Source organism: Schistocerca piceifrons, chromosome 5, assembly GCF_021461385.2.
Source record: "Schistocerca piceifrons isolate TAMUIC-IGC-003096 chromosome 5, iqSchPice1.1, whole genome shotgun sequence".
NCBI classification, from domain to species: domain Eukaryota; kingdom Metazoa; phylum Arthropoda; class Insecta; order Orthoptera; family Acrididae; genus Schistocerca; species Schistocerca piceifrons.
The window spans coordinates 142,959,096-143,103,274 of NC_060142.1; the positions used below are offsets into that span (position 1 = coordinate 142,959,096).

Sequence of the window (144,179 nt, forward strand, 5' to 3'; positions counted from 1 at the left end):
TGCCGTGTGGTGGCGCTCGGTCTGCAATTACTGACAGTGGCGACACGCGGGTCCGGCGTATACTAATGGACCGCGGCCGATTTAAAGGCTACCACCTAGCAAGTGTGGTGTCTGGCGGTGACACCACACGATCTGCCTCTGCTGCCCTTACAATACGACGACCCTGCACGTCTGTGCAGTCGATGTTCAGAAACTTCCTCTACAGGTTTGAGACCACTGATACCAGCATCGTTGCTCAAGTGATGCAGCAAGTCCAACTTGTGTGGCAACTCTGCGAAAGGACCATCCCACCCCTTGGAAAGCCACAGAACCCCTTTCAAACTCGCTCACTTGGCTGTAGGAAGCACAAGTGCATCTCCATGGCATGGTAGCCTGCTTGCTTCATACATCAGCACCACAGTGAGCCTTCTGGCTGCGAGTATTCCCTATCAGAGGTTAGATACAATGGCACCTGGTAGCTATGCCACTAGGCTATCTGTTGGCGCACGATGTTGAAACCATTATTAGTAGATCTACTATCCCCCAGGTGGCATACGCCGTCCTCGGATCAAAATCGACGTTTTCTTTCCAGGTGTGCCAACTTCTTTTTTTTCAGCAGTGTATGTAGCTCATGAGAAGCTACTCGACCATACTACCCCATTCTTTTTAGCTCTCTATGCGCAGTCATTGTGCTAAAAGGACTTCTGGATGCACTCTGGAATTCATGAGTGATTCGTTCCGCTGATTTCATACAAGTTTTTATATCCCTGGTGGATCTGTTACTGAGGTGACATCCAATGGCTGAGCTATCGTCACCAGTGCCTTCTGCTATTACCGCTTCTGTTCTGACAACACAACACTCTCCTCCCGCTTCTTTTTTAGTGGCGGGTCCGCTTCTTGTCTCAATAATAATGGTCAATTCCGCATTACATAGAGGTGTTTGCATACCTTTGACCTGGTAGCTAACGCTTAGAAGTAGGTAAAGGAAATTGTAGACTTGGGTTTATTGTAGGATATTGGGATACAGCAGTCTATCTGCAAGAGTGGTGGGATACAAAACACTTGTACGGACCATACCCCAATATTGCCTAAATGTTTGGGACTCTTATCAGATCGGACTAACAGGGGGAATCTACGTACAGGAAGAAGGGCAGCGTGAATGATCACAGGCGTCTTTGACTAGATAAGGAGTGTACCAGTAATGCTGATAGAGCTCGAGTGGAGAATACATGAAGAAAGAGGCCACACATCTCCCGAGAAACTGCTTAGAAAACTTAACGAGCCATCTTTCCGTGCAGAAACTACGAATATTCCTCAGGCGCTTACGTTATCTATCGCGCAGATGTAGTGCAGATAATTGTCCTTCAAACAGGGCTCCGGTTTTGAATCGCGTTATATATTTTTGTTTGTTGGTTACCACATTGTTGTGTATCATTTTGGTTTCCATAAACGTTCCGATTATTGCTTCACTTTGAATTTCTCACATATCTTCATTGTGTGTCTAACCAGGGAGCAGTTTACTATGTGCTGATAGTGAAAACGCTGTATCAAAACGGAGAATGTTATGCAGCAACTGTGAGACCTCTTCGCACGATTCTACGGCTCAGCGATGCACCGAATGAATCAACAGGTTGCAAATTCACCAGCGAATGTTAAAAGAGATCTGGGCGCCAGCGTTCTGGCCGATCTGTGCAAAACATTGCGGTGGTTAGTGACAGTGCGGCTGTGTAGTCCAGTGAAGTTGGTTTCTCACAGTTCCCGAGAACTGGGCATGGGCAGTACAGCGCATTCTCCTATATGGTCTCCATTACCATTCTTGCAGGATTTCGTTAAAGCAGCAGCTGAAATAGGTCGAGCATGAGGAAGGCGACATTTTGTTTAATCGTTTCTGTGAAGAAGACGGTCTTGTCAGGAACATCATATTTAATGACAAGGTGCTTTTCCATTTGAATGGATTTGTGAACAAAGAGAACTGGCGTATCTGGGGGTCTGAAAATCCTTGGATTGTCGAAGAGAGGGAAATGCGTTTACAGCGAGTGGCAGTGTAGCTTTTACGTGGGCAGCACCATCGAAGAGCTATGACAGTAAATGGAAGCCGATACCGTGCACTAGTGGATATATTTCGTAGCCTCATTTTAATAGAATGGTCGCTCAAGACTTGTGGTTTCAGCGGGATATTGCCTCCTCGTACACTTCCGCGAAACAATTAAGTTCCTTCACGAGCGGTTTACGCATCTCCTCATCTCGCGTAAATGTGACCAACAATGACCACCAATGTCATGTGATTTAACCCCTTGCGATTTTTTCTTTAGGGTTATCTGAAATGACTGGTGCATGTCAATAAGCTCCGAAAAATCCGCGAGTTATAGGGGGAAACTCAGCGCGTTCTTGGCGAAATGCATGTGGAGTCTTGAGAGGCAGTCAAGGACACACTTTATGCATGCCAGCGCAGTACGTGCGCCACACATCGTTTCCCATGCCTGTAATAAGAAGATGCGATGAACATGTTTATGTATTCTGGTAATGTATTTGGAAAAATTTAAAAATTAAAGTTCATAATTTGACATATCAAAACCGGTGAGCTTTTTGCAGGCCCATAACGGCTCTCACAGAGGCCTACAAGGTCGTTTTCCCAGACTCCATCCCTAAACCTAATGCACTGACACAAAAAGTCGCAACACCAAAGAATAATTAATGTAATGAAATTTCGTGAGTACATTTATCTGGATAACATACTTAAGTGTTAATATTGCAAGATCACAGTTTAATGTAAGCGCGAGATAAGCCATTGCAAATGCGAAATTTTGGTACAATAATAACCGGTGTAACTGCCAGAATGTTGAAAGCGGGCACGTAAACGTGCATGCATTGTGTTGCACAGGTGCCGGATGTCCGTTTGTGGGATAGAGTTCCATACCTGTTGCAGTTGATAAGTCAGTACAGGGACGGTTAATGCCGTTTGTGGATGACGCTGGAGGTGTTGTCCGATGATGCCCCATATGTGTTCGATCGAAGTCAGATCTGGTGATCGAGCATGCCAAGGCAAGATGTCGACACTCTGCAGAACATGTTGGGTTACAACAGCGGTAATGGGCAAGCATTATCCTGTTGGAAAACACACTCTGGAATGCTGTTCATGAATGGCAGCGCAAGTCGAATCACTAGACTGATGCACAAATTTGCAGTCAGGATGTGTCGGAAACCACAAGAGTGCTCCTGCTGTCATACGAAATAACACCACAGATGATAACTACAGGAGTACTATTACGTCCAGTGTATCCAGCACGCAGAAAAGTTGTTCGCAGGCTCTCAATTGGCTCCCACTCACCAACACACGGCTATCACTGGCACCGAGGTAGAACCAGCTTTCATCAGAAAACGGGACAGACCTCCACACTTCTCTCCAACGAGCTGTCGCTCGACACCACTGATGTCGCCAATGGCTGTGGTTTGGGGCCAGTGGAAAGCACGCAGCAGGGTGTCTAATTCGGAGCTGTCCTTGAAGTAACCTATTTGTAACAGTTCCTTGGTCACTGTGGTGCCAACTGCTGCTCAAATTGATGCTGCAGATGCAGTTTGATGCCCAGAGCCGAAAGCTAAACACAATGATCTTCCCTCTCGGTAGCGCCACGTGACCGTCCGGAACACGGTCTTCTTGCGTCAGTACAGTCTCGTAATCACCTCCGCAATCATGTGGAGTAGCTACATAGCTGCCAAGTCGTTCTTCAGTTTCGCAGAAGGAACATTCAGCTTCTCGTAGCCCTATTACACGACCTCTTTCAAACTCAGTGAGGTGTTGGCAAAGGCGTCTTTGTCACCTTAAAGACATTCTTGACTAACGTCAACACTCCACGTCCAGTCTCAAAGGTAACTAATGCTCACGACTTTTTTTTTCTTTATTGTTATTTTCAAACCTTTACATAAAGGTAGGCCGGCAGCGGGCTATCTACGCCGCTCTTTGGTCATAGAAAAACATACAGTAAACAGGAACACATAAAAGCAAACCTACATGGAGGATAAAAACAGGAGACATACGGTACATTTTAAAATAAAGGAAGGCATTCACGGACGCACTGGTTGTATAAAAAAGTTCAGCACTATACGCAAACGAAGGCACAGAGTTGCACACGTGAACGTAACAGCACTCAAGGAGAGACACTGATGAACACGCTCACGACCGTTACAGCGTGTATTTAAAGCAAACCTGATTTGCATCCTCATAGTGGCGCTAATAATAGCGCCACTCTTATGCGACTGGCGCAAAATTTTAATAGACGTCAGCTTTCAGACGTGGAAACACACCTATTAATTTTCGTTTACATCACCCAACTCCTCCTTGGAGGTGAGATTTTTTTTTCCTTCAGTGTCAATGTTCTGTTCGCGGCAAGAGAAGTTTCATCTCCCATGGTCGTCGAGGTCATCACAGCAGGAGTTCTACTTTTTTCCTTGTCGTAAAATTGCTCTCTATTACAAAAAACCAGAGGCTTATGTCTGCAGTAATTCAACTGAATAACAAACAAATATCTTAGCTCACGAACATTCTGCTTAAAACATGGCGGCAGACGCACTCGGTGTTTATAAGTCATCGAGCAGTGAAGCAGTGGCGAATATTTGCTTCCACACTCCCGGAATGAGGTCAGCCACTGTTTGCAACCATTTGCCATTAAAAACGATGGAAAGGCCGCGCGTTTAGTGTCTCCCACTTCGTTGCTGCTGCCACTCGTTCCATCCTGCTGCTAAAAAATATGAGTTCCTTGTGTTTCGCAACTCAGCTAAACAACACATATAACGCATTGGCTCTCAAACCGAATTTAAAGTTATTTGTAGATCGTTGCTATGATCACAAAAATTTGAAAGGGGTGACGATGAACTAATATTGTTGCATTATTCTGACGAATCGAACCGCAAAACTTTACCTTTTATCTTCCATTCCTCTTCCCAAAAATTGTAGAACAGGCTTCTCGCCAAGCACGTATCTTGCGATCTGGTGTTTCGGAAAGGGGTTTCCCAGTTGAGAATATTATGGAAGCTGATTAACAGTTTCGGTATTTGTCTTACAATAAATGGAAGCCCCTCAACTTGTTGGAACCAAGAGATTTAGTACAACTCCCTCCGCCCATGTCGAGAAGACCGTGGAAGAGTAAAACGTGACAATTTTTACAGAAAGGATAAGTGCCAAAATTTTTGTTTTAGGAAAATAAAAAGTAACTAATAAACGTCCCTTGAATGCTGTAAGATAGTGGTGATAGTTTCTGTGTTGAAGCAGAGCGAAATACTAAGTTCTGCACGACAAAAGATATTTTCTTTGCTTTAATGCCAACTAAATCACTAGTTGCATTGTCAAATTTTTGTAATTACCTGAAATTGTCAGAAGGAGAGTGATCTCTACATCAAAGTACAAAAGATTCCAAAACAGGAGTTTCATTGCCCAGATCGCAGCTGATACATACCCTGATTACTAGTTTCAGTGGAGTTACATTGCCATTTTCAGACCTGTAAGTGTTACAAATATGTTTCAAGGGCTACAATTATAATATATAATTTCGAAAAAAACATTATGAGATGCTACGCTTTACCATAGCTTACGTTATAATTATGTTAACAACCTTCAAACAATCGTTAACAATCTTTTCACATATCTATCGTTGGTCTGTCATCATTATTATTATTATTATTGTTATTCTTATTATTATATTGCTACATCCCGCATAAAATGTTGACCACTGATAATCACGGCTCTAGCCTCTGTGCATATTGCGAATATTGTAATATATACAGTTGTACTCGTACTGTTCTGCTACCATCTCGAAGATTTTGTAATTGTACGACGTCATGTATCTTAACATGCTTCAGTTTTGTAATATATATAATTTTCAAAAAAAGGTGTGTATGTATATATTGCCAGCACTGTATTTTAACTTCAGTTTGTGTTATTCCTTGATGCTTGTACATCTTTTCAAACATTACGAAAATGTAGATTATTTTCTCTAAAGATTTTTCGATCACTATGATCGCAAAAATTTCTACATGCTCTAAAATGCTGCAATAATTTTGTAAGCTTGGTGTTGACGCAAAGAAATTGGTATATATATATATATATATATATATATATATATATATATATATATATATATATATATATATATATATATAGACAACTTTCCGATAAGGGGTGTCTTTTCTGTGAGGTAAACATTATTTTAGTCTATGACGTTGGCGTCACAAAAAAAAAGAAAAATACAGAAAAGAAAATTAGAGCTTTCTTTTATCAACATTTTTAATTTCACAGTTTACGATGTTTTAGATGGCCAGATGGCAAGGTGCCACACTTAGTAGCTTTATAATTCCCGTATCCGATGGTAAGTAAAACTGAATTAATTTTTTTTTTTTAAAAAGACATGATAATAGTAAACCTTGTAACATACTTGTAACGCTTAAAGATCTGAAGATGGTGATACAACTTAGTTGAAACTAGTACTCAGGATATGTATCAGCTGAGATCTGGGCAATAAAACTTCTATTTTGTTGGAAGCTTTTTTACAGTAACCTCATTTTTATTTGTTGATGCACTACATTATAATTTACGCTCTTGCGAGTTATGGGTGTTTGCCCGTGACAAGGTAAATTTCTTTCTCAGTTTTTCTCCATTTTGAAACTGTATGAAAAATTTAAAGTTTTCTCACCCTGGTTCTTTCACATCCGTGCATACTCATAAATAATGATGCGAGTATTTACGTGCACTCTACTCTTGCAATCGGCAGTGGATCATGTAACCTTGCTTGAAATGGAATCACAGAACTGTGCATTTATTGAGACCAAGAAATCGTTACACTGCAAGAATAGCACACTAAAGTGGTTGTGAGCAGAATAAAGTGCGATTAGACGTGAAGCACGAGGCTGGTTTTGTCTGGAATGGACTTACTGACCCGGTAATTCGACAGGGCTTTAGAAAAGCCGTAGAATACTTAGTCTAGAGGTAACGTCTTTGACTAGTAATAAGAACTTCCTGGATACCGGATTTGAACCCAGCCACTGCTTAAATTCTGAAAAAAAAAATCACCACCAATGGCGGACCGAAGACTTCCGGCATAAGAAGTCATCCCATGTTCTGCCAACGGCGTTGTCAAAGAGGGCGGAGGAATGGGTAGCTATTGCTCCTGGCGTGAGAAACTGCTCCTAAGATGCAGAAGAATCAGCAAGGGTCAACGTTATGAAGATGTAGAAGGCAATGGAAACCACTCATCAGAATCGACGCAAACCAACGCCAACAACAAAAGCTCAGGTATTCACGCAGACGTCGCAAGCAGAAGATGAGTAAGTTGAGAAAGTATATGAGGAAACTGAATGGGTAATTCAGCATGTCAAGCGAGATGAAAATCTAATAATCATGGATGACTGGAACGCTGCAGCGGCGAAAGGAGTAGAGGACAGGGTTACTGGAAAATATGAACTCGATAGTATAAATGAGAGGAGAAAGACTGATTTAAGCTAGCAGTAGTGATAATACTGCTCAAAAATCACAAGAGTAGGAGGTATACTTGGGAATGAAATGGAGAAATGGGAAGATTCCAGCTGCTGGTGAGACAGAGATTCCGAAATCATATATTGGATTGCTAGGTGTACCCATGCGCAGATGCACTTGATGAAAAGTAGACTGAAGTTTAAGAGATTCGTACAGAGACATCAATGTGGAAAGAAATGGGATACAATGGTACTAAGAAAAGACGAGGTGCATTTGAAGTTCTCTAGGGTTGTTGATACTGCGATAAAGATTACAAGCAGTTTCATAGAAGAGGACTGGACATCTCTAAAATGGCAATCACAGAATCTGGACCGGCAAATATAGGGTAACAGAAGAAATACTTCAACAGATAGATGAAATAAGGAAGTACAGCAATGACAGGAAAAGAAAGAAATACAACAACAGAAATCAATTAGGAATGAAATAAATTGAAAGTACAGGGAAGTCATAACGGAATAGCAACAGGAAAAACGCGAAGAAATTAAAAAGAAACGTATAGGAAAGTCACATCAAGAATGCAATAGGAATTTCATTGTTAAATGCAGGAGAGAAAGCGAACAGTTGCAGAGTGAACATTGAAGGCCTATACGAGTGGGAAGGACTGTCTACTGTCACGATAGAAGAAGAAATGGGGGTCGAGTTGGAAGACATAGGCGATCCATTATTACAGTGAGTGTTTAGCAGAGCATTGGAAGCTTTGCAGGTATATATAACTTTCCTACGGAATTTACAAAATCATTGGGCGAAGTGGCAACCAAGCGACTACTCAACTTGGTGAGTGGAATAAGAGCAAACACTGATCAGCCAGAGCATTATGACCACCTACCTAATAGCCAGCATGTCCACCTTTGGCAAGGATAACAGCGGCGACGCGTCATGGCATGGAAGCAATGAGAACTTGGTAGGTCGCTGGAAGGAGCTGGCACCATATCTACTCACACAAGTCACGTGATTCTGGGAAGGGGGGGGGGGGGTGATCAGCTCTGACGCCACGTTCAGTCACATCCCAGAGATGTTCGATCGGGTTCAGATCAGGCGGGTTGGGAGGTCAGTACATCAGCTGGAACACGCCACAGTGTTCCTCGAACCATTTCATCACACCCCTGGCCTTGTGGCAGGGCGCATTATCTTAGTGAAAAATGCCACTGCCGTCGCGAAACTTGATCGTCATGAAATGATGCACGTAGTCTGCAACCAGTGTACGATACTCCTTGGCCGTCATGGTGCCTTGCACGAGCTCCACTGGACCCATGGATGCCCAAGTGAATGATCCCCCGGAGTATAATAGAGCCGCCGACAGCTCGCCTCTGTCCCGCAGTACAGTTGTCAAGGAGCTGTTCCCCTGAAAGACGACGAATTCGCGCCCTCATATCGGCATGATGACGAAGGTATCGGAATTCATCAGACAATGCAACGATCTGCCACTGCAACGTCCAGTGGCAATGGTCACGTGCCCATTTTAGTCGTACTTGCCGATGTCGTGGTGTTAACATTGGCATATGCAAGGGTGTCGGCTGTAGAGGCACATCGTTAGGAGTGTTCGGTGCGCTGAGTGTTCAGACACACTTCTACTCTGCCCAGCATTAACGTCTGATGTTAATTCCGCCACAGTTCGCCGCCTTTCCTGTTCTACCAGTCTGCCCAGTCTACGACATCCGACATTTGGACGTGGTTTCACCTTGGTTTTGCCACGTGTTGAAGACACTCACTACAGCACTCCTCGAACACCCGAGAAGCGACGAAGTTTTCGAAATGCTCTTGCCGAACCTCCCGGCCATCACAATCTGCCTTCGGTCAGACTCACACACTAGATTGCGCGCCCTCCCCATTCTACACACCGACAGCACGCTCACGGGTACTACGTGCATCGTGCGTGTGTCTGACTAGCAGCCATTCGTCGCCGGGTGACGCTGCTATGCCTGGTCAGTTTTATGTCGATAGTAGGTCGGTGGTCATAAATGTTCTGGCTTATCAGTGTATATTTATATTATAAAATCAACCACTTTCTTTTAGAGAGATTTTAATAACACTATTCGTAGACACAAAACGCAAAAGAATATTACTGTGTAAGATGCACTAAATATTACACCTTGTAATATCAGTTTGTTCTAGTCTGAGATGATCTGACACCTTAATAGATCTTAAGGCCACCAAAACTGTAACGTGATTTCACATCTGTATACTTCTTCCAAGTATTTATGATAGTGAAATTCAAATTTGCAGGGACAGACGTAGGTAAATTAGTCCATTTTGTAATCAATGTTCTGTCTTGTGCTTGCTTATGCTTTGTGCATAGTTCAGATTGACGTTGTGATTTTGGTCCTGATCACATGTTCCACAGAAATTTTAAACTATTTAAATGTACAAGCTAACATTCGCATCTCAGCCTCACATGGATTATGGATGACACCGGGCATTTCCTATGTTTAAGGTGATTGAACCACGGCCTGCGAGAAATGCGTAGCTATCTTTATTTTGGTGCAGTCTCGCTCCATTCGCGATATACCGATTTCGTGATCTTAATTTTGATATCAGTTTTTAGGATGGGCTTAAACTTGGGCTACCTTCCGTAACGCTTTAAGCGATTCAGAGATGTCCTTATATCCATAACAAGTAGACTTCTATCCGTAAATCCACTTCAATGCCCTTGCATTGTTATTCCCATGCATTTTACGATAAGAGGGACATTCAAGTATTTAGCATTAGTGCAACTGAAATTCATAGAGTAGAGACTTAACGTATACTATGTTATCAAACGTATTTGGACACCTGGCTGAAAATGACTTACAAGTTCGTGGCGCACTCCATTGGCAATTGAACTAAATAGCTAGGAATTACAATTACGAACAACTTAAATTGGAAAGATCACATAATAAATGTTGTGGGAAAGGCGAACCAAAGACTGCGATTTATTGGCAGAGCACTTAGAAAATGCAACAGATCTACTAAAGAGACTGCCTACACTACACTTGTCCGTCCTCTTTTGGAATACTGCTGTGCGGTCTGAGTTCCTTACCAGATGCCGTTAACGGAGTACATCGAGAAAGTTCAAAGAAGAACGGCATGTTTTTTTACCATCGACAAACAGGGGAGAGAATGTCACGGATACGATACAGGATTTGGGGTGGACATAATTAAAACAAAGGCGTTTCTTGTTGCGGCGGGAGCTGCTCACGAGTACATAGGGAGAAGCGATCATAATAATAAAATAAGAGAAATCAGAGCTCACGCGGAAAGATATAGGTATTCGTTTTCTCCGCGCGCTGTTCGAGGGTGGAATAATACAGAATTTTTGTGAATGTGGTTCCACGAACCCTCTGCTAGCCACTGAAGTTGCATTTGCAGAGTATCCATGTAGATGTAGATATGGGTGAAGATTTGAAAATTCAGTACTTGACGCAATAATGTAGATAGAAAGGTAAAAATTGACACAAGTGCTTGAAATGACATGCGACTTTATTGAAACCAGAACAAAGTGCACAAAATAACCAACAGATGGCTCACCACATGATATAAAAGCAATAATTAGCATAACAACCGATTTTTAGCAAAGACGATGTTCTTAATAACAAATGCTCAACTTGCCATCCTTCATCAGCAATGCCTGTAGTCGAGGGACAATGTTCTGAACAGCACTGTACAGTCGTATCCGTAGGTCTGGTGAGAAACTGCCGTCGGATGTTGTCTTTTAACATCCCAAATGCGGTCGGACGATTGCGGTAGACTTGCGACTTCAGGTAACCCCGCAACCAATAATCACACGGGTTGAGGTGTGGAGCAGGCTATGCATGACGAAGTGGCGCCTCGGATCGCAATCCTCACCAAACGATGTGCGCGAAAGATCTTCCACAAGTGTAACAATATATATGGAGTGCCATCCTGTATAAAAGTCGTACTTTCCAGCATATGTTTATCAGCCAGGCTAGGGATGATACGAATGTGTGACATACGGCCGAACCGCGCACCCGTCACGCTGACAGTTTGAAAAGCAGCACCACGCTGTCCAGAGCCATGTGTTCACGTTTTGCACTCGTTTTTGGTTTTAATAAAACCCCACATCACAGTTTTAAACATGGCTGTCTCTCAGCAACCATATATAAGTTTCAGCATAGGAATCACACGGCCAACCGGTTGCAAAAAAATGGTTCAAATGGCTCTGAGCACTATGGGACTTAATATCTGAGGTCATCATTCCCCTAGAACTTAGAACTACTTGAACCTAACGAACCTAAGGACATCACAAACATCCATGCCCGAGGCAGGATTCGAACCTGCGACCGTAGCGGTCGCGCGGTTCCAAACTGAAGCGCCTAGAACCGCTTGGCCACATCGGCCAGCCAACTGGTTCAAAATGTTCAAATGTGTGGGCAACCTTACGGGACTTAACTGCTAAGGTCATCAGTCCCTAAGCTTACATGCTACTTAACCTAAATTATCCTAAGGATAGGACTCGAACCTCCGCCGGGACCAGCCGCACAGGGCCAGCCGGTTGCAAATAACTTTGGTGCATTGACCTAGGTTTCGACACCTCTAAGAATGTTTTAATCAGAGTGAAATTTTAAAAAACCCTATAAAATAATACGTAGAAAACTAAGTTTGAAAAAAATATTAACCGAGATGACAATTGTCATCAAGTTAATTACGTAAAGTTACATTGCGAGAAAACAATGGTCAAAGTTTCCAGCAGACATGCTCAAGTCAAAAATTAAAATTAAACACTTTCCTGCATTTAGCACGTATGCCTTGCTAGGAACATCATCAGATTGGTCGGCCCAGTGGCTTACATTGCTGCCACGAAAACAAGTTGCGTCGCCTGTAGGGTGCGGACAGTGACATGTGCCAATTTGAGACATTATAACAGAAATAATTGAATTAAAATACAGTTAATTATAAAAACAAAATACAAAGGAAGAGTGCTTAATGCATTTTTGAAATTACAAAAAAGTCAAGCAAATTAAGCATAATAGAGCGATCAGTTAGGCTATATAGAAATTACCATTACGTAAAGCACAAGATATTATAGAATCTGTACACAAAGAACTGGACAATCCAAAAATATCTGCATTAAGCTAACTTTAGCAGTAGACATCTATGAAATTCGAAGAAAAAGATGTTCCGGAACTAGAGGCAGAAAAACGTAGTAGGAAATAAACGAATCAAAATTCCGCGAGACACTGAAAAAATTATTGTTACGTTATTGTAACTGTTCATTGAGGGTGAGGCCATCGTCCTTAGAAATATGCTTGACAATCTCCAGCTCTTCGAGTACGTCGAGCCCGTGACCTTTCTTTTCCCCACGCAAAATGGAAATTTCTTCAACGCTTTTCGGTTTGTGACCGAAAGTTAACAGATGATCAGGAAAAGTGGAATTATGTACGTTAGTGCCTCGTTTTCCCGATAAATGTTCCTTGTACTGACACTGAAAGATCTTCCAGTTTGTCGTATATAATAAACGGGACACGTATCACAAGTGATTTTATAAACTTCTGAACTGTGTGTAGAAGCAACTGTGGACTTGAGACTGTGAATAGAATTTTTTTGCAAGTTACTGTTACTGGAAAAGGTAACTTTGCATCTATATTTTTTAACTAGAAGACGACGAATTCTATAGGAAATACGGCTTAAAAATAGAACAGAAAAATCTTTTATCTACTTGTTATCGTCAGAAACAGCACATATGCCTAAAGTGGTCAGTTTAGCATCAGTATTAACTGCGAAGGTCTTTTCAACTAACAAGGAATCATAGCCGTTATTAACTGCAATAGTTTTTATTAAATTCAACTCTTCATTAAGCTTGTCAGGTGACAAAGGTATAGAATTTTATGGGACTGAGGATGTAGTGAACTAGCGGGCACATCTGACGTGTATTAGTGGCTCTTCGAAAAATACCGTAGGAAAGCCTGTCGTCAACAGCAATACTAAGGTCCAAGTAATGGAGCTGACGATCGTTATTGTCTAGTTCACAGTGAACCTGATTTTTTTCATGAAGACTATTAAAAATTTCAAACAAATGTCAGTTTCTTCCAGGGAACAGCTGTATACGATCAAAATGTTGTCTAAGTACCGAGAATACGACAAAATACCGAGATCAGCAGCCGAAAAATCACTGAAGAATATTTCTTCCGGCAAATTACTGAAAAAATCTGCTAAGATGCCTGCCAGTGGATTATCCATTGCCAGGCCGTCAGGCTGTGGATTATCCATTGCCAGGCCGTCAGGCTGATGGCATAGCTTGCCATTGTAAACAAAATATTTAACACTATTCTTAGCAAACGAATTAGGTCAGTCATTTGCTCATCACCAATATCTTTATTAAAAGTACCTAGATTTCAGGCACCACCTCTCTACCGACATTATTCCGTGAATTAGTTCATTATCAAATGTTAACGGAGTTTTGGGTCACCGTGTAATATAGGAATCTTTTAAAACAAAGTGTAGTTTACTTTGCTATGACGTCTTTTATCTGATCATTTTAACTGTCTTCGGTGATCTTCTGTTTATTTAGTTGCATCTTACTGACTCCAGCCGTCTGGAAGCTGTCCACGCAAATTTCGCAGCTTACGCTGCACAGTTTTATTTATGATCCATGAATTCCCTCGTTCTAAGACAGTGTCGGTGTTTCCGTTACCCTGCCACGTCCGAATCCGTGAGTCACGCAATTTCAGCAACGCAATACGGACGCACAGCAACAGTTCCGGCAATTGTACAACGGCGGCGGCTGCTGGAGCCTGGAGGGGGCTGTGACGTCACGCACCACTGACAGCTCGCGCCGCGTCACAGGTGGTGGCGGGGGCAGTAGCTTTGGCAACACGGGCGTGTGATGCGAAGGCTGCCAGGACGCGCCTAGCGCGAGCGTGAAGAAGATCCTCCAGTCCCCTCCAGTCGCAGGCAGTGCCGTCTCGTGCCCCATTAAAGGTAAGAGTTCACTCTACTCGTCCGACAAATCCATTGGCTTAAACGCATTAATCTATCTGTTCCACTTTCAGCAACTGACATTATGTTACAATATTCATATGAGGAATTACGGGAGCATCGTCACTGTATACGTTTGTTGGAATCTCCGCCCAATTTCATTCTGGCTGCACACGACAATTAACTGAACCTTAGGAAAACTTCAAGTGAAAATAAAAAGGAAAAGCGACCACTAGCGACCTCGTTCATATTGTACTTCGTAGCTGTGAGTGTCCTTCGAATGATGAAGTGTGAAGAATTGTAAGCTCCCGGTCCTGCAGTTGCTTAATCTGCAACACATGTGCTGCATTTGTCAAAAGTTGCGTCACGTGCCCGTTCCGCGTAGTCCGGTCGAGAAAAACGTGAGAAGCGGCGCAGCCAGTGAAAACAACGTCTAGTGTAAACTGTTTTATCGCCAGCGACTTCGACGCGCGTGCGGAAGAGCTTCGCACAGGGTTTCGCAGACGAGCGATGCGCATCTCGATTCCTTGCACGCGTGAGATTATGAAATAGGTGTCAAGTACTGCAGTCCTTGGCCGTATACGTGCCGTGAGAAAGTTGGGGCATGACTGTCGTCGCATGACCGTGTACTGCCCACCAACGGTGTCTTGAAGCCGTAAGCACGATCGTGAGAGAGATAATACCGGTAAACATTCTCAACTTCATGGAAATAACTTTTTGTGCGATTGTAAGCGGAAGACGCAGACGGCTTCAATGCATCCTATACAAAGGCGACCCGCTAGTACAGTACGAGATACTGCCGTGGGAACAGGTTTCCGGCAAACCGTAGGATTCTTCGCATTCTCAGTATAAAGGTCATTGAACTGCGCGCATCATATGGTCGCCAGCTCCACGTTCAAGTGCAAGGTCAATGTCATGCGGAGACAACAACCTGAGACAATTTTCTTTTAAGCGCGTTCGCACGAAGACGGCCTCTGGTACTGCAAGAAAACTGCTTGGTGAACAGAAGATAGCGAACATTGATTGATGTAAAAACGAATTAAAGTGTATTTAGAAGGTGTCAACCAAGCACAAAGCGCAATTATATCTTTACTAGAAAACTGGCCTTTGCAGTATACAGTGTGATACTTATTTAGCGATTTCTCACTTATAGCATCTAGAGTAATTGTTTGGCAACATTATCATCAGAGATGTACAAATTATGATCTTTTTTCTTGCCTTCCTTTACTCAGTAATGTAATGGTAGTGAGCATGATCAGAGATATACAACATATTTTAAAAAAGTTTTTGGTGACAGATGCAAGAGTGCACCCAGAATATGAGCCCTGGTTCAGTATGCTTTGACAAGTAAGTGGTGTATTACATCGCCGATGTTCAGGAATCACTTGGTGTCTTGTTAATTTGGAAATCTTGCCAACCCACAACATTACAGCATTGTGTGAGTAAACAATCATTTTGACAGTATCCAAAATGCATCTGAAGGATTATACCATACTCACTTCATAATAGCTACACAATCAAAACTGTGCATTAGTGGAGAATTCAAAATAAAGGACTACTTCAGTCCAATTAAGAACAACCAGTGAACAGAGTGTAGTCATTAGAAATTTAACTTTTCTAATATGTAGCCAGCTGATATGGTGTCACAAATTAGAAAAGCAACATTAATGCTTAGAATGAAGTTGCAGGTGCAAGTATTCATGTGATAACTTTCTGGGCTGTATTAGTATTTTGTATACAAGGCTTACTCTTCAGCATTCAGTAATGCAGTTGATAACAACAGATACCAAAATAATGGCTAGCACTTTATGTCCACGAATATTTACACTCATGTTCAGAAAAAAAACAGAGCACCTTGAATGACTAAAGACAGGACATTCATATTGACAGGACATGTATATTAGTATGTTCTGCAGAAATGGCTAGCATATCAGTCAGCAAGGTACAGTATGTGTCCTGTTGTCTAGTAGGCACTGGGTGCACCACAGGCCCTGATAACTTGTTCCATGCATGGTGGTATCAACGTGCATAAGATGTGAATGGCATCCTGTGGTCTAGCCATCCAAACTGCACTCACCTGGTTCATGTATGATGGTTGGAACTGGGTCACAGCAGTGCCACCATTATTTCGCCATATCCCACACATTTTCAACTGGGGATAAGTCTGATCAGGTGGGCCATGGCAAAAGGCTGAAACCCAGAAAGCATGTATTGGTGTAATAAGAAGTGGCCGTGCATTGTGTTACTGAAAAATGGTATTTGGGTTGTTGTGCAGAAATAGTGTGGCTACGGGTTGCAGGATGTCATTCGCATAGGTGCCACTGGTCAGTGCCCTGGACATGCACCAGCTGTGATTTACGGCTGTACCCAATAGCACTCACACCATAAGGCCTTGAGTTGGTGCTGTATGTCTTGTGTGAATGCTGTCACTGTGATGCCGCTCTTCCTGTCAGCATGTGAACCAAAATGCAGCCATCATTTTGAAACAATCAAAACCTGGATTCATCTGAAAACACTATCTGATGCCATTCCTGTCCCCAGTGACATTTACTGTGCACATTCGTCAAAGGTATGCAGAAAAGTGGATGATGCACATGTAACCCATGCCATAATAAACGGCAATGGACTGACAGATCTGTCCTACAGTGCCATTCAGATGAGGTGTTGATCTTCCTGGGGAGTGGTCTGGCCGGTGCAGCCTGATGCATATCATTGTGTTTTACGGCCCACTGTGAACCATTCTGTACACACCTGTTGCACTGCCGAACTGCTTTGTCCCACACAAACAGCAATTTCCTTTATGGATGCGTCACATTCTCTCATGCCAATAATATGCTCTCTCTCAAACCCACTGATTTGATGGTATGGTTTGCTTACATGTCTGTGAGGCATCCTGCACGTCTTCTCAAGTCACGCTGATCCATTACCTTAGGTTTATAGCGACAAAGAGAGCTGGAAGTAGGCGGTGTTGTGCTGCATTATTGAAGTTGATCATGAACCCATTGGCTGACATGATTCCAATGCTAATTATTTCTGCAGAACATACTAATTTACATGTCCTGTGAATATGAATGTCCTATCTCTAATTGTACAATGTGTTCATTTTATTTTTGAACATGAGTATATTTCAATTTAACACAAGCCATAATTTATTGTTGGTATACTTTACAGATGTAGTGGGCAGTGCATGCTTCTGGTTTGGTGGAGGCTCTGGTCTTGGTCTACATCCTTGGAGGCTTCCTTTCATTATGGGAGTTATGGAACATGACATTTATTTGTCACACCACTAGTATGATCATGTGGCTCGTGGGTACATCCTCTAGAAATTTATCCAGTTTAGTTTTCAATGAGTTAAACCTACTGAAACCTACTGTTCTCTGCATCCTCACTCTTCTTCTGCTCTGCTATAACAATTGTCATGCATTTCTATATCCTCCTTACGATGCCTCTCCCACTAAAGGAATAAGAGCAGTGGAACACACATTTAAATTAAATGGAAAATTATATGAAAACTGTACTTGGCTCCACTGTTTGGATATTGCTGGCTGTATTAACGTGCTCTGTATTATATCAAAGCAAAATTCAATTGAGAATTCAATCCTGGTTGGCCTTTCTTTCTAACCTTCCCCACTCTGTCCCTCACCCCGACACTTGAGTAAGGAATAACAGTTCCAAAAGCTGGGATAGTGTCATGTTATATAATATAAATCTTGTAAATGGTTGGCTTATCATATTTTTGGGTCCATTTTAGGACATATTGCCATGTTAATTTGGGTCCAACTCAAGACATAAGAAATTAGTTAAAACAAATTACGGAAACATTAACTTTATACATTTATTTCTATGTTTCAGATAAAAAAATCTACTCACAAAGCAGCGGCAGAACACACACATAAAAGGAGGTTATAAATAGGCAACCTTCTTTTCTGTGTGTGTTCTGCCACTGCTTGGTGAGTAGATTTTTTTATCTATGCAATTTCATTATATTGTCCAAAATTGATTGTTTTTGCTATGTTTGTATTTTTCACTAGACATGACTTTTTCAGAACTGTATTTGTGTATAGCATTGTGGTATGAAAATGTAATATCTCTAGCAGCACAAGTCAAATGACTGTTATTTCCATCTTTAGTTTTAAAAAATCTCTGTTAGGAAGCTGTAGCATTAACAGCATTCCTGTGTTTAGCTGTTTTCACATTCTCTTTAATACCACCCTTTCCTTTATGTGCAACAGAAAAAAAGGTAGGAGGTGAAGTACTGGCAGAAGTAAATCTGTGAGTACGGAGCATGAGCCGTGCTTGGGTAGTTCAGATGATACAGCACTTGCCCGCGTAAAGCAAAGGTCCCGAGTTCGAGTCTCAGTCCGGCACACAGTTTTAATCTGCCAGGAAGTTTCAGAAAATTCTCCTGTACACAGAGTGCGATAAACATGTTCATTGCTACTGTGATTGCACAATTTCCAAAATTTATATTCCCACTGAAGATAACATTACGTATATACTTTCTTTTAGCCACTACTAAACAATGAGATAAAAAAAAAAAAAAATCAGTAAAGTTAAAGTGATCAAAAACGTGTAGATGAGTTACTACACACATGAAAACAAAGTAAACATGTTGCCTCTGTTATGATGCCAAATGACTAAGTGGAAAGTTGTGGCAGAACTGGTAGCCATGCCTACCCATTGGAGAGGGTAGGCATGGCCATAATACAATGTTTAACACTGCTATGTTGAAAATAGAGGTCTAAGGTTTAAAAAAAAGTGTCTGTGCCAGTCATAAAATTCTCAAACTCCAGACATTTTTGCAACTTTGGACATTACACCAGACAGCACTTGAAAAACTGTGACTGTCCAGGCTAATGCTGGGTGTACGATAAGCCTAGTCATTGGCCACTGCCTGTGCTTTTGAAAGAGACATATTAAATGTAATTTAAGTCAATCTTGCACCTTTCCTAGGCCCTTTCATTAGCATTACGCAGTAATTTAACAGTTTAATATAATTTCAGTTTTAATTTTCTTATCATACATTTACCTTTCAGATCACAAAATGGCAAATTTTAGCACTGTATTTGTAACTGGAGGTGCTGGTTACATCGGAAGTCACTGTATTGTAGAACTACTTGAGGCTGGATACAGTGTCATTGCCATTGATAATTTTGCAAATTCCGTGAATGGAGAACATGGAGAAGCACCTAGTCTGAAGAGAGTAGAGCAAATAACAGGGAAACCAGTGACATTCTATCAGTGTGATCTTTTGGACAAGTCAAAACTAGAAGAGATATTTAGTAAAGTAAGTATCACTGGATTTTTTTTTACAAAAATTAAGTCAGCATGTATAACTTTTGTTCCTTGTGGTTTAAAAATTGTTGATTTAAGTGATTTATGAGATGGATAAGGAGCTTTACCTAACAACTTATTACTGTCTGTAGCTATGATACAGAATTTACTTGCTCACATTTATTGCTAAGTCAACTACTGGTCTGTTTTATCACAAACTGCAACACACTGTAAATTTGTGTTACTTTGAGTGTTACTGTGTAAGATTAATGATTCTGGTACAATTATAAGCTGCAACTGATAGTCATGACTAACAGAAAGTGACGATGTAGAAAATTTATTGTTATTCATAAAATCTTGAACTTTTTTACACTGTGTTTACACTGGTTGCTTCTGCCAAAGTAAACATCTCAGTTGTTATCTAATGGCAGAGCAAAGCTTCCAAATTATATTCTGATAATAAGTGTTAAGACAAATCTGTAATTGACTGTGAAATACATGGCAGAGGTCAGTTCCCACAGTAACAGAACCTCATTTATAACTTGAAAATTTTCAAGAGATTGACAGTTATTAAGTGAATCTGGTTTTATTAGTGTTATTATACTACAGTGAATATTCAGCAGATTACATCCGTGAAGATTCCTTAGATCATTTGAAAATATTGATAGCTTCATGCTGTTAGTAAAATCTCATTGGGTTTCCAGCAATGTTACATAATCAAAGTTCATGACTTTTCACCTTAGTACTCCCCAGTCATTGTCAAGTAATAGGCCTGTGACTGACTGCTATGCGATTCATGGCACCATCATTATAGATCCACACTACTGGTCGTCATGCCACTGGTGCCAAATCTACCACATGTGGCAATATTTTAGCCCTGCATACTCTTTTACTTTACTCAGTTGCAGGTCACTACTATTACTGATGGTATTCTCTGTTTATTTATTTATTTATTTTTTCCTGTTTTAATTTCTATAGCATCTTTTATGGTGGTATCCTGTAAACAGTTGATCTGCATGACAACTTAGGCATAATCAAATATAATTCACTATTTATTTTCTACAGCATGGAATATTTCTTGAGATATTGTAGGTTGAAAACATCTATTGTATTCAACAACTGCTATACAGTGTAACTACTTCATACAGTTTCTGGGTTAAAGTCAAGAACAGGGTCAGCAGCAGTCATGGTGGTGTTCGTCTATACGTTACCAACATATTGGCAATGTGTCTGTTTTGTGTAGCAAGTGGGATGATACTTTCACATAACCAGTGAGAGGTGAGAAAATGAATTTCTAGTGCCAAAATATAAACCATTTCTCATCATCTCTGTCGTCATAAGTATTTGACTGTTTTTTCCAAATATGTCACGAATTACAAAGTTCAGGTTAGGATGGGACCTAATAGCACAGCTTAAACTGCTGTGAGTAAAATGAGCAGCAGTTAAAATCATAATCTCCGTTGTTTCAAATATTTGACTTTTTTTTCTTTTTTTGAGTACGTCACAAATTACAAGATTGTGGTTAAAATGAGATGTGACATTTGGGTCATGAGCTGGTGAAGCCAACTAATGTAAAAGCTAAAATACCCGGTTGAGGTGAAGGTGACACTCTGATCTGTAGCTTAACCCGAGGCCTAGGTTAGGTTGGAATACAGCAATTTTACACATGAAAAAACTTAATCATCTTAGTTAGCACAATATTTTGCTGTTTCTTTAGAATGTGTTACAGGTTTGAAGGTAATGATATACTGACATGAAAATGTGACTATATTCCTTTGAAACAAGTCATCTGTTCACTGCTCTCTCATTGGCTGCACAGGCCCAGCACGTGACACACATTATACCTCACAGCAAGTGCTGACAACATTGTTGCATGAAACACTTAAGTATGACACTAGCCCTAATGTAGACTTTTACTGTGTCTGTACTTGAATCATATATACACTGTGCACTGATACTTGTCATTCTAGTGTACATACTGATTTGTGTCTCGCAATTTTTAAACTTTTTGTTCAGGAGAAACTGTTTTACTTTTTTATTTGAGTCAGTTAAAGTGTCTAACTTTACTTCAATAACTGGGGATATGCATTTGGAAACAATTTTCTGGTGGTAGCAATATCTGTAGAAAATTCTCAGTATGTTGGATGTGTAACATTATATCCAAAAAACATTTAGTACATTTTAATCAGCCTATCTGTACAAATTGAGTCGCAAATATAGGCATAAAACTAGATAACTAAAATTTTTGTTATTTACGATTACATTTCCAATCTTGTCTTTTTTACTCTTCTCTGCATGTGGTTAAAATTTATTGCTAATATAAAACGTGGAAGACCAAAATTTCTTTTAACTGTAACAGTAAAAGTTTAATGTTGGTTTATTCTTTTCCAGGTCAGACTAGTAGTAGATGCATAGAAAGCCGAAATTTATGAAGTTGCTGAATAATTTTCATGTATGAAGCCTTAAATTTTATCTTTGCAGCACAAGATTGACTGTGTTATTCATTTTGCATCAATGAAAGCAGTTGGAGAATCGATGCAAGTTCCACTGCTGTATTACAAAAATAACATTGTCGGGACTATCAATCTACTTGAGGTAAGCACTCTTTAATTTTTGAATAGTAGCTCCCTGTAAATATTAATGATTTGAAACATGATACACATTTTCAAATTATGGCTCCTATCTTTGACTTATGACTTACCTAAAGAACATTACTAACACTCTGGTCTGATGTTTGGATGTCTGACCTCCCCATTCAGCCTTCTAAAGGAAGGTTGTCCTCAATCCTGAAATAAAATCCAGCACTTTATCAGGCAACCTAATGTCTGCTCTGAACCATGGTGCAACTTGAGATTTTACACACATACAGAATTGTTTGAAGAGGTTAAAGAAGTGATAAGGGACAGAAAGTCCTAGGGCTCATTGATCAAACACTGTATTTATAGCCAAACATCTGCCTGGTAAGCCACGAGGCCATTTTTGTTTCTCTTATCATTCTATGTTTCTGTTAAAGACACTGGTTAAACACTCTGTCCTTTCCCGACCCCCTTCCCCCCCATGCCCTGCTCTTCTGCAACCTGTGATACTAAAAATGGTCAGTATAACACAGCTATTGCGTCACAAGTCTACAGTTGACTGATTCTGCACTTGGGACTGTAGCATTTTTATTGTTTTTCTGGAAAGAACTAACTATTATGACACAAGAAATCACACATTTTTTTCCAAATACTGTACTGCTTTCCTCAGTGCTGAAATTAACCCTTAAATTTTTTATTCACATTAAGCCAACCAACTAACAGGGATACTTTTATATTAAACAACTTCACTGTTCTGATTCCTTTATTTTGCGCCGCAATGAGATCTGCACTACCATACTTTGATGACAAGCTCTATCTCTAGCCTCTGTGTCAAAAGCTAGTGAGCTGCCTGTCAATGCACAACAGTGGCTCCTTACTGGGCAACATGTCTTTAAAGTAAAGTCGGGCAAAGTCTCTCCAGTGCCTACAATTGTTGCTCGCCCTACTGTGGAGCAGCTACTTCTGAACTGCCAGAGAGCCCCAGGTATCAAGGTAAAACAGCTGAAGGTAGACAATCACACGAACACAGTAGATATGAAGGATCTGCTGCAGCATTAGAGTGAGCAGTCATCTTGGCTGACTAAAAGTTCCAGGACAAATTTTTAAATTACCGTATTTACTCAAATCTAAGCCGCACTTTTTTTCCGGTTTTTGTTATCCAGAAAACCGCATGCGGCTTAGAATCGAGTGCAAAGTAAGAGGGCCAACTCTACGTTCTTAATTTTTTCCTACCTGTGACAAGAGATGGTTGCTAATAGGAACTTTTATGAATTGTGAATCACATGCAGTATTCTCTGCACCATAAGAATAATACGAATATAAACATTTTGCCATGTATTCTTTCGTGTGTGCTGCTATCTCATTTAAATCCTGTCTGCCTAATAAACTACGGAACTAGAGTGAGACAACAGCAAAAGCGGAAGAATATACATGCCATGTCATGTTTATATTCGTATTATTGTTATGCCGAACAGTGATAGTCAGAAATGAAGCGTGACAACTGACTAGATTTTTAAATCTAAGATGACTCTAATTTCTGTGCAGAATGTAATGTGCCAAAGAGGCGTCTGCAAAAATTTTCAAACGGAGAAAAATTTTTGCTAAACTCTTGTTCAGAACATCTTATATCATACACAGTCTATTATTTGATTCTTGTTGATCATTATCAAAGAAAGCAGCAGTGTAAGTAACAACAAATAGCAGTCTCTTGCCATTGTTTCGCTAATGAGACAATTCGTATCTTTTTTTATTGAAAGCGGCGGTAGCGCGCTCAAAAGCAAGACATGCCGCGAGCGGCGACAGGTCATAAACACTCATTATCAGAATGCGACAAACAATGCATGACACAGTACCATAATGCATTTTCAGCTTAGAGTGACGTAAACACCCATAACAAAGAGAACGGCACTTATCAGATCAAAGAAAAATAAGCAATCAATTCAAACCAGACGAAGCACGTGAAAAAGGAAGGGTACATCTATAAAAATAGACGGAGCACCTGATGCATAGCAACGGCTACCTGGTAAAGCTTAAGTTCTAAGCTTACGACTTGAACCTAACTACTGTAACTGTACCTGGCAAAGCTTAACTGCTAAGCTTACGACTCGAACCAAACTACTGTAGCTGTATAGTCATTCATTTTCGAACTAAATTGTGTTTCATATTACAATGGACCAACTTTGTTTCGATTTGGAGGTGCGGCCTAAAACTTTTCCCTCCCTTTGAATTTCGAGTCTCAAATTTCAGGTGCGTCTTAGATTCGGGAAAATATTTTTTCCTTGATTTAGAGTCTTATTTTTCAGGTGCGGCTTAGATTCGAGTGCGGCTTAGATTCGAGTAAATACGGTACTTTCATACAAGAAACTAAACTGTATGTTAAGAGTACTATAACAGCTAATGGCACAATGATTAACACACTAAACACACTTCTAAGCATGGGAACATAATTGGAATTGGCTGTTCAGTCATCTTCCCAGACCATGTATTGTGTGTGTGTGTGTGTGTGTGTGTGTGTGTGTGTGTGTGAAATTTGTTCAAAAGTTACCAATGTTCTCAGTCTTGTTTCTATTTTTTGAGAACTTGGCACCTCTACTGTTAAGTGAGTTGTTACCTTTACTCTTCAAGTTAATTAAATTCCAACAGGACGTTGCATTACCATTTTTACAAATGTTCAAAAGAACACACGGAAGTTGAGACTCTGATGTCAAAATATCAGTTGGCTGATGAAAAATAACAATAAATAGTTGTTATGTATGATGATGGATAAAGAAATAATTGCAGTACACCTGTGTAGAGTCTCTCACAGAAGGCAGGCAATGGGGTGGAGGTACAGTACAGGGAGGTAACAGTTACACTATAAGAACAACTATGACATACTCAAATTCTACGTCAGCCGAGCTGTCTCATGTGTACCTGGCGTGAGTCATATACCATTTTTTTTTTCTTTTTTTTTTTTTTTCTTTTTTTTTCTTATTACTCGTCTCCTGATTATCCAGACAATTTACTGTATCACTTCTAGTTCCACACAGTCCATGATGGAGTATTATAGCTCCAGGTGCACCTGCAGGGGGTGGGAGGTGGGGAGAGGAGGATAGGAGGGGCAGTGGGGAGCAACTGCTCCTAGTGAGGATCCATTTAGCTCATGAATATGAAAAAGTACCGAAATTTTTTATGACCTAAAGTGACCTGAAAATTGAAAAAATTATGTAAAAACAATATAAAGCATATGTAAAGTGAGTTGTAAAATGCACTAGAGTAACGTAAAACTTTAAAGGAGATTGGAACTGAAATTACAAAGAGATTGATTAATTTAAAATCACTATATTTTTCTGTAAGAAATCTCATTCAGTATGTAACCATCTTAGAGCTACTGTAGGGCATGACATCAGCATGCAGAGATTCTCGAAAGTCAGGTAACATCTTTGTTGGATAATACGTGCTTGCAGTTACAAAAGTTTGTAACATTTGCTCATACAAATGGAACATGCACTTTCCTGTTTTCGTTTAGTTTGACAAACAAATCTAAAAAATAAATGTTAAACACAAATATCTAAGAAAGAAAGTAAAATCTTAAAAAGAAATAATTGAAAACTTAAACACAGTACAGTACCTATATGACAAAAATCTAAAAACAAATTTATACTTCTGTAGCTAGAATCTTTTGGATTTTAGTGCTTGTGAACAATCCATAGTGCATAAGGAAAGAAAGATTGCATGTCAACAAACTCCGGGCATTACTAATAAGCTATAATAACATGAAATGAAGTTGCTGTTTGACTGAGTGAGGAAATTCTACATGTGCACATGCTCCTGTTAAGGAGGATATTCATGGTGAGAGCTCTACCTTGTAAATATTGCCTTCCCAGGTAATTATAAAGTCATCCTCCCAGTTCCCATGTCACTTGGTGCACATGTCTTCATAAACCTCAACTGTCTTTTGGTGTAGCAATAGTTGCGTGAAAAAACATACTCGTAAAAGCTTACTCTTTCAGAATTCAAATAATGATTAACAACTGTCAGGTGCTAATTTAAAGTAGCATAGCATGTTATTTCTTTTTATTTGCTGAAGGGGTGTTCATTTGCACTGCGTGGCGACCGAGCAATAGTTGTTGGTAGAAGCAAGAAGTCATTTTATGCGACCTAAGGTTGAGTGGCTTTCCTTGAGTAATGGTTATAAAATAGCCTTAATTTAAACCATTTCATATTCACTTCTGGAAATATGTAACACACTTGGGCAAGAATGCCTCTATAATGAGATATCTGCTGCCTACCATCTACAAACACCCATCACAGAAATATTCTGTTCTGAGGACCTTAGTGGTTTGCATAGAAACTGTTCCAGATGCTGACAACCTGCTGAAAGAGATGAGCCACATACGAAAAATACTTACAGAAAATGGGTACAACAACCAACAGATTTTGCAAGCTCTCTCTCTATTGATACAAAAGCAGAAGTCCTCCAAGGAGGACACAAAGAAGCGTGCTTTTTTGTCCTACTCTGGCTGTCACTGGAAAGATTAGCTGACCCCTAAAAAGGCATAACACTGATGTGGTCTTCGTGCCTCTGGCAAAAATTAGACAACTCATGAGGTCCGTGAAAGGCATGTAGGTCTTAGAATGGTTGGAGTAGAGTATATAAAATACTGTCAGTGTGGATGGTTCTCTGGCGGACACGGTGTGAGCGCTGTGTAGACAATGAGCAATATTTCTGTGTATGGTATCAAGAGAAATCGGCAGTAGCAGATCATGCTCTATAAAATGGACACCAAATTGCACTTGACAATACACCCATTATTAAATGTGCTATAGTTTTGGGATAGTACAATAATTTATTGAATACGTGGAAAATTGACAAATATTCTACTTTCAAGGACGATGTAAATGACATAAAGAGAATATGTCCATTGACTAGCTGTCAGTATGTCTTTGGCTGGTTTATTCAAAAGCAGTTACAGGCATACTTTGTAGGTTGTGTGTGCTTTGTTGGCCCTATTCAGTGCATGGCAGTGGCACATTCACAAGACGTCCAATCAGCAGTTTCAAAAAGTTTCACATATCTGCCAAAAATGCATATGATTTCTGAATGGCTTAAAGATGCAGTTGAAACATAAACTAATTTTGTTAATGTTATGACAAAAAAACTAAGAGTGTAGGACTACTTGTATGTGAGAATCTTGTGAAATTAGTACAAAGTAATTGCATTAAATTGAAATTAATGGCTCTTTTGAGTTGCTTTGTGCATTACATGGTTTGTCCTCAACAGGAAAAACAAGTTAAAACGATGTTTTTGATGATTTACAGAAGCTTATTGTACAGCCAGGTGACAAGACAGTATGAATGCACCTCTATTTCTCATAGACCCATAAATGATTTTGATTCTGAAACAAACTATACAGTTTTATGTTGCACATGATTTTACAGGTTGTGAGATAGGGGGAAAGAGATATAGTTTCTATGTAAATGAATTTGAAAACTAATGTTGAAGATTGTGGCAGTGGTTCAAAATATCAAAGGTTGGGAAATGTATCCACATGAAATTTTTACTGTCAGGAAAAGAATTGCTTGAGGGACTAGGGCTTACTATAGGACCAACAGAAAATAACATAAATGGCAGAAAATATAAAATCTGGAAATGTAAAAACATATTTTGCTGTAATTATGCTTATGGCTTTTTTATGGTTATAAAACTGACCAGGTACTAAAAGTGCACTTTAGAAACCAAAAGGACAAAATGATCAGATAACAATGCCCTCAAACTTTCTTAAGCAGATTTATGCAGAAAATGTTTACTGTATTTACTCAAATATAAGCTGCACTTTTTTCCGGTTTTTGTAATCCAAAAAACTGCCTGCGGCTTAGAATCGAGTGCAAAGTAAGTGGAAGTTCTGAAAAATGTTGGTAGGTGCCCCCACAACTAACTTCTGCCGTCGAATATCTATGTAGTGCTACACAGGCATGCTTTACAGGCACAAAGATAAATACTGGCGCCAAAACCTCTGCATCAGTATATCAATTAAAAGAAAAGGTAAAAGAATGTAAACATTATGCCATGTATTCTTTTGTGTTTGCTATCTCATTTAAATCCTGTCTGCCTAATAAACTAAGAAACTAGAATGAGACAACAGCAAACGCGGAAGAAAATACATATCATGTCATGATTATATTCGTATTATTCTTATGCTGAATACTGATAGTCAGAAATGAAGCAGGGCAACTGGCTAAATTTTTAACTCCAAGTTGACTCTTAATTTCTGAGCAGAATGTAATGTACTAAAGAGGTGTCTGCAAAGATTTTCAAACAGAGAAAAATTTTCGCTAAACTCTGGTTCAGAAAATCTTCTATAATACACAGTCTATTATTTGGTTCTTGTTGATAATTATCAAAGAAAGCAGCAGTGTAAGTAACAACAAATAAGTCCCTTGCCATTGTTTCGCTTATGAGACAATTCCTCCCTCTTTTTATTGTAAGCCGCGGTAGTGCGCACAAAAGCAAGCCATGCTGTGAGCGGCGACAGGTCATAAACTCTCATTATCAGAATACCACAAACAATGCATGACACAGTACAATAATGCATTTTCAGCTTTGAGTGATGTAAACACCTATAACAAAGAGAATGGCACTTATCAGATCAAAGCAAAATAAGCAATCGATTCAAGCAAGACGAAGCACGTGAAAAAGGAAGGGTACCCATATAAATATGGACAGGGCGCCTGACACATAGCAATGGCTATTTGGTAAAGCTTAACTGTTAAGCTTAAGACTCAAACCAAACTACAGTAGCTGTATCTTCATCCATTCGACCTAAATTGTCTCGTGTTGCAATGGACCAACTTTGTTTAGATTTGGAGGTGCGGTCTAAAACTTTACTCTCCCCTTTAATTTAGAGTCTCAGATTTCAGGTGTGGCTTAGATTCGGGAAAAATTTTTTTCCCTTGATTTAGTGTCTCATTTTTCAGGTGCGTCTTAGATTCGAGTGCGACTTAGATTCGAGTAAATACGGTAGCCCCTACTGACATGAAAACCTGAGAGCACCCTGTATAGCTTGTTAAGGTTTCTGTCAACAACAGGGATGTAAGAACATTTGGTAGATAGGAAGACTAGGGTTTAATGTCCTGTTGATGAGAAGATCATTACAAACAGAGCACAAGCTCTGGCTGTTCTAGAAACTGGCTGTTTTTTTAAAAAGAACCATCTCCACATTAGCCTTATGCAGTTTCAAGAAAGCACAGTAAACGTGAATCTGGATGGTAACAAGGGAACTTAATTCTTGTCCTTAAGATTGTATGCTCAGTGTTTTAATTACTGTGCCATCTCAGTTGGTGGAAACCATTAGCAGCTGCTGTCTGTTTCATTGTGTCCCTTTTTTTCCATATTTTCTTTATTCAAAGATATCCACATAACTACAGGAATAAAAAATTTTCTTGAACCAAGTTTAACTTCCAAGTGACCTTCATAGATGTCAGCCCCAGTTCCAGATAAACAGGTCCTACACCTAGGTCATTATTCTCATGGAAAAGTTTTAATCATTGCGATAAAACAGCTGACTACAGCTGTGGTATAATAGCCCAGTCAGTAAGGACCAAAAAGGGTAGTAGAATATGGAAAAATAATTTGTGTAGTTGCACATTTTTGTAATGTGGTAGGAGGAACTGCCATGAACGACATACTACAAATTCTGACTGGAGAAAGATGAGTGTTGCGGTTGGTTTGAAGACAACTTTTGTATGTTGTCTTTAATAACTCAAAACATGCAGCCTCCAGCAAAAACATATACCAGTACAAAATTAAATTACATTACATTTCCTACAAAAAGGTCCAACTTTTTGTCTAGGATTAATACTTTCCACAAAGAGAGTGAGAGAGTACTGAAATCTCATGCGACATGCATACGTGTTAAGTTAGGTACCTTTTTGGCCACTTTCAGGTAGTTTCCCTAAGTGACAGCCCACAAATGTCCTACATCAAATTGTTCATCTTGACTTACTCCACACCATTGTGGTATGTAGTAAACAGTTATCATTTACACATTGTACTTCCGATATTGATTTGAAAAGAAAATCTCACATTTCAGAAGCCCAATAAACATTTACACACTACTGAATGAGTTGTTACTTCTTATTCATTGATATAGCATCGAATTCAGATGCTGATGATGGTGATTATATGAGTCGCATGAGTAATGGTCTCCAGCCACCAATTATGCAGAGTAGATCGCAAAGCGACTCCACCCTATAGCTCAGCGGCTGTTCCTGACCGCTGGCCAGTTGCACGGAGTAGATTATAAAGCGATTCTGGAGACACCCTGCTCTATGTGCTCTTGGCTTCCTCTCTAATTTAGCTTGTAGCACACTTCCTATATATATATCTAAAAACAAAGATGATGAGACTTACCAAACAAAAGCACTGGCAGGTCGATAGACACACAAACAAACACAAACATACACACAAAATTCAAGCTTTCGCAACAAACGGTTGCTTCATCAGGAAAGAGGGAAGGAGAGGGAAAGACGAAAGGATGTGGGTTTTAAGGGAGAGGGTAAGGAGTCATTCCAATCCCGGTAGTGGAAAGACTTACCTTATGGGGAAAAAAGGACAGGTATACACTCGCCCGAGCGCGCGCGCACACACACACACACACACACACACACACACACACACACACACACACACACATCCATACAGACACAAGCAGACATATTTAAAGACAAAGAGTTTGGGCAGAGAAGTCAGTCGAGGCGGCAACTTGAAATTAGCGGAGATTGAGGCCTGGTGGGTAACGGGAAGAGAGGATGTATTGAAGAGCAAGTTCCTATCTCCGGAGTTCGGATAGGTTGGTGTTGGTGGGTAGTATCCAGATAATCCAGACGGTGTAACACTGTGCCAAGAAGTGCTGGCCATGCACCAAGGCATGTTTAGCCACAGGGTGATCCTCATTACCAACAAACACTGTCTGCCTGTGTCCATTCATGCGAATGGACAGTTTGTTGCTGGTCATTCCCACATAGAATGCATCACAGTGTAGGCAGGTCAGTTGGTAAATCACGTGGGTGCTTTCACATGTGGCTCTGCCTTTGATCGTGTACACCTTCCGGGTTACAGGACTGGAGTAGGTGGTGGTGGGAGGGTGCATGGCACAGGTCTTACACCAGGGGCGGTTACAAGGATAGGAGCCATAAGGTAGGGAAGGTGGTTTGGGGATTTCATAGGGATGAACTAAGAGGTTACGAAGGTTAGGTGGACGGCAGAAAGACACTCTTGGTGGAGTGGGGAGGATTTCATGAAGGATGGATCTCATTTCAGGGCAGGATTTGAGGAAGTCGTATCCCTACTGGAGAGCCACATTCAGAGTCAGGTCCAGTCCCGGAAAGTATCCTGTCACAAGTGGGGCACTTTTGTGGTTCTTCTGTGGGGGATTCTGGGTTTGAGGGGATGAGGAAGTGGCTCTGGTTATTTGCTTCTGTACCAGGTCGGGAGGGTAGTTGCGGGATGCTTTGTCAGGTTGTTGGTGTAATGGTTCAGGGATTCCGGACTGGAGCAGATTCGTTTGCCACGAAGACCTAGGCTGTAGGGAAGGGACCATTTGATGTGGAATGGGTGGCAGCTGTCATAATGGAGGTACTGTTGCTTGTTGGTGGGTTTGATGTGGACGGACGTGTGAAGCTGGCCATTGGACAGGTGGAGGTCAACGTCAAGGAAAGTGGCATGGGATTTGGAGTAGGACCAGGTGAATCTGATGAAACCAAAGGAGTTGAGGTTGGAGAGGAAATTCTGGAGTTGTTCTTCACTGTGGGTCCAGATCATGAAGATGTCATCAATAAATCTGTACCAAACTTTGGGTTGGCAGGCCTGGGCAACCAAGAAAGCCTCCTCTAAGCGACCCATGAATAGGTTGGTGTACGAGGGGGCCATCCTGGTACCCATGGCTGTTCCCTTTAATTGTTGGTATGTCTGGCCTGCAAAAGTGAAGAAGTTGTGGGTCAGGATGAAGCTGGCTAAGGTGATGAGGAAAGAGGTTTTAGGTAGGGTGGCAGGTGATCGGCGTGAAAGGAAATGCTCCATTGCAGTGAGGCCCTGGACTTATGGAATATTTGTGTATAAGGAAGTGGCATCAATGGTTACAAGGATGGTTTCTGGGGGTAGCACATTGGGTAAGGATTCCAGGCGTTCGACAAAGTGGTTGGTGTCTTTGTTGAAGGATGGGAGACTGCATGTAATGGGTTGAAGGTGTTTATCTACGTAGGCAGAGATACATTCTGTGGGGGCTTGGTAACCAGCTACAATGGGGCGGCCGAGATGATTGGGTTTGTGGATTTTAGGAAGAAGGTAGAAGGTAGGGGTGCGGGGTGTCGGTGGGGTCAGGAGGTTGATGGAGTCAGGTGCAAGGTTTTGCAGGGGGCCTAAGGTTCTGAGGATTCCTTGAAGCTCCGCCTGGACATCAGGAATGGGGTTACCTTGGCAAACTTTGTATGTGGTGTTGTCTGAAAGCTGATGCGGTCCCTGAGCCACAAACTCCCGACGATCAACTACCATGGTCGTGGAACCCTTGTCCAACGGAAGAATGACGATGGATCGGTCAGCCTTCAGATCACGGATAGCCTGGGCTTCAGCAGTGGTGATGTTGGGAGTGTGTGTGTGCGAGTGCATACCCGTCCTTTTTTCCCCCTAAGGTAAGTCTTTCCGCTCCCGGGATTGGAATGACTCCTTACCCTCTCCCTTAAAACCCACATCCTTTTGTCTTTCCCTCTCCCTCCCTCTTTCCTGATGAGGCAACAGTTTGTTGCAAAAGCTTGAATTTTGTGTGTATGTGTTTGTTTGTGTGTCTGTCGACCTGCCAGCACTTTCATTTGGTAAGTCACATCATCTTTGTTTTTAGATATATTTTTCCTACGTGGAATGTTTCCCTCTCCCTCCCCAACGCTTTAGTTTGGTAAGTTACAGTATCTTTGTTTTTAGATATATTTTTCCCACGTGGAATTTTTCCCTGTGTTGTATTCATATATATATAATCTCCTTCTGCACAGAAAGCTTTCTAAATTTAGCATTTTATTCTTAAAACAATATCTGTCTGTTATTTCCGATTCTTTAATGATGTTTCTTTCTAAGTCTTTGCTTATTTCTGTAATCATGTTATTGATTGCTGTAATCCATGATGTTGTTCATTTCTTCTTCCAGAAATACAGGAACATTTATTTCGCAAACCTGTTTTCATTCGATTGTAGATCTCCTCATTTTCTAGCCATGTGTAGTTTGTATTGCCGCAATTATTTTTCTAACTTTCTGTATTCATGTACCTCTATTCAGTCCATCTTATATTTTATTGTTAGGCATTTACACCCATTTAAACATTCCAATAGCACCACAGAGGTATAGTGTTTTAGTTTTACTTTTATAGTTTTGCATCTCTTCTTGTTAATATTCTTTGTGAAACCATGTGCTCTCTCCATTTTGTTCACAGCTCGTGGTCTAGTGGCTCCGTATCATGGGGTACCGGGTTCAATTCTCAGCTGGGTTGGGAATTTTTTCCGCCCAGGGACTTGGTGTTTGTGTTGTCCTCATCATTTCATCATCATCATCATCTGTGACAGTGGCTAGATAGGACTGTGTAATAATTTGGACTTTGTACAGGCACTGATTACCACCCCACTAACCAAACATAATCATCTCCCCATTTTGTTAACTCTTACATCTATTGCAAATTTTTCTTGTCCATTCTGTTATATAATTCCCCAAGATATCTGAATTTACTTACTCATTCTATTTTATCTATTTGTGTTTTTGTGAATTTTGGTGCATTTTTTATACTTGTCATGAATTTTGTTTTCTCAGCTGAATCTTTGACACCAGCTGTATTTGCTGTTTCTTCCAGAAGATTTATTTGAATAAGTGCATCTATCAGATTTTACGAAAGTATTGCAAAATCGTTTGCAAAATCCATGCAGCATACCTTAATTCCATTTTTTTTCCTTCCTACACTTTTTGGTTAAATTTTGTGATTCTTTAGCTCCAAATTCCAAATCCTTATACTTTTCTCTAAAATGCAGTTAAAAAGTAAAGGTGACAAACCATCCCTTTGTCTAACATCGGTTTTTATTTCAAATGGCTGAGACAGTTCTTTTATAATTTTAACTTTAGATATAGTCTTTGTTAGAGTTTCATGAATTATGTTTGTAACTTTGCTTTAACACCAAATTCTCTAATGATTTTATCTGCTGTTTCTCTGTCTACCAAATCAAATGCTTTTTTGGAATCAATAAATGATACTATTTTAGGTTTACTGGTTAACATTCTGTGGCAAATTATTGATTTTAACTTAAAAATCTGCTCTGTGCAGGGTCTTCCTTTTCGAAAAACTCCCTGATGTTTTCCCAGTTGTTTGTCTAAGGCTTCTATAACTCTGTCAAGGAAAATTTTTGATATATTTTGTATGCAACTGGCAGAAGTGGCACTCCTTTGTAATTGTTGACTTTTGATTGTCTCCCTTTTTATGTAGCCTGTGGATTAATGATATTTTTCACCTTTCTGCAATATTTTCAGTTTTCCAAATGTTCTCAAAAAGCAGTTGTAAATCTTTAATTCTGACTATTTCAGTAATTCTGCTGTAATCGATTCTTCAGTACTTGCTTTGTTGTTGCTGAGCGATTTAATGGCTTCATGAATATCTTGCTCTATTGGTGGGAAATCATACTCAAGATTTTATGGTATTGGTGAAAATTCCAATTTAATTGTTGGAACCAGACAGTTTAAGGACCTGTGAAAAAATTTGCTAATATTTTGCAAATTTTCTTTGTTATTTAATCATTTTTTGCAATTTTCATCATCTTTGAAACAAATACTTTGTAGTTGATACCCTTTAATTACATGTTTAAAAGTTGATAAAAATTTCTAGTGCTAGTATTTTTGGCAAAGTTTTCTTGCATTGCCATAAGCTGAAGTTTTTCAAAGGTTCTTTTGATTTTTCAGACTCTTTTTAATGTTTTTTTGTTTGTCATCAGAATTCTTCTAAGTGTTTTTTTAACATCTCCATTTCCTCCATTTTTGAGCTCTTTGTACTAGAGCTTCTTCACACTCTTCGATCCAACATGTTTCCGTGGACAGTTTTCTCTGTGTTGTAGTAAATCATACCTGGAGTTCATGTAAATCACCTTGTTTTGTCTCATTTTCTTCTCTAAATTTTTCTATATTTTCTTGTAATATTAGGTGTAGTGGAGTTGTATCTGATTATTTTCTTGGTTTTAGTCTTTTGTTTGGATGAAAGAAATTGCATTTTAATGCAAGAGATTTAATGATCTAGTCAAATTCCCCATTTCTGATTACTTTAACATTCATAATTTCCATGATATCCCTTTTATATATGGCTATGTGATCTAGCTGAAATTCTCTTAGGTTTGGATTTGGAGATACAGAAGTTTTGGCTTTTCTTGGTAGATTGCAAAAATGTATCATCATCAGTTTCAGGTGGAACATTTTACTCATATTTATCAGTCTTTCACCATTTCTACTTTTTCTTAAGTGTGCTGGATATTCACCTACAATATTAAATTTGTTTTCCTTCCAAACTTGCACACTGATGCGATCATAAAGCATTTTAACATTGTTTTTAGGTATGTTGGAGATTTGATTCTAAATGATCCCAAAACTGATTTACTTTTGCCAGATTTCTTCTGTTATCATTTATAGGTGCTTGGTAATTTATAGGAGTACATCTTTTGTTCTTGCACTTTACTGCTAACATGCACACTTCCTGACTTCAATGTAAATTTTGTGACACTACAATTTTTTTGCTTACGTAAAATGCTATTCCAAACATTGGCATGTCTTCCATTACTCTTATGGTTGATTTTCCCCTTATAAATTCTGAAATATTCTGTGTCAATTACATTCTCACGTAAGAATCTTGTTTCCTGCACTGCTAAAATTTGTATATGGTTCTTCTGTAGAAATAATTAAAGTTCCTCCTGTTTCCCAATTTTCAGAAGAGAATTTACATTTCATTCCAAAATAGTACTACTTCTTGAATTTAAACTTAGAAGCGTTTTGAGTATAGTCCATCTCTTCATCACTACAGACGATGGTACCCTCCAGAACCCTAGGTCCCAACGCATTACAATATGTAATGGTGGATTTCTCACCAGAGTTATCACCAAGGGTAGTGCACCCATTGTGCAAACTTTAGATTTCGTGATTTGAAGGTGTTAATTGCAGAGGGTAAGAAATCTAGGGTCATCCTTGAGTTCCCAGAATAAGATCAGGTTGTTAGCCTGGAATGTTACTGATTCAGCCACTACTAACATGTGGGACAGATGCTGTCTGGGTACTGTCACAAACATGTGGAACAGTCATGCCTTCTGTCCACTTCATTTATTTACCCGATCAGATTAATAAGTTTAGGACACCTCTTACATTGGACCAGGGTTTTAAACATAATTTCAAAACTTATTACATCAGTTACTTTAAAAAATCGTAACATTTTTAATATGTCTTCTTCTCTTGTCTGCTTGTATTAGATACTTGCGTGTTACACCTTATTGATTGGAATTATTCACCTTTCCACCTTTTCCTCAGTCTTTCTAAAGACATTATGGCCACTGAGTAATAATTCATCATTGATTCAGGTATTCTGTCACATTGAATTCTTGTGACATAGCCCCTACATTCGTTGATCTGCTCATTTAAGTTTTTCACTCCCTGTTCTTCTGTAAGCATTCACCCTCCTGTCAGATTGTGTGTGTACCCAGATACTCTTCTTAGGTATCACGTCTCCAATGCTTTGTTTATTTCTTTTTGTTACAGTCCACCAGTCCTCCAAATGTCATAATTGGTTCTGACATCGTTTTATAGAACTTAGGTAGTTTCCCTTCTCACTTAGGTAGTTTCCCTTCTCACTTAGGTAGTTTCCCTTCTCACTTAGGTAGTTTCCCTTCTCACTTAGGTAGTTTCCCTTCTCACTTAGGTTCTGAAGTTTCTATACATTGTTCTGTTAATGTAATTAAATCTTTCTACTTTCTTTTGTATTTCCATTTCTAATACGAGTGAGACACTGAACAAGTTTACTCTTTCTATTTTCTGATCATTTATTATTGTTTTTCTGGGAACTAGCTCCTGGCCCCTGAAAGCCATAACTTCTGTTTTCTTTAAAGATACAAACAGATTGTTTCCCTTAGAAATTGTGCATAAAACATTAACAGCTGTCTGGAGTGTGGTCTCAGTTCCACGGACATCATGACCCATGACATGCAGCTGTTTTTGAACTAGATAAAACAGCTGTCTGGTGAGTGGCTTCAGCTAAAAAAAAAGTCGTGACTTGGAACTTGCAACTAATGTTGAACTACACAAATATTTAGCTGAGGAATATTTGCCTAGAAACAGCAATTCCTTAAAATGGTGGGAAAGCAGAGAATTGCTGTACTCAATGAAAATTAATGGATTTCAGCTATGTCAATGCCCTGTGAGTATATCTTTTCAAAAGCAGCACAAATAAGCACTGACAAAAGAAACACGCCCTTTAAGTAAAACAGACCAAATTTTATTTGTAAGCCACAATTATTTTATCTTTGTTTGCAAGATGTCAGTGATTCTTCACAACATGAAAACACGCATATATTGTTAATGAAAATGCTGTGTGTTGAAATCCATCACACATGTGTAGAAGAATGTGAAGAATGTCATGACAAACAAACAAACAAAAAGGCCACTGAATATGCTTTAGAACAAAGCAAAATGTGTTTTGTGTTAATCAGACTTTACTGCAGTCACAAAAGACAGCACTTTACCTGTGTAACTTGCATATATCATAATATTGTTTAATTTTTCCTTCTTGGATACATATAATGTCATGTTTATAGTAAATGACAACTGTAGATACTTAAATTAATTTAAATTATATTATATTTCATAAGTTGTACCTCATATGCAATAAAAGTATGAAAACAGAACATGACTCAGTCTTAATTTTCAAATTTTCCCTCTCAATAAAAAATATTTAGGATTTTGTTGTAATATTTTTAATTTTTGCAGTGGATGAAATGGAGAACATTTAAATCTCAAAACTACTAGGGAAATAACACAAGCATATTACTTCCCTTTCTATGATCTTTCAGAATAGGACTACATGAGATGAACTTAGAGGTATGATAACTGAATTAAAGAGGCAAGGTGATTTCCTTTTACTGAGTTTCACGATTGAGTAGTGAGTCACGGAAAAGATTGAGTTCATTCTGCTGGGTGAGCAGTTGTGGGACAATCTCTGAATGTTTTGCCCATCTCTAATCCACACAAGTATTACTTGTATTACAGTCTGCTATTTCACTGTTGTTATCGCACTGAATGAGGTGACACAGTGGTTGAAACTCAATGTATATCCAAGAAGACAAGATGTTCAAATCACTGTCTGGCCACCCAGATTTAGGTTTTTGATTGTGTCTTTAAATCACTTATGACAAGGTCAGAATAGTTCTTTTGAAAAGGACACTACAAGTTTCTTACTCCAGTCTCAGCTTGTGCTTAACATCAAGTGGATGTTAAACCCTAAAAAGTTCCTACCTTGCAATTGTCTCTGTTATAAGTCAAAAGTTTTGAGCTTCATTAGCCTTATGGGTTTAATAGACAGATTGATTTTGTTGTTTTTAATGTATTATAAATGCTGAGGGGGTGAGTGAAATAAACTTTGTAAAAAGGTTGTCACAGTAAGCAACTAAAACAAAAGTTAACAAACATTTTATGTTATAGGTTATGAAACAAAATAACTGTTACCAACTGGTATTCTCAAGTTCATGCACTGTGTATGGTAATCCAGAGTATTTACCAATAACAGAAGAGCACCCAACAGGTGAAGTCACAAATGTTTATGGACGGACAAAATATTTCATAGAGGAAATGCTGAAGGATATAAGTGCAGCAGAAAAGGTAATAATGACTGAAATACTCCATAGTTTATATAACAATAATCGCAAACCAGAAGCTGTTTACAAACATGTCATTAGCAGGAGTGAAGACTAAATACTAAGAACAAAATGCAATGAATCTTGAAATATTAAACTAAAAAGCAATGTAAAATGAATTTATCATTAACTGTAAATGAGTCACCATGCATAATTAAGATTACTTTTCAAATTAATCAAGTCTTCTTTAAAAACTGGGCTGTGAGAGGTTAGACACACTCCTTCATTTTCATGAGACTTGTATTTTCTAGAAATACCACTTGCCCCACTGTATATTTCTTACTGTGTTCATGAACATTCGTTTTTGTATTTTATATTGAACTATTACAAAAATTTGAACAACAAAATATATGATTATGTCATTTTGCAGAACTGGAATATAATATCACTACGATATTTCAATCCTGTTGGTGCACATCCATCAGGATTAATTGGAGAAGATCCTACAAAAGCATTTACCAATTTGATGCCATATATGGCACAAGTTGCCATTGGCAACAAAGAGAGCCTTACCATTTTTGGTGGTGATTATGACACGGTGGATGGAACAGGTATAATGATTGGCAAGAATTTAATTTTTGCACATAAGTCAGTTTTCACATCACTTGTATTTGCAGTATGATGGTTTTTAGTCCAGGATTCTAAGATGTTCCAAACATTTTTAACATAACAGATAACCCAGAGACTGGAGTGCCTTGCTGGAAGACAAATTTGTTTTCATCTACATCTATACTTTGCAAACCAAGATATGCTGTGTGGTGGAGAGTACTGTCTCTGATTCAAACCTAGTTTCTTTTGCACTCATACACATTCGCCTTCAGTGTATCAATACATGATGTTGAATGTTACTCTTACAGTAAACTTCTGGTTTTTGACTGTAGCCAAACTAATTATGACCCCAAATCAGCACTGACTCAACTTCATATTTGATAAGTGTTGCAATTATTGCGCACATTTGGGCTGCAGATCTGGCCAAATATAAAGGAAATCAAGAAACAAATTATCTTTAGGAAGTAAAAAGTACTGTTTTCATTTAGAGAGGAATAAACCATATTTTTAATTCTATTTCTTGTGGTGACAATACGTCATTAGGTACTTTACAAGATCCTTGAGAGTATGGCTATTTTTCTCAGAACTCTCAATTGAATCAAATTCTCATCTCTACTTACAGTATAATTTCCACATGGTAGATGTCTGTGTTATAAATATTTGTACAGAACTTTTACTTAAACGAATATTCGTAAGATTACAACACATGCACTCAATACTTTGACCTTGCTAATACGTATTTGCTGTTGGAGGATTTGAAGCACTGCTTTTTCTTGTATGCAATGAACACTGTCTTGTTTCAAACTTTAACATCTTCAGAAATATTGCCATTCAAAATTGTTTTCAGAAACAATACAATACTCTACAAATGGAAGTGTGTAAATCCTTCAAGAAATCTGGCTGTAAAGTTACATAGTCTGTTGTTTAGTGCATACAATTACTGAGAAAATAAGTTAGTTGAAGAAATATTTCAACAATATGGTTGAAGACTGAAAAAAGTATGCAGTCAATAAGTAAAATAAAATAACATTCAGTTCCAAATGTGTATAAGTATTGCCTGTAATTTCTTTTATGTCAGCATTTAAAATATAATTACTCTGTATTTTAAAATTTTGAAAATAATTAATAAAAATTCCTACATAAGTCTTCAATGAAGAATCGTGGAGAATGCCACAGTTGGTTCTTGTCAAGTTAATAATGTTCATTAAGTCATAGCTAATGGCTCAGTTACTGTGAATCTCTGCCAGTCAGTCGTGTAGTCACCACCAGTTGTGAATTTGTAGTCAGAAAAGTCACAGTAGGTTCCCATTTGTACAACTTGGTAAAAACAGCTATGAGTCTAAGTAAGTTATTGACCTAATTTTTTGAAGATTAATGGACAATGTGTGATTGTTAAAACAATGTATGTCAACTGTACTCAAATTAATTTTATATATAGAGAGACAGAGATCTCTCTCCCCCTTCTGTCACTTCAGCAACCATCTGCACTGTTTTCTTAATTTTCCTACTGAAAGTGAAAGTTGAACTTCCAGTATAAAATCAACTTATTTGGTATCTCACATCATCTTAGTCATCAATTAATATCATATTAGTTTTAATGTTAATTTTAACACTTCTGACTTCGTAATAAAAATAAATAAGTACAATAAATTTGTGCATTATTCCCTATTTCTCATCACAACGATCACTTCCAGAATTAGAATTGAAAATAAACCTTTGTTTCAGGGGTACGAGATTACATACATGTAATGGACTTGGCATCTGGGCATGTTGCAGCCCTGGACAAACTGAACAAGGAACATCTAAGGTTAAAAGTAAGATTACAATCAAAATGCCCAATAATGCTTACATTGCTGAGAACTTAACAAATTGGCATAGGATACAAATGAATGTTCAAAACCAGGTTACCTTTTCATTGTTTTTCTTTCAGTAGTAAAGGGTACAGCTACTTATTATTGAAATGAGGAATTAGTAATTTAGTATTTTACCACAAAAGAAATTTTTTATTAAATTGGTAATAATAATAATGTTTTCACATCATTACTGGTTTTCCACAACGATAATTATCAGACTTCCACCTTAAATATAACATGTCCAGTGCAAAAAATGTTTCTCCCTGATAGGTTGATGTAAACTTGAGGTATTAAATGCTTATGTTCTACATTATGCACATCACTCACTAATAATGTATTTGTCATTACAAAGTGGACCAGGAGACTTTTCAGTCAACTTTCCAAGCTGTGATAAACAAAATTCTTCAGCATAATTCTTTATTTGTTTACAACCCAGTTCACTTCATCATTATGTGCAGGCATAAAATTATCACTTGCTAACATTTTTTATAACCTACATTTTACTGAAACAATGAACACAAAAGAAAACACAGCACTGCCAATCTCATCTTCTCTTCCTTATCCACAAATTTTTCTCATTGACATCCTCCTCTTGTTTTCTCTCATCAGTCCCTCAATCACGGTAGTGAAAAAGTGTGAATAGTAGAGCAGATGGCAAACCATGTGGTTTCTCTTACTGACATTGTTCTGAGTAGGCTTCTTGTGTCTCCTGCTTGCATGAACTGGATGAAAGAGGGAAGTGGGGACACATCACTGGCCAATAATTTGAACAGACGTAACATTCAATTTTTCTTAACAACAGTATCATTTTGAAAAGTGTACCTGTTCCTCTCTCTGTACAGGCTGAAACAAGAAGTTCCTTATCCTTAGCTTTGTCCTCTTGTCATTATTTTCATCCCTCCTGTTTCTAACTGAGAAGTATTGTTGGCCCTGAAATAACTTATAGTGTTTTTAAGTATGGCATATTTTATCAGTGTTTATTGATATCTGAGCTTCCATGTAATAATAGATTGGCCTTGGTTTTAACAGTTAGGTGGCAAAAATACTGTAAAATAACAAACTCACAATAAAAAACTAAAAAGTAATGCAGTCATCAATCCAAAGATTGTTTTGCACAACACAAGGTTCTACTAGGCATGGTTCTGTTGAAGGGGTGGTATGCTGTTGCCTTCCCTTCGCCTTTGAACTGGCTGACCCAGCCAGTTAATGGGGACTTTCACTTTAATACGGATTCTGAGCCATGGCATAACCCAGCATTTTTTACATTAACAGATACGCCAGAGCTGATAAAAGTGGTACATGACAGATAAAAATCCCAGCAGTAACCAGGGGTCAAACCAAGGCATTTGAATTTGTAGTCTGGCACTTTACCAACGAGCCTCGCTGAGCATTAACTATGTTAAAGTGTGAAATTTCACAGGCTGATGGAAGAACTACCAGTTCAGAATGTAGTACAGTGAAATGTGAATGGTGTTGGTTCTTTTTACCAAGATTTTTCCAGAGTTAATCTTTTCCCTCCTACCTAATGTTAAATGCAACAATTACATTTGTCATCTTAACACTGTAGTAGGTGACTGATAGCACACTGCTATGTCCCCATCCTTAATACAAAACTCAAAACAGCATCAGCCTTTGCTGAAACTACACACAACAGCTTTCAGCCAAAATCACATCTCCAAATATTTATAACTGCTTCAGCTAATTTGCAGCTCCTTCAGGTTCCCATCATGTTATGTTATGGTGTGAGATAGTGCCACTTTTTATCCATTTAACTACTACTATTAATTTACTTACGACATTGCCTCAGGACTGTTTTCCTTGTACATGTCACCCAAACACACATGAGCTGGTAGAGTACATTACTACTATGATTAATACTAACTTTTTATATAGGTTTATAATCTTGGTTTGGGTACGGGATTATCCGTGAAAGAACTTGTACACGAATTTGAGGAAGTGACAGGTGTACACATTCCATATGCTTTGGGTCCAAGGAGAGTTGGAGATGTGGACAGCCTGGTCTGTGATGGAAGTCTGGCAGTAACAGAGCTGCAGTGGCAGCCCAAATATGATGTTAAAATGATGTGTAAGTATTATGCCATAATGTATTTTTTATTTCAGACTTACAACTTGGGCACAGGGCAAGGGGTTTCAGTGCTCCAGCTGCTCAAAACATTTGAAGCAGTCACTTCAACAGTAGTGCCATATGAGATCCGAGAACGACGTACTGGTGACATTGTTTCCATGTACGCCAATGCAAACCTGGCAGAAAAAGAGCTTGGTTGGAAAACAAAATACAATTTGGAACAGATGTGTAAGTTAAAGGACACAAATATGCTCTACAAAAATGAAGGTGGTAATGGTGTACTAATGTTCAGTCTTTCAGTTAGAATTCTGAAATTTCATTCTGCATTTACCATATTTTCTGCATGTATGTTACTTGGGAGTAGGGTATATTTTAATGAGTTCTACTATTAGGTACAGTGCCACTCCTGAAATAGAGTAGTAGCTCCTTTTAGAATTTTTAAAAATACTGGGAAACAAATCAAGACTGTAGAAATATGTTAGCAGCCGAATAGGTAAATTTCACCTCTGAGGTTTTTAGTGAATATACAAAATTAAATTAAATGGTTTTGAATTTGGGCTAGGGATAGTTTCCAGGTGTGTAATGATTAGGAATGCTCCTCTGATTGTAAGACTGATTATGTATAGTTCTCTATGTAATGATTTTTATTTGTTTTAAACAGTTGTTAACTCCAGATAAAGTGTTATACTCAGATGTATTCCGTCAATAGTTGCACAGGGGTAAAGGACTTAAAGGCAAATTAAAACATACCACACTGACGGTAAAAAAAATGATGACTCAAGTGCACAATAATTTGCAAAGCCCATTCACAATCAATTATATGATTTACAATGCACATAAGAGTGGTATTAATGATGAATTTATGCCTTCTGGCAAAATACGTCTACCAAATGCAAAGCAGTTCTGCCTTAAAATTGATATGCTGTGACTTACTGTGAGGTGAGGTGCAGGCATCAACCTTAGATAGTACTAGTGACTTGCCATAGCTTCGCACAAGGAGCACTAAATATCTATGAATGGATGACTTGTCTGGTGCAGAGGAAATAAATTACATACACAAACCTCCCTTGTGAATCAGTCTATCTATTAGTGAAAACTGTACCAAAATTCCTACACTAGTTCCTGACATGGCCATTAGGGAAAAACTGAAGCAACACAAAATAAAAATAGTGTGTAAGTGTCAACACCAGCAAAGCTAGTTTGAAGATTGTGCTTAAGAGAGATATACATTATTGGAAAGGTAGGATCTGGTTGTACTGAGGCTGCTAAACAATTCCAGGGTAATTTAAAAGACTGAAGGTGAAGGATTAGCTGGACGGTTCCTGTGTGGCCAGAAAAGAGTTCGTATGGAGACAAATTGCAGGCTAGATGTTTATGCAAAATGATATGAATCGCTGACTGGTTTACGGATGTTTTAAGACAAAATAACGCAGTTACTTTTGTACTAAAATTCTAGGAACTACATTAACCATTACTGCTATACTTCAGGTGCTAACAAAATATTCTGATAGTGCGTAATTTGGAAAAATAAATGAACGGTGAAGATTTTAATACTTCTTGTGTATCAACTGTAACACAATTAATACGAGTACTGCATTTGCTCTAAATGATTATGAAATACATTTTATCGAAGACTACATCGTTTCCTGCAATCTTAAAGCTTTGATGGTACCTTTCTATATATTCACTTTCAAATAGTATGCATGAAATTGTATTTACATCAAACCACGGAATAATGGTACAAAATGCAATAGCATAAAATAAAGATAGGTAAAATACAAAGAGAGAAATCAAAAGCTCACCTCGTGGGAAAGAGCTGTCAAGAGCATGTGCGATTACCTTAAAAGAAGTGGATTGGAACAGGGTGCAGTTTCTAGAGCAAGAATAAAAAATGGTCACAATTATGTCCCTCAATCAGTGGGATCCTAAGTGACATTCTGTATATCTGAGACAGGAAGGAAAAAATCTGTAGATTTCCTTTCTTTAAAAACCAATGTTCTCAATACCCTCAGCCCAAGAGATAGAGTTCACTGCCTTTGTGCAAGTGATTACATACTTAAAACCAGCACCCATACTGGTCATTGGGACAATTCACCTGACTGTGTGAGTGAAAGATTTTATTTAGCAAGAATCGACAGTGTGATGAAGTTATTAAAACCTGTAGAATGCAAGTGCTGGTGTAATTTTCTTTTTTATCACTCATCCATCTGAATGTCAGTAACCTAATAACATGTAAATATGGTACATGCATATCGTGCAGATTTGACAGTAGGTTGCACTCATTTATTAAAATGGATCATGCATCCTACGCAGACAGAAAATGCAAGATAACAAGTACACTGGTGTAATGGTGAATGTTTAATCATTGTAGTAATAGAAACTTAATGATACTGATTTCATTTTAGAGAATACTCGTAGTGATTGAATGCTTGTTTTCTAACATATGGTTAAGTGTTTCAAATAATTATTATGCATGCCTGTACAATTCCAATGACTTCTTTTTTAGTTAGTAAAATAATACTCAATGTACAACAGAAACATTGGTAAGTGCAGAATTAACTTTTAATTTTCATGAGTTCTTTCTAATTTGTATTGTTCTATCACCCAATTAACAAAAAAATAATCTGATAACGTTGCATGATACTGACAGAATAACAATAACTTTGAGAGGCATCATGATAGATTTTACATATCTTTAATAAAGAATGTCTATATTGTTTTACTGTCCTCATTTACACTTCAAAGAAACAATACAGTGTATTAATAGCCTATGATCACATGAAATTCTAAAGTGCCCTATCACTGCCTGTATAATTCCCTTGATGTTTGGTAAAATATAGCAACTTCATCTTTAGTTCCATTTATTGAGAAATATACCATGCCTGCATTCTTAAATCTCTAACAGCATCTCTCTACACACTCATTTTCAAACAATAACCATTAAATGTTTCACTAAATCAATGCACAAGGGTACAAAATGCAATCCTAGTATAATAAAAATAGTAAAATAGAAATTTACAAACTTGTACCACATCCATAATTCCATATTGAGAGAAAAATGAATCTGAAGCTCCCACAATTGTGGGATTTTACAACCTATAAAGAGAATGAGCTGTAAGGAGAATGTGTGAATAGTTTTAAAAGAAATAGACAGAAGACAATACACATCCTAGACCAGGAATGAGATAGGATGTAAAAGGTGCTACCCAAAAGTTCCTGGAATACACCAATAAATAAAATTAAAATTTACCTGCTTCTTATTTATCACCTTTATCTTAAAAAGTAGAGGTGTATACACAGTTCCCAGCAGTTTTCCCATGAACTGAAAGCTCCTTGGAATGTATTTTTTGTAAGTCTTCTAAGTACCACTAGCGATTCTGTTTGAATCTCCTCAACTGTGTGAAACCTTGTTTTTTAATCAGAGTTTCATTCTGGGGAATAAAAAAGTCACATGTATGGTAAATATTGCAAATAAAGAGCAACCGTCATTTTATTTTTTCCCAAAAACTCCTGCATAATCTCATTGTCATGAGGGAGGAACAAATTGCCCAAGCACCACTTTTGTTGGACAAAATCCCCTGACACCTCTTGCAAGACAGCCCTACGGCACTGCATGCAGCCTGGATGGTCAACCTATGATCTACCAGCACTGTATTCCAGTCAACATTGTCAAAAGCTTTCTCCAAGTCTACAAATACTAGAAATGTAGGTTTGCCTTTCCTTAATCTATCTTCTAAGATAATTTGTAGGGTCAGTATTTCTGCAGCTGGTGGAAGAGAGAACCATCTGATTTTACTTTTGCCTGATAGTATCTTGCATTCTACTTCAATGAACTCACAGAATGATTTTAGGTTTTCAATGCATTAGCACCTGGAACAGTAAGTGAAATTTCAACCAAGCTTCTAACATCTTTTATGCTCACTTTCCCACTGTGAAACTGGATAAAACTTTCCTGCCATTTTTCACTGAAAATAATGTTTGATTTCATATTTCAGTTTAGAAGTTTACCTTCACATTACTTACTTACACAACAGTTCTCATCAAACAATTCTCCCTCATCTGCAGTGAAGTTAAAGACGCTAAATTTGACAAAACTATACAATTCCTGAACACTAATCCAGCTAATGGTTTTATTTTGGGCAATCTGCTACATTGGCTGAAGAGGTTCCAGACATGGTTTACATAATTAACAAATGTATCCAGCATAGGTATCACAGAAAGCTGTAATGCTACTGGTAAACTGATCAGATGTCATTACTCTCACTTTCCAACTCATTTAACACCTGTAGTATTGCAGGTGCTAAAAATCTTTTGGATTTTCTGGCTGCTAGTTTGTTGAAGGAAATATTTATTTTGTCAGCAACTACAGTTACAGTTACTTCCTTCTATGCACAGAATACAGTTGGAGAAACTACTTAACTGGGCCGAAAGGAATTGATGGGTGATGAACAGCAGATTTTTGAAAAAAATTCTTCTGGGCGATAGGACACTTGTCAAGTTCCAGGAAGTAGGATTTTAATGCTTGAAAAACATCAATGACTCTTTCTGCAGCTACTGGAAGAAATAACAATCTGATCTTACTTTTACTTGATAGTACCTTGTATTCTACTTCAACGAATTCACAGAATGATTTTAGTTTTTCAATGCATGCATTAAAATGTGGAAATGTTGATAGATTTTACCAATTATGAACTGTATATTGATGGGTCAGCTTTCTGTGCCAGTTTGGACAGTATTGTGCACAATAGCACAAGATATCCTTTAACTATTAAATTATTTTTACTGTTTTCCTGCAACTTAGAATAAAGATGGTTTTTAAATTTCCTTGTCTTTCCCCCATAACTGGTATTTGTGTTGTTAGCTGAAATTGCTACAATCTTTTTCTAAAGATCAAACTTTTGTAATAGCTTTAAGACATACGAAGTCAAATGCTCTGCACTTTCAACACCAAAGTTCACCATCTCCTACACTTCCACTATGATGCCTTTACCTGGATGGTAAAATCCAACCATTAAAGAAACCAACTTCATGTCTGTGTGGCTGGAAGAATTTACCATCACTTAAATTGACTGGGCTTCTTTCAGTTCCTTCATTATTTGTTCTGTAGCAAACGGTGCAGTCACATCCATGATAAATGATCTGATTTTTGCCTGAGGGCATAAGAACGTATCGTTAAACAAGGATTTAATTACGTCAGTGATGCAATCCATGTACATAAAACACTGGTTGTGCATAACTGTGTGATATTCAGATGTGCCTTCCTGCACTAAAATTTGCTTATCCTTTTTTACCTTTAAGAGTAAAGCAGCAGTGCAACTTCATTTGTTTGCCTTCATGTGAGGTACTATGTCAGTGTGTTCTCCGTGTCCCATGCTAGAGTTGGTTCATGCCTAGCCTATGCCTTTCCCACCTCTCCCTTGTGCATTCCTATCCTGCACATCTACTGCCTCCCTCTGAGCCACTAGCTGCCCATCCCCAAACCACCCTCCTGCTTCTTGCCTCTTTCTCCCCTTATGCACCCCACCCGACACAACCCCTCACTCTGGTTCACCTGCCAAATTGCAATATTGGCATTGTGTGATCGGCCAGCACAGGAGGGAGTGCGCACGCAAAGAGGGAGGGGGGGGGGGGAGAGGGGGCACGGCACATGCAAACAAACCACAGTTCTTCCAAAACCTCGCTTTCTTTTTTTGTGTGCTTGTTGTTGACTCCATGCTTCTGCTATTTGGTGAAAGAACTCCTTTACTCTTAGAATGTTTATGATTATATTCATTTAAAAAATTCCTGGCATTTCTTTCATAAAAAATCTTGCAAGTTCCTTCATCCCGCACAGATTTTCTGAGACCGAATTTTCAGTTTCTCACAACCATAGTGTTTCATGATGTTTAAGTGTTTACAGTTGTTTTCATAGTCTTAAGATACACTGTGTACCTTGAAATTAAGCACTTTGGTCTACTTTTGGGGCATCAAAGTGTGGATCACATCTTACCAGAATACAGTGTAATATCTGGGGCAATTCATAATTTGAGATTTTAAGGCACATGGTGTAATGGTAGCTGTCCACCATTTGTCAAAAATATTTAGAACAGCTATAACCTCAAGTGGAAATGTCTTGTACACACTCTCTTTCCAACTGTTTGTTGGCAAGTACATGACGCGGACTAAGTAACAACCTAACTGGAGGAAGAAATGTGAACTGATGACTTAATGGGGATGCAGTTCATAAAAAAGTCTTTTAAGTGCTTATAATGAAAAAGGTGTTGCTGAAAATACTGTTGCAGATAAGATATACTGGTCCACAGTTTCTGATCCCAGAAACAAGTGGAAATCTTTAGCATTAACAACAAAAATAAAAACTGCAGATTGATGTCAGTTGTAATTTTTAATTATGACTTGTAGCATATGAATTGATTTAGAAATGTGTATTTTGTAGTCAAAACTAAACTCTGGAGAAGTAACCACTAATTCAACTTTCAGGCAGAGATTTTTGGCGGTGGCAGACAATGAACCCCAATGGATATCGCAGTGAGACAGCTACTGCAGCAAAATTGAACGGAACTACTCTGGCAGTGAATGGAAAACAACTGAATGGGCATTAGTCTCCTCAATGACCATGGACACTGTGATAGTCATATTTTCATGAGAATCCTGTGAGGCACAAATAATAGTGCATTGTACATGGTATGGCAGTTCCAATAATGTCAATATACACCTTTTCAATGCACATGGCGACTAAACCCTGGAAATGTTACACACTAAAACATTTTTAATGTGTAACGTAACTGTAGCCTCTCTTACATCACAATTGCCAGTATTATTCAATTAGTGCTTTACTTTTATCATTGCCATTATTAATGTGAAAACGAACAGATTGGAACTGTATTATATTTTTAAGTCTCAGAAGAAAACCACAGTATGTAAAAATGTATATTGGATTGTTAATTGGTACAGCATTTATGCACCATCTCGAATGCTCAGTAACTATTGATTCATAATACATATTCATTTCATTTCAATTTCTTTGGACCAATTAATGTGATTTGGTACTGTTTTAATTTCAAAATACAATTACAAGGTGCTGTGGGATACAAACTCGTGTATTTTGAACTAGAAATGATACCTGGATGTAATCACATTATTATTCAACAAGTTTTATCATGAACAGTTACATGGTAACTTTGGATGTAATCACAAGAAAGGAATAATAAAGTGGAATTAAGTCTTATTTGATCTTTGCTGCATGATTTTTACATACAGTGCATAGCAGTACATCATTTCACTGCAAAGGCACTGATAATGTATTCTATAAATAAAACTGCAGAGGTGTTATGCTTTATATTTTATTTATTAATACATTACATAGAGTGAACTTTAGCAAACATTTTAGTACACTGAATTAACAGAATCACATTACACAAACTGAACAGCATATATTTGTCCATTATTAATCTTTTATAGCAAAATAAAGGAAATGTGCTGAGGTTGTAGCAGCAAGGAAAAATCTTTGATAAGCAGTGAACAAGAAAAACTTCTTTTGCTCCAGGCTGAACCCTCAAATACATCTGCAAACCAAAAGAGAAATTTCAATTTTGAGGTTTCACAAAAACCTCAAGCTGAAACTTACTACATTTTATCTCCTGTCCGAGAGATTACATGGGACTGATACAATGATAAAGTCTGCAATTTCAGGACTTCATTTCCCCAGCTAGTCCATCCAGGTAGCAAGTATCTTGCAAAGAGCTCAAGACACTTGGCATTATTTGGCAGATATGCTGACAGTATTTCTGAAATAACAGTACAAATGAGAGGAATGTTTTTGATTATTTGAAAGCACATAATAGTCCTTTGTATACATAAATCCAAAACCAGTGTGAATTTATTGAGCGAGGCCATTTTCCTACATACACTACTTTTGTTTTGAAATAATCATAAAAATAAAGTTTTTATTTTGAAATAGTGTTCACCAGATAATGACTTACCAAATGAAAGCGTTGGTATATTGATAGACACACTAACACACACACAAAATTCAAGCTTTTGCAACCCACGGTTGCTTCATCAGGAAAGAGGGAAGGATGTGGGTTTGGGCCAAACTCTTTGCCTTTACAAATGTCTGCTTGTGTCTGTGTATGTGCAGATGGATATGGGTGTGTGTGTGAGAGTGTATACCTGTCCTTTCCTCCCCCTAAGGTAAGTCTTTCCGCTCCCGGGATTGGAATGACTCCTTACCCTCTCCCTTAAAACCCACATCCTTTCGTCTTTCCCTCTCCTTCCCTCTTTACTGATGAAGCAACTGTTGGTTGCGAAAGCTTGAATTTTGTGTGTATGTTTGTGTGTGTGTATCGACCTGCCAGCGCTTTCGTTTGGTAAGTCACATCATCTTTGTTTTTAGATATATTTTTCCCACGTGGAATGTTTCCCTCTATTATATCCATATCATATATATATATATCGACCTGCCAGCGCTTTTGTTTGGTAAGTTTCATCATCTTTCTTTATATATATATATATTTGTAAAGGCAAAGAGTTTGGGCAGAGATGTCAGTCGAGGCGGAAGTACGGAGGCAAAGATGTTGTTGAAAGACAGGTGAGGCATGAGCAGCGGCAAATTGAAATTAGCGGAGATTGAGGCCTGGCGGATAACGAGGAGAGAGCATATACTGAAGGGCAAGTTCCCATCTCCGGAGTTCTGACAGGTGGCTGTAACTCTTCTTTCCATCAGTCCCTATACCAGTTCCAAACTCCCATCTATTCAATCTCCCACTTCCAGCTCCACTCCCTCCAAAACCTCAAAATTCCAATCAACACAATCTGGAACAACAACACCCTAATTCAGTAGTTAACCTTTCCTCCAAACCTCTCTCCCAATCCGAAACCTCTGTCCTATCCAAATGCCCCACTCCCAGATTCAACCAAACAGCCCTTGTCAAAGAATTACTGTCCTACACTCGTACACTCTGCTGCAAATATCACTTTGCCACGAAGAAAAATGATCCTAATCCTACTCCTAATGATCCAACTTCCCAAGACACTATCCAAATTGAACCCTGCCTGGAACAGTTCCGTCCTCTGTCACAGCGGGACCCACCTCCTCTTCCTCAAAATCACCCTCTCCAAACCTTCCAGGAATTTCTGACTTCCAGCCTTGCCTCTCAATCCTTCTTAAAAAACCTTAATCCTACTCTCAACATCACCACTGCTGAAGCCCAGGCTATCCGTGATCTGAAGGCTGACCCATCCATCGTCATTCTTCCGGTGGACAAGGGTTCCACGACCATGGTACTAGATCGTCAGGAGTATGTGGCTGAGGGACTGCGTCAGCTTTCAGACAACACCACATACAAAGTTTGCCAAGGTAATCCCATTCCTGATGTCCAGGCAGAGCTTCAAGGAATCCTCAGAACCTTAGGTCCCCTACAAAACCTTTCACATGACTCCATCAACCTCCTGACCCCACCGACAGCCTGCACCCCTACCTTCTACCTTCTTCCTAAAATTCACAAACCCAATCATCCCGGCCACCCCATTGTAGCTGGTTACCAAGCCCCCACAGAACGTATCTCTGCCTACATAGATAAACACCTTCAACCCATTACATACAGTCTCCCATCCTTCATCAAAGACAACAACCACTTTCTCGAACGCCTGGAATCCTTACCCAATCTGTTACCCCCGGAAACCATCCTTGTAACCATTGATGCCACTTCCTTATACACAAATACTCCGCACGTCCAGGGCCTCGCTGCAATGGAGCATTTCCTTTCATGCCGATCACCTGCCACCCTACCTAAAACCTCTTTCCTCATTACCTTAGCCAGCTTCATCCTGACCCACAACTTCTTTACTTTTGAAGGCCAGACATACCAACAATTAAAGGGAACAGCCATGGGTACCAGGATGGCCCCCTTGTACGCCAACCCATTCATGGGTCGCTTAGAGGAAGCCTTCTTGGTTACCCAGGCCTGCCAACCCAAAGTTTGGTACATATTTATTGATGACATCTTCATGATCTGGACTCACAGTGAAGAAGAACTCCAGAATTTCCTCTCCAACCTCAACTCCTTTGGTTCCATCAGATTCACCTGGTCCTACTCCAAATCCCATGCCACTTTCCTTGACGTTGACCTCCACCTGTCCAATGGCCAGCTTCACACGTCCGTCCTCATCAAACCCACCAACAAGCAACAGTACCTCCATTATGACAGCTGCCACCCATTCCACATCAAACGGTCCCTTCCCTGCAGCCTAGGTCTTCGTGGCAAACGAATCTGCTCCAGCCCGGAATCCCTGAACCATTACACCAACAACCTGAAAACAGCTTTCGCATCCCGCAACTACCCTCCCGACCTGGTACAGAAGCAAATAACCAGAGCCACTTCCTCATCCCCTCAAACCCAGAACCTCCCACAGAAGAACCACAAAAGTGCCCCACTTGTGACAGGATACTTTCTGGGACTGGATCAGACTCTGAATGTGGCTCTCCAGCAGGGATACGACTTCCTCAAATCCTGCCCTGAAATGAGATCCATCCTTCATGAAATCCTCCCCACTCCACCAAGAGTGTCTTTCCGCCGTCCACTTACCCTTCGTAACCTCTTAGTTCATCCCTATGAAATCTCCAAACCACCTTCCCTACCCTCTGGCTCCTACCCTTGTAACCGCCCCCGGTGTAAAACCTGTGCCATGCACCCTCCCACCACCACCTACTCCAGTCCTGTAACCCGGAGGGTGTACACGATCAAAGGCAGAGCCACGTGTGAAAGCACCCACGTGATTTACCAACTGACCTGCCTACACTGTGATGCATTCTATGTGGGAATGACCAGCAACAAACTGTCCATTCGCATGAATGGACACAGGCAGACAGTGTTTGTTGGTAATGAGGATCACCCTGTGGCTAAACATGCCTTGGTGCATGGCCAGCACATCTTGGCACAGTGTTACACCGTCCGGGTTATCTGGATACTTCTCACTAACACCAACCTATCAGAACTCCGGAGTTGGGAACTTGCCCTTCAATATATCCTCTCTTCCCGTTACCCACCAGGCCGCAATCTCCGCTAATTTCAAGTTGCCGCCACTCATACCTCACCTGTCATTCAACATCATCTTAGTCTCTGCACTTCCGCCTCGACTGACATCTCTGCCCAAAATCTTTGCCTTTGAATATGTCTGCTTGTGTCTGTATGTGTGTGGATGGATATATATGTGTGTGTGTGTGTGTGTGTGTGTGTGTGTGTGTACCCGCCCTTTTTTCCCCCCAAGGTAAGTCTTTCCGCTCCCGGGATTGGAATGACTCCTTACCCTCTCCCTTAAAACCCACATCTGTTCGTCTTTCCCTCTCCTTCCCTCTTTCCTGACGAAGCAACCGTTGGTTGCGAAAGCTTGAATTTTGTGTGTATGTTTGTGTTCGTTTGTGTGTATCGACCTGCCAGCACTTTCATTTGGTAAGTCATATCATCTTTGTTTTTAGATATATTTTTCCTATGTGGAATGTTTCCCTCAAATGCTTTACCTTGATTAGCCTCAGAATCAGTCAACATTTGAAAGCTGTTGACACATCATCAGTCTTTTACAAAGTATGCACTCTGCTATAAAGGTACTTTTAGTTGGATAAATAAGTGATCAGGAATCTGCATCAGGTATTTTTCTATGGTTCAATCTAAAATCAAAATGCTTTAGTAGACCATTTGTCGTAGGGTTTACGTTATTACCATTTCTAGAGGAGCAGTTTTCTAGTATTTTTTCTAAAACAAAAATTTTGCACTATCGTTACATGGTAAACAATGTCACTCTAGTACCAAAGAATGGAAGCCATCATGCTATTTTACCACCACAAGAATGAGCACTAAAATAATGTGCAAATAAAAATACAGAAAGACAAATCCTTGCTAACACAGAAATTTCACTGAGTGAAAGCAACTTGTAAAATACATTTCAGGCATGTAGTTTTGCTTTCTCTTGAGTACTTCTCAGCAAGGGTGCGAGGGCCTTCATTGCAGCTAATGAAACTAGCTGCTTATGTTGGCAATGCAACAAAGGTCTGATCCGTTCATCCTGTTCCACAGATCTTATAAAGAAAAACCTCCAGGGATATGGAACACGTCAAGACATATGTTAACACGAGACAAAAATATCATAGAAACTAATATGTATACAGTATTAACAACAAAATGCATCTATGCTGCTTAATACTAATCCCACTAATCCATATAAATTTAATGGAGTAAATTAGTAAGAAAGCTGCGGCCCCCTCAGCTTGATTACATAGCTGCTGTTTATCTGCTATTAGTAGCTTAATATCTACTTGACTACAATGCTATTTTTAAGTTTATAAATGCTGAGTCCTACATACAGTACATTATTATTTAATAAACAACTTTATAAAAACATTGCTACTTTCCATGTAGCCAACCAAAAGTTTAAATAATACAAAATTCCATTCAATTGAGTGCGGAAACAGTGACATATTTGGCAGAACATTGATGGAAGAGTTTCAAGAAAGGTACTGCTTCGACTTCTCTCTTTACCAGAACAGTTTACAAATACCTTTTTGATAAATGAAGTACCTGAAATTAAGAATCTGGTATCATGTAAATTAACTAGCGCGCACACACGCGCATGACTGCAATCTCTGACAACTTTAAGAGGGTGTAGTCTCTAGTATCCTTTTTCTGATGACTGTCATGTGGGAAAAATATTCTACTCCAGTAATATTTCTCTATCAGATGTGGTGGTCCAAAGCAAACATTTTGTAATGGTTGAACTGTGTAAGCATTCACTTGAGCACGAACAACTGCTATAATTCCGCACTGCATTGGTAATGACCTGACACAGGTCGAAATCTGATCTGCGTTGTGACTATAAATGTCATATTAAAGCAACTTAATTCTACGACTGATTGCTGTTCTATCTAACCCAATGCAACCACAGTCGTTATGTGCACCCACCCCATGGAGGGCAACCTGAAACATTTTTCTCTTCCGATCATTATTTCCAGAATCTCAGAATACTTCCAATTACTTTTCACTCACGTATGCTACAGTAAAAATAAAAACAGCAGTGATGTAGTTTAAATGCGAGATTTCTTTGTTTGACATTAAAAGTGGTGCATGCTAAAAATTGTAAATAATCATCCCTCGTGCGAAGTCTAACCATCTGAGTACCAGCTGTGAAAAATCCATGCAGACTTTTAGATGAGTAAAAGTTGCCTGATTTTGCATTTCATGTGCTTGCAACAATTAGCACATACAAAGGCATCCCAGCACTGAGTCAGGCTGGGACCAGCCATCAGTCAGTTTTTGTTCACCATTGGATGTAAGGCTCATCTGTACCTGTACAAGCCACTATGACAATATATTTTATCTATGAGAAAGCATGCTTTACCACAAAATTTCATTGATTAAATCTTCCTGGGGGTGATAACTAATGAATAGTGTTTTTGAAGCAGCATTTGAACAAGTTTCCTGCTCATCATCTTCAGGCAAAGTTCCAGGAGCCTGTAGAAAGTCTTCTTTTATAGATTCTTGACAACACTCCTCTTTTCCTGAGAGAACATCACCAGGAAGACCAAACGAATCATTTGGAAGTGTGGACTTCCAATTCATAATGTCCACTGCCAGCATCATTCTCAACCAGCAAGACCAGCAGTCTTGGCAAATATACGGTAACCCAGAAACTCTAGCAGATCTTAGGTGGGACTCCTTCTCCCAGTTGGTGCACCTATCATTTACTCTTATCATTGCCACCTTCTTCATCACAGAGGCTTGGAATCCAATGGCAAGGTACATCACGATGAAATGAGAAAACAGTGAAGTATATAGGGACCAAACATTTACAATATATAGAATTCAAAAGTCTTTGACTGAAATAAAAGTTTGATTTCTACAAAGAATATATTATCTTCATCTGTTCAAAGCAAAACTGTGTCCTTCACTGATTTTGTTTGCTGCTATAGACTTGTCTGGCTGGCTCAAAGGAATGATTCTTACATGCTCCACACAGTACTGCAAAGAATAGTTTCATTCAGTTGTTGCACTTATGGCTACATACATCTGATATTGTAAACACCTAGAGTCTATAATCCTGAAGGTCTTTGAGGGTTTCAGTAAGTCATTAAATTTTTTTTTTTTATATTGGGTGAAATACAGTCTGTGTATTGTATCTGCTCAGAGCTATCTTAGCAGTGGATGCCCCTGCATGCAGTATGATTGCCAAACATGTATTGCCTGGAGAGTGTGTTTTATTACTATCTCTGAGTAACAAATTGTTCCCCATTACTAGTGGGGTTACTAAATTCCCTGATGCTGCCCAAGGAGATGAGTAGTGTACCCCAAAATCTATGATTCATTACTTTCTTTGGACTCCAAGAACTTCTCCTGAAGTCTAAGAGTAGGAAACTTGCCAAAATATTACTTCAGGACACCACCACTTGGGTCATAACCCAATAATATTCCATCAAGAATATATTCTATAGCCTTCACTGGTAAATTTCTCAATCAATAAATATTTATAAATCACATCCTAAACTTTTTTGTGATAAAAGCCATTGTCCACTTTTCAGTTCAAGAGTCACATTACATATGATATACAAAATTACACATTAAAGGTGAAAAGCGAGAGAAATACACTTTATTCGGATGGATGAGATTACTAAAAATCAGTTGGAAAAGAATCAAAGGCAGTAGACTGGACTACATTTGGTAATCCAATGAAATGAGTCTTAAGATTTTTGGAACAGCAAGTTTCTTTGTTGAGAGTCTAAAGCAACCCCCAAGAAAACAAAGTGAAGAGACTAGCAATGGCATTAAATGTACAGTAATTTAAAAAAAATGGTTCAAATGGCTCTGAGCACTATGGGACTTAACATCTATGGTCATCAGTCCCCTAGAACTTAGAACTACTTAAACCTAACTAACCTAAGGACAGCACACAACACTACAGTAATTTAGAATGCTGTGTATGAGGCATGTGAAATTAGTGTCACAAATCAAAAGCATCAGTGAACATGAAAATTAAGGGTTTAGTTGTTATTGTTATTGCAGTCTTCAGTCTGCAAACTGGTCTGATGCTGCTCTCCACATTACTCTGTCCAGTGTTAGGCTCTTCATCTCCGAATAACTACTGCAACCTACATCCATTTGAATCTGCCTAAGTATCCTGTCCCCCGATCACATCTTTTAGTCAAGTTGTACAACAAATTTCTTTTTTCCTCGTATTGATTCAGTTATCAATTTTGCTGCCTAAATAACAAAACTTGTATACTACCATTAATATCTTATTTTCTAATCAATTACTTTGGCATCCCCTGATTTTATTTAAATAAATTTCTGCACCACTGTTTTAATTTTATTGATGTTCATTTTACAGCCCCTTTTCAAGACACTACCCATTCCATTCAACTGTTCTGCAAAGTACTTCGATGACTCTGACAGAATTACAATATCACTGGCACAACTCAAAGTTTTAATTCTTCTCTTTGAACATAGTTCCCCACCAAAATTTGTCCTCAATTTCTTTTCCTGCTAGCTCAGTTTACAGACTGAATAACACTGGGAACAAGCTACAACCCTGTCCTGCTCCTTTCTCAACCACCATTCCATGTCCTTTGACTCTTATAACAGCAGACTGGTTTCTGTACAGGTTCAAAAGAACATTTCGCACCCTGTGTTTCGTGCCTGTTATCTTCAGAGTTTCAAATGGCATTACAGTCAACACTATCAAAAGCTTTCTAAATCTACACACATACAAACATACGTCTGCATTTCTTCAATCTGTCTTCTAAGATACGTCAAAAAGTCAGGTCAATATTGCCTTGTAACTTCCTTCATTTCTCTGAAACTGATCTTCCCCGAGGTCAGCTTTTACCAGTTTCTCCAGTCTTCTGTAAATAATTTGTATCAGTATTTTGTACACATACCTTATTAAACTGATGGTAGGCAATATTCACATCCAGAATGAGATTTCCACTCTGCAACGGAGTGTGCACTGATATGAAACTTCCTGGCAGATTAAAACTGTGTGCCAGACTGAGACTCGAACTCAGGACCTTTGCCTTTTGTGGGCAAGTGCTCTACCATTTGAGCTACCCAAGCACAACTCATGCCCCATCCTCACAGTCTTACTTCTGCCAGTACCTCATCACAGGAGAGCTTCTGTAAGGTCTGGAAAATAGGAGACGAGGTACTGGCAGAAGTAAGGCTATGAGGACAGGGCATGAGTCGTGCTTGGGTAGCTCAGATGGTAGAGCACTTGCCCGCGAAAGGCAAAGGTCCTGAGTTCGAGTCTTGGTCTGGCACACTGTTTTAATCTTTAATATTCACATCTGGCAGCCCTGCCTTCTTTGGAATTGGGATTATTACAGTTTTCTTGAAGCTTAAGGATATTTCAGCTGCCTCGAACATCTTACACACCAGGTGGAAAAGTTTTGTCATGGGTGCCTCTCCCAATGATCTCAATTATTCTGAGGAAATGTCATCTATTCCATGTCTTTCAGGGCTCTGTCAAATTCTTCTCATAGCATCATATCTCCCATCTCATCATCATCTACTTCATTTTCTCTTACTAGAGCACTGTCTTCAAGTTTGTTTCCATTGTATAGCCCTTCTATATACTCCTTCCACCTTTCAGCTTTTTCTTTTTTGCTTAGTACTGGTTTGCCATCTGAGCTTTTGAAATTCATAAAGTTGCTTCTCTTTTTGCCAAAGATTTCTGTAATTTTCCTATAGCTGGTACATATCATTCCCCTAGTTATGCATATTTCTATGTCCTTGCATTTCTTGTATATCATTCCTGCCTTACAATCCCATTTTTAGATGTCTGTAGTCCATTTTGCCTGCTTAATTTCCTGCATTTTATGCCTTCTCCTTTTGTCAAATGGATTTAATATCTCATGCTCTATCCAAGGATTTTTACTGGACTTTGTCTTTTTGCCTACTTGATCCTCTGTTGCCTTCACTCTTTCAACTTTCAAATGTACTTATTTGCCTTCTATGTCTTTGTGCCTACTTGACCCTCTGTTGCCTTCACTATTTCAACTTTAAAATGTACTTATTTGCCTTCTATTGTATTCCCTTCCTCTGTTTCAATCAATTGTTGACTAATTCTCATTCCCAAACTCTCAACTACCTCTGGTTCTTTCAATTTTTACATGGATCATCATCTCAATTTCCTCATTTTGCAATCTGTTCAGATTACGTTGCAGTTCACAAGCAATACATTAAGCCCAGATGCACTTTGTTGGTGCTGCACATCTACATCTACATGGATTCTCTGCAAATCACATTCAAGTGCCTGCCTGTGGGTTCATTGAACCACCTTCACAATTCTCTATTATTCCAATGTCGTATAGCGGGCAGAAAGAATGAACACCTATTTCTTTCCGTACAAGCTCTGATTTCCGGTATTTTATCGAGGTGATCGTTCCTCCCTATGTAGGTCAGTGTCACCAAAATATTTTCGCATTCGGGGGAGAAAGTTGGTGATTGGAATTTCGCGAGAAGATTCCGTGGCAATGAAAAACGCCTTTCTTTTAATGATTTTCAGCCCAAATCCTGTATCATTTCTGTGACACTCTCTACCATATTTCGCGATAATACAAAACATGCTGCCTTTCATTTGAACTTTTTCAATGTACTCCATCAGTCCTATCTGGTAAGGATCCCACACCACACAGCAGTATTCTAAAAGAGGATGGACAAGCGTAGTGTACGCAGTCTCCTTAGTAGGTATGTTACATTTTCTAAGTGTCCTGCCAATAAAACGCCGTCTTTGGTTAGCCTTCCCCACAACATTTTTCTGTGTGTTCCTTCCAATTTAAGTTATTTGTAATTGTAATACCTAGGTATTTAGCTGAATTTATGGCTTTTAGATTAGACTTGTTTATCGTGTAACCGAAGTTTAACGAGTTCCTTTTAGCACTCATGTGGATGATGTCACACTTTTCGTTATTTAGGGTCAACTGCCACTTTTTGCACCATTCAGGTATCTTTTCTAAATTGTTTAGCAATTTGTTTTGACCTTCTGAAGACTTTATTTGTCGATAAACGACAGTGTCATCTGCAAACAACCGAAGACAGCTGCTCAGATTGTCTCCAAAATCATTTATATAGGTAAGGAACAGCAAAGGGCCTATAACATTACCTTGGGGAACGCCAGAAGTCACTTCTGTTTTACTCGATGACTTTCCATCAATTACTATGAACTGTGACCTCTCTGACAGAAAATCACAAATCCAGTCACATAACTGAGAGAATATTCCATAAGCACGCAATTTCACTACGAGCCGCTTGTGTGGTACAGTATCAAAAGCCTTCCAGATATCCAGAAATACGGAATCGATCTGAAATCCCTTGTCAATAGCACTCGACACTTCATGTGAATAAAGAGCTAGTTGTGTTTCACAGGAACGATATTTTCTAAACCCATGTTGACTGTGTGTCAATAGACAGTTTTCTTCAAGGTAATTTTAGCAATTTTCACTGAGATAAACTCACACTGCACTGTCCTTGTTCGGCACATGAGTGTAGTGTGTGTACAGAAACAGCTAATTAAAAAATCCATGCAATTTGCACATTTATTTATATATAAAAGCAACTCGGAAATTACCATTTGTGTGAGACAGCATGTACAAGATTCGTGTGTTGATTTCAAGTTCTAGATTTGCACATTTTACTGTTCACATCATTCTTGCACAATCTTTCATTTATTGTATCAATACCTGTTTTTATTGTAATACATTGTGAAATTCTGAACATTCAGGAGGGACACGATAAACTCGTACTGTTATCATCAATTGCAGGCTTAAACTTGATTGTGATTGTTTAAAATTTTGTTCAAAACAACTAATCACTAATTTCATTACGTGAGAAATAGTTTATCTTTGAGAACTTTCAGATGTTTACAAATCTTACCAGTACAAGTGTTTAGACACCTATTTTGTAGAAAATCAGCATTTGTGATTCACAGTTGTTGCCAAAGACTACATCACCTCTGAATTTCATTGTATATCAGTGCAAATAAATGAATATAATAGAGGGAAACATTCCACTTGGGAAAATATATATAAAAAACAAAGATGCTGTAACTTACCAAACGAGAGCGCTGGTATATAAAAGATGCTGTAACTTACCAAATGAGAAAGTGCTGATATGTTGATAGACACGTCTTTTATTGTGTCTATCAACATAACAGTGCTTTCTCGTTTGGTAAGTTACAGCATCAGTGCAAATAAATGTGTGTTTTTGAGAATTTTTGGAAGCTAACATTGTCCTTTGCATAATCGACGAGTAGTATGTAGTAGATCAGTGTTTGTGAATTAGTTACTGCAACAGATATTCTAACTATCATATTGCGTTACATATAGTTTTCCCTGCCCTATATATTATCTACATTTATCATAAATTATCTCTGTTTTTGAGTTTGCTAATAACTAGGCCTATAATTAACCACAAAACGTTTTAGGAAACTAGTAATTTTTACCACAAGTTTTTGCGTTGCCTTAATAGAAATCTCGTTTTGGTATTTACTTCAATTCTTATAGGGAATTAGCAACTTCAGGGTGTATACGTGGACAAGAAAAAAAATTTCCCGGGTTTTTCCCTGTTAAAAATATACTTTTACTCTAGATCTACATTCTGCAAACCACCGTCATGTACATGACAGAGGGTACGTCCCATTGTACCACTTATTAGGGTTTCTTTCTGTTCCATTCAGATATGGAGTGTGAGAAGAATGTTTGACAGAATGCCTGTGTGTGTGCAGTAATTATTTTAATCTTATCCTCATGATCCCTATGTGAGCGACACATAGGGGGTTGTAATATATTCCTACAGTAATCATTTAAAGTCAGTTCTCGAAACTTCGTTAACAGACTTTCTCGGGATAGTTTATGTCTGTCTTCAAGAGTCTTTCAATTCAGTTCCTTCAGTATCTCTGCGACACCCTCTACAGATTAAGCAAACCTGTGACCATTCGTGGCGCCCTTCTCTCTGTATACGTTCAGTATTTCACATTAGTCCTATCTGGTAGGGGTCCCGTGCACTTGAGCAAAATTCTATAACCGGTTGCAAGAGTAATTTGTAAGCAATCTCCCTTGTAGATTGAGTGCACTTACACAGTATTATTGGATAAACGAAGTCTACCACCTGCCTTACCCAAGACTGAACCTATGTGATCATTCCATTTCGTATCCCTACAAGGTGTTACACTCAGGGATTTGTGAGAGTTGGCCTATTCTGATAGTGACTCACTGATACTATAGTCACAGGATATTATGGGTGTGTGTGTTTTTTTTTTTTTTTTTTTTGCATTCCTGAACATTCAAAACAAGTTGCCAATCTATGTATCACTTTGAAATATCACAATCTGACTGCATATTTATGCAGCTTCTGTCAGAGAGTACTTAATTGCAGATAACTCCATCATCTGCAAAAAGCCTGATTTTACTATTAATATTCTCTGCCAGTTCATTAATATACAACATGAACAGCATGGATCCCAACATACTTCCCTGGGGTACATCCAAAGTTACTTCTACATCTGACGACGTCTCTCCATCCAAATAACATGCTGTGTCCTCCCTACCAAAAGGTCCTCAATCCAGTGACAAATTTCACTTGATACTCCATATGATTGTACTTTTGACAATAAGCGTGGGTGTGGTACTGAGTGAAATGCTTTTCGGAAATCAAGAAATACTGCATCTACCTGATTGCATCGATCTAAGGATTTCAGTAAGTCATCCAAGGAAAGTGTGACTTGTGTTGTCACATGATTGCTGCTTTCGAAATCCATGGTGGTTGGCATTGTTGTAGTCATTCTGTTCAAGATACATTATGTTTGAGCTCAGGATATGTTCTAAGACTCTACAACAAATTGATGTCAAGGATATTGGAAGGTAGTTTTGTGGATCATTTCTACTACCCTTTTAATAGACAGGTGTGATCTGTGCTTTTTTCTAAGAACTGGGTACAAATTTTGTTCAAGTGATCTACAATACATTACAGTTAGAAGAATGGCTAATTCATTCACAAATTCATTATAGAATCTGTTAGGGATTCCACCAGGCTTGGAGCTTTGTTCAACTTTAAAGATTTCAGCTGTTTCTCAACACCATTGACACCAATACTTATTTCATTCATCTTTTCAGTGGTACAAGGATTGAATTGGGGCAGCTGTCTTGGCTTTTCCTTTGTAAAGGAACATTTGAAAATGGAGTTAAGCACTTCAGCTTTTGATTTGCTACCCTCAATGTCATTTCCTGTCTCATTTGCTAGGGACTGGACACAAACTTTGGTGCACCTAACAGCTTTTACATATGACCAGAATTTCTTTGGGATTTGTGAAATATAATTTGACAATATTATGCTGCAGCAGTCATTGAAGACATCACACATCTCTCCATCTATACCCCTACACTTTGTCTTACATGTATTATGCAGTTTCATTAGAAGTTTCTTTACAGTGACTGTATACCATGGAGGTTCTCTCCTATTACGAACTGTTCTACTGGGCACATGTCTATCCAATGCATAGTCAACTAGTCTTTTAAACTTGAGCCATAGTTCCTCTTTATACTCCTGACTTGTGCTGAAAGCATCAAGTCCCTTATGGAGGTACGACCCTACTGACTTTTTTATTTAGTTTACTGAACACAGACACACCATGAGTGGGGTTCCTAACTATCTGTTTCATAGTCATGAGGCCATACAACTTTTAATTATCAAACAAATTATCTGACTAGCTAAATAATTAACCAAACATCCTACTTACTAATGAGTGAACTCATTGACTCACAGAGTAAACAAAGTAAAAGACTAACTGAGGAAAAGACTAACCCAGTCACTAACTAAAGATGAACGTATTCCCATTTAAGATTTGGTGGTCCTGAAAAATAACAATTGGTTTCATTTTATTGTTGATTATTTGCAAATATTTGCAAGTAAATGAATTTGTTTGATAATTAAAAGTTGTGTGGCCTCATGAACACAAAACAAACAAAACTTATCCGAATCTGCAGAAAAAATTATAATTTGGGTCAAAATCTTTAAAACTCTAATTTCTCTCTCAAACCCCACCCTATGGGGAGAGAAGGAGAGTTTTAGTTTTAGCGAATCAAAATTTACGAAGTAAATAAGTATTTTTCACATATCCACGCACAATTTTCTACCAAAAATGAGAACATGGATTTTCTTGAATTACAGAGCCAACTGCGAAGAATCAAAACAAATGTTTAAGACAAAATGTACATAGTTTTTTTATGTAAAATCTGATTCTGCAATAAAAAATGTGGGTTCCCATTTGAAATATTAAAGTTGCCTCCCGCTCCACACCCAAGGGGGCTGGCGTGCCAGGCTAATTTTAGCACTAGCAGATGTCCCCCTTGAAAATAATCAACTTTGGATTCTACACATTTTTTGTGTGAAGCTTATTTTTCGAGTTATTCTTGTTTGACAACTTAAAATTTACACGCTGTATAAGTACTACAATCCTCTACGTATCGGTTATGTAGGGATCATGAGGATAAGATTAGAATAATTACTATAATAATTGCGTAGGCTATAATTACTGCATGCCCAGAGGCATTCAGTCAATCATTTTTCACATTCTCTATACGTGAATGGATCAGGAAGAAACCCTAATAACTGGTACAATGGGATGCATCTCACGGTGGTTTGCAGAGTGTAGATGAAAATGTAGATCTAGGCAAAAAGTGTATTTTTAACAGGGAAAAATTTAGGCATTTTTATCCTGAAGTTGCTAATTCCCTATGAGAACTGAACGTCATTGAAGCAAATACTGGAATGAGGTTTCTATTAAGGCAACGCAAAAACCTGCGGTAAAAATTACTAGTTTCCTAAAACGTTTTGAGGGTAATTATAGTTATTGTATGGGAATTAGTGGTCACAGCCAACACTGAGCAATCCAGTGAAATGCCAGCAAAGTGGTAAAATCAACAGGCAGTTATTAACATGAAATAACATGTAAGTAATAACAGGAGTGTGGAGTTCATTCAAATACTCCTTCCAGTATAACTCTCTTTACAACGTAGCCTACAGCTTTAGCGAATCTTGTCCCACGCCAACTCGGTAATGGATTAATATTGATAGAAACAAACAGTGGTTGGATCAGCAATATCATGAGAAAATTCCTTTACTACACAGGACTACACGCGACCAGTAGCAGGATGTGGCTAAGCAACAGCTTGCATTATCTGACACATTCTGTTTGTGTGGAAACTGGTCAAGGCACACTTAGCATGATGAAGGCACACAGCTGAGCAAAACTTTCCATGTTTTGGAGTGTCATGTATACGTGGTTGATGGCAGAGCCATGCACCACACCACATTTACCCGCCCGAACCCAGCTGCAGATGACTGCTCCTTCCTCTTTCCTGCACCACAGGCAGTCGAGCTCAACTGTACTGGCAACTGAGTGCACAAGCCACGATGCGCCGTCGACACCTACGGCTCATCGGATACCCGGCCGAGCCCGGGTGTCAACAAGGCTCTGTGCAACAGGGACTGCCACACGCATGCAGAATTGCTTTCTGAATTGTCTGCACTCCTTTGAGAATCGCAAAGGTGTGATGTGCTAGGATCCTTACAAGAAAAAATAACATGTAATGTAAAATGATTGATGTGACACAAAAAAGAACTTACTGTAACACAGAAGTAATTTAATTCAAAGCAAATGGTTTAATAGCCCTTATCCTTTCATAATGCTGTACATTTCACCTGTACCACATCACTTGGGCTGATGAAGCTTTTGCACAATGGATAGGTCTCGTATGCAATATTAAAGTATTTCACACCTTTCTCTTAATCAGAATCGTCATTATGGAACCGACTGGCTCAACCCTTCCTTGGAATTCATTAAGCAGTATGCGTTTGCTTTGCATGTGAGATAACTCTGAAATCAGGAACCACAGAAAATAAAAACAGTTTTAAATTATTTTTGCTGTGAAGTTTGTGTCTGGATTTATTTTTTATACACATGTAAGAAGAAAAAGCTTTTTCACACTGATATGTAGACGAGACAGATAATAAACTTGTTACCACTTTATCCGATAGCATTGGAAACTCTGCCTTTAAGCGTAGTGAGAAACTTATCAGTGATTAATATTTGTTTCGAGTAACTGCTTCTTCCAATTTACACTTCATGTGGATTCCAAAATTATTGTCTTTTACAAGAGACTGCGAATCCAGTTGTTATTACTAGACAGAGCAGGGAAATAGTGTTTGAAAATTTTCCAAATCCCTTCCAATGTTCCTTAATTTTATTCATGACATTTCCGTCCGAAGTAAGATGAATTTCTACTACGAAATCTTGAAGGATATTGAAGAATTCAATTTGACTGGAATTTAGACAGATTTCCCAAACTGTAAGGCTTTTACTGAATGATTCATATGGTCTTGCAGATTACACAGGTTTGTGTTTGGTCTGTGAAGCAATAAATTGCAACTGTTGATTTTTTAACAAAATTTCTGTTAAATAAGGTACAGTCGGAAGCCAGACTTTGCCTAGGGAAAGATAAATGTCATAAAATACAAGACAAGTTCTGTTGCGATATAACCGTCTTACATCCATGTTGGTCAATAAAAACTTTTAAATACTTAGATTAGTACTACAAAAATTCACTAACTAGTAGGATGACCATTAACAAAATTAACTATTTCCAGTGTATTGTAACGTACAGAGGTTTTTCACATGCACCTAACAATAAGTTGATATAATAATTATAAGCAACAATGGAGGTTTGAGTAATCATTTTGTTGCTGACGTTACAACCATCAATTATTTTAATATAAGACCGGAGGTGAAGTACTGTGTCTGTAAATACTGTTCTAAAAAAAATACTGCTTGCAAACGGGCCACAAAGATTCTGTTTTGTGCCCACAACAGTGTGATGCTTGGTGAGCAGGCGACTTCACAAGCAGCCGAGCCCCATGGGCGCCTGGGTGGATGTGGTTCCTGGCAGGGCACAGTGAGACCTGGCAGGCGCCACTATGGATCGACTGGTTGACCGGGCAGGGCAAGTCGAGGCTCACCCAGCAGTCAAGACTACGGTCCCGGGCAGGCCACGCATGCTCTGTGCACACCTCTGGTTGACAGCGCATTCATATTCATATGACATAAAAGATACCAACCCCCATCCAATTTTCATCTGACCTCTGACCTTATACACTTCCCAAGCAACAGGGTACACAGCAGAGACTGCATTTGTCTCCCTATGACATAGCCATTCACGAAGTGAAATTGTTGCATTTCTTAACAATACTTAGCTGTAACACATTTTCCATTACTAAGAAAAGCTGTGGTATATTAATAGCTGATTTCAATTATTTAAGTTTTGCATTATAGCAGTTGTATTATTTTAAAATTAAAAACTACGCAATGACTTTTCTGAGTCCACAGAATCAGCAACACAGTGAGTTCATTTCTTGCTATGTTCTAATTACTCACGGCCACAGTGTGGTGTGTGGTACTACTGAAAAAGCAGTGCATTGCAAGCACTTACTACACACTGACAAGGGGCAAGCTAAAGCACTTAAGAATAAGAAATTTCTCTGTTGCTTTAGATTTGAGCTGCAGTACATTTTTTGCTTTACTGTGGTGAAAGCAGTAAACCTATTAGCTATGACAAATATATACTATCAAAAACACAGTATATAGCAAAGAGAAAACAACTTGCTAGAAAGTGTAACTTTCGTCCAGAACAAGTCTATCCATTTACGATAGCAAATATAAAATATCTTATTCGCACAGAGTTGGTTGAGGGCTGCATGTATAATACACATTGTACTTCTAAGATGTGGAGAAAATATGGTCCTGTTGATGTATGTGATACTTCAATTTGGACCGTTATAGCTAACTATTCGACTAATATCAATTCTGAGTCCTAGTGCGTAAATTATCAACTGTGTAATTTACATGTAGTCGCCCAGAGGCAAGTGATCACTGAACTATGCCATGAGAGTAAGCACTTGGAAATGTTACATCGTCAAAATCAACTGATAGTGTGAACTGTGATTGTAATACAGGCAAGGAGGAAAAGAAATTATCCTATTAACTGAATCAAATCTTGCGGTGAATGAAACTGTGTCCCAACCTGCATTGCTGCCATCCATCTGCACATTTCTTTCATCTGAGCTCTCCTATTGCAGCTCATCTGTTCTTCAATTGTCACTAATCTTTCTTGTTACCATATTAAATGAAGTTAAACAGTTTACACTCTTTTTTTTTTTTTTTTTTTTTTTTTTGTAAGGAGCAGTCATGTTAACACACACGGCTAACCAGGTACGTGAATCAGTGTAACTGTCTGACCAGTTAGCCTCAGCGGTTGTTCCTTGTGGCTCATTTAGGAGTTCTGTGCCACTTCTAGAAGTTTACGAAATTCTCACACATTATGAAGACTTTATACATCTGTAACAATCACAATCTCCTATGAAATGGCCATGCTAGTCATCTACCACATAACTTCATCTATGAACACCACATTTTAAGTGCACAACAGAACTTGAAGTTAAGATTAATAGACTCTAGAATTGTTTTCTCACCAAGAACCAAGCGAGCACCACATGATATCAATATTGTACTTGCTGCAACTCAGCTGGCAGCATAAAAATGATTCTTGCTCTATAGCAGGCATAGCATTGTAATCAAACATTGTCATAGCAGGTGAATCATGATAAGATGCCTGTGTCACCAGCAAAACAGACGTCACAGTGGCCAACCAGAAACAAGGATAAAATGTCTTTTATAAGGTAAATAGAAATGGCAGCAGCAAGGAAACGACGGCAATGCTATACCTGAAATTTGTTTAGCATTAAACCGATTTCATTACTTGACTACATACAAACTTAGATGTTAGTAAAGCTGAGTTCAAATAACACTACCTTGCCAATCTGTAATTCATTCAGTACTAAATGCAATTTACAGTTTATTCTTTTCTTGACAGTACAGTTGAGAAGAATTGCACCATTACTTTACCGACAAGAACCAGCCAGGTCTAAGGGACATTTCTGATCCTCTGAGTTGCAGAACATCCATAAGTCTTGTATTTGGGATTTTTACTGCATTGGCACTGATAATTTCAGCATCTGGTCTGTCTCATAAAGCTGTAATGTGAAGTGAAATTGGGTGGTAAATACAAGGTTTTTTAAAAAAAAGGTCTGTAAGTGTATTTCTGTTGCACTGGAACTGTGTTTTGCCAACGATGAGAAGTGCAATATCCGAGAAGATATTGACAAGATTATATCTAGTAATGACTCGTCACCAATGTTCGTTTGTTCAAGCAACACTATGGACAAAATCTGTCAAATTTGATTTCCAGACACAATGTTTCACGGGATGGTTTATCACACCAACCACTAACAAAACAGTAATTTTGAAAATTAATTGTTGGATGATTAAAGTCTACACTGATGATTACAGTATGACAAGGGAACTTATGTACAGGTGAACTGAGGTTTTCTCTAAAGTTTTCAGTTACACCAGGAGATGAGTCTGATGGGGAATAGAAGGATCCCATTGTCCTTTTGTGTCCACCCCTGATACTGAGTCTTGCCCTAACAGTCTCACATGCAGCTTCGGTTTCTATCTCGGTCGATTTGAGTTTCTTGTCTACTGTGACTGTTACTACCACCTCCATTTCCTATTTGCCCATCCTTTCAATATGCACTTAAAATTTTCCTCAGAAATCTCACTACTGTCAATTTCAGGTTTCAACCAGCGTTCTGTACCTAGTATCATGTGAGCTTCACTGCTTTTCTGGAGTGCTTCAAACTCTGGCACTTTGTTGTGAATGTTTCGGAAGGATTTTAATATTCACACCTGTTGGAAGTATTTCTTTCAGTCTGACACTGATACTGCTGGGTTTCCTAAATCTACCATAACCAAGATTGGATGGAGAGCCGTCTAATCTAAAAAACCAGTGTGTGCGCCCCACACACACACACAGTTTGCTACCTGAGTAACAGCCTCTGACACTTGGCGCACATCTCCCCCATATAGGAGGACCCTACAGATCTCAACTCTATGGTGCAAGTCCAGGACGTCACAGTCTAACTTGTCACATAACCTTGAAAGTCTATGGTTCCACTCGACTCAGAACCAAAGGTCCACAGTCAGTTCTGGGGGCAATGCTGACAATTGTAAGCTTTGCTGAAAGTTCATGCACAAGGCTGGTCTTCTCAACCTTCCCTCACTGTCACTGGAATGTCACAAATATGACCTTGGAGCCCAGACAACAGGCAAAATTTGTTTCAATGTGCACCACAATCTGTAGTTCTTGCACCCTGTTCGCTCAATGGCTCCTGGAATAGCCTCTTCAACATGTTGAATGAACACCCCAGGCATACAAAATGAGTGCACCTGGTGTACCTTTCCTGTACCATCGCTGCATGTTTGAACTGCCGATGATTAATAGACTCCTACCCATTTGCATTTGCCTCCTCCTGACACTGGACAGAACAGGTTTCCCCTAAACAGATGAAGTGAGTCCCACTGGCTCAGTTTCAGGTTCAGTGAAAGACAGCACCACAACCTTGTTGGTCAGGGAGGTTGGTACAACACCCTGGTACCTGTCCACACTGTACTGGATGTCTAAATCTGCCATTGAAACATCACTCACAGTCAAGTGGATGAGTAATGACAGATCACGTACTTACTGCAGAGGAGAGAGGATACACAGGAGAGGACAGTACTTAGGGTACCTCTGGTACCGTTATGACAGGTACACGACTCTCAGGAGCTCTTCTAACACACCGATTCGCAGCAGCTGCCTATTGTTTCACAGATTTCAAGCTGCTTACAAACACCAGCCAACTTATCCCATGTTCGAGAAAGCATTCACAGTGGGGCTGTATTTTAGCTTGTGAAATGTATTACAGGGCAGTGAACATATAACTTTAAATTAAGCCCACTGATTGTCTTTTAACCTGATGAGCCGTAAACTTCAGGGTGTATATGCCCCGGGACAAATGGGAAAAATCCAGGAATTTTTTTCATCCAGGAAAAATCAGGGGAAAACCTGGAAATTTTTTATAATTCTACAAATTTTTCATTGTTTTAGTTTTCAGTTACATTACTGTAATTTAAATTGATAAGAACTGATACTCTGACAAAGAATTTTACTTTAGTCCACTACTGCAGAAATAAAACAAAAAGAGAATAACACCAAAACAAAACTTTAGTTGCAAAGAAAATGGGCCATTTACAACAACAAAACACAGGGCACACACAAGCATCTGCTGACAGCAAAATGTGTCAAAGACTATACAATTCTTCATAACAACAAACTGCTTTCGGTACATCTTTCTTGTGGGCCTCATTTCGATGTGTGTGACATCGCCACTGTTTACACTTGTAACAGGTTGTGGGAAAATATTGCAAATGGTGATTTGAGAAGTGTTACCTGCAAAGTAAATTTCCTCTTATGCAAAACGAATTACATTACGTGTGACAATGTGTGATGAATTTCTTAAATCATGAAGTGTTAGACTCTCATTTGAAACTTAACACCGAGGACCAGCCACTTACAAAAATTTCAGGCCCACAACACCAGCCATTTATCCCACTATTTAAAATTTTTCTGGCACATGTATGTTTTATGTCTTAAAGGGTGACATACACTAAAAAACAAGTTACAAGATTAGCTTTTATATTTATTTTAGTTCTTTCAGAGATTACATATTATGCAGTAACAATGGCAAAAAGTATAATTATCCTTCAAAAAACATGTGAAGTGCTTTCTTGAGCAGTTGCACGTGTAATTGACTTTTCTATCAAAAAGGCAAAGTGCTAGACAGTGCGGGCAATGCCATTCCCAGCAGGAACCACGTGAATCATCAAGTTATTCGAATTCAAATTGATTATATTTGTATATATGAACTTAAAAAAAGACATTCTTGTGCTTTGCAACAGATACATATTAAAATTGTAAACTGTGGAGTTTACTTGCTGCAAAGGATCAAAGCTATTTGCTGATACTATCTTAATGACACAAAAAATTACTCTAACTATAGATGCTACTGGCTCCCAACTAACAACACATGAAGAAATGAAGGGTGCACATTTAACACAAGTATTAATGTGTCCATACGGATAGAATATTGCACCCACCTCATCGCAGAAACAAATTTTTATACAGACGAGGCCCGCTTGAGGTTTTAAATTTCCATGCACAGCTTCATGTATGTCTTGACAATATTTTCTAACTTTTATTCTGTGTCATGATCAGAAATTGTAATGACTTCACTGATTATTACAATCCTGTCACTGTCATCACCATCATCAACTACAGTGGGAAATTCCACAGGTGATGACGACGCAGGTGGCGGTGACTCCACACAGTGGAATTCCACAGACCAGCAATAATGGAAAGGATGGTGGTGGTGGTGGCGACGGTGGTGGGAGCCCTGCAACCATGTTTCTCGCAGCTGGTGGTAAGGCAGTTGTCCATCCAGCAACATTATAACAATAATGCAAAAAATTACTTCACTAGATAACACACACACACACACACACACACACACACACACACACACACACACACACATATTTTATTTATTTTTTTAAGCACGGCAGCTTTGATTCCATGTTTCTAGATCTCCAGAAAGCTTCTGACACCATTCCTCACAAGAGACTTCCAATCAGTTTGCGTGCCTGCAGAGTATCACTTCAGTTGTGCGAGTGGATTCACGATTTTCTTCCAGGAAGCCCACAGCATGTAAAAACTGACGAAAAATCATTGAGTAAAATAGAAGTGATATCTGGCATAAGCAAGGAAGTGTTATAGGCTCTTTGCTGTACCTGATCTATATACAAGATTTAGGAGACAATCTGAGCAGCCCTCTTAGATAGTTTGCAGATGATGCTGCCATTTACCACCTAATAAAGTCATTGGAATATTAAAACCAATTTCAAAATGATATGGATAAGATATCTGTATGGTGTGAAAAAGTGGTAATTATCTCTGATTAATGGAAAGTGTGTGGACATCCCCATGAATATGAACAAAAAAGTTCAGCTGCATCATAAATCACACAACTTTAAATAAGGGTGCCACAATTTGATTAGATATTTAGTAATTACATCTACAAACAACTTAAACTGGAATGATCACATAGATAATGTTGTGGGGAAGGCAAACCAAGGACTGTATTTTATTTACAGAACACTTAGAAGATGTAACAGGTCTACTAAAAGAGACTACCCACACTACACTTGTTCATCCTTTGCTAGATTACTGCTGTGTGGCAAGGGATCCTTACAACATAGGATTGACAGAGGACATTGAAAAATGTTCAAAGCAGGTGATTCCTTTCGTATTGTCATGAAATCGGGGTGAGAATGTCATGGTTGGGGTGGCAATCATCAAAACAAATGATTGTTTCTTCATTGCAATGAGATCTTTTCAGAACATTTTAATGACCAACCTTCTCCTCAAATGAGAAAAAAATTTACTGTCATCAACCTACACAGCAAGGAATGATCATTGTAATAAATAAATCAGAGCTCACACAGAAAGATTTAAGTGTTCATTTTTTCCATGTGCTCTTAGAGGATGTAATGGTAGAGAAATAATCTGAAGGTTGTTCGAAGAATCCTCTGGCAGGCACTTAAATGTGAACTGTAGAGTAGTCATGTAGATGAATGGGACATGAGGAGACTTCCTGACATAGCATTCTACCACATCAAGGCAACACACACACACACACACACACACACAGACAGACAGACAGACAGAGAGACAGAGAGAGAGAGAGAGAGAGAGATTCAGCCTACACTGCTAACCCATTTGGTCTAGATGTGAGCGTTTGCCTCCTACCCCAGAGCCCTCTCCACAGGCACTCATCTCACGTCGCTTCATCATTACTGAGATACAGTTCAATTCAACTCACATAAATAATACACAGACATGCAGCTCCAACAGACAAATGAAAACACCTACATCCAAGCAAGCTTGACAGTATTGGTCAGGACAAAGAGAAGTCACAGCACATGTGGCATGGACATCATAGAGTACAGCCTTTGTGGCACAGGTTCTGCAAAGGCAAGCAGTAGGAACTCCCATTACAAGGACATTGTACTGCTGTCGCCAAGACAGCAACTACGCATTATGGACAACGCTTTTCTGTTGCATGATCTGCAAATGTAAGATTTCTAACTTTACATGCTCTTGTTTCATCTTATGCTTGCCTTCACAAGTTCAGCATTTTGTAGTGATTACACGCATTGTGACTCCTGACACAGAGATATGAAGCTGGTGGTCAGCAACATGTGTGTGAGCCTGGGTGATAGCTGGACAGTCTGTCCTGACTCATCATTTCTCTCAGCCTTCACTGATACCGAGAGGATCCATACTGACTCGACATTTCTCAGGTTGTGTCAGCAGACTGCAACACGCACAGTTTTGGTTTGCTGAGGCATTGATTCTCTGATTGCGCTGCAGCTGCATGTGGTGTGGGGGTGTGCATTTTAATCTCCGTTCAGGACAGCTGCAGGAAAAATGGGAACAAGTGACAGCTCCTGGTCGCAACAGGAACAGTGAAACATGAGCAGAACAAAGCGCCATGTAGCGATTTCTGTGGAAGTAGTGGCTTATCTGATGGAAGCTTGATGGTGGGTAAGATTCCCTAAGTTAATACTCAACAGATCCCAGACATCATCATTCTGTGCTCCCCAACTATTTCTCTGCCAACTGCTTCAAAAAGGAAACCAACCAAATGTCCACTGCAGTCATCCCAGGCGAAACACAAAAGTAACAAGAAAGTGTTTAAAAATCAAATTTGACAAATTTTGTTCATAGTGCGGCTTGAGCAAACAAACAGTGGTGACAAATCATTAACAGTCCCTTAGAACTGGCTGATTCTCGTCAGTAAAGTAACGCTGCAATTCTCCTCAACTGTAGCGTCATGAAAAGAATAAACTGTAAATTTCACTTAGTACTCAATGAATTACAGATTAGCATGGCAATGTTATTTGAACTCTGCTTTACTAACATCTAAGTTTTATGTAGTTAAGTAATGAAATTCACGGTTTACTGCTAAACAAATTTTGGATATAGCTTTGCCCTTGTTTCCTTGCTGCTGCCACTTCTATTTACCTTAAAAGACATTTCATCCTTGTTTCTGGTTGGCCACTGTGACGTGTGTTTTGCTGGTGACACAGGCCTGTACCACAAATGCACTGAATGCATTTGGAAGAGAAGCAGGGGAATAAAAGGAAACGTATCTGGATGAAGCCATGGGTTTTACAAGATGATAAAAGCAATCAACAAAATTTGTTATGTGACCTGCAAGTGGAGGGCATCAAGTCGTACATAAATTACTTAAGAACAGATGAGAATACATTTCAGTGTGCGCTCAGTAAAGTGTCTCCCCATATCACAAAACACAATACTCACTCAAGAACTGTGTCTGATTTCTTGCTACAGGAGAGAGTTACTCTAGCTTACAGAATAGCATTTGGATACCACAGTCCACATTAACTAAAATAATCCCAGAAACATGTGAAGCAATTTATAAAGCACTAAAGAACCAATATCTCATGATATATAAATGTTCAAGACACTTTATGTGCATTAAGAACTATTTTATTGCAGAACAAAGTAATAAATACATTTTGTGTCCCAACAACTACAAAATTAATAAATGTATGAAGCTGATGATGTGCTTTACAACATGAGGCATCCTGAGCACAAAAACAGATTAAGAAGACTGAAGAGCTCAGAAAATTTATATATGTTATAGCATCCTCCTCCTCCTCCTATATACAAGCTAGCTGGAAAGTTGCCTGGATGTATCCAGAGGGGGATGGCTGTGTCTATGACTGTGGAATTGTCAACTGCAGCTTATCCCACCTGTCCATCAGAAAATGATTTAATCCATGCATAGTGTTCGCTGCAAATACTTTACCACCCACATTTTCCATCTTCTGCAGCTCAGCAGCGATATGGTTGGCAAAGGCACTGTACTGTACCAATCTTTCTGGGCAGGCTGGTTGGTTGGTTTCAAAGGGATGGGGAAGGGGCCAAACTGCTTGGTCATTGGTCCCTTGTTCCCATTAAAACAATTCTACAAGTGAAAGAAGAAAATAAAGGAGACATGCAGCACGATACTAAGAAAAAGGAAAAACCACAAGAACAACAAAAGGATAACAAACACTACAATAGACAGAATAGTACTAGAAAACCACAGAGATGCAAGAAACAGGTTGAAGGGATTACAACAAGAGAGCAGATGACGTGGCTGGCTGATCACGAGAATAAAAAGGATAAGCCAGACACTCTGTGACACATTAAAACCTCCTGCCTAAAAGCACTAGGCTAGAGAACACAGAGGTGCTAAAACTTAGATAGAACAATAAAACCCACTCTCCCATATAAAACATAAATCAGCCAATGAGGTGTTGTCTGCTAAAATTTATGCCAACGAGTCCGGTAACCGAAGAGTTTGTCGCAGGGCAGAGAAAGCAGGACAGCACAATAGAATGTGGACCATTGACAACCAGGCACTGCACTGACACTGAGGGGGGCCCTCATGGAGCAGGAGATAGCCGTGGGTCAACCAAGTGTGACCAATTCGGAGACAGCATAGAACCACAGACTCCCAGCAAGAGGTCCGCGTAGAGGACTTCCACACATTCACTGTCTCCTTAATGGCACACAGTTTGTTGTGCATACCAAGGTTATGCCATTCCGTCTCCCAAAGCCGAAAAGCCTTGCAGTGTAATACTGAATGCAGGTACTCGCATTCGGGAGGACGACGGTTCAATCCCGTCTCCGGCCATCCTGATTTAGGTTTTCCGTGATTTCCCTAAATCGCTTCAGGCAAATGCCGGGATGGTTCCTTTGAAAGGGCACGGCCGATTTCCTTCCCCATCCTTCCTTCACCCGAGCTTGCGCTCCGTCTCTAATGACCTCGTTGTCGATGGGACGTTAAACACTAATCTCCTCCTCCTCCTGAATGCAGGTCAGTTTCAGAGATGCTAATCTCCAGAAACGGTTTCCAGGTAGCCTGTTTGGCCAGCCTGTTGTCAAGTTTGTTACCTGGAATTTCGACACGTACTGGGGTCCACACAAACACCACGGAACAACTGGATCATTCCAGGGCATAGATGAACTCCTGGATGGTCGCTACCAAAGGATGGCGAGGGTAGCACTGGTCAATAGCTTGTAAGCTGCTCAGGAAGTCAATACAGAGAAGAAATGACTCGCCAGATCATGGGCAGATGTACTCAAGCACACAACATATGGCCACAAGATCTGTGGTGAATACACTGCAGCCATCGGACAAGGAATGCTGTTCAATATGGCCTCTGTGGATGTAGGCGAAGCCAACATGACCACCAGTCATCAAGCTGTCAGTGTAAACCACTTCAGAGTCCGGAACACGTCAAGAATTGAGAGGAAGTGACAACGGAGACCCGTGGGAGTAACTGAGTCCTTAGGGCCATGCGAAAGGTCCAGACGAAGCTGCGGCCTAGTTATACACCATGGAGGTGTATGCGGATGGACCTGGAGGGGAGGTGGTAAAGGAAAGGACTCTAGTTCACACAGGAGGTATCGAGTATGAACTGTGATCGTAAGCTCTGACCTAGGCCGCAGATGCGGGAGATGAACCGCCGTGGGTGGAAAAAGGAGACGGTAATTCGGATGCTCAGGAGAACTATGATGCGTGCAACATAACTGGTGAGGAGTTATGCACATCTGATCTGCAATGGAGGGACTCCAGCCTCCACCAGTATGCTGGTCACTGGACTCATCCTAAAAGCTCCCATCGCTAGTCAAATGCCACAGTGGTGCACTGGGTTGAGTAAATGCAATGCTGAGGGTGTCACCCAATCATAAACCAGACTCCCATAGTCAAGGCGGGATTGAACAAGGCACTGTAGAGCTGCTGCAGCGTAGGGCGATCTGCAGCCCAATTGGTGTTACTCAGGCAGCGGAGGGCACTGAGGTGCCGCCAACACTTCTGCTTAAGCTGATGAAGGTGAGGAAGCCAAGTCAATCGGGCATTGAAAACCAGCCCTAGGAATTGATATGTCTCCACTACAGTGAGTGGATCGTCATTAAGGTAAAGTTCTGGTTCCGGATGAATGGTACAACACCAACATAAGTACATGACACACGACTTCGCGGCTGAAAACTGGAAGCCGTGGGCTAGAGCCCATGACTGGGCCTTGTGGATGCCTATCTGTAGGTGCCACTCAGCAACACCAGTACTGGAGAAGTAGTACGAAATGCAGAAGTCGTCTGCATACAGAGAAGGTGAGACAGACAGCCCTACAGTGCTGCTAAACCATCAATGTCCAATAGAAATAGAGATACACTCAATATAGAGCCCCGCGGGACCCCATTCTCCTGGATATGGGGGGAACTGTCGGAGGCACCAACTTGGACAGGGAAAGTACGGAGCGACAGGAAATATTGGATAAAAATTGGGAGTGGGCCCCGGAGACCCCACTCATATAGGTGGTAAGGATATAATGCTGCCAGGTCATGTTGTAAGCTTTTTGTAAATCAAAAAATATTCAACCAGATGTTGGCATCCGGAAAAGGCTGTTCGGATGGCAGACTTGAGGGACATGAGATTATCAGTGGTAGAGTGACCCTGGCAGAAACCACTCTGGCATGGAGCCAGTAGGCCACGTGACTACAGGACCCAACACAGCCGCCAACTCACCATAGGTCCTAGCAGCTTACAAAGTACATTGGTGAGGCTGATGGGCTAATAGCTATCCACATCAAGCAGGTTTTTACCAGGTTTAAGCACAGGAACGACGGTGCTCTCCCGCCACTGTGATGGAAAGATGCCATTGTACCAGATCCGGTTGAAGATGGTGAGGAGATGTCGCTTGTAGTGGGACGAGAGATGTTTAATCATCTGAGTGTGGATACAATCTGGTCCAGGGGCTGTGTTGGGGTAATGTTTAAGGGTGCTGAGGAGCTCCCTCTCAGTAAATGGAGCATTACAGGGTTCACTGTGGCATGTAGTGAACAAGATGTCCTTCCCTTCCATCTGTCATTTGACCATGTGAAAGGCTGGGGGGGCCTAATTCTCCAACGCAAGGGCTCGAGCATAGTGCTGCAATCGCGTTTGAGTCGGTAGATAACACACCCTGTATGTTAATGCCAGGGACACCTGTTGGAGTCTGGTACCCAAAAACACATTTGATCTTCATCCAAACTTGGGAAGGTGACGTATGGCACCCAATGGTCAAGACATACCTCTCCTCCCACTCCTGTTTCCATTTTTTTATAAGTTGGCAAACGCAGGCATGGAGTTGTTTAAAAGCTATTAGGTGCTCCAGGAAAGGGTGCTGCTTATGTCAGTGCAGAGCCTGCCTATACTCCTTAACGGCCTCAGCAATTTCTGGTGACCACCAAGGTACTGTCTTTGGCCAGAGGCACTCTAAGGAACAAGGGATCGCATTTTCTGCCACAGGAACGATCGTCCTGGTGACTCGCCCAACCATAACATCAATGTTACCATATGAGGAAGATTCAATGGTAACAGCAGAGGTGAAAGCTTCCCAGTCCAGCTTGTTTAAAGCCCATCTGGGTAGGCATCTGTGGGGATGACGTCAGGGGAGTGACAGGAAGATGGGAAAGTGGTCACAACCACACAAGTCATCGTGGGCTCTCCAGTGGTAGGGAGGGCTTCACTGATTCAGACTCAAGGACTGAGGACGACCGTGAAGCCCTATGACCAGCTACCTGTGGGTGCTTCAGCCACTGGTGGGTGTCTGCTTTGCCACTGGTAGGAACCTGGGAACGGAGTGACTCAAGGGACCTCTTCCTAGTGAGAGAAGGCGAAGAAGACTGATGCTTCTCCGGCTGAGAAGTGGGGACTGATGGCCCCAGTGGTTGGGGTGGCAGTGTTTCCGAGGTAGGAAGTGCAGGAGCAACAGGTAGGGAAGTGCCCCTACCATCAAGGGGGCAGGTGTAGTGTTACGGTTCTGAGAGCCAACTGGAATTGGCGGAACTGATGGGGCTAGAACTGTTGCTGTAGCGGCGGCGTGAGAGGATGTCATACGCACAGGTTGTAGGCGTTCAAATTTCCTCTTAGCCTCAGTGAAGGTCAGTCAGTCCAGCATCTTGTATTCCATGATTTTCATTTCTTTCTGTAAAATCCTGCAGTCTGGCAAGCAAGGGAAATGGTGCTCGCTGCAGTTGAACAGATGGGCAGTGAGGCACATGGAGTAATGGGATGTGAAGGACATCCACAATCATGACAGGTGATGCTGGAAGTACAGCGTGAAGACATATGCCCGAACTTCCAGCACTTGAAGCACCGCATTGGGGGAGGGATATACCATCACCTTCACCTTCTCGGGTTATGCGTCACGCTCGAACACCAAGATGAAGGCATCAGTGGCAACCTGATTATCCTTTGGACCCCTATGTAAGTGCTGGATGAAATGAACACCTCGTCGCTCTAAGTTAGCGCGCAGCTTGTCATCAGACTGCAAAAGAAGATCCCTGTGAAATACCCTGGACCAGATTTAAGCTCTTATGGGCGTGATGGAAACAAAAACATGCTCCAGCTTGTCATAGGTGAGTGGTGCCCTAAACTGGGCAGAGAAGGCTGTTTTGCTCAAGATCGGATTTTGGACAATCCCTCCACCTCCCCAAACTTGTCCTCTAAATGCTCCACAAAAAACTGAGACTTCATTGACTTAGATTTTACCCACTTAGAGACTGCTGGCGGCAGACCGCCAGCGAGAGATGACGTACTACACTTCATGGCGTGTCATCCGCCCTGATGACACCCACTCTGACCAGGGGGCCATCCCCACAGTCGCCACCCAGCTGCAGCACAAAGGCCACCTGGCACGATGTCCATTGCCAGGACTCCCAATGCCCCAGGGTGACAGGCATCTACTCCTTGGCATGCGTGGGGAGTTAACGGCACAGGCATCAGCAGAGCGATCCCTGTGTAGTCTGGGGGCTACAACCAACAGGGTACATGGCGGCCCCACCACAACAGACTGGCTACCATGCTGGATATGAGGTACTAAGAATTCCTTGGTCATCGTCATCGCAGAAAATGAAATTGCATAGTGGGTGGAGGAAAACGCAACCAGGAAGGTGTCTTCGCCCAAGAGATGGAGGATGAGCGGGACTACAATGCCTCGACAAGAAAGTGGGCTAAAGATCTCAATGCACGATGGATAAAATGCACCATGTAAGGCGCCCTTCCCCAATTGGCTTGCTCTTTGGAAAAATGGAGGTCAAACCCTGAAGGGGACCATCACATAAAGGTCGAAACGTGTGGGACTCCTTTTAGTCGCCTCCTACGACAGTCAGGAATACCTCTGGCCTGTTCTTACCCCCGGACCCGCAGGCGGACCGGGCAGGCTGGGACTGGTTTTTGCTCATATCAGTTACAGGCTTCAACATTTTGGTGGCCTCCAAAAGATTGTCTGTTGTCACTTTTCTTCTCTTTGTGGAAGGCCGTTCATGCTGCTGGGGCTGTGGCTCACTGCAGGTGACATCAGTCTCTTCTTGTGATGAATACTGTGCCTCTACTTCATGCTATGAATATAGAAATGGAAACCATTAGTTACACATTATCTTACACATACATAAATTTTATTTACGGGTACCCACAATCAAAGAAGAGTGGGAGCAAATTGCATATGATTTAGAGGAAAAGTGGAACTGTTATAACACTACAGGAACAATGGGTGGAAAGCAAATGTCCACGAGCTAGTGGCTCTCACTTTTTCAATTATAAATCCTTTAACAGTATAATTTTATTTGCCATGGTAGATGCTACCTACAAATTCTTGTATGTTGATGTAGGAACTAATGGGCATTTTGGCGATGCTGGAGTGTTTTCAAAAAGCAAACTACAGGAATGTCTCATTGACCATCTATTCTGAACATTCCTGAAGGCCAAAAGCTAAGGAACACAAACATTAAAACTCCAATGGTTGTGCTGGCAGATGATGCTTTTCCTCTGAGTTACAACATCATGAAGCTGTATCCCTTGTAGGGAATCACTAAGGACGAAAAAGTTCCCAATTACAGGTTGTCTCGAAGAAGAAGACTTGTGAAAATCAGGTTTGGCATTCTTGCCAGTAGTTTCAGGATTTTTCTTAATGCCATTAATCTACCTCCAGAAACAGTTACTACAGTTGCACTAGCTGCCTGTATAATGCATAACTTGTTAACCAAGAGGAGAAAACACATGTACACTCGTCAGGAAACAGTGTCTACAGCAGTAGGAAACTGCACTTATCTAGAGTCACAGAGCACTGAGGACCCACATAAAATGGAACCAACAGTTTGCCAAGCTGCTGTTGCACATCCAGTACATGGGAGAGCAGTTAGAAAAGACTTTAAAACATTTTAAAATGGTGCTGGGATAGTGCCTTGACAAGACAATCACATTTCATAATGTAAAATGTAAACAAATGCACCTACCTCAAAAATTTCTTCAAATGTGGGTTTCCATGTTCACTGCCACTTTCCATGTCCTCTAAATTAGAGACACTTTCATCTACCACTGTGGCCTGGTCCACGAACTTCAGCAAGTAGGACCAGTACACTTGTGGACTATAAACGGCCTGTGCACTGGCTCCACGTTTGCTTTTAAGCATCTGCAATAATAATAATGTAAACTACTTGATGTTACGTAAACATTATGTGTGCTTCAAGTATCTTTAGTGAACAAAATTATGTAAAACATTTGTGTGTCATGTAAAAATTACTTGCATTAATAAAATTAAATACATGTGTTGATACGTACTTTTGCCTTCTCGTGAGATTAACTTGGGCAGAGGCCATTAACTTTCTTTTCTATGGAGCCTGGTACACCCTGGTCATATCTCACGACTAATGATCTCTGCAATTTTTTTGCAGGTCTCCAGTCTTCTTAATCCATTTTTGTACTCGGGAAACCTCATGTTGTAAAGCACCTCATCAGCTTCATACATTTCTGTTAATATTTTAGTTGATGGCACAAACCAACTAAATTCTGCAGCCATGTTTACAAACACACTACTGGTGACTGACAGCTGCACTGATGCTAGTGCTCCAAGTGGTAACATTTCACATTGCAGTAAACAGAAGACAAGCGACTTTTATGATCAAATTTATGGCAAAGCTCTAGATTTGATCATATTTACTTGTTGACAGACAAAATTCGACAAAGTTTCCTATTACACCATCAAATTTCTTTGACACAAACATTTGACACATCAACTTTGACAAAGAAATATTACAGTGTCATACCAGCCTTAGCCACATGTGTTAACCTGACTGCTGCTGCACAAAAAAGCACATTAGTGAAAAATAAAAGTCTCTGTTCCCGTAACTAGCCATGGATGCTTGGTGTTCTTAGCCGATTGTCTACCAGCTACTCTATTCGGACCGACCGTGTGAGGTGATGTATTGCTTCATATTTCATCACCCTACTGTTAGACCTTCCACATTTTACATGCTAGTAGACATTTAAAATGTGGGCTGACAGAGAAAAATGGTATGGTAGAGAGCAGCAAATACAAACTGGACAAAGAATTTATTACATCTTAATTGGTATTCACTATGCTGAAGTTTAGACTTAGTTTAAAGATGTACTCATAGTGTAAACTGCTTAACCTCATTTAATATGGTAAAAAGAAAGATTAGTAACGATTGAAGAACAGATGAGCTGCAATAGGAGAGCTCAGATGAAAGAGATGTGCAGATCGATGGCAGATACGCAGACTGGGACACAGTTTCATTCACCCCAAGATTTCATTCAGTTAAAATTCCTTTTCCTCCTTGCCTGCATTACAATCACAGTTCACACTATTAGTTGATTTTGATGATACAAAATTTCCAAGTGCTTACTCATGTGGCATAGCTCAGTGATTACTTCCCTCTGGAAGTCTACACCTAAATTACACAACTGATAATTTATACACTAGAAGTCAGAACTGATCTAAGTTTTATAGATAGCCATAATGGTCCAAATTAAACTATCACAGACATCAACACGTCCACATTTTACTGGCATCTTAAAGTACAGTGTGAATTACATCTGGCACCATCAGCTGACTCCAAGCAAATACAATATTTTATATTTGCTATCGTAAATGGATGCACTTGTTCTGGACGAATGGACATGATAATTACACTTTCTAGCAAATTGTTTTGTCTTTGCTGTGCACTGCGTTTTTGCTATTAAACACCATATACATTTGTTGTAGCTAGTAGATTTACAGCTTTCAGCACAGTGAAGCAAACAACATACTGCAGCTTAAATCTCAATCAACAGAACAATTTATTATTATTGAGTGCTTTAGCTTATCCCTTGGTCAGTATGTAGTAAGTGCCTGCACTGTGGCTGTGAGTAATTAAGACATAGCAAGTACTCAACTTGCGTTGCTAATTCTTTGGACTCGGAAAAGTCACTGCTAGAAATGGTGCTAGTTCTAGGTTGGAGCTGTGAGCAAACAACAGTCATTTTTGAATTTTAAAATAGGCCTAATACAGTAATTGCTGTAATCCATAGCTTAAATAATTGAAACCAGCTGTTAATATACCACAGCTTGTATGGCAATGGAAAATGTGTTAATAAAGCTATGTACTCTTAAGGAGTGCAGCAATTTCACTTTGTGAATGGCTGTGACAATGCGGGACAAATGCAGTTTGCACTGTGTATTCTGTTGCTGGGAAAATGTGTAAGGTCAGATGAAAATTGGGTGGGGCCTGGTATGTTTTGCTTCATAAGAGTATGAATGCACTGTCAACCACATATACACAATAGTCCAAAACATATGGATTTTGCTCAGCTGTGTGCCTTAATCATGCTAAGTGTGGCTTGACTGGTGCCACACAAACAGAATGTGTCAGATAATGCAAGCTATCGCTCAGCCATGCCCTGCTACTGGTCGCATGTGGTCCTGTGCAGTAATGTGTGATATTGCTGATCCAACCACTGTTTGTTTCTATCAATATTAATCCATTACCGAGTTGGCATGGGACAAGATTCACTAGAGCTGTGGACTACACTGTAAAGAGTATTACTCTGAAAGGAATATTTGAATACACTCTACACAACTGTCATTACTTACATGTTTGAATTGCTCAATGTTGACTGTGACCACTAATTCCCATGACTCAGTACTAAATATGTAAAATGTTTCACTAAGTTTAAAACTTCAATAAACAACATTGAAGACTTATGAAGTGTGGTAAGATAACATCTCAGGACAGTGTCAACTTCATTATGAAGATTTCACGGGAATGACTGTGACCATTTGCCTTATAGTGGCAATATTTTTAATTTGTCCTTGTTTCCCTCTTGCGAACCTACCCTACCTTGTGAATAAGGGAAGGATAGCCCTTATGTACCCCCTTTTTAACCATCCAGCATGGTCACTGTTATAAAAAGTACAAAAGCAGCTGTTTTTGTGCCTTATCAATGCCTTAACCTTCAGCCATTGCACTGCGCCGCCTGCTTTTATTTAAAAATGCCCATGTTGTAAATTTGACAACATGCACCTGCTCATGTGACAACTTTAGAGGCACCTTCTTGAAGGTTAAATCAACTGTTGCTTACAAAGAGCAAGAATAATAGATTTCTCTTACTCTCAGAGAAGCAATAACAGTATTGTCAACTTCTGGTAGCACCTCACAAATGGAATACTTGTCTTCACTACCATAACTACTACTTTTCTGCGCAACTGTGTTCAAAGGTTTTTGTAAACAATTTCTACATGTTAACGCAATTGAGTGTGATTCTCAATAATCATATTAATGTTTCTGCATCCTTTTACATTTGCATAGTTACAAATGAGTCGCCTAGATGCAAAACTGTCCATGTCCTCCATAACCAGTATTGAGAAAAAGTGGAAAAACTGTTTCCACTGGGTAAATACACACTGCCCTACACTTTATGTTGTATACATAAGTATGGATTAGTACAAAATCATTTGGGCTATTGAAAAAAAATCATGAACTCAATGCATGTAAGATATAAGCAAAATAAAAATGGACTTGGACAGTTTTGCATCTGACTTTGCAGATGGCCACTTTTGCATGCAACTGAAATGGACATGGACAATTTTGAACCTGACTAGTTGTACATGAGGAGAGGATATGGGGTGAACATAAAACAGTGTATTCAGTTTTAATTTCTTTTAATATTTCTGAAGGTACATGGTGTAACAAATGACAAACTGCAATCCACTTAATACATCATATCTGGAACAGTGTCTTCATCTTCTCCTGTTAGGCATTCTGATTCAACTGATGCCCCTGACCCGCTGGAACCTAGTAATGTCATGTACCACGACAAGGATTCACGTTCCCTCCAAGACTCACTATAGTGTTTCTCGAGGAATTTTGAAATATCCTCCAGTTTCTTTTCATTAATAGGAACAACCGTGTTCGTGATGCAGCTCGAGTTTGTGTGTCCTAAGTGTTTCCCACGTTTGCATACGGACACTGCTAGGTTGATTTCAGAATTATAATTACGCTCCCCTTGGACTTTTATAGCATTCTGAGAATGTGTATAACTTTCAGAATAAACAGCTGTAAGACACCACAGAAGTACAATGTTTACATGCTTATGGTAGCCATCTTGCATTACAGTCACATGACCCCAGCTTTCAATGCGATTTGTCAAAACAGACAAGGCAAGTTTTGCACCCAACTTACTGATGGACATGGACAGTTTTGAATCTAACCACACTTTTCGTGAGCTATTTTCCATTGGACATGGAGAGCTTTGAGCATAAATAGCATTTCAAGCATGTGTAAAATGTCATGCTCTACAATCCAGAGTTGCCAACTCAATTTTTTTTTTAAGTGGACATGGACAGTTTTGCATCCAAGCGACTCAAATAATCCTTCTCTCCATTAAATTGTATGATGCCAGTAGTCCTACTGGACTGGGATATGAACCTGGGTCTCCTGCTTACAAGTATGCATGCCATCCGGACACCGTGGTCACCGCAACTGCACAGATTACCCTAGCTCACCTTCCATCAGACCCAAATTTTCAACTTACACCACACACTACCGATTTAGTGCCCCTGCTCATTAGCCTCATTATTCGTGGAATCTCATCAATTCCTGTAAGAGTTTGAGCTCAGTGTGCATCTGCACTAAAGGGATCATTGGCCGTCATTGTCTTAATTATATAAGTGGTGTCTGTTCTTTTGGACATGCCCTTTCGTGGGGGGGAGGAGAGGGGAAGGGAGGGGGGACCAGCCCTCACCGTCCTCAATGCCATGACTAAAGAGTTGAGCTTGGCATCAGTGACAATGTCAGCGACGGCAGTCAAATACATGGGAAGTTCCCGATACACCTGGACCGGTGTGTGAAAGTGAGTGGGATGAGGATACCCCCACCACCCATGGACCCCGGGACGATGGTGAACAGAATCAGCAACAGGGTGGCAGGTGCTATGTGGACCTGTGAGTACATGATGAAGAAGGCTGAGACAGGAAGCAACGACAGTGGACTAGAGAGGAGAGGCTCTGGCAACGGAGAGCTTGCTTCTGGTGGCAGCAGCACCTGCTCAGCACAGTGAGAGGTGCTGGCACCAGCTGCAAGAAGCAAACCCGCCACTAGTGCTGATGAAGCCCCAACCACTGGAGTAGATTGGCGTGACCAGGCCTGTGCAACCTCTGGAGTGGCCAGGGGCACCAAAGAATGAGATGTTGGGCCCCACAGCCCAAGGAGAGGGTCCTGTACTCATCCTCAGGTGCAACTGTTTCCTGTGCTGCAAACTATGAAGGCGTGGCAACTATGCTGGCTCTGTATGATGGCCAGAATCGAGTGAGGGCACTGTCCAAACGCCCTGGCCCAGACTGATGTATCGGCTGCAAATGTCAACAAAACTGGCACCAAGAGGTTAAGTAGTGTCCATGGCTAATAGCTGTGCAGAATCTTGGTGGTGGGATCCTTTGCCCCAATTGGCACAGTTCTGTTAAAAGCTTACAAAAATGTAAGGGTTTCCTAGGCTGGGAAATCTTATATGTACTTGCACATCTGCAATGTAAACATCTGTACAAGGCATTTTGCCTCACTAATTGATTGTGAATGGAAGGTAAATGGCATGACATGGCAAGTGTCATTATGTGTACAAAAGTCCTTGAAAAGTTATGCCACAAACTGAGTACCCTTGCTCACAGCCAGGATGAAAAGCAAGCCTTCTACGGAGAATATCTTCAAGAGGGCCTTGACAGTCACATCTGTTGTCACAGATGGATGATGAACAACATAAGAAAAATAAGGAGAAGCATCAATTGCCAATAAAACGAAAGAGTCTACAAACGGACATCAAAATCACTGTGCTCTCTTTCCCATGGCTGTGTAGGGGCCAGCTATGGTGAGAATACAGTGCATGCTGCTGCTCATTGACCCGGATACTTGTGGCAGTCCATGACTTGGTGTCCCACCTCCTGATCGATGCCTGAACAAAACTCGTGGTGGCATGCCAACAGTTTTGTGTGAGAGATTCCCCAGTGAACCTCATATAAGCTGAGAACCACCCATTGCAGAGCCACTGGAAACACGATGTGGAAGTAAACCCTTCTGTCGATGGGAGGATAACACCGTCTCAGAGGGAAAGGCAATGGCGCAATGCATAAAAATTCTGAAGTAGGTCCGATGCCTGGCCCAACTGACGGTCAGATCATCCATGTTCTATCATGTGCATGGCCTGCTGGAGCACTGGATCTGCTGCCACGGCAAAGGCAATATATGAAATGGTGATGGGGAAGCCATCTGTCATGTGCCTCATCTTCATATCCAGTTGAAAACAAACCAATTCCTCCTGGTTGAATGAGTGGTCAGGGCACATGGGGAAATGGCAAAGAGGATCCGTGTTCACATGTTGTGATGTGGGGTGAAAATGGAGCTCATAATTGTACCAGGACACAAACAGAGCCCAATGCTGAAGATGATGAGCGGCTTTGTCCGGACAGGACAGGGATTGGGTAAACAGGAACACCAAGAGCTTATGGTCAGTAATTAAATGAAATTTTGTACTACACAATAGAACATTGAATTTTTTAAAGCTTACACAATAGGAAGAGCTCCTTTTTCCACCCGAGACTAATGTTGCTGATTCACATTGAGTGTTTTTGACACAAAGGCACTAGGCTGTCAGAGCCATCTGAATGACAATAGGCCAGGACCAACTCCACCCTGTAATGGGATGCTTCTGTGGTCAGGACCAGATGCTTGCTGGGTTGGAATGTTGCAAGACACAGCGTGGAGCAAAGACTATCCTTAAGCTGCACAAAAGCATGCTCACGGGCTGCAGAACAACGAAAGGAGCACTTTTCCAAAGCAACAGAAGCAAGGGGTGGGCAATTGGAGCCACACTGGGAATAATCTTGTGATACAACACCAATTTGTCAAGGAATGCCTGACGTTCTTATAGATTAGACAGACAGCATGAAGCCAGAAGGGTGTCGACATGTTGTTCTATGAAACACGCCTGCTGTGTAGTTTCATGACCCAAACAAACAATGGAGGCCTGAAAAAAGTGAGACTTATCATGATTACATAATAGCCCACGGCCTACAGAAAAGCAAACAAAGAATGGAAGCTGCATATGCAATCCTCCATGTTAGCATCTGTCAAGAAGATATCATCAAGATAGTTAATACAATGAGGAACAACCATCATAACCTGTTCTCAGAAATGCTGTAAGATGGCAGGTGAACTCCAATCCTAAGCATTAGTAATTGATACTGACAGATGCTGAAACATGTATTAATCACAAGCAACTGTTTTCAAGACTCATGCATCACGGTAGGGTTTGACCAAGTCGATTTTCAAAAAGAATAGACCCCGGGCAACTTTGTGAGCACCTCCTTCCGGTGAGGCATGGGATACGTGTCTATTACTGCCTTGAATTCGAAACACAGTAGAAGCAGACTGGACGGCTTCTTTACGGTCACTAAGTGATCTTGAGGTAATTGGTGTAATCACTCTCAGTGACATTAAGTGATCCAGCCCCGCCTCAACCTGCTCTCATAAAGCTACTGACACCGCCATTGCCCAAAAAAGCAAGGGCATGCAGAGTGTTTAAGGGTGACGTGGGCCATGAAATTGTTTTTACAACCTAAACCTGGGGCAAACATCCGAAAACTCAGAACACAAAGAATCCAATTCGTGATAAGGCACTTGGTCTGACACAATAAAAAAAAATTGCAAACAAATTTTCAGTGCTCACATTGTTAACCGTCAATTATGTGATGGAATGGACAATCGACTTTAAGCTGTGCTGGCTGCAAATTTCCCAAGAATAGGAGCTTATTAATGGATGCCTGACGCCTGCAAATATTGGGGTCTGTAGCCTTGTGTACATCTATGAGTTAAGTCAGGACACCGCAGCCCCCATGTCGACTTGCAGGAATAATGGCTTATCCATCATTCACCCTTCAATGAAAAGTCTGCTCTGGCCTGCAGACAACAGCAAATATGATGATAAAACAGTATGAATATCGATATCCACTGATAATGGCTTATCCATCATTCACCCTTCAATGAAAAGTCTGCTCTGGCCTGCAGACAACAGCAAATATGATGATAAAACAGTATGAATATCGATATCCACTGATTCCTGCAATGACTCCTGAGTGGGGGTAGAGATCGACTTACCACTTTTATTTCATTTATTTATTTTTTTAAATTAATACAATTTCGTGAGTTCAGATCACAGATGTGTGCCATCTGCAGACTGCCCCCTCCCACCTTCAGAGCTTTTGTTTCATTAAATGTGACTGCCTCACACCCACCCTCACTAAGTTTATTACTCAGGTGTTATCAAATTTTAAGCCAAATGTCATTTATATAGGGTGTGCAGTACAGCAGTGCTAGTATAAATGGAATTAACTACTCATATTTTGAAGCACTGTGTTTCTCTGAGGACATCTAGTGATTGATGAGAGAGCCAACGATAGCATTGTGCAATGTATTTCAATTTTAAGACACATCCTTTTTCTTTTCAAACATATTAAATTATCCATGCATCTTGTACATATGAAAAAGCCAAAGTAATTAACTAATCTTACCTGTCAGAGGAGGTTTGTGTGAATGAATAGCACTTGGGACGCTAATAACTATTTTTCCATCTTCTGGTAATGGAAAACTTCTTGGTGTACACAGTTGATGTGCAAAGAGTATTTGCTCAAATGGCTGCTTATTAGGAGGTTCAGAGAAATTGCAAACTGGTATACCACTCCGAGTGACCTAACAGAAAATAAATTATAGGTTTCACTACTTTCACATGAAAGTTTCTTCCATAGAAGATGATGGCAAATGTCTGGCAAAAACAACATAACATACTTGTAAACACAGCAATTTATATGTATGCATCGAGCACCTAGACTTAAAACCCCACAATCTACCAGATGTGAAGTATTATGGAGAAACCGTACCTTCAGCCAGTACCATTTGCTGACACACTCAATTCCCCAAGAAGGAAATATTTTATTTTTCATTGTATTTATGTGTGTTTCAGAATTTGTGCACCATACTGCAACAAGTGCACCAGGAGCTATTAAGGATGCAACTGGCAATTTTAACAGGTCCTCATCATACATCATACTGTAACTGAAGACAACAAAGGAAGTAAAAGTATCATACAGGGACCAAACTAACAGAATTATCTCATCTGTGGAATCATAATTTCTTATTCTCATTATCCATAACTTACCTTGATTCACGAGACTTTTGTTTCTTCCTTCGTATATATTTATTCCACCAAGGTGGATCCAAGAGCAGCAGATCGAACTTCCCAAGGACATCCAATTTCTGGTTCAAGTTGCTTATATCATTATTAAAGAACATACACCTTGGTGGGAAAACATACTTTTTCTCTCCATGTGACACTATTATGGGAAACTCCTGATTGTTGGCTCCATGAAATGTCTTATTTTGTTCATCAGAGTTTTCTTTGTAAAATATAACTGATAGGTTTCTAGCATCTTCGTTTCTTCTTAAGGTATCTGATGATGATGGCTCACAATTGAACACACCCTGTTTCTTTGCATTGTTAAGTAAAACTGATGATTTGTTTGCCACAAGATTAACCTGAAAACGTGAATTGATAGAAATCAAAAGTGCCCTGCATGTCAAATATTGTATCTTAAAGTTTATTTACACTTCAAGTTACAGGCTGCATGAAATGCACTCGAGGAAACTATCATATAAAGGGTACACAAGAGTTGGGAGATGGCAATTAAAATTAAATTTAACAATGTGGAATTAGTCAATGAACATCCATGCACAAATTTATGATGCACCCTGCAACTTCATATTCTGTATATTACTTATTCTGTGTGATATTTAAGAGTTACTTTATAGCTCATACTATCTCAAATTCCACTCTCCCCTCCACCTCAAAATAATTCCTCTGAATTATTGCCCAATTCCATTTGTGTATTGAAACAGGGTAAATGGCTAAGTGTCTTGGTACACTCCCTAATCTCACATGTCTTATTCTCATGATACCTGCATGAAGTACGTGAGGGAGGCAGCAGGCTTACTGAACTGTCTTCCTTGAACAACAGTTCTCTAAATGTAACCTATACTGATATGAAAGAACAATCTCATCTTACTTGCACAAATACCCATTTCAGTTCCCTATCAGTTCTGTTACTCTTTCATGTGGAAAATACTGAGAAGTTGTGATCCTGGCACTGTGTCCCTCTAAATTTGTTCAATGTCTGTTGCAATGTCTACACTGTAAAAGCTCCAAATTCTGGAGCAGTGGAATTAAAATGCTGCAGTTTCCTAGTAACAACCCAACAAATCCAAGTCTTTCATTTGTCTTCCATACAACTGACTGAAAGTGTTTATCTTATTTCATATCATATCACTTCTCAATATTGCCCATAAATAATTAATCGATCTTATGGGCTCTCAAAATTTTATCATTAACCTCGTAATTCAATGCTATCAAGTTCTCTTTCTCTGTTATGAGCATTATCTTTCATTTATGCACATTCAAAGAGACTTACCACTCACTGCATCAAGTGGAAATTCTGTAAAAGTTGCACTGCATTTCCCATGATGGTCCAATGACCCAACTTCACTGCAGACAACAACACTGTCAGGCAATAATCTGATGATGTTACTGACCACATCTGATAAACCATTTAAATGTGATACTGGAAAGTCCTTGGAGGAATAATTTAAGGACAAAAGGTAATTCACTGAATAACTGAGATGCTGAGTTGTCAACAGACACATCAAAGAAAACTGAGACTGTTGCTCACTCATTCATTCATCATGTTCTGCATGTCCCATTGAGGAAGAGAACATTAGTGGATGTGGTACACGTCACAATATACAGTATCAAAAAAACAAAGGCAATCGTAGAAAATTACTCCCTATACCATATTGTGCCTCAGCTCCACCTCTCCCAGCAGAAGAATTCTATGACAGACTTAGCACGAGACCTCATAGCAGGCTGATGCAAGAAATCACAGTACAGCAGTCGATAAGATGTTTTTGCGAAAGATGCTGAGACCACAGAAACCAGTCCTAAAAGGTGAAAATGCCACATCGACATCTGTTGTGACTTATGGGAGGCAGGCCCTACCATTTCAGAAACAACAGTGGACTGAGTGCGTATAAATACTACTCGTCCTAGACAGGCATCATCAGTCACTGCCAGCAGCCACCTACAAGGGGAAGTCTACAACCAGAAATGGGTCAACAAGCTGCTTCTGACTGATGCTGTCTGCACCAGCTGTGGGTTTGCTGTGTGCGCTAAGTCTGAGTGCTGCTGACCTGGTACCTTCCAAACAGCAGGCTGCCTGCTGGTTGACTTCCATCCACCACTGGCCACCTACTCTGGGTGTCTATGGCTTGTGCAGGGACCACATGCTGTCTGTCACCACCTCTGTGGGAAAACTCTGTAGTCGTTCGTTGCCTCTTTATGGACAAACCTTGCTGCCATCTGCTGTTAACTGTCCAGGGACATGTCACCACTGTGTCGGCACTGCAGTCCACAGTTTGCTTCAACACACTCTGATGTGTCCCACAATGAACTGTGTATTTGTACCAGTCAGCGCTGCTGCTTACTCCAGCTGCCACATACCACCCTGCATCAGGACTTGAGTCTGTACGACATTACTGAAGCGCCCACTGCCATGGGTGATGTTGCACTTTGGCTGTGTCAAGGGGCTGCCTGCTAATCCAACCGACCAAGCAGCCTAATCTTGGGCTCACTGCCACCACCTAGCACCGTCATCAACATATTGCGGCAAAGAAGAAACTACTATACGTAAATGTTATTTATATGATGGCATGTCGAGCATCCACCAGGTACCTACCCGCCACGCCCTTGGAACCTTGCCTAAGGTGGTGAACAGCAGGCCTTCCTGACCACTAGAAGCCCAGCTCTATCACCCACCACAGAAGTCATTCACCCCTGACCTCTACAGCTTTAATAACAATAAAATACATTTTGGTTAAAAATTGAGTAAATTAAAAAAATATCTGCTACTTTGAAAAACGTTGCTCTCTCTTCAGTTATATTACGAAGCTGCTTTTTATCTGCTTTTAGTAGCTCAATATTTACTTTGTTACGATGATAATTCTCAAAGAAAAATGTACCTTCATTTGAAAATACAGAGTCCTATTTACAGTAGATAACTACTTGTCATGAAGCTTTACAGTGACCCCTGCTACTTGTCATGCATCTAACAGAACTTTTCAGTCCCTGAGTCTCAGTATTCTTGATAATTTGTAGAAAGAATAGCTAATGGGGTATGTTTTTCATTTCTTTTAAATGGCAGGGAGTCCCTATTTCTTCCCTTGTGTTAGGCAAGAGCTTGTTGAGTATCTCCCCACCAGTCTCCATTCTAAGCCCTACACAGGGAGACAGAGTTTACATCAGAATTATTTTTGGGTGTTGATTAGTTAACTGTGTGAAACACAGTTATGCTGAAACTTATTTTTGTTCATATGTGTGGAGCAAATATATTGTAAAGTGAGTGTAAAAATGATAGTTGCTTCTGAGATCATAAAACAATGGACAGAGCTTCTTCATTAGTTTAGCTTTCTGTTGACCCCATTTCAATTTGTTATATAACTCAACGCCAATGAATTTTACAGTTTTTCATTTGTTGTACGGCCATCAATGTCTACTTATGGCGTTAATACACTATGTGATCAAAAGTATCCGGACACCCACAAAAACATACATTTTTGATATTAGGTGCATTGTGCTGCACCTAATGACACGAACTCCATATCAGCGACCTCAACAGTCATTACACATGAGAGAGCAGAATAGGGCGCTCCGCAGAACTCATGGACTTCGAACATGGTCAGGTGATTGGGTGTCACTTGTGTCATATGTCTGTATGTGAGATTTCCACACTACTAAACATCCCTAGGTCCACTGTTTCTGATGCGACAGTGAAGTGGAAATGTGAAGGGACACATACGGCACAAGAGCGAACAGGCCGACCTCATCTGCCAACTGACAGAGATCGCCAACAGTTGAAGAGGGTCATAATGTGTAATAGGCAGACATCTATCCAGACCACCATACAGAAATTCCGTACTGCTTCAGGATCTACTACAAGTACTATGACAGTTAGGCGAGACATGAGAAAACTTGGATTTCATGGTCGAGCGGCTGCTCATAAGCCACACACCACACCGGTAAATGTCAAATGACACCGTGCTTGGTCTAAGGAATGTAAACACTGGACGACTGAACAGTGGAAAAACATTGTGTGGAGTGACGTATCACGGTACACAATGTGGTGATCTGACAGCAGGGTGTGGGTATGGCAAATGCCTGGTGAACGTCATCTGCCAGTATGTCTAGTGCCAACAGTAAAATTCGGAGGCGATGGTGTTATGGTGTGGTCGTGTTTTTCATGGAGGGGGCTTGCACCCCTTGTTTTGCGTGGCACTATCACAACACAGGCCTGCATTGATGTTTTAAGCACCTTCTTACTTCCCACTGTTGAAGAGCAATCCAGGCATGGCAATTGCATCTTTCAAAACAATTGAGCACCTGTTCATGAAGCACGGCCTGGGGCGGAGTGGTTACACGACAATAACATCCCTGTAATGGACTGGCCTGCACAGAGTCCTGACCTGCATCCTATAGAACACGTTTGGGATGTTTTGGAATGCCGACTTCATGCCAGGCCTCACTGACCGACATCGATGCCTCTCCTCAGTGTAGCACTCCATGAAGAATGGGCTGCCATTCCCCAAGAAACCTTCCAGCACCTGATTAAACATATGCCTGTGAGAGTGGAAGCTGTCATCAAATTGAATTCCAGCATTACCGATAAAGGGTGACACAAAATTGTAAGTCATTTTCAGTCAACTGTTTGGATACTTTTGATCACATAGTGTATGTCCTTATTGCTAGTTTGGAATGGCGTCATGTGAACCTTTTGAGATTAAGACTTAAACTATTGGCTGTCAGCTATGGTTGAGTTTGGGCCCTTGATTAGCATGATTATGTTTGCAGCAGCAGAAATTAGACTTTGAACTACCCTTTAAAGTTATTGAAAAATCATTTATGGAGATAAGGCACAAGAATGAGCCCAGTTCTAATCCTTTTGGAACTCCTCATATTATGTTCCCCCACTCTGAGGTTAGTTTGATGCCTGCAACGAGGTCTGTTAATGAGACCCCTCTGCCTTCTGTCAAGCAGATCTGAAACCATCCATGTAAGAGCGATGCCATTAATGCCAGAACATTTTAGTTTGTAGAATACAATTTTGTGATCACAGAATAACTCAACAGGATAATCATTTGTGAGATGTTGTATTGCCTTCTCTGTGGATAATTTTTTACGAAAGCCAAACTAAGAGGCAGTTAATAAATTCTGCTCAGTTAAAGGAGTTAGTATCTGTCTTTCTGAAACACTCTTGAATAGAATGGAAGAAGTGATACAGATCTGTACTTCTAAGGCTGTTTGCTTGTCTCCAGCTTTGTAGGTCAGGGCGATACTACAACAGAACTAAATCTGGCGGGAAATACGCCCTAGTTCACTGATTGATAAGAAAGATAGCTTAGGAGAAATCTTATGATATCAGAACACGTTTTTAATATTCTGCCAGAAACATCATGGCCAGCAGAATTTAGTGATTTGATGAATTTTGTAATTCTCCTCAGGGACTGTACTTTTGAAACTAATGTCTTTTGGTGATGTAGCATCTGCGCAAGTAAATCTAATGCATACGTATTTGGATTTAATTACTGGGTGCAATGTTTGCTGCCACTTAATGAAGTAATCATTGAATTTTGTGGACAATGATTTGAAAGTGTCACCATTCTTCCCAGAGCTACTTGCTGGGAACTAATTTCATTGGTTCCCTACTTTTGTTTGTTTATGGTACAACAATGTTTCAAACAATTTTTGCCTCATGCTTTAGGCACTTTATTTTTCTGGGCACAACACATGAATTTTCATTTGTTAACATCAGACTGGAGGATTTTACAGAACTCATGGTAATGGAGTTTCAAATCTTGACTAAGCTTGTTCTCTGAATGAGGTATAGATCTCTCTTCCCAGCACAAGATTTTTTAATCCCAGGAGTTATCAACCTCTTATCCTTATCCTTGCTTCTGTTTAATTTTAACCTTAGTTTTGATTGCTTGCATTTTAGGTAAAAACAAGAAACAAAATATTGTAGGAATATGTTAAAGAAAAAGTTAGGCTAAATTTTTCTGCCAGCACTGTCTACTGTTTCTCCTCTGTGTTCTTCGCATATTTTTACTGTAATCATTATGACTGAGTCATTGTTCATGATCCTGTGACACGATATTTCTTTGATTTGTACCTCACTGGTCAGTATATTGTATTGTTAACATTTGACCATCATAGTTGGATGTCAGGCCTGGTGGTTTAGCTTGCCTGGAAATGAGAGGTTGCGGGATTGAACCATGGTTGGGCCACAGGAATTTTCAGTCTGCCTTTAAACTAGCCTTCATCTCTCAATGTGAGGAGTTGCAAGGAATGACACACCATTCGGATTCCACATTAAACTATAGGTCACCCTCCCTTGATTGGAAGGAAGATTAGCATTTAACATCTTGTTGACAATAAGGTCATTAGAGATGGAGCAGAAGTGTGGATTAAGGAAGGGTTGGAAATGAAATTGGCTGTGCTCTTTCAAAGGAGCCATCCCAGCATTTGTCCTAAATGATTAAGGGAAATCTAGACACCTGGACACGGATTTGAACCACCATCATGCCAAATGTAAGTCCAGTGTGCTAAACATTGCACAACCTTGCTTGGTCTGTCAATTGGGTAACTAGGGTAGATTAGGGTCATGCAAGTCACCAAAATGGTGTCCAATCGAAAGAACAGCACCAGGCCCTTGAGCGACACACAATTATTATTATTTTTATTGTGGTTGGATAAACCCTTGAATATTGGTTTTACAATTAAGTTATAGCAGGTTGTTGAGTCTAAAAACAACTTACCAATATCTATTGCATTGAGTCTATCAATTCTCGAAGGGAATTCTGCTGTGGAAATAACCCAAAGTTGGGCATCAGCAACTTTAGGTGCTCTCAGTCAGCCTTTTTGACAGAAAATCATCATTAAAGTCTCTGCAAACAATGATTCTCGAGTTAGGTTTGCCAAACCGCATTAAATTTTCAGAATGAGATTTTCACTCCGCAGCGGAGTGTGCGCTGATATGAAACTTCCTGGCAGATTAAAACTGTGTGCCCGACCGAGACTCGAACTCGGGACCTTTGCCTTTCGCGGGCAAGTGCTCTACCGTCTGAGCTACCGAAGCACGACTCACGCCCGGTACTCACAGCTTTACTTCTGCCAGTACCTCGTCTCCTACCTTCCAAACTTTACAGAAGCTCTCCTGCGAAACTTGCAGAACTAGCACTCCTGAAAGAAAGGATATTGCGGAGACATGGCTTAGCCACAGCCTGGGGGACGTTTCCAGAATGAGATTTTCACTGCAGCGGAGTGTGCGCTGATATGAAACTTCCTGGCAGATTAAAACTGTGTGCCCGACCGAGACTCGAATTCGGGACCTTTGCCTTTCGCGGGCAAGTGCTCTACCATCTGAGCTTCGGTAGCTCAGATGGTAGAGCACTTGCCCGCGAAAGGCAAAGGCCCCGAATTCGAGTCTCGGTCGGGCACACAGTTTTAATCTGCCAGGAAGTTTCATATCAGCGCACACTCCGCTGCAGAGTGAAAATCTCATTCTGGAAACGTCCCCCAGGCTGTGGCTAAGCCATGTCTCCACAATATCCTTTCTTTCAGGAGTGCTAGTTCTGCAAGTTTCGCAGGAGAGCTCCTGTAAAGTTTGGAAGGTAGGAGACGAGGTACTGGCAGAAGTAAAGCTGTGAGTACCGGGCGTGAGTCGTGCTTCGGTAGCTCAGATGGTAGAGCACTTGCCCGCGAAAGGCAAAGGCCCCGAATTCGAGTCTCGGTCGGGCACACAGTTTTAATCTGCCAGGAAGTTTCATATCAGCGCACACTCCGCTGCAGAGTGAAAATCTCATTCTGGAAACGTCCCCCAGGCTGTGGCTAAGCCATGTCTCCACAATATCCTTTCTTTCAGGAGTGCTAGTTCTGCAAGTTTTGCAGGAGAGCTCCTGTAAAGTTTGGAAGGTAGGAGACGAGGTACTGGCAGAAGTAAAGCTGTGAGTACCGGGCGTGAGTCGTGCTTCGGTAGCTCAGATGGTAGAGCACTTGCCCGCGAAAGGCAAAGGTCCCGAGTTCGAGTCTCGGTCGGGCACACAGTTTTAATCAGCCAGGAAGTTTCATATCAGCGCACACTCCGCTGCAGAGTGAAAATCTCATTCTGGAGACGTCCCCCAGGCTGTGGCTAAGCCATGTCTCCGCAATATCCATTCTTTCAGGAGTGCTAGTTCTGCAAGTTTCGCAGGAGAGCTTCTGTAAAGTTTGGAAGGTAGGAGACGAGGTACTGGCAGAAGTAAAGCTGTGAGTACAGGGTGTGAGTCGTGCTTCGGTAGCTCAGATGGTAGAGCACTTGCCCGCGAAAGGCAAAGGTCCCGAGTTTGAGTCTCGGTCGGGCACACAGTTTTAATCTGCCAGGAAGTTTCATATCAGCGCACACTCTGCTGCAGAGTGAAAATCTCATTCTGGAAACGTCCCCCAGGCTGTGGCTAAGCCATGTCTCCGCAATATCCTTTCTTTCAGGAGTGCTAGTTCTGCAAGTTTCGCAGGAGAGCTTCTGTAAAGTTTGGAAGGTAGGAGACGAGGTACTGGCAGAAGTAAAGCTGTGAGTACCGGGTGTGAGTCGTGCTTCGGTAGCTCAGATGGTAGAGCACTTGCCCGCGAAAGGCAAAGGTCCCGAGTTCGAGTCTCGGTCGGGCACACAGTTTTAATCAGCCAGGAAGTTTCATATCAGCGCACACTCCGCTGCAGAGTGAAAATCTCATTCTGGAGACGTCCCCCAGGCTGTGGCTAAGCCATGTCTCCGCAATATCCATTCTTTCAGGAGTGCTAGTTCTGCAAGTTTCGCAGGAGAGCTTCTGTAAAGTTTGGAAGGTAGGAGACGAGGTACTGGCAGAAGTAAAGCTGTGAGTACCGGGCGTGAGTCGTGCTTCGGTAGCTCAGATGGTAGAGCACTTGCCCGCGAAAGGCAAAGGTCCCGAGTTCGAGTCTCGGTCGGGCACACAGTTTTAATCTGCCAGGAAGTTTCGCATTAAATTTTTTTTTAGATTGAGGGTACATTGATTATCAGTCAACAATGAGATCCAGTGTTTAATGTCTTTCAGAAATCTGCGTCAACTATCTGCAAGACATGGTATGTATTTAAAGTGAACTGTGATTTTCCTCAACTCAGGCTAATTATTTCACATAAGTTTATTTTCTTGAGGCTTACAATATACTCTAGGTTCCTACCACAGATAGATATTAACGATCTTGGTTTGTAATTCTGTGCATCTGTTCGTTCACCATTTTTGTAAACCATAATTAATTGCACCATTTTCCCATTCATTCTGTCACACTGACAGATTCCATTAGGGCCTAGACCCTTGTTCTCTTTGAGTTCACCTTAATGGTCTTTACAGTACAGTGGATGCTTTTCTCCATGTTCTCATTTGTTGTTGTTTAAGTGATCAACCGTTGGTATGGTAGAATCTTCAGATGTGAATATATATTTAAGTGTGGAATGTAATAGTTTGGTTTCCTGTCAGTTAACTGCATTTTCTTCACAGCATTGATACACAAAAGATTTACTGAATAGTCTGATCCATTCAATGACTTTGCATCAGATCAGAACTTTTTAGAATTTTCTAGTAGCTCTTTTTGTCAGCATATGACAATTGAAATTGCCACTAGCTACTTGCCTAGCCTTTATTGCGGGTGCAATAATTGCCATTCAGTTTTCTCAACAAGTTTTGTTACAGTGTCTTTCACAGCAAGGTTGTAGCAATCTATCTATGCAACAAATAGGCCTATTCTTCTTTCTGGAATAGGCGTATAGACCTACACCAAAGATAACTAAAATTTTAATGAGACCAAGAGAAACATGTGCTAACAAAAATTAAACTTTTACAATGCCAGTTTTTCCCCCCCTTGAAACAGCATGACAAGTGGTGAGTATGTAAAAGGAAGGTCGGGGGTATATGGTTACATGAAAGGCAAGCGAAAGACAGATCACAATGAGAAGGAAACGAAAATTAAACTCCAGACATTTCCTCCTGGCTTTGTTGCTTGGTGGGGCATATTTGAAACAAAATACACATTGCTTCCATTTCCATTATTATTATCAACAGAAGCGTCTGATTGCACCTGTCTGCTTTGACCTGTGATGTATTGGTCGTGTTGTGTGTGACGTCATTATGACATGGTATTTTTTGAGTTGGTTGTGTTTGTAGATGTCATGTTGTATTTCATAGTGCCTTCTGGTGGTGGATGCGGACGTGCTGATTTTAACGTGTGGTATCGGGTTCTTTGGAGTTCTGGTTGTCATCTTGGTAATGTGTAGTTGGTGTGTGTGTGTGTGGGGGGGGGGGGGGGGGGGTGTCATGTACACGTGTGCGTGCGCGTGGTGGCCAATCTATGTGCTGCTACTGCTGGAAGCTTTTGTTGAAAATTAATTTTTGTTTTGGATATATTCTATAGTAATTGTGATGTTTCGTCTGCTGTATATTTATGGTAGGTAATGCAATTCTTTTTTTATATTATTTGCCTTAGGATAGTGCAGTGTTTTTTTATTGTTGTACATTTAGCTTGTCCCCACTCTAAAGCACGAATTTTCTGCCATTGTCCCATTAGATTCATTTTATTTTTGGTGTGAGACATTATTGTGTCATTATTATTTTTGTTTATATTTCTTGGCTTGTTTACATACTATATTCTGTACACTGGAACTAACCATTTCCGCCATATCGAGGACAACATGTGTCAAGGCAGATGGTTGGAATCTGACACTTCTGTAATGCCATGATACAGATCTAGGAATGTAGAATTTTACAAACACAATACTTGGTTCATCTGTAAGTTTTTCTGTCAGGCTTACAATACTTACATTCTACTACTGTCTCTGTAATACGTTACTTAGTAAACAGGTTAATGGTCAATACTGCAATGTATGTTTTGAAGAGTGATATCACTTAATTGCAACAAAATACAGTCCGCACAATTTGACACACTCTCTTACAGAACTAAAGTTTTATTGTCACAAAATGATATATTAAACAGGAATGGAGGACCTTTTTAAGTTTTTGAACCGTAGGTGAAACAAAACTTTTTTTGGAAGTAACATGTTTACAATCTAGTGCAGAAACTGCGTGTTGCTGCTTCACACGCTTAATATCCCTTACAAAAACATAAAAGATTGTTTACTTGTATTATTTTCACTTAACTGTCTTCTGCAACATTACATCTTAGGGCAACAGTGCATTCTCCCCCTTCTGATGCCTTTTATCTTGCCAGTGCTAGGTCAGGACTAGTACGGTACAGCTCCAATTTCATGGAGAACGGTACCTTGTCCGTATACAGGCTATTACTACATTGGGGTCATCATACACAAAGGCATTTTAAAGCTATTGATAGCCATCTCCCTCCCACGGAAGAAATCTATGTACCCCTTTTGTTTGAGTCTAGTATAACTGTATGGTCAAAATGTAGAATTGTTTTTCAAACTGTTTGTCCATTGCATAACTGAGTTGTAACTTGGGAACCACCTTGGCATTTATCTAAATGGAGATGGAAAACCACCTAAAAACCAAGTCCTGGCTGGCTGGAATACTGGCCACATCTTTAAGCCACAAGGCACATTAAATCCGTGGTTAGCGTGTCTTCCCATGTCCTGGAAGTGGGCACACTTATATGTTTGGTTATACGAGTGTATAATGGTACAATAAAATAAAAATAATAAAAAATAATTCTTAGGGCAGAAGTAGCCAATGAGAATTCATTTATTCCTTCACACTCTGTGTTTTGCAAATCCCATTGTCAAGGACAGCCTGCAATAGCGGAAAATGAGTGAAGTATTCAGCAGAAGACATGGTGTCCATCAACTTCCAGCACAGCACTGTGCATATATCTCAGAATTTTAACTGTGATATCCCTCTATCAAGGGATTCGTAGTCCATAATTCCAACACCCTCACATGTACTCTTTAACTATTGTACAGACACTGATTTCACCTCAGCACAACTGAAAAATTTGAGTATTAGACAGAGACTTACAAAGCTAAGTTGATAAGGTGTCTTGTGCAAAGCTGAGTGTTTGGCTTTATGTAGCAGCCTATTACTTTTACGTAGGACTACATAATACCACAAATTTTGCCTCCACGTGGTGCAAAAACTGTTTTTTTGTTTGTGATGTGAAATAGTGGCATCTAAAACATTGTTAAAAACAAGTCTGAAAAATGTAGTGTAACTACAGTACAATTTTTAATAATATAATAGCCATAAGGAAAGTCAAAATAATGATATGGGTTATTGATGTCGAATTATCTGCGTAGTAACTGAAAAAAATCTGCATACAAATATTATTTATATTAGCTTCCTCAGTCACTTAAAATTTCACAAAGAAACTCACTACTTGCTCTGCACTGTTATTCGTACTTTCGGCGCCGTTTCTGTTAGTTCTTCTTTTCTTCTTGGGTGAAAACCACAAATTACCGGAATTATCTGAGCCCAACGAATTATCTGAGTCGATAGGTGCTTTATTTATAAATGGAGTTTCAATCTTAAACAGTGCTGGGTCGAACTCTAACCTACACGTAACGTTATTGTCATAGACTTCACCATAAATACTTTTCACGAACATGTCGTGAGATAAAACCCAACCGATGTTGTCTTGAAACACAACACTCATTTTAACCTATTTTTATAAACATGTGTGACAACAACCATTCCAATTACGACATGAAAATAAACACACTAAAAATAATTGTTTACTATTCATAACATTCAAAACTACCGGCATACGCCATCACAGATAGGCCAAAGTGCATACGCCAAAGTGTACACGTCAAAGTCACGAGCCCCTGTCTGCGCAAAATTCTGTACATGTAAATGTGGTGTATTCACACGGCACCATTCCGTTGCTCGCCCGCCATCCGCCGGTCTAGAAAAGAAATTCACCGCCAAATTTCTCGCAACATCAACGTTTATTTCATTTATCCAGAAATTCGTAATAGAGAAAATTCTATTATGGCCTGTGTTTGTAATTTGTGTCGAAAAAAAAAAAAATGCAAACGGAGAGACCTATCAAAGTGGTCAAGACAGTGGATGCTTAAGCAGTTTTCGCACATAAATTTACTTCGCGAGATGCAGGGTGAACCCGTCGACTGGCGTAATTATTTGCGATTGGGTTTGGAAACAATTATATTCTGACACTCATAAACCCTCGTGTGTTTCGGAAAAAAATACTAGTACGAGGAGAACAATATGTCTACACTAGCGGCTGCCTTTAAGATTCCTGGCCACAAAAAGACGCTACAAGGATACAGAATTTCGCACTGCAATTGCGAAACAAGCGTAGCGTGACATAATATCGTACACATGCAAAACTATTTACGCTGTCCTGATGGAGAACTTCAATACATTCTGAGAAATTATATGGGCTAAGCTACAGATCAATCTATCACCACATCCAGTTTTTTCTGCTTTCATATTAGTTTGTTTCGTCAATTAACAAGAAAACTGTGAATAAATGCACGAAAAGGTGACTTGAAAGTAGCCATTACCCTAGGTCACTGACCAAAGCCGACGAAACAAATCGAACATTCCTCTGGACACAGTTTGTTTCTGAGTCGTGATTTTAAATTCCCTAAGTCTACCATCAACATGTTACAAATTTATACACCAGAAAATAAAACTCCATTCTGATTCATAATCTATCTGAAAAGCTTTACTTCTAGTGTTGTGATACTTAATTCTACGGTTCACCTCGAATTAACTCTTGTTATGCACCACATGTTACGTGTATTAGGATTTCGTCACTTTGCTTAAATGCGTGCGGTAAACTGTTGGCAAAGAATTTATTTCTTTTCTTACCATACCCCCCACATTTTATCTATTGAAGAATTGTAAACAGCTGCCTTCTTATCTTAATCGCTGTATTACGTGCTCTCAATTTTTCACAAACACATGTGATCCCTGTACATTTCAATTCAGCAATGCACTCTGTAGAGCATTGAGCGTGTATCTGTAGTTTTAAAATTGACTATGCATACACAGATGAGAAACACTAGGCTGAACCAACAACTGACATCACAAAATACATTTAATGGCGATACTCTGTCTAAACGCTACAATTTGTCTACGCAGATATGATTGATGTCAACAGACTTGAGCAATTCCCAATTCTGTGCACTTCTCATATTTGCAAATATCTCCTGCTCACACCAAAACGGTCTGTCTGCGCAGATTAGGTACGCATAGAAATTTGTGCAGACAGTTGAACGTTGTATCCATGCCTTGAGTTTCCATTCAAAGTCAGTTCATATTTGGCATCACGTCACATCGAAACGTTACACAATGAATTTAAAATGGCGCCATTTACACGGCACGGGTTGTCAACGGAAGGTCACGTTACTTCATGTCACTTCATCCTCACGTTTGGTCAAGAAGGAGGTTTTTACGGTGTTTTTGTCTGCTAAGATCGGAAGTCAACTTATTTTCTTCGCACTCACTCATGTTATAGTCTTGGATTGTGGGCTTTTATGTCTTCTTAATCCTTTTTTTTTTTTTTTTTTTTTAGTGTTTTGCTATGTTGGAGGGAAGCGTGGAGGGTAAAATCGTAGAGAGAGACCAAGAGATGAATACACTAAGCAGATTCAGAAGGATGTGGGTTGTAGTAGTTATTCGGAGGTGAAGATAGAGTAGCATGGAGATCTGCATCAAACCAGTCTCTGGACTGAAAACCACAGCAGCTGCATGTTTTCGTGGTAAATTGCAGGTTGATATTTTTTCCATGTAGTTTTCTTTCATTAGCAAGGTCAAATATCTCGAAGTGAAAAATTATTTGCATTTTATAATACCAGAACCGAGCTGACACCTGCATTATATAGGGTAACTTTTTCCACCATGTATAAACTCTAAGGATTGATTGATGAGAGGACATGCAACAAAAAAGGTCTAATGATCTTAAGTCTGGAAATGCATGGTTCCCAGGCTAGAAATCATTTATTCAATCATACATTGTTAAAGAGGCTGTGGTCTGATATGCACTCTACCATGCAGCCACAGTTACAGACTGTGTTGAATATTATTTCCATGTGCCTCAGAGCACATGTGTATGCACCGTAGCATGTTCTATCTCACACTTTAACATCGGCCAGGCTGCATCTGAACAGTGTCGAAGGCAGCAGTGTCTCCGCATTTGGAATGGGTTGTGTATGCATGGGTACTTTTGAGATGCCCCATAACCAGAAATTACAGGGGTTGAAATCCAACAAAAGAGTAGGCCATGCAGCTGCCCCCTCATCCGATCCATCCACCAGGGAAGACGCGACAGAGATGAGTCCAGACGTTGATGGCGAAGTGGGCTGGAGCACCATCAGGACAGCCAAATAACCCTTTGAATCATCAATGTGACTTCTTCCAGCAGGGGAGATAAAGGCACTTGTAAGAAACACCCATAGTTCCAGCCAGTTAGGCGACGTGGAAGGAAGACTGCTCTCAAAATATGATCGCCAATTATCCCGGCCCACTCATTCTGGCAGCATCGATGCTGATGATTCACTGTCACCGTATCGTGGGGGTTCTGCATACTATCCCACAGATGACTGTTATGAAAGTTGAAGATACCACTCTGCATAAAGGCGGCATCATCTGTGAATAGAATGGGTGACACAAACTCCAAAATTGTTGTTACCTGTTAAAGAAACCAACGACAAAACTGCTCCCATGGGAAAAGTCTATCGCTAGTAACCCTGCATATGCTGTACATGATACTGGTAGTAGCAATTGTCACGGAGAATGTTCCACACTGTCGTCTGGCTTACCCTGTACCGGTGGGCCAACTGCCTGGTACTGACATGGCGGTCATCTTCCACAGTGTTTATCACATTTTTGTCCAAGCCTGGTGTCTGAATATTTTGGGTACGTTCTTAATGATGTCCTACTTTCCTGTCTCAGACAAGCTGTAAAACACTGCTGCAAACATTGAATGCTGTGGTTATTATGGACAGGGATAGATCTCCTGATACAACCTTGGTGCCCATGGTCCATTGCCATTTACCTTTACATAAGTAAACACCATGTGGTCAAGCTCTCGATTCAAAGGAACCATTGTGTACAATATTGCATCACATCCACTACAAGGTGAGTCAGCAAGAGAAGTGAATCTGACATAACACTACCAAGTACTATGGCAGGGGAGGGGAGTATGGCAAGACGTATGATGAACAGTATCACCCTGTAGCACGTAACCATGAGTACTGTAATTGTGGCTGCATGGTGAAGTGCATATCAGACTACGGTCTCTGTAAAAAAGTATGATTCAATAAATGGTCTTTAGCAAGGAAACAATGCATTTCCAGACATAAGTTTATTGGCCGTTTTTTGTTCTGTATCCTCTCATCGATCAATCCCTAGAGATTGTACACAGTGGAAAAAACCACCCTGTATGTAAATAAGAATATAAGTTGATGAAGTAATTTTCATGAAATAAATATTTCAAGTGAAAATGCTTTCTCTAATGAAGGAGAAAAATACAGTTGCTTATGACTTTATTGGTTATGTAAATAAATGGATAAGGTAAACAAGCTCTACTTATTTTTTTATAAATATGGTTTGATGTGTTTGCATGTATATATTTCAGCTGGTAAATAAATGTTGTTGTTTTGAAATGTTGTTTCACTTCTCAGCACTTTACTGCACAATACTGATCAAGAAATGTGTTGCAAAGTTTGCTTTGACTTTTAATAAACGTCCTCGTTGTTAATTCCTCAATTCTGAAACAATGGGGACATGATTATGTGGACATCAGTTAAACGGATTGTCCGCGAGAAGAAACATCTTTGTGGCCAGTCCATGCATGCACTGACATGTCGCACTGGAACTAGATGCCTGCACACTGCACTGTCCCTCCCCAGTGTGTTTCATTATTATTTGAGTTAGAGAGTATGATTTTCATTATTGTATGACTTAGACTGCTGCCAATCGTTATGTTACACTACCGTGTTGCACCTGTGCTTAAAAATGTCATAGTGTATACGAGTGGTGCTATTGCTTAAAGACAAAATAAATGTTTTTGATTTATTAAAAAAAAGGAGAAACTGGTAATAAATTAGCCAGTAAGTGTGATATAGGTACTTCTATGATAAGCGATATTAAAAAGAATACCGATTCAATTTTGAAGTACACCTGCAAATGTGCTAATGAAGAATGGAGCAAACATCAAAAAGCGATGAAGTACCTGAAAAATGAGCTTTGGAAGAAGCTTTCTATTGTTTGGTTTTACAGAAACGATCAACTGTGTAACAAATATATGGTCCTTTGCTGTGTGCAAAGGCATTACAGTTAAAAAAAAGGTGGTGATGAATAATTTGTGGCAGCTGAGACCGAAGTGGAGATGTAAATATAGTCATTTGCGAATTAGAAATGCAAGATGAAAAAGTCAGCTGAAGTCGGTACAAAAATTCTTTTAAAGATGGTTTTAAAAAGAATTGGACGAAAGTGACTAAGACTTGGACTTTGTTCACAATGCTGATGAAACCAGATTAAACTGAAAATCATGACGATTAAAATCTTTAAATTTTCAGTGAGAGAGTTCAACTCGAGGATATGAAACTAGTAAAGAAGGAGTAACAGTATTCGTTTGTGCAGATGCTACCAAGATGCATAAAATTCCTTTGCACCTCATCGGAAAATTCCAAAAGACCAGACACATCAAAAATATTGGTGTTAGCAAAGAAGCACATTAATCAACATCGATATATCCATTGACTGGTATAAATTTATCCCTGAAGAAAAAAAAATCAGAACTGAATTCGTGAATATAGAAAAGGCTTACTTTTACTGGATAATGCACCACCCTTCAGCTGAGCTATTATAGACAGAAAATGAAATCTCACCCACTTCTCCCTCTGAAATTAGGAAAATAATAAACTTGCTTAAAAGCAAAAACTCACACAGAATTGATGGCATTTTCAGCAAAATACTAAAAGCTTGTTCTCAACAGATAAGTAAGATTCTCAGCCACCTGTGTAATAGCTCTCTGGAACAGGACATTTTCCCTGATAGACTGAAATATGCTATTGTTATACCTTTGCATAAAAAGGGGGATAGATCTGATGTCAACAATTACCGTCCAATCTCCCTTCTAACAGCTTTATCCAAAATTTTTGAGAAAGTAATGTATTCAAGAGTAGCTTCACATATCTGTAAAAATGAAGTACTAACAAAATGTCAGTTTGGTTTCCAGAAAGGTTTTTCAACAGAAAATGCCATATATGCTTTCACCAGTCAAATTTTGAATGATCTGAATAACCGAACACCTCCCATTGGGATTTTTTGTGATCTCTCAAAGGCTTTTGATTGTGTAAATCATGAAATTCTGCTAGACAAGCTCAAGTATTGTGGCATGAGTGGAACAGTGCACAAATGGTTTAATTCGTACCTAACTGGTAGAGTGCAGAAAGTTGAAATAAGTAGTTCTTGTAACATGCAAAGATCAGCACATTCCTCAAACTGGGGAACTATCAAGAATGGGGTTCCACAAGGGTCAGTCTTGGGTCCTTTGTTGTTCTTATTATATATTAATGACTTGCCATTCTATATTCATGAAGAGGCAAAGTTAGTTCTCTTTGCTGATGATACAAGTATAGTAATCACACCTGAGAAACAAGAATTAACTTATGGAATTGTCAATACTGTCTTTCAGAAAATTACTAAGTGGTTCCTTGTAAACGGACTCTCACTGAATTTTGATAAGACACAGTACATACAGTTCCGTACAGTGAATGGTATGACGCCATTAATAAAAATAGACCTTAATCAGAAGCATATAGCTAAGGTAGAATATTCCAAATTTTTAGGTATGTCCATTGACGAGAGATTAAATTGGAAGAAACACATTGATGATCTGCTGAAACGTTTGAGTTCAGCTACGTATGCAATAAGGGTCATTGCAAATTTTGGTGATAAACATTTTAGTAAATTAGCTTACTACGCCTATTTTCACTCATTGCTTCCATATGGCATCATATTTTGGGGTAATTCATCACTGAGGAATAAAGTATTTATTGCACAGAAGCGTGTAATCAGAATAATAGCTGGAGTCCACCCAAGATCATCCTGCAGACATTTATTTAAGGATCTAGGGATATTCACAGTAGCTTCTCAGTATATATACTCTCTTATGAAATTTGTTATTAACAACCAAACCCAATTCAAAAGTAATAGCAGTATGCATAACTACAATACTAGGAGAAAGGACGATCTTCACTATTCAAGATTAAATCTAACTTTGGCACAGAAAGGGGTGAATTATACTGGCACTAAAGTCTTTGGTCACTTACCAAATAGTATCAAAAGTCTGACAGATAACCAACAAGTATTTAAGAAGAAATTCAAAGAATTTCTGAATGACAACTCCTTCTACTCCATAGAGGAATTTTTAGATATAAATTAAGAAAAAAAATATTAAAAAATAAAAAAAATAAAAAAATAAAAATAAAAAAACACAAAAAAATAAAGTTGTTATATTAACTTAAGTATGTTGTTAAATTAACCTAATTATGTCATGTATTGGAAAATTTGACTCGTTCCACATCATTACGAAATATCGTATTCATGATCCATGGAACTAATATTAATCTAATCTAATCTAATCTAACAGTAAAATTTGTGCTTTTTAATGTGACATCCTCCCTACAACCAATAGATCAAAGTGTTACTGAAACATTAAAGCTATGTTACACAAAACAAATTTTACTTGTGTTGTTATCTGTTGATGAAGTTGTTTTGTAACTTTTTTCAAGCAAATAAAATTAAAGGAATGTTGTTATATGGTTGTAGACATGTGTAGCTTGACTGAAAGAAGGACTTTGAACAAAGCTTGGAACAGAATACTAAAATAAAAGTTCAATAAACGATATGGGTGATTCTGTTTTAGAGGATGTAAATAAGCTAATGACGAACATACAAATATGCCAGGAATGTTATGCAGATGATATGAAAGAGTGGTTCACTTGTCACAGTAATCATCAAGTTTTTCAGGTCGTTATTGAAAAGATATTGTAGTTGAACAAACAGATGGAAATGCAAGAAGATGAATCAGAAAAGAACGTAGATGCAGGACATGATGTTGGACTATCTCATGTGGAAACATTCAAGCCTGTAATCAGCTTTCAAATGATTTGAAAAGCAGACAGAATGTGACACTGTGAGTTTATTACAGTTAAAACGAAATCGTGATGAACCAGAAACTAAGAGAAAGAACTGTTTACTTCAAATGACAATTAGTGAACATTTTAAACAAAATTAGAAATAGTGACTGAGGCCTTAGACAGCGACCATCGGCTGTTGGTAGCCACCCTGAGAGAGAAAAAAGATAGGAGGGCAACAGATATACAGGAGAAAAGGTTGAAGACATGGATGCTGAAAGAGGATGAACGGAGGACCCAGTACCAGACACTGATCAGGAAGAAGCTGCCAAAGGAAGATCAGAGAACAGTGGAAGAAGAATGGGGCGATTTTAAGAGGGCTCTAGTTGAGGCAGCTGAGACTGTGTGCGGAAGAACTAGCACAAAGAGGAGAAGTAGGGAAACCCCATGGTGGAACAACATATGTAAAGAGGCAGTACTTCGAAAGAACAAAGCCTTCAGAGAATGGTTCCAGACCCGAACAGAGGAAGCTAGGGTAAAATATAAGGAAAGCAAGAAAGCGGCACAGACCATAGTAAGGGCGGAGAAGAAGAAGTGGATGGAAAAATGGACAAGAATGTTAGAAGAGGACAGTGAAGGGAACATAAAAGTACTTTACACCATGGTAAGAAATAAGAGGAACGACAGAAGCGAGTGCCTGAGGATCATGGATAATAATGGAAGAGTTGTGGAGGAAATGCATGAGCTCAAAAAGATTTGGAAGGAGTACTTTGAAGATCTGTTGAATGCTGCCAAGCAGGTAACTAACAGCGATGGAGAGCCTAAGGCAGCAGACGATTATAATAGTGGGGAAATTGATGATCTAACTTGGAATGAAGTGGAAGAAGCCATAAAGAGGATGAAAGGGGGCAAGGCACCAGGTTGGGACGAAGTAACAGTGGATATGATACGAGCAGCAGGAGAAGTAGGAACCCAGTGGCTATACAGAGTGCTGAGGGTGGTGTGGAAGGAGAACAGAATTCCTGAGGATTGGAAGAAAGGAATTATAGTCCCGATCTTCAAGAAAGGGGATAAAAGGAGATGTGAGAACTACAGAGGAATCACCCTGCTATGCCACTGTGGAAAAATCTATGAAAAGATGCTGGAGAAGAGAATAAGAAGCAGTATTGAAAGTAGACTGCAAGAGGAGCAGTACGGTTTCAGACCGGGAAGATCAACAACGGACCTCATATTTGCGGTAAGGCAACTGCAGGAAAGGCACTATGAGTACGGGAAGGACTTAATCATGGCCTTTTTGGATATTGAGAAGGCGTATGACAGTATCTGTAGGGACAAGCTCTGGGATGTGCTGAACGCAAAAGGGATAGATGAAGAGATTACACGAAAAGTCAGAAAAATGTATGAGGGAAGTGAGAGTTGTGTGAAAGTGGGGACGGAACGTACTGCATGGTTCAAGCTGGAAAATGGGCTGCGACAGGGAAGTGCACTTTCGCCTTTATTGTTTATTATTGTTATGGATGAAATCCTACAGCAAGTATCAGATGCAATTGGAGATCATAAAATGAAAGCAGTGCTTTTTGCCGATGACCTGATGTTATGGGGAAATTGCGTGAAGGAGGTGCAAGAGCAGTTAGATGCATGGGAGGCAACGGCAGCACAATATGGAATGCATTTCTCTGCAAAGAAAAGTGAAATAATCGTCACAACAAGGAAGAAGAGTAGGCCAAATGTGGATATAACTTGTGGAGGGGAAAAACTACAAGTGGTAGAGAACTTCAAGTACCTGGGAAGCGTGATTGAAAGTAAGGGGGGAAACGCAATGGAAATAAATGAAAGGTGCAGAAAAGCAGGGCAGTTCTACAAATGCATTAGGGGGCTTATTTGGAGCAAGGAGGTGCCACAGAAATCCAAGGGAATTATATACCGAACCTACTTTGTCCCCATATTGACATACGGAAGTGAGACATGGGTAATGCACAAAAGCGACAAAAGTAGAATACTGGCTAGTGAAATGAAGTTCCAGAGGAGCAGGTTGGGTGTAACAAGACGAGATAGATTGCGAAATTTGTATGTGAGGGAAAGACTAAAGGAGGAACCAGTACAGGACAGGATAGAAAAATCAAGACTGCAGTGGTATGGACACATGAAGAGAATTGATGAGGGAAGAATTCCAAAGAGGATGTTTGATCTGCAACTGGAGGGGAAGAGGCCCAGAGGAAGACCAAGAGATAGATGGGTGAAGGGAGTGAAGGAATGTGTGATGAGAAGAGGAGAGAACTGGACGAAGGTGGAAGAGGGGGAATGGTGGAAAGACAGAACACGATGGAGAGGCTTGTGTTCCCGACAGACCCAGCCAGTGGCTGGAAACTGTCCAAGATGATGATGATGACTGTCCTACGTGACTTTTGTTGGGTATACTATGATTAAGGTTGCAGCATTTTAGCAATTTCAAGAAAATGTATACATACATACGAAAATATGTCCCTAATCTCTTAATAAACATTGACTTTAACATAAGTTTAATTTGTTTTTATAGTTGTGAATAAACACAAAACATTATATATTACCTAACCCTAGAAAGGTAACCATATGAAAATGTGCCTAAAAGATAACAATATGCGAGTAACATAAGTTTTCTTTCTAAAGATAATATTACGCAAATCCGTTTTCTTTATGCATTCTATTATCCGAGTTTTCGATTATCCAAATTACTTACCACAATGATTAGTCTGGTCAATAAAGTCTCCACCGTATGCCTACTATCCTCTGACTTTTTGCATAACAGTTGGTATGTCACTTTCATCGTTTGGTACTGGACTTAAACGAACTGACGTGACGTGACGAGACATTCAGTGTGAATACATCCAGATGTGATTTTGGCGTGTCGTGACATGACCATTCATTGACGTCTAGTGTGAAACAGCCTTCAAATTGCAGTTTGACTTAACAAGAAATGGAGAAAAATCAGATACCATTCGATATTTTCATCACGTAATGTCACGTCACGTCACCATCAAGATTTCTTGAGAAAAAAGTTTGGCAGTTACGTTGGTGCGAGGAATTATCTCGTCGTCTGTTACTGTTGGAAGATAACTTATTTTCCCCGCACTCACTCACGTTAGAGTAGAGGATTTTGTGCTTTTGTTTCTTCTTAATCTTGATTTACTATTATGATTGTTATTATTTTGCTTTTTTTCGTGGCTAATCACAAATGTTCCATGACAACTTAGATATTTTTTCGATTCAGTATTCTTTCTTAAATAAGGCTAGATATCGGAAAGTATAAATGATTTAAGTTTTATAATAACAGAACAGAGTTGATGCCTACACTGTGTTTTAATAAGAACGTAAACTGATGAAGCAATTTTCATTAAATAACCTTTTTTTAATTGAAAAAGCCAGCTGTATTGAAGGTGAAAAGCACACTTGTTTAAGCGGTTATTTGCTATATAGGAAAAAAACCATAGTGAATAAGGTAAACAGGCTCTATTTATGGCCTTAGGCATATTGTTCGATATTTTTGTCTGTATATATTTTCGCTAGCGAGTAAATTTCAATGTTTTCAGTTTTACCAAGCCAGACTGATCAAGAATATCCATAATAAATTTCGCTTTGGCCAGTAATAAACATTATCGTTGTTTGCACCTCATTTCTGATAGTATACTCTGCCTTTTCGTATCGTGGATGGTATCTCGTAACCTCACTTTCACCGTAGGCACTGGGCTAAACAAAATGATGTGGCGTGATGTGACATCCAATGTAAATACACCCTAATGGGGACTTGACACAACGTGACGTGATGTCCCTTTACTCTGACTCCTTGTGTGAATCGGCCTATAAACTTAGAAGTCTTCAGTGGATAACGCAAAATGTCCAACGAAATAAACCAATTAGCAAAGTTTTTTTTAATGTCGGCTTTGACGAAAATATCAGATACACCTGCAAGCCAGTCCACAGCAGCAAATTCCTGATATGTTTCAAATGGATTACAGTCATTGTTCATTTCTCATATTCTTTACAAAATGAAATGACGAATCATAGACTTTTACATAACGATACATGCACATCCAAAATTACTCCAAAAAACTATAATGGCCAACATGAAAATTACTGCAACTGCAACTTCATGCTATCCAAACATTCATGAAGAAGTGGTATATACATAAATGTTGAACGGGGCAATTAAAATACCTTTCAACCAAGAAAACAGGCAACAGAAACAAACATAAGATCAATCAGTGAACTGTGTATAGAGAGAACAAACCATTACATTGTGGGGTGACAACTGCAGCTGAAGCAAACCCCAAGGTTGCACAGTTTCAAAATCTGGTGTCCAACAGAATACGGAACCACCCCACACGATCATCCAAATTAATTCAAAACAAGGATACTGTCACACAATGGAAAACGTGTTATTTAAATGAATATTAATAGGGGTAGTCCAATTCAGTGGTACCACACCACTGACATAGACACATTAATGGAAGGAGAGATCTTTTAACTATGAATGTTAGGAAATGGACACTATAAAATAGTTCGTGAAATCTTCTCGGGTGATCAGCCGAGTAAAGGCGTCGTCTTCTCGTACCCATCATCTTCAAGCGAAGATGATGGGTACGAAACCCTTCGAAACGTTGCGAGAAGACGACGCCTTTACTCGGCTGATCACCCGAGAAGATTTCACGAATGGAATACGCCGAGAAATTCTCAAATCACACTATAAAATAGATTTATTAATTTTTAAGATGAAATTTTATCCACTGACCTGTTGAAAAGAACCATTAACAACTGAACTATGGAAACAATTTCAGAGTATAACCTTGTCACATATGGGTGAGGAGGATAAAACACAGTTAACAATTTGCAGACATGGCCAGTGACTGCACAAGTTGTTAATTAGACATAGAAAGCACATGTAAAGATTGGAATGATCACCATAAAATTGCCAAAAATGCGCATGCAGAAGAACAAAGTGGGTGAGTGACTTTAACATTGTGTACTCGGCTCCTGGAGGAAGAAAATTAACTCCGCACCTAAATGACATTGGCAGGTGTGACGATGGCTCATCTTACCAAAGTGCACAGAGCGTGATTAATGTCACTGGTGGCAGCAGCAACTGGAGGATATGGTTTCCACCCTCTGTTTGTACTTCACATTTATGTACAGCCATCCTTTCGGTACCAGCAAGGGTCATCAATAGATCATCAATCCTGTCCGAACCTGAACTGTTTACTCTACAAAAGCCTAAAGTGAAGTGTTTCCCTTTAAAAAGTCTAAAACGAAGTCATTACTGTATGAAATCGTATGACAAAGTGTGTTCTTCAAGAGCTGTCTGGAAATCGGCTGTCTTGCTGCCAGAACTGGAAATTGACGCCCAATGAGTGCAGAAATTCCGAGTTCTGACAAATGGAAAACACGTCACAGCATTAAACAATCTCTTACTCAATAGGTCTGACGTGGACAGCCAGAGCCAGGAGACTTCTTCCAACCCAGTTGACAAATAATAAACTCTGCACGTGGGCCCAGCGTGAAAGTGTGGGCTCTCCCGAAAATAAGAGAATGACGCAATGAGGAGGCAGTATTCTGGATGTTTAAAGTGGGCGTTACTCTGAGATATTGTAACGAACATTCACGCGCCCTGAGGGATGCCACACCTACCTAGAAATCTCTTATCTGGTGAAAAGGATTTTGCAGAGAAATTCAGTGTTTCCTTCGACAGAGGAACATACGTTCTGTAACCATTCTAGGTAGCGAGCTATGGAAAGAGAAGGCAGCAAATTCCTCTTAAAAGGATCCTTATGTCACACATTCAATTTCTGGGCTTTCAGGTCTTCGAGACATCGTCCAAACACATAAGAATGGTAGAAAAACAAACAGTAAAGCGAAAACAGGCACAGGAAATGGTAATCCAGATTTGCAGTTATAAAGGAGTGTAACTGAACGACTACCTTATCAAAGGCATTTGCATATCATCCTCTGAAAAATGCTAATCAACAGTTTCAGCGAAAAACGGCCGTGTTACAATATGAACAAATCTGTAATGATCTATAAGCTGTGTTTGTAATTTCAAGTAAGATCCTAAGCAATCAATACTCTGGTAAAGGTGGTCTTCATTTAAATAAATTGTGATTGAAAATTCTTAGTAAAATGTTTGCTGAAACATGCAAAATTCTAAATAGCTTGGTAAACATATAGGGAAGGATGGGGATGCAAACATTGTTTTGCAACAGAAATGGAAAGGCTGAAATGCTATCTAAGAAAGAGCATGCTTGAGATTATAAATGTCCCTATGTAATGCACTGGAATGTAAATGGTCAGTGCTGACTTTTCAAGCAAAAGTCATAAAGTTGATGAATTAAAATTATTCCTTCTAAATGTTAAAATATCAAAGCGACTCGTTTCAATGAACATCGACTTACAGATGATAATAATGAAATTCTTAACAAAAAAAAATTTTTGAGGTAGCCAGCAGCTTTTGTAGATGAGAGAAATACCGCTGAGGTTCCTGCATAATTATTTTATCTGGTATCAAAGTTGCTGTGTAGAGTTAAGAGACATAAATTCAGAGTAGTTTCTACTTACAGAGTACTAGATAAATCTATAATGACTCTTTTCTTGGTCGAATTTCAGTGGCTGCTTGAAAATCACAATAAAGAAGAAAGATTGTAATAGCTGCTGACTTCAGTATTAATATCATAGTTAAATGCAGTGATACATCCAAATTCAATTAGACAATAAAAACTTTGGTTTCAAAGTAAACTTCATGGAAGCCACTAGAGTAAATGCAAAGTCAGTGGTCAGTATTGATAACGTTTTAACATATAATGTGTTTGAAGATGTTAATAACTTTTGCTTAGATTTAGGAGTCTCTGAACACTTTGCATTATTTATTGAGCTACCAAAAAGTAACAGAGAAAATTCATGTCACTAAAACCATAATAAAAGCCATTTGTAAATGAACTTCAATGAGAAATTTCAGCTATGTTTAGTAAGGGGTCAAGAGCGGTTGAGTGACATTTCAACGGCTGTATTTCAAGCAGTAGTAGCTTTGACAGATTTTAATAGCTTTCTTGAAATGTGTTATTTAACTTTTCCACTTGGAACCATATGAAAGGAAGATCTAATAAACTCAAATGGATAACTGAAGGTATAAATATTTCTGTGTCAGGAGGAGGCTACTCCACAATGAACTGAAAAATAGTAAAAATATGTACACTGAGTATATTAGTAATTATAAAGTTATATTTAAAAAAGAGTTTGAAGGCACTCAAAAGAATGGAAACAATGATTTCATTTTGTAACATAATAGTAAGATAAAGGCAGTATGATCAATGTCAAATCATGATTAGGTGTTAGAGTTAGTAGTAATGAAATATCTAGGATTAAAGCAGAGTATAGTTTTATTATAAACAAGCTTAAATATTAGTGTGTTTAAATGAGTGCTTCTTAAACATGGCGAAGTCAGATGTTGATGCATCAGAGTATCTGAGTAAAGAAAGTCCCTTTGGACTCTACAAATGAGTTGAATATCTCACAGACTGGAAAAAAGTCAGAGTAAAGTATGTGGAGAGTGTCATGTTATCATTAAAAATGATCATTCTGCTGGGTGGGATGGATACTCACTAAAGTGATTAAAGCAGTGCATTGTATAATAGCATCTACACTACCTTAAATAATATATCCAATCTTTTGAACAGCGGCACTTTTCTGATGTGTTGAAATATGCCAAACTCAGACTCTGTTCAAGAAAGGCTCAAGAGAAGACAAGGGAAGCTGTTGCCCTATTTCTATTCTTCCAGTTCTGTCGAAAGTGTAAGAGAAAGTAGCGGCAAACAAGATCCAAAATTTTATTCTAAAAAATAATATTGTTATAAGTAACCAATTTAGATTCTAACAAGGAAAAATCACTTGGAATGCAGTAAATAACTTTATTGAGAATATGTGCAAAGCATAGGATCGGTAAACTTACAGATATCTTCTGTGATCTTGAAACACCTCTACATCTACTACAAATGCATCTATACTCCTCAAGCCAACTTTTGGCACGTGGTAGATGGTACTTTGTGTACCCCTGTCACTCCTCCTCTTGCCTGTTCCAATCACGAATAGCTTGCAGAAAGAACGACTGCTGGGAAGCCTCAGTGCAGGCTCGAATCTCTCCAATTTTATCTTAACGGCCTTTTCGTGAGATATATATAGGAGACTTATCTAGAAATGTATGCTTTCTGAACTTAACAGTAATACACTGTGATGAAGAATTCTCTTGCAGCATCTGCCAGTGCAGTTGGTTGATCATCTCCATGATGCTTTTGTGCTTACTAAATGAACCTGTAACGAAATGTTCTGCTCTTCTTTGTACCTTCTCTCTTTCCTGTATCAATCCAATATCGTATGGATCCCATACTGACGAGCAATACCCATGTATTGGTCAAACGAGTATTTTGTAAGGTACTTCCTTTGTTGACGGACAACATTTCCTGAAGATTCTTCTAATGAATCTCAGTGTGGCATTTGACTTACTCGCAATTAATTGTATGTAATCATTCCATTTCAGATCGCTCTATACACACACTCCAAAATATTTTATAGAAGTAACTGCTTCCAGTGATTGTTCTTCAATTTTGTAGTCATACAATAAAGGGCCTTTCTGTCTATGTATTCGTAGTACATTACATTTGGTTCTTTTGAGAGTCAATAGCGACTCCCCACACCAAGTGTTGATCCTCTGTAGGTCTTCCACCATTCTGCTACAATTTTCTAGCGTTGCAGCTACTCTGTATATAGCAGCATCATCTATAGAAAGTTTCATGGAACGCCCGACGTTATCTACTTGGTCTTTTATATATGTTGGGAAAAATATTGGCCCTGTAACACTCTCCTTAGCTATACACGAAGTTAATTTTATGTCCATAGACTTCTCTCTATTCAAAATGATATACTGTGTTCTGTTTACCAGAAACTCTTCAGTCCAGTGACACACAGTTATTCTGATATTCCACAATCTCGTGTTGTTCATTATGTTGCAGAGCGGAACTATATCAGATGCTTTTCGGAAGTTAAGGAACACAGCATTTACCCGGGCACCTGTATTTGTTTATTACTGGGTCTCATGGACGAACAGAGTGAGCTGGATTTCACATGATCATATGTGTGTGTGTGTGTGTGTGTGGGGGGGGGGGTTTGAGGTTTTCGGGTGCTAAACAGCGTGGTCATCAGCGCCCAAATGATCATATGATCACTGTTTTTGGGTGCCATGTTGGTTGCTACATAGGCGATTTTTGGCCTCCAGAAATGTTTCAGTACCCATAAAACTGTACAACTGCCCGACGTTAGAGATGCAGGTCTATAGTTTTGTGCATCTGTTCGATGACCCATCTTGAAAACGGGATTGACCTGTGCTCTTTTTCCAATCATCAGGAACTGTTCCCTCCTCCAGCGATCTAAAGCTCACCGCTGCTAGAAAAGGGGCAAGTTCATTCACATACTCAATGTAGAACCATACTGGCATCCTGCAAGCTCCAGTGACCTTCCCTGTGTTGAGCTATTTCAGTAGCTTTTCTATTCCATGATCATTTATTTGGATATCAGCCATTATGTTGTTCATACAACGATTTAAATGAGGCACTACAGTGCGATCTTCTACTACGAAACAGTTCTGAAAAAAATGTGTTTAGTGTTTCGGCCTCTTCTGTGTCATCCTCCGTTTCAGTGCCATTATGGTCAGAACTTCTTAGGATTTTCTGTCAAGTTGGTAGAAAGAATTTTGTTTTCGAATTCGTTGAACGCTCCATGCATGGCATCAGTCCATTGCTGGCCTCTTACGTCTCAACTTTATTACATCTGATTTAGTTTATCAGAATCTATGTCATTTCTTTTACTGATTAATGGATATCTGATGCTGATATCAAGGGTAATATCAGTAACTGCCAGGTACAGGCAACAGATGCCTGTCTAAAATTACTCTGTATGGGTAGTTATAGCTTGTCCTGTGACCTTTGCAACCCTCTGGCACCCTGATGATTGGAAATTCACTTTCAAAAGATAGGCTATGAGAAGGTGGGGGGGGGGGGGGTGAGTGTCCGGTCCTGTAGCCACAAGTAGGTAGTTTATAATCTTCGTATTGTTATGGCGCAGCCCAGAAGGACGGCCGCCACAAGTTTTTTTCAAACTGTGGCTGACGTAGAGCAGGGTCCTAGTCTCCAGTTAAAAAGCCTGCATAATGAGCCGTTAGTTCGGGCTGTGCTGAATAAATTGGCGTTTTACAAGCAGGGTTATTCACTCACAGCATAGTTTCAAAGAGTTAAGTTTTCTCTGACCGGCACTTTCCAAGAAGAAAAGGAAGAGAGGGCCATTTGTAAGATAGTAGTGATCTCTGTTTTTCTCGCGGGAAGTTTTGTGGTTGTGCTTTGTCTGAAATTTTTCCTGTCCCCTGTGGGGGCGGAATTACGTCAGCCACTGGTCACTCCATCTGGAGTCAGAGCAATCTTTTCCTAGAAAAGCAGAAAAGTGATACGTTGGCTGATCTCAAAAAATATGAGTGTGTGAATTAGGTTGGATGCTTCTCAGAATTGTATATGTCGGAAGACAGCTCATAGGCTGGAGTATTAAATATATCCTAGGAGGGGAATTTAACAGTTTCGCAAAAATGATCTTATTGAACAACATTTGGTGGAGCCTTCTGATTGGCAAAGTCAGTTTTTTGCAGACTTTATGGGGAGCAGACAGGAGATAGGAAATTGTAGATCTCTTCTTCGGCAGGCTTCTCTAGGGACTTCACTTCAGGATGCACTACAGACTTCGGATTGGGACAGAAAACACGCTGGGATGAACTTCAACTTCTGGTGTGGAGCTGTGGTGGAAGAGACGTTGCAGCATTTAACAACTGTTGTGTACATGTGACCAGCTGAGCATCCTGACGCAGAGTTCGACCCTCCAACTCATGAATAATGGTCAGAACTAGCAGCACAGGTGATCTGGGAATAAGAAGAGTTAGATGTATGTAGGCTCATGGTTTTGGCTTGATTAGGTTCTGTGATTTTCAGATTCTGGTAGGCAGCTGGAGAGTCAACGATGACTGGTCAATTTATGCTACCTGCATCTGGTTTCCTTAATCGTTATCGCCAAGTGCTAATGTAGTTGCATTCATTACAAATAAAAAAAATATGTCATAACATCCTGCCACTTCCAATCCAGTAACCTTGTTTCCTAGCTAGACCAGCTCTAAGATCAATTTCCTTTCACCTTACAAGAGGGGATTTCAAAAACCACGCTATTCATATAATTATGAAATTGCACAACGGATTCACATTAGTATCTCAATTCATGGGAAGTTATCTGCCTCTCAGTCAGTCCACCCAATACAGATCATTGCAACAGCCAAACGGTTTGTTAAGCTTGGTTGGTGTCTTTCAATCTTATAAAATCCTTTGACTCAATAAGCCATGACTTGCTTATCTACTAATTAGATAAATATGAGATTAAGGGCAATGCTCTGAAATGGATTAACCATACCTGCAGAACAGAAAACAAAGGAACCATCGCTTCAAATGCAGTGAATTGTTATTCTAAATGAAGTACAGAATTACAAGATGTGACCCAAGGCTCCATTTTATGGCCACCATGTTACTGTCCTACATAAATGACTTACCTATAAATATAAATTTCCCATTAGTTCCATTACAGATGATGCTTTTGTTTTAATTGAAGATGACGAAGTAGAAAGAATTCTGAACGCTATCATGAGTAAACTGAGTAACCCAAAAAACTGATTTCAGTTAAGTGAGTTGAAACTGAACATTGCAGAAACTTATGTGGTACATTTCAAAATGATACATTCTAAATACTTGGAACATGAGATATAACAAATCACTCAACTAATGGAAAAAGTTCACATGATCAAATTCCTTGGACTAAATATGTGTAAGAGCTGGATTACACATATTTAGATCCTGCCAAATAAATTAAACAGTTTTGCATTTGGGATGCAAATACTGACAAATTATACTGAGACAAATACATGAAAAATAGCATATCATAGCAATTTTGAATCTGTCGTTAGGTAGGATATAATTTAATAATTACAGTATCTCGAATATTGCAACTGCAGAAAAAATATTGGATACAGGTACATTGCACAAAAAAAGAATCTTGTCACCCCCTATTTCAGAAACTATAAATTCTAACTGTTCCCACCACAAACATTTATGAAATTGTAATCTTCCTACACTACAGGCAAGATTTATTTGAAGAGAATCATTTTAAACACATTTCAGAAACTGTAAGTACTAACTGTTCCCTTCATATACATTTTTTGAAACTGTAATCTTCCTACACTATAGACAAAAGTTTATAGAAGGAGTTCACATGATCAAATTCCTTGGACTAAATAGGCATACAAACTGTAATTCACCTTCTCCATTGTTTTTCAATCTTACTGATTATTTCACTAGCCAGTACTCACTTCCCCCTTTTTTTGTTGTGGATTAAATCGTATGGTGTAACAGTAGTGTCATAAATAGGCAAGTTGTTTCCTACCTGTTGGAAAACAGTTACACATATTTGATCTAATTTGTTTGGTTACTTGCCGAATAGATTATCATGAATCTGTTAAGTTCTCTAAACACTCTTTCGACAGGACTAGATTGCGGGCTGTACATCGAAACCAGAATTTGTCAGGTCTACTGTTCTCTTAAAAATTGTGTCCAGGTGTGCTAAGTAAAATCTGTTGCAGTATAAGATAATATGGCTTGAGGTTTTGCAACAGACGTAAAGTAATCACTCAACATGCATTTAATTATAGGCTTGGCTGTGGTAGATTTGGTTGCATATAGTTTCACATACTTGGGGAAAACATCATATACACCCATAATGTATTTAAACCCTCCTCGAGCAGAGGACAGGAGTCTTATAGCATCAACACAGACAAACTCTATTGGATTCTTAGGTATGACGGGATGCAATTCCGTTTCACTATTCTGGTTTGAAGGCTTAGCCTTCTGGCAAATAATACAAGTTTTTAGAATCTGCTGAGTGTGTTGAGGCATATTTGGGAAGTAACAATACATGTTTAGTTTCTGACAACACTTATTGGCACCATAGGGTACCAAAGTGAAATGTGTGTGCCAAATTAAATTCTCTTGACATGCCTTAGGGGTGCAAACACACCACACATCACTGTCGACGTTCCTCCTGAAAAACGTCATGTTAAAGTTGGTAATGCTGCCGAACAATGGTAGGTGGGTCTTTTTTATGCTGGAAGCTTACTTTTTTCCATTGCTGATCTTCTCCTTGTAACTTAGCCAAATTATTGTACATATCCAAAAAATACCTCCGAAATGTAGAGACCTTTACAAGCATGATCTGAAATTCAGTGTCCTCTTCAACTAATTCTTTAAAATCGGGTAAACCTTGGGGCAATCGGGATAAAGCATCCGCAATTATGTTATCTCTGCGGTTGATATGTATATTTTCGAAATTACATGATTGCAAACACAGTGTCCATCGCTCTAGGCCATTATGTAGAAATTTACAAGTGAGTAGAAAACTCAAAGCCTGATGATTGCTGTATACTTTTATGTGTTTGCCATACAGATAGTAGTGAAATTTTTTAAATGTCCACATGATTGAGAGAGCCTCTAACTCCGTTATTGAATATCTTCGTTTGCATTCTGAAAGTGTCCTGCTAGCAAAACTGATTACTTTGGTGTCATTGGTGTTCCCCTCTTCGGCCAGCTGAAAGAGGAGGCACCTAAACCTGAAAATGATGCATCGGTAGCGATGCAAAAGTCACGGCTCATATCAGGGTGGCCTAGGATCTTGCAATTTATCAGAGCATGTTTTATTTCATTGAAATCATTTTGGAACTGCGGTGTCAAAATCCAATGTTTGTCTTTTCTCAACAATCCTAACAAAGCAATTCTGTGCAGGTTAGGGACAAAACGACAAAAGAAAGAACACAAACCCATAAATGCCTTAAGCTGCCATTTTGTACATGGAACAGGCAAATTCTTGGTTGCCATAAACTTTTCAGGGTCTGGTTTTAATCCCACAGGTGAGATTATATGACCTAAAAATTTAACGTTTTTTCTCACAAACTTAGATTTCTTGAGGTGGCCATCACTCCAGCTGCCAAAAATCTTTGTAGCATCCTTTCAAGTAGGTTTAAATGTCCCTCCTAGGTAGCAGTGGCGATTAAAATATCGTCAATGTAGTCAGTGAGCTTCTCTAATAGATCAGGACCTAGAACTGTGCCAAACACAGCTGTAAAAACCCCAGCACTGACATTTAACACGAAAGGCAAGGTGCAGTCATGGTAGGGTCTACAGGCAAAAATAAAAGCTGTGTACTTTTTAGTTTCAGGAGACAATGCTATTTGCCAGTAGGTCCTCCGGAGATCTTTGCAAAACACTGTACACCATGGAACTGTTGGATTTGTTGTTCCAAATTTTCTGGCCAGGTAGTAACAGGAACAATAATCTTATTAATCTACCGGGCGTCGAGAACGAGCCTCACACTGTTGTCAGCGTTCTTCACTGTGAGTAGCGTGCTGCAGTATGGTGAGAGCTAGGTTACTATGATGTTCCCGGGTAACATTCATTTTGCATCTTGGGCTACTGCTTCACATCATCCATGTGGTACTGATAGGTTTTAATAAAACTAGGTCTTTTCTAGAACACATGTGCATGATTAAGCAAATGATTTCTGAGCTATTCCTTTTGTTGAGAAGATACCTCCATGCATTCCTCAATTTTGCCCTCAGTTTCTTCACGGTCGAAACTTTAACAGCACTGCTCTACTGACTTATGGCAATGAAACGGATTAATTTTTGGATCTGAAAGTGTATCGTCTGACAAGGTTTGCCACTCCACCTTTCACCTTAATCAGATTGATAACATTAGCAGACATAGCAAAGTTGTCTCTCAAAAAATCCATACCAAAAATTCATCTTTTTGTTAACCGCTCTAAATCCAGGAAAATATATGGAAAATAATCTCATCTATCTGCACTTCAATCCTAGTTTGTATCTTTATAAGCTTGGACTTGCCACCAATGGCGCCTAGAATTCTGCAGTTCTGCACAGGGTATGCTGGTAAATACTTGTTACTATCAGTTCACTTGAAGAATGCTTTCTATATAATGTTGATTTTGGCGCCAGTGTCGAGAAAGATACTGGTAGGAACTCTTCCTTCTGTTGACCGTGCGCTTGCCTATACGATACCGACTTCCTCGTACAAACGGAGAGAATTTTCTTCTGTCAACACGTCACGTATGTCGTTCCCACTTTGATATCGCAGCAAATTACTGCCCTGAGTGCATGGATCGCCCCCACAACTTTCCATGGCCAATATTGGGGAACGTCATGTGGCTGCTTCTAGTTTAACGCCACGTTGCTGTCTGTTTGTGCCTCTTTTGTTACCTCAATAATATTTATGGCTGGTGCGTTTCTCCTGCATTGTGCATCACGGTCGTTGTTTGATACAGAATTTACAGGTGTAGTATTGTTCTGTGCCTGGAACTGGAACAGTTGACTTGCTACTGGATATTGCCATTGCACGTTCCTAGGATCCATCACGTTACTAGTATTGCCAAATTGAGGATGGAACTGGTTGTATCCACTACCCCATTGGCTTCTATTTTCTTGCCTGTTCTAATTCCGGCTGCCATTTCCAGAGTATCCAGTATAGTTCCCATCGCTATTTTTTTCTTTTTCTCTTAAAACTTTGGTTGCAATTCTGATTATAGCCGCCGGAATTGGAATTGTTCCCCGAAATCGGATTTTACATCTGCTGCTGGGCGGCAGGATCGAAAAAATAAGGGTGTGAGTCAGCCGCGCGCTCGGTGTTGTTGGCGCTGTACTGCGGCTGCCGCAGAGGGTGCTGATTTCTTCCACCGTTCCGATAACCGTTCAGATTATTTCCGTTCTGTCTTGCGTCTTTGTTAATTAGATCTATCGAGTCTGGCATAGATAAGAAATATTATAGGTTACTTTCTGGTACCTGGACTAACTTCTCTCTTATGTGGATAGGTAATTTTGCTTTCAAAATTCGTAACACATCAATGTGAGATATGGGTTCCTCCCAAAAGCGTTTTTTATAGAGATACTTCTAGCAATACTTTCTCAATGATGTGAATTTGGTGTTATATTGTTCTGGAATAAACACCGATTTTCGTAGACGTTCTTGTACACATTATGACCAATATTTGGACAGGAATGGTTGTTTGAAATGTTGTAATGTATCACAAGTTTCTGCCATTTCCGTCGCCCAAAGCGCGCCTTCTCCTTGTTTACAGCCAGTCACATATCGGATTTTCTGTTGGTCTGAACACGCTTTGGGCAAAACGTTTCTAAATGATTTAATGAAAACGACAGGATGAACGGATTTACGTTCAGGTATAAACAGGTGAAATTGTCTATGTTTTATTAAGCTCTCCTCAATTAAAACTGTCGACAGAGTCCGGAGCGGACTTCTGAGAAAATTAAGACCAATAAGACCCTACCCAAACGGTCTTTTCTAAGGCCACTTGTGACGACGTCGATAAACATTGAAGGAATATCGAGAGACAAAGAAGTTTTATTATCTGACTTGTGTAACGAATATCAATGTGACTTCCTCCTGATTCAAGAAACTCATTGGGACAGCACAAGACCCACACCTAAAATAGATGGAATGAAGATGATCTTGGAGAGACCACATGAACGATACGGTAGTGCCATCTTCGCCAGGCCAGGAATTAGAGTCACTTCTGCATCACTGACTGACAGGCAAGACGTTGAGATATTAACTGTTCGAACTCAGCAGTATAACATTACCTCTGTGTACAAACCCCCAGAATCAGATTTTGTCTTCACCGAGCGTGGCAATTTCAGTTACCAAGACTTTAATTTTGTATTGGGCGATTTAAACTGTCAGAGCACTACATGGGGCTATAAAGAAACTGACAGCAGCGGAGTAGAGCTACAGATCTGGGCTGAGGTACACGATCTACTACTCATACATGACCCGAAACTGCCAAGTTCCTTTAATAGTGGCAGATGGAAGAAAGGGTACAATCCCGATAACATCTTTGTTAGCAAGAAATTCGCTGGCCAATGTGGAAAACTGATTGGGGAGCCAATTCCCCATACGCAGCATCGGCCCATAATTTGCACGGCCAGTGCAGTTGTTAAGCCTGAACAAGTTCCTTTCAAAAGAAGGTTCAATTTTAAAAAGGCCAATTGGAAGAAATTTAGAGAGCTCATTGATGTAGAAATAGCAAAAATCGCCCCACAACTTGAGATGTACGACTCTGTTGTCAAACTCGTTCAGAAGGCGTCTAGGAAAACAATACCGGGAGTATGCAGAACACAGTATATTACGGGACTGTCTGAGGACGCAAAGCCACTATTGGAAAGATACCAGAAGCTCTTTGATAACGACCCATTTGATGATGAGACACTTCTAGCAGGCGATGAACTCATGTCAGTCGTAGCTGAGAACCGCAAAGCCAATGGCTTGAAATCTGTTAAAGAACCTTAACGGTGACGCCACAAAGTCAAATGATAAATTTACTAACGTCACGACAGACCAAGTCGCCACTACACTCCCTATGAATGGCAAAACCCACGGCAGAAAGTACCAGGAAACATTAGAACGTGATCTGGCAGAGGAAAATCATCACCTCAAGGCACCATTTACAATGTCAGAACTTACTGCAGCCATTTCCAGCTTGAAGATTAACACAGCTCCTGGTATCGATGAATTTAGAGTCGAGCAAATCAAAAACACCCTACAGTGGCTGCTAGATTTGATAAATGCGTGTGTAGAAAGGCTCCATATTCCAAAGATGTGGAGGAAAGCCCGAGTGGTTGCACTTCTGAAACCAGGAAAGGACTCTGATGATCCAAAAAACTTCCGACCTGTATCTCTTTTATGTCATTGTTTTAAGATCTTGGAACACCTAACGCTAAGTCGCATAGAAATCGTCTTGGAACAACAGATCATCCCACAGCAGGCAGGTTTCCGACCAGGCAAATCGTGCTGCGGTCAAATCCTGAACCTGACCCAACATATCGAGGATGGGTTTGAGAGGAAAGAGATCATGGGAGTGGCATTCATAGACCTTTCAGCTGCATATGATACTGTAAACCATCGGAGGCTCCTTAGGAAAGTATATAATGTGACAATAGATTACCATTTAACATCACTGATAGGTACTTTCCGGCATAATAGGAGATTTTTCGTCTGTCTCCAGGGCAAGAAGAGCAGGTGCAGAAATCAGAGGAATGGCCTACCTCAGGGAAGCGTCCTCGCCCCAGCTCTGTATAATATATATATATATATATATATATATATATACAAATGACCAACCAGTGCCAAACATCACGCGCCAATTTATGTATGCCGATGACACTGCATTTGCAGCCCAAGGTAACAATTTTATGGCTGTAGAGTGGAAATTTACCAGTACCTTGGAAGCTCTCTCCCAGTATTATGAGGCAAACTACCTAAGGCCGAACCCTTACAAGACGCAGGTCTGTGCATTCCATTTAAAGAACAGGGAGGCAAATCGTGAATTAAATGTTCTATGGAGAGGTGAACGTCTCGAGCATAGTAAAACGCCCAAATATCTTGGTGTCACGTTGTATCGCACATTGACCTACAAATATCATTGTAACGCCACAAGGGAAAAAGTCTCAACTAGAAACAACATCATCAGGAAAGTAACCAGCAGATCCTGAGGTGCAAACCAAAAGTTCTGAAAACTTCAGCCCTTGCGCTCAGTGTGTCAGCCGCGGAATACGCCGCTCCGGTATGGTCTGCATCAACACACGCGAGAAAAGTTGATGTCGTGGTGAATGAAATGGCTCGGATTGTTACCGGATGCTTGAGGCCAACCCCTGTGCACAAGATGTACTTAATCACGGGGATCGCACCGCCCAAAATACGACGTGACATCGCTGCCGAAGCCGAAAAAACCAAGCAAGAAAAGGACATGCGTCACCCTTTATATGGACACCAGCCTGCTGACCGATGGCTTTGTTCAAGGAAGAGTTTCCTGTCACATACCCGAGCCGTGGAAGGGTCGGCGGCAGAGAATCTTTGAAAAGGTGGGAAATCGACCTGAGAAACCCCCATAAAGATGTAAAAGAAGAACTGGCACCTGATGGAGACCTACCATACACAGCTTGGAGAACCCTAAACCGTATGAGGGTAGAAGTGCCAAAGTGCAAGACAAACCTGCAGCAATGGGGTTTCCTAAAAGAGAATGTGTGGTTCTGTCCAGGATCCTGAACACCTGCTTATCTGTCCATATTTAGACCAGCCCTGCACAATGAATGACTTATGGGAGGCAAATGACAAGGCCATATTGGCTGCTGATTTCTGGAAGTCTGAAGTCTAGTTCCGGACACGGAAAGTAAGTGAGTAGAGTTGGTTCTACTGCTTCCTGGTGTCTTTCTGCATTTTGTAATCGTTGACTGCCATATACTTCGCATCTAGGCGAATACACATTACCACCGGTACCAGGATAATCGCTTCACGCACTATTGTCCTTACCTGGAGTTGCGTTATCAAATTCCTCTTCTTGTTCCGCGATGTCTCGGTGTTGTTCTCTGACAATATTAAGTTGCCTGGTAAATTTTTCCTGAACCTGATTTTTTCAACTGGGTAAATCCTGTGATAATATCTTTTGAATTTGTTCTGTGTCATTCTGTATTTGTGTGTCAGTTGTGTTTTGTTTAGCGTAGAGTTGTTCCATTAAATCACTTATGGCTTTTCCAAGTTCGGTTTCCAAAGTCCAGCTTATGTGTACATCTTTTCCTTGCAAGAAATCGTCGAATTGTTGCATCTGTTTTTTCGCCATCTCGTCTATCTATGTGGCCATCTGTTGCATATCTGTAGTAAGTGTGATCTGTTGTAATTGAAATCTTCAGTGAGTTTTTAATCTGATTAGGTACCTTCCTTAGAGCAGATTTTAAGTTTTCAATCTTTTTATCCATAGTGTTAAGATCTTGTCTTACTGCTTCGATTATTTGATCAGCTACTTCGGTTTTCAGTTGTGTAATCTGTGCTGTAAAACTATTTTGCATCTCTGTGAGACTTCTTTTTCTAGTTTACCCATCTACGTAGAAACATTGTCTATTCGTGAATACACACTGCCTATTTGAGTGTTTAGTTGCGTTGAAATATTGCTTATTTGATAGGTCATTTGTGTATTTATGTTATATTCTAAACTGCTCATTTGTGTATTCATGTTGTCTTGTATACTACGCATTTGTGCATTTATGTTGTTTTCCAAGCTTCTCATTAGTACTCAAACAATGCTTATTTGAGTGTTTGTGCTACCTATATGTGTTGAAACATTCCCTATCTACGTAATCAGCTGGGTTTGCATTGCTTTTAATAGTTGCAGAAAATTAAGTTCTGCTGGTATTGGTGCAAATGTCGAATCAGGTATATTTTCAAGTGTAGGTGAAGTATTACTGACCGATTGTTATTCAGTACCACTGGTCACCGCAGCAGTGGTATCACTGTCATGAATACTCCCTATTTCAGGGTTAACTACTGGCTGAGGCACAGTCATCATCGGATGTATCCTCCACAGTATTAGTTTGTGACCTGAGCTTCACCATGTCTATAAATATTCGTTGTATGTTGTACGACCAAGTTTCACTATTGCAAAAATTCCGCACCACACGTAAACAAACCACAGATGACATCGTGCTGCTCGTAAAAATCACGGTTTTAAGATGTGTCTCTGATTGAACAATAGACAAGCTATTGACAAACTTGCGTGCAACAACTAAAATCCGTCCGCCATTTTGTGAAATCTTTACGTGCAATACTAATAAAAATCTACAAAAACTACTGAAACGAAAAATTTTGGAAAAATATATGTGCTACACAGTGGGTATTGCAGAAATGACACACTAATCCCACATGTACACCCAAGCAAAGCGTAATAGTGCTGTCACTCTTACCTATGTTGTCTTCCATAGCTTGGCTCACTGGATGGTGGTTTAAAATTTTCCCAAAATTCCTTTTTCCAATAAACGTTCAGGATAAATAATTTTCAACTTGATATACTGATACTGGTAAAATTATTGGTATTCTAATATTGTATGCAGTTGGCGTAGCATGAATCAAAGAAATATAGTTGTAAATACAATTATGGAAGGAGAAAAATTACTTTAAAATCTCAAACTTAATTATTTGACTGAATATTGTTTCAATAATGGACATGACACTCGGTAGCCATTGTAATGCGCTTTCTCCATTGTTTTTTAATTTTTCTGATTATTTCACAAGCCAGTGCAGAAATTTGGAAAGTAGGTTTAATTATAAAGTCACATAATAATTCTCGCTGTGAAGCAGCATTGGGACAATAGCAGTATATGCAAGTGGTAACTATGCCGCAGAATGTTAATAAAATATAAGTAATATTTGACACAAGACTGGCTGCAACATCAAGAAAAGGCTCTTACATTCGAGAGTGAGTGGGCTGTTTAGTAAATAATGCATTTGTGGATGATGGTAAGAAATTGTAATTATTGTAAAAGTCACTCACATATGACGAATATATAGGAGAGCTAGTCATATATATTTTATTAGATTTACTTTTCCTTGTGGCCTGGATGTAAAGAATATTGTTTATGGTGGAAATAAGAATCAGATAAAAATTATAACAAAAGGAAAAAAGAGAAATGTTGATGGTTGTAGGTCTTAGTGTTGTGGCAAATGACCAAATTAAAAAAATGAAAATGGTGCCACAAAGGAAGGAAAGGGCCACTGCTATTTGCATACATCATTTAAAGATAATAACAATATTGGCCCAGGAGAATGTGTTAGTAGGCTTCCATAAGTAATGACAAACGCAGAGATTTTATTTTGAATCAAACTGGTGATTATTCAAATAAACTTTCATAAATATATTACCAGTTTTCACATATAAGTCTACACTATGAGGAACAAGAACATAACAGAGACTACTGCTAAAGGTAATAATTGAACACTGTAAAATGTAGTTGTCTCTCAGAGTCTATCAGTGTTCTTACTTAACTTTGATTGGCTGATCGATATTTTGCAAGTATTTTACATTTTGGTTTATCAAGATATATTGAAAAGGTATCGACACAGAACCTAAACTGGGTTACATATATCGGCATCCTGCCAAATAAATTAAACAGTTGTGTGTTTACAATGCAAATGCTGGCAAATTCTACTGAGACAAGTACATGAAAAGTAGCATATCACAGCAATTTTGAATCTGTCATTAGGTAGGGTATAATCTTCTGGTGAAGTTCAAATAGTGTATCTCGAATATTGAAACCGCAGAAAAAAAATTGGATGCTGGTGTACTGCACAACAAAAAGAATATTGTCACCTCCTATTTCAGAAACTACAAATCCTAACTGTTCCCACCACAAACATTTATGAAATTGTAATCTTCCTACACCACAGACAAGAATTATTTGAAGAGAATCATTTTAAGCACATATACAACACAAGAAATTCGAATAATTTTATTCTACCCATATACCAACTGAAATTATATGATTAGCCCTCTCAGAATAAGGGGAGGGCAATATATAATAGGCAAGAACGTATTCAATATGAAGCTAGAGATTCTAAAAAGTAACACTACAGAGGAATCTATGTGAGAAATGCTGCTATTTGATGGAATGATTCTTAAAGGATTAAATGATAATTTGAGCAATATATAAATAAATACTGTTATTAATATCAGTTGTTCTTTACTTGTAGAGAAGTTTTACCAAAGTTTTAATGTGTCCCTTGTACCTAAATCAAATGATTTTATTATGTGCGTTGTAAGACAAATAAACCACAATTCTCAAAAAATATAGTTAAACAGTCTGCAACTGCCAATGACTATACTTTTTCCATGATTGACTCAGAGCCAGGCAAAGAAAGAAAGACCCACGCATAAACCACACCACAGAAGATAAAAATAAAAACAAATGTGTGTGAGTATCTAGCATACTATACACTGGCAATATATCACAAAAGATCATAAATATCCTAGAAAGCACAAAGCAAAAATTTGGTACAATACATGCAGTAATATTCAACAAAAATTAATACATAACATAAAGTGGAATCATGACTCATATTCAGACTTCATAATATACAAAATAACATCCCAGGAATGCTCCATATTCTACCTGGGACAAATAGGTTGAGATTTTAACACCAGGCATACAAAGTACATGAAACCCCCCCCCTCCACACACATGTACACACACTCACACACACACACACACACACACACACACACACACACACACACACACACACACACACACACACACATACACACAACAGCATGACATCAGCAATAACCACACACATGCACAATACCGGACACACATTTGGAAAAGTAGTGCAAACTGTCAAAGTACTCTGCTCTCATAAAGGTCATAAAATGAATCTATTAAAAGAAAGAGATATCTACACACTACAAAAAATTGAAGATAAAATATTACATGAAAAACTGGAAATTGAATCAGTGAATTTCTCCAGATTTTTGGACATTATGTACATTTGTGATTTTCTTTACATACTGTGCACAGAATATTTTACTTGATGTTTAATATGTGTGAATTTCTGCACAAGTGGACCACAAGAAAACTGCAAGTAGAATTTTTTTCCAAATTTCGCTACTAACTCTATAAAGCTCCAACATTAATTTAAAAATGTGCTGTTTTTTTACAATAAATGGAATAGCACACAGAGAAAGCAATTGAATGCACCATACAAAATACAATTAAAAAGAAAATCATGACAGGTAGAAGAAAAGTTAATTCATAAACAAAACCATTACATCATGCATATCGTCACACAGCCACACCACAAATATCCATTCAAAATGTGTAGCTGGTTTACGGATTTTTCCAGAGTTACTATATAAAACAAATTTGTGTTGATGAATGAAAGTTCAAAGTGTTAGATGTATATGAGGATTGTATATTGTACACCTAAGAGAATGGTCAGCACATAAAAATGCCTCTTATATATGGTGAGTAGTGATTTGTCCTCAAGTACTTACTATATTCCATCCTAAAATTTTCGTCATTGAACAACAAACAGTGAAGTTTCTGTAGTACTGGAGGACAGCAAATTGTCCACAGTGTTTCATTCATTATGATTGATATTGAAATCACATTTTCTAATACATCAACTTACTTCTGTAGTTCTATGTTCTATAACATCTAAGAGCTGCAGACAGTCCATAGATTTTCATTCACTGTGAACTATATTGAAATCACACAGTCTAATATGATGCTAACTTATTTTAACAAGTTGTATGAGGAGTAGCAGTTTAAAGCATAATTAAATACATCTCTGCATCAGAAGGTATGCTCGCTCTCATAGAAAGCACATATTCACAAACTATTGCAAAATTTGAAGCAGATACCTTTGCAATCTCAATATTCTACAGTTATGCATATCATGCACAGAAACTTGTTTCCATTAGATCCTCTTGTTCTTGTCACATGGGATACTTTGCTATAACTCTGTTCAGGAGCAGAATATCCCTTCAGCTGTCCACATCACACACAGTTTTAACTTATGAATCACATGTAAGGCTGTTGGACAATAAGGTAGGCACTTCATATTGTTGGAGCACATATCTAGTCACTTATTTTATGTATTATTAACAGCATGAACTGGTTTACAACAAACAGCAGCATCCATACAAGAGACACACTATGAGTGAATGATCTCAGAGTCTTAAATGCATTGCCAGCAGATGTGGACAGAAAACTGGAAAACCTCAAGTATAAAATACAAAGTATAAACCTAATCAGTCACACCATATATAAATTGTGAGGCCATTTTGACTTGTGCATATATTTCTGGTTAACAACAATATTAATATTAAAAAGGTTTTAACTTAGGAAGGAATTTTTGAAGGGAAATGTAACATATTTAAACGAGTGACAAATCATATTTCTTTCTTTCAATAACAATCATAAAAAGATATTTTAGCCTGTTTCAGTACATTGATTACAATATATCCTCCATTTATTACTGATTTTCATAATGATCACTTGAAACTCTCTCTGAGCATCTAATGGCCACTCTGGACCACTTTCCCTGTATCTTTGTGAACCTGTTTATGACATATTGCTCATGTGACCCATTAACTGGATACTGTGAAGAACTACATGGCCTTGCAAACAATTTCCATTTATTCATTTTTAGTGTACTAAAGATATTACAGTACTTGATGGCATTTGCAAAGGACATGCTGTCTCTTCTACCAGAACCAATAAGCAACAAAATTCTCAAAAATAAGTTTACAGAACACTTCTAATAAACCACTTTGTTTGCAGGCATGTAAAACAGAGGAGGAATGGGAAAATATAGCACAGATATTCAAAGAGAAGTGGAATGTGCCTAACACAACTGGAGCAATGGATGGAAATGTGCACTTTTTTTTCCACATGCTAGTTCTTCACGAAACTTCAATTACAAGTCTTGCAATGGCACAATATTGTTTGCTCTTGTTGATGCAAACTGCAAATTACTTTTTATCAATACTGGAATAAATGGTTGAGATGGTGATGCTTATATATAATAGAGGGAAACATTCCATGTGGGGAAAATATATCTAAAAACAAAGAAGATGTGACTTACCAAACGAAAGCGCTGGCAGGTTGATAGACACACAAACAAACACAAACATACACACAAAATTCTAGCTTTCGCAACCAACGGATGCTTCAATAGGAAAGAGGGAAGGAGAGGGAAAGACGAAAGGGTGTGGGTTTTAAGGGAGAGGGTAAGGAGTCATTCCAATCCCAGGAGCGGAAAGACTTACCTAAGGGAGAAAAAAGGACAGGTATACACTCGCATACACACACATTCGTGAAGAACTAGCATCTGGAAAAAAAGTGCACATTTACATCCATTGCTCCAGTTGTGTGTGTATGCGAGTGTATACCTGTCCTTTTTTCCCCCTAAGGTAAGTATTTCCGCTCCCGGGATTGGAATGACTCCTTACCCTCTCTCTTAAAACCCACATCCTTTCGTCTTTCCCTCTCCTTCCCTCTTTCCTGATGAAGCAGCCGTTGGTTGCGAAAGCTAGAATTTCGTGTGTATGTTTGTGTGTCTATCAACCTGCCAGCGCTTTCGTTTGGTAAGTCACATCTTATATATATATATATATATATATATATATATATATATATATATATATATATATATATATATACTCTGCCCAAACAGGTCATGGAGGCCCAACAGTACCGACTGGCCGCCGTGCCATCCTCAGACCACAGGTGTCACTAGATGCGGATATGAAGGGCCATGTGGCATGTGGTCAGCACACTGCTCTCCCGGTTGCATGTTAGTGTAAGAGACTGGAGCTGCTATTTCTCTATAAAGCAGCTCTTCCAGTTTGCCTCACAAGGGGTGAATGGACCTTGCTTGCCAACAGCACTCTGCGGACCGAATGGTCACCCATCGAAGTGCTAGCCCAACCTGACAGTGCTTAACTTTTGTGATCTGATGGCAACCGGTGTGTGGCAGGGCTATATATATATATATATATATATATATATATATATATATATATATATATACGAGGGTTGGAACTTACATAGTGGCAACTATTTATTCACACAGCATTGTGTAGAACCAGTTGCCAGAGATGTGGAAGGTGTAGTATACTGTTAGCAGAGCCTGTTCTTTGGTGGTGCGAGAGAAGCAGTCTATTGCCTGTCAAATCTCTGGAACAGCTCTGAAGCGAATGTCATGAAGTGTTTCCTTCATCTTCAGAATCAAATCAAAGTCACAAGGACCTAAGTACAGTTAGTATGGTGGATGGTACAATACTTCCCAGTCCCATCGACCAAACAGAGTAGCCAAAGGTTGCACTGTATGCGCCCGTGCATTATTGTGCAAAATAATAGGTGGGTTGTGAAGAATGTGTCGCGGCTTCTTTCGCAAAGCTGGTCACAGGTGATGCTCCAAAAACTAACAGTAATAAGACTTACGTCCTTGTGACTTTGATTTGATTCCGAAGATGAAGGAACCACTTCGTAGCATTCGCTTTGGAACTGTTCCAGAGATTCGACAGACAGTAGACAGCTCCATTCGCACCATCAACAGAACAGGCTCTGCTAACAGTATACCACGCCTTCCACATCACTGGCAATGGGCTCTACACACGGCTGGGGACTACTTTGAAGGACAGTAACAGGTGCAAACATGTAAAGATTCTGTATCAGTTCTGAATAAATAGTAAATAGTTGCCACTATTTAAGTTCCAACCCTCATATACACTCCTAGAAATTGAAATAAGAACACCGTGAATTCACTGTCCCAGGAAGGGGAAACTTTATTGACACATTCCTGGGGTCAGATACATCACATGATCACACTGACAGAACCACAGGCACATAGACACAGGCAACAGAGCATGCACAATGTCGGCACTAGTACAGTGTATATCCACCTTTCGCAGCAATGCAGGCTGCTATTCTCCCATGGAGACGATCGTAGAGATGCTGGATGTAGTCCTGTGGAACGGCTTGCCATGCCATTTCCACCTGGCGCCTCAGTTGGACCAGCGTTCGTGCTGGACGTGCAGACCGCGTGAGACGACGCTTCATCCAGTCCCAAACATGCTCAATGGGGGACAGATCCGGAGATCTTGCTGGCCAGGGTAGTTGACTTACACCTTCTAGAGCACGTTGGGTGGCACGGGATACATGCGGACGTGCATTGTCCTGTTGGAACAGCAAGTTCCCTTGCCGGTCTAGGAATGGTAGAACGATGGGTTCGATGACGGTTTGGATGTACCGTGCACTATTCAGTGTCCCCTCGACGATCACCAGTGGTGTACGGCCAGTGTAGGAGATCGCTCCCCACACCATGATGCCGGGTGTTGGCCCTGTGTGCCTCGGTCGTATGCAGTCCTGATTGTGGCGCTCACCTGCACGGCGCCAAACACGCATACGACCATCATTGGCACCAAGGCAGAAGCGACTCTCATCGCTGAAGACGACACGTCTCCATTCGTCCCTCCATTCACGCCTGTCGCGACACCACTGGAGGCGGGCTGCACGATGTTGGGGCGTGAGCGGAAGACGGCCTAACGGTGTGCGGGACCGTAGCCCAGCTTCATGGAGACGGTTGCGAATGGTCCTCGCCGATACCCCAGGAGCAACAGTGTCCCTAATTTGCTGGGAAGTGGCGGTGCGGTCCCCTACGGCACTGCGTAGGATCCTACGGTCTTGGCGTGCATCCGTGCGTCGCTGCGGTCCGGTCCCAGGTCGACGGGCACGTGCACCTTCCGCCGACCACTGGCGACAACATCGATGTACTGTGGAGACCTCACGCCCCACGTGTTGAGCAATTCGGCGGTACGTCCACCCGGCCTCCCGCATGCCCACTATACGCCCTCACTCAAAGTCCGTCAACTGCACATACGGTTCACGTCCACGCTGTCGCGGCATGCTACCAGTGTTAAAGACTGCGATGGAGCTCCGTATGCCACGGCAAACTGGCTGACACTGACGGCGGCGGTGCACAAATGCTGCGCAGCTAGCGCCATTCGACGGCCAACACCGCGGTTCCTGGTGTGTCCGCTGTGCCGTGCGTGTGATCATTGCTTGTACAGCCCTCTCGCAGTGTCCGGAGCAAGTATGGTGGGTCTGACACACCGGTGTCAATGTGTTCTTTTTTCCATTTCCAGGAGTGTATATATATATATGTTAATAGAAAATTTCGAAATTGCCACTTTGACAGATGTATTTTAAAAATATCAGAATGCAGGCAGCTTGGGAATATTACAACCACTACACCTTTATTTGCTTTAGTTGCCAGCGTTTTTTCACTGTCCAATAATATTATGAAGCCTTATCCTTTAAAAAATATTCCCATGAATCAAAAAAGTCTTGGATTACAGGCTGTCTCATGCTATAAGATTGGTAAAAGCACCTTTGGAATTTCGGCAAGCCAGTTTCAAGTGATCCTGACAAGCATCAATTTATATCCACAAAAGCAACGTCTATATCACTAGCAGTCTGCATACTGCATAATCCATTAAAATACAAACTGTACTTGGCTGACCAATAAAATAAAAATTCAAAACTTTCTGCAATGTGGCAGGAAAAGTTCCTTAGCAAAACAAATAATCTAAGAGTACAAAATGCGGAAATTACTTAGGTAGTAAACGTCTTCTGTGAGTGGCTGAAAATCATCTTCCAAGCGTGCATCACCTACAACGTTATTTGTCCTCGTCAATGTTTTTAATTTCTTCAAGAAAACGTAAGAGTGGGGACCAGTAAACACTTGGTTTGTACATATCTAGAGTCACTGTCTCCAGTCTCTATACTTCTAGCGATCTATAAACAAATGTGAATGGAATAAATAAGGATAATATCCAAGAACGCTTGCAAGTTTTGCCTCACCTCGGTTCCGAGAGTTCCGGAACCTGTACAGAAAATTTGGAATAGAGATCAACATAAACATCATTTCTGCCCTTTTTATTGCTCGTGAAAACGACACATTGCATGTTGTACCACCATACAGCGAGACCTTCAGAGGTGGTGGTCCAGATAGGTGTACACACCGGTACCTCTAATACCCAGTTGTATGTCCTCCTGCACTGATGCATGCCTGTATTCGTCGTGTCATACTATCCACAAGTTCATCAAGGCACTGTTGGTCCAGATCGCCCTACTCCTCAATGGCGATTTGGTGTAGATCTCTTAGAGTGGTTGGTGGGTCAAGGCGTCCATAAACACCCCTTTTCAATCTATCCCAGGCATGTTCAGTAGGGTTCATGTCTGGTGAACATGCTGGCCACTCTAGTCGAGCGATGTCGTTATCCTAAAGGAAGTCATTCACAAGATGTGCACGATTGGGCAGCGAATTGTCGTGTATGCAGACGAATGCCTCGTCAATATGCTGCTGGTATGGTTGCACTGTCGGTCGGAGGATGGCATTCACGTGTTGTACAGCCGTTATGGCGCCTTTCATGACCACCAGCGGCCTACGTCGGCCTTACATAACGCAACTCTCAAAAAATTAGGGAACCTCCACCTTGCTGCACTCACTGGACGGTGTGTCTAAGGCGTTCAGGCTGACTGGGTTGCCTCCAAACACGTATTTGATGATTGTCTGGTTGAAGGCATATGCGACACTCTTCGGTGAACAGAACATGATGCCATCTGTACCGTGCTGCATGGTGTTGTGGTTGCAAAGATGGACCTCGCCAAGGACATCGGGAGTGAAGTTTCGCATCATGCAGCCTATTGCGCACAGTTTGAGTCGTAATACGACGTCCTGTGGCTGCATGAAAGGCATTATTCAACATTGTGGCGTTGGTGTCAGGGTTCCTCTGAGCTATAATCGAGACGTCTGGACACTTCCCTTGTTGAGAGCCCTTCCTGGCAGAAAGTAACAATGCGGACGAGATCGAACCGCGGTATTGACCGTCTATGCATGGTTGAACTACACACAACACATACCGTGTACCTCCTTCCTGGTGGGATGACTGGAACTGATCGGCTGTCGGACCCCCTCCGTCTAATAGTCGCATGGTTGTTTACATCTTTGAGCGGACTTAGTGACATCTCTGAACAGTCCAAGGGACTGTGTCTGTGATACACTATCCACAGCCAACGTCAATCATCAGGAGTTCTGGGTATTGGGGTGATGCAAAACTTTTTTGATATGTGTATTTCGGACGCGCGACTGCCGCGGAGCAAGATATCGGTTCATTTT

General features: G+C 39.9%; 2 protein-coding genes across 5 annotated transcripts; one reads left to right on the top strand and one right to left on the bottom strand.

The window, feature by feature from the left end:
- Positions 1 to 14,286: 14,286 nt before the first annotated feature.
- LOC124798639 (UDP-glucose 4-epimerase-like) lies at positions 14,287 to 50,914 on the top strand. 3 transcript variants are annotated; one of them, XM_047262126.1, is made up of 8 exons: positions 14,287 to 14,416; positions 19,450 to 19,700; positions 22,169 to 22,282; positions 38,990 to 39,166; positions 39,572 to 39,752; positions 41,476 to 41,564; positions 43,497 to 43,689; positions 50,167 to 50,914. In XM_047262126.1, the coding sequence occupies exons 2-8, from the start codon at positions 19,458 to 19,460 to the stop codon at positions 50,286 to 50,288; spliced, it is 1,119 nt and encodes a 372-aa protein (XP_047118082.1). In that variant the 5' UTR covers positions 14,287 to 14,416; positions 19,450 to 19,457; the 3' UTR covers positions 50,289 to 50,914. The 3 variants fall into 3 exon arrangements, with proteins under 3 accessions (XP_047118082.1, XP_047118080.1, XP_047118081.1); XM_047262124.1 differs by lacking the exon at positions 43,497 to 43,689 and adding an exon at positions 43,725 to 43,917; XM_047262125.1 differs by lacking the exons at positions 14,287 to 14,416; positions 43,497 to 43,689 and adding exons at positions 15,699 to 15,851; positions 43,725 to 43,917.
- A 146-nt stretch (positions 50,915 to 51,060) lies between these two features.
- Positions 51,061 to 106,094, bottom strand: LOC124798654 (N(6)-adenine-specific methyltransferase METTL4). Of its 2 annotated transcripts, XR_007016965.1 has the most exons (6): positions 105,699 to 106,094; positions 93,372 to 93,748; positions 93,094 to 93,268; positions 92,728 to 92,905; positions 84,128 to 84,303; positions 82,966 to 83,233 (listed from the first exon to the last, which is right to left on the bottom strand). XR_007016965.1 is itself a non-coding variant. In XM_047262152.1 (5 exons), exons 1-5 carry the CDS (start codon positions 105,975 to 105,977, stop codon positions 51,313 to 51,315), a joined length of 1,170 nt encoding a protein of 389 aa, XP_047118108.1. In that variant the 5' UTR covers positions 105,978 to 106,094; the 3' UTR covers positions 51,061 to 51,312. The 2 variants fall into 2 exon arrangements, 1 of the variants encoding a protein (XP_047118108.1); XM_047262152.1 differs by lacking the exons at positions 82,966 to 83,233; positions 84,128 to 84,303 and adding an exon at positions 51,061 to 51,473.
- Positions 106,095 to 144,179: the final 38,085 nt, after the last annotated feature.

Excerpts from the sequence above, each read along its gene's own strand:
- LOC124798639 (XM_047262126.1), top strand. The coding sequence starts at position 19,458 with ATGGCAAATTTTAGCACTGTATTTGTAACTGGAGGTGCTGGTTACATC. Across the intron at positions 39,167-39,571 it reads ATATAAGTGCAGCAGAAAAG|AACTGGAATATAATATCACT; the intron begins GTAATAATGACT and ends GTCATTTTGCAG. Across the intron at positions 43,690-50,166 it reads ATATGATGTTAAAATGATGT|GCAGAGATTTTTGGCGGTGG; the intron begins GTAAGTATTATG and ends TTCAACTTTCAG.
- LOC124798654 (XM_047262152.1), bottom strand. The coding sequence starts at position 105,977 with ATGAGTGTTGTGTTTCAAGACAACATCGGTTGGGTTTTATCTCACGAC. Across the intron at positions 92,906-93,093 it reads GCAAATGGTACTGGCTGAAG|GTCACTCGGAGTGGTATACC; the intron begins GTACGGTTTCTC and ends ATTTTCTGTTAG. Across the intron at positions 51,474-92,727 it reads ACACAAACCTCCTCTGACAG|AAATACTGTCAGCATATCTG; the intron begins GTAAGATTAGTT and ends CTGTTATTTCAG.